A 144,179-nucleotide genomic window follows, 5' to 3' on the forward strand; every position below is an offset into this window, starting at 1 on the left:
AAAACAAACCTGACTGAAGCATTACAGTTGATGCACTTCTATAGCACATTGTCAAAGACTTGATGATCTCGACATGATTATCATTGCACTTAGTTGAAGTGCTATAGCTTTTGAAGTAAATAGATATTTAAACTTGCCATACAGTAAAATAACCTTATTTAGCTAAGCAGACCCCACTTCACTGTTATTGCCTATAAAAGAAGGATGTCTTAAAAAGCATTTAAATGTTTCCTTTCCCTTGTACTCTCCCAGAGGTTGTGGGAGCACCATGGGAAGGCAGGTGTCAGGCAGCATGTGAGGTTTGTACCAGCACTTCTCATTGACAGAAGCAGCGCAGCAAGAGCCATAAGAACTAAAGGCACTGATCATCCCCCTGGTGAAATCCAACAAGAGTAGGGTGAGATGCCAATGAATCCTTCATTGTTCCCAAATATATGCATTCTTTGTAAAGAATCATAAAGTAATTAGAAAATTTTTCACATGTTCCCCTGAACTACAGGAACCACCAGGTACAGGTGTAACGATGCAGGAAGGGGACAAAAACTCTGCCTAGCTTATCCCCATCTGTAACAATATTCTTCAGAATGCCTTGGAATACTGAAGAGATGATTAAAAAAATAAAGCCTTTCTTGCTTCTTCAAGAACAAGAACAACATAAAAGGTTTTGCAACAGTGCAATCAAAATCCATTCTTCCTGTGGTTTGTTCTTTGAAGCCAGCTGAAGTTGCCATGCTGGATGATGCTAACAGAAGTACTGTAAGGTGTCTACATTTTAAGGACAGCACCTTATCAATACAGGTTGGAAAAATATCTGCTACAGTTCCTGTTTGTTATCCAGTACTTTCATTCCTGACAGGGAAAGATAACTGCAGAATCTTTTGGTAGAGTCATTACAGAAATGTCAAGATGGTTTTTTTCATTCCCCCCAAAAGCCCAAGCCTCAAACCCAAAGTTGTTTTGCCACAGTAACATCACATCCCACAAACATCATAATTAGGCTTTTTGAAGAACAAGAGATGTGACATTAAATTTGTGAGAGCAACAGTCTGCTGGCCTGGGCTCTGTTTTTGTGAAAAAATGGAGGAAAAAAACAGATCACTTCTGATGGCTTGAAAGCTTAGCAAGAGGAAATAAAAAACAGCACAATGGGATTTTTTAATCACTGGGTCCGCAGTGATGAAAATATTTTACTTATGGAAGAGGAAATAAAATTTCCCTAATCCTGAATCACAGGCTGTGTTCCAACTGGATGCAGTGGTCAGAGCCAGCAAATGGATCAGGAACAAAAAATAATTAAATTGGAAAAGCCTACTACTGATTACTGAAGTAAGAAGCTGAAAGCCCACCAAGTATCACTCAGTCTGAATAGTACACAGACAAATGTACAAAAATAAAACAAAACTGAACTTTGTATTATTTAAAGACATTCCTAAGCCCTGAAGTCCTTTTATAGGATTCTTGCAGCTGAAAACAGAAATAAGACTCCAGTTAATTTTAGCAGAAGCCCACAGGTAGCCCATGCAGTATAATTAGTCACCTGAAAACTGTGAAAAAATAACAACAGAGAAGTATTCTATTCTAATTGCTTTCATTTTTCAAAGAAAAAAAAAAAAAAGAGCAAATTAAACAAACATCTATCAGACAGCATTAGGTATACTTCTTCACAGACTTCAATAAAATATATAACTGAATGCAGTTGAACATCTAGAATATAGTACTCTGCACCATGCAGTGCAACAATTATGCACAATTAAAGCCTACTGTGCAATTTTGTTACCATAAAAGCTCACTGACTCATACCAATTGAAAAATCTGAAACGACCTGTTACAGAATCACTTTCCACAATTAAACACCAATTCACAATTTTGTCTCTATGGCCCAAATGCATTTCTCAATTTGGTCCAATTTTTCCACAGTTGTGGCGATTAAAGCTCAAGCTCTGAAAAAGTGTATAGAATTAGCATTAAAATAGCCTAGAAAACACTTCCAGGTTTCACATTTCGGAAATGTGCTCCTTATTCCAGTCTTAGTGGCTCTTTAATAACTACTGAATAATTACAACCATCAATGATGCCTGGTAAAAAATCCTAAAAATACCAGGAAAGCTGTGCTCACACTGTATTGGAATGAACGGTGCACACTCACTCATTTGTATGAAATCCACAGTGTTTAAGTGCACACCTGTGCCCGTTATTTGATGCCTAACAATCATTCTGCCCACATGTTTACCTGGAGTAACGACACCACACAGAGGGCAGCTGAATGAGGCTCCATTACAGAACACATTACTCAGATGCCCAAACTTTCTAATAGGTACTATAATGGAGACTGGAAAGGAAGTAATCTCATGAGGATTTAATAGTACCATAGCTTCTTGTAATAGACAAGAAGGTGATGGATAAAGATACATCATATATACACTTGTATTTATGGACGTCCAGCATTTCCCAAAATGGCATTCTTTTATCCCTGCCTTTGAAGATGGTTTTCTCACCATACATTAATTTCTTTCTCTGTACACTCTCACAACTGGGCCTGTGAGGCCTAAGCTTCTCTGCTATTGTATGGACAAGGCTCATAAATTGTCCATTACCGGTCAAGATGGCTGTTATCAAACTCCCAGTACAAGAAGATCATTAAGTCTAAATTTATAATAATAATAATAAAGTTGATATTACTAAGAACTGCACTCTGATTATAAGTAGGAGAATCAACTAGAAAATCAGCAGAACAAAGATGATACGCCAAGATTAAAAATAAATTCTTCCAACACACAGCAGTAGTTACTCATTGCTAATCCTTTTGGAGTAGCTACAGAATATCTTTATTAGGTAGATGAACTCCAGAAAGAGTTTGCTCTTTCTCCTTAAGAACTCCTGAGACAGAATGCCACAATCCAGATCTCTTGGCCCTAATATTTGAGGAAGTCCTCACCAGACGAGAAAAGAAAGATAAAACCATCAGAAACATCATCTCCATCAGCTTGAACAACCCGCAGACCACCAGGAAAACAGATATTGAATTTCTGATCCTGCCCTCACCGCGGTGTGAATCCTTTTCCCTCTGTAAACTGCTCTCCTGCTCTATCTCTTTTCTCTAATGAGGGTTTGGCTTAGGCTGCTAAGCCTGTGTCTTTGGCAGCTGCAGGCCAGGAGGGCAGCTCTGAAAAGCAACAATTTCCAGCAGCCCGGCTCTCATGTGAACTTGCCGACAGTCTCCACACAGCTGATAAGGCCACGTGCTGCCCTATAATTCTCCAGCAGTAAGGCTGCAAGCCAGAATTAACTCTATACAAGAAACTTTTATTTTTCTTTCCCAATCTGTATGCCGTTTTACTTTGTTTTCACAAAAGATAATTCCTGAAGCAACAACACCTCTGGTCTATTTGAATTCACTTCTTTTTTTCATGCAAAACATCTTGCCCTAGTCCATAGCAATGCTAAGAATACCTCAAAGACTATCATGCATATGTGATGGACACTTGCCAAAAAGGCTACAGAAACACAGGTATGTTATTCTGATATTATTTTGTATGTAACACTTCGCATTTCATTATCCTTTAGCTCTCTCCTTTGTAACTTTGAAACCCCATTCCTAAAGTAGCCATTCTTGCTTTTGGACAAGGAGACCAGGCTCTCTTTTTCAGAAAAATAATGACACCAGATTATGAAATACAAACTCATTCATCGCAGGCTTGGCTTGCAAGACAACATTTTGTCCTGTAGAAAGAGAACTTATATTTTAAAACTGAACATACTTCTGTATAATAAACTTCAACTTGGAGGAGCCGAGCCCTAACACCATGCAGCCAGGCCATGCTCTGCAGCAAGTGAGCCAGTAATTTCTGTGACATTTTTCCAATCAGGTCTGCTTATTTCTGCGGTCACATCAATGATTACAGCACGCCTGCTGTATGGAATGGTTCTATGCTAAAGCCAGTGGTAAAACAGATTTAGGAGGCGTTTATGCTGTAACATCCAGATGAGACAAAGGCAACGTCAAAGCAAGTCTGCAGAGACGCCTAAGTAGATCAAAACGAAACAGCACCAATACCAGCTTCTGGTAATGTGATTACAATTTCAAGGTCATGTTTTTTCCAGACCTTGGGAACGGCGTTATGTCATTCAAGCAGCAAGCAAAACGTATTTTGCAGCAGAGCAGGGCGTGCGGCCGTGACTGCAAGGCGGGAGCAGGACAGCCTCGTGCGCCATGGCGGGAAAAGCGCTTCCTCACAGCGAAAGCACAAAGCGCAGAGCAGGCGGCCATGTGAACTGCAGATGGCGCCTCCAGCTTACCTCAGCCTCCTGCGGTGTACAGATGGAGCTCAACCGTCGCCTCTCCTTCTCCACAGACACGGCGGTCCCACCGAAGGGCCGCCCGAGCCCCTCACGTGCAGCCAGGGCAGCAAAGCAGGGCACGAGCGCTGCTGCCTGCCTGAGGCACGGGCACTAAGATAACAGTGCCTAAATCATTCTGCCTAAATCAGTGAGACTGCCCTTCGAACTGCCTGCCTGAAGTGGTCAGGAGGAGGCCGGGGCAGCACAGCTGAGGCTTTTCTTTCCTTAATTGTCCTGGCTGTCTGCATTCCTGCGTGGTATCTCTGTGGCACCAGCAAAACCCCGGGGGCTGTACACAGTACCTACATAAATTCACCCACTTGGCCTTCCTTTGTCATAGTACTTCCTTTTAATTTGTGTTCTGCCACATAGGATTGCAAATTCTAATCCTATTAACATCAACCCACACTACAAGTGATTGCTTCGATTTTGCACTTGACAAACCTGAGCCCTAAGTTTCCTGAGTTTCCTAAGTGGATTGGAATGACACTCCAACATGACAGTCCATGGTGCAACTCGTGCACCTTTCGACCAGCCGTGCCTCAAAGCCAAAGAGGAACATGCAGCTGGATGAAAGGGAATATGCCAGCTATAAGGTAAGACGTGTATTTGTCTGGTAATTGTCTGAACCTTTCAGTAATTGTGCCTACTATGATTCTCACATAGCGTATATTTGATGTGACCTACAGAAAAACTACAAAACAGAAAATAAGTACCATAAAGGTCATGTTACTTACCCACTATATGGCATAACGGCAGATTTTCCGTTAAAATCAGGGTTTTACTTGATGTAAGAAAAATTCACATTCTGCTCTGCTCGAGAAAAAAAAAAAAAAATACAAATGGGGCCATGGCTTTTTGTCCCAGTTGATGACCCAACCTGTAACCTTCTTGGAATACATGGGATTTTGTTCACCGGAACAGAGACTCAAGGGGATGCTGCTGAGCTCAAAGTTGAAGTCAGTGTTCACAGCAAGCAGCTTCACACCATACCTGCAGAGAATTTTCAACTATCCTGAGTTCTCCAGAAGCCCACTTTGTCTGCAAAAGAAAGTGAGAATACCCTCCCAGTGCAGCAGCAAATTAAGAACGGAGGCAGAGACATCCTATTTTTAAAGCCCATAAACTGCAGAAACAGCTCGATGGGAAGTTGAGCGTGTAGGGAAGGGGTAATTTTTGAGATGCATCTTCAGAGAACTACAATTTATATGTTGGTAATTAGCCCTTCTGTAAAAGGCACACATTTCAGACTTCTGGAAGCTAGACCATCTCCAAGGAGTATGTTTGTGCATACAGAGATGAAGAGAAGAAAAATGCAGTAGGTTTGTGGGACTACCACGTGATTAAAAAACAGACAAAAACCACACAAGGGTACCACTATACTCAGTCCATTTAACAGCAGAGGAATTTCTCCTACCTAACCTGAGCTTGGTGATTTGCAGACTGCAGCAGAAGCAGTTTTAGAGGCATGTGAATTGGCTTTGAGGCAGTGAGGTAGCTCAGAGGAAGCAAAAATTTAGTCTCAATAGATTGTAGGTGGAGAGCAATGAAATACTATTGCCACTAGGTTGTTTGCTAATTTTTTTTATTATTATTATTATATGCAAATTTTTCTAGGACAGAAAAATAAATACACAGATAATTCTCAGGTGTTTTGATGCTGCAAGATGGATCTGAGCTAAGGGATATTGAACACGAAAGTAATTTCAGAACTTTAAAAAAAATCTCAAAAATTAAGCATTGAAAAAATTGCATGTAGACTAGGCTGAGTTTTGTCATGTTCTCAGAGTTCTCTCCTCATTAAGCTAAGTAGGTGGACTCATACTAGGGCAAGGCTGTTGCTAGAGGCCCTGCACTGCAGCAGTAAAGGCAGGGCAGTACAGAAGGGGATACTAAGGTGGCTCTCCAGGATTGCAGACATCTCTCTGAATTTAAACCTAAATAAAGAGTGCTGTGTTCAGCATGGTCCAACTGGTCTAACAGTATTTGGCTATGCTGCTCAGTGCGCTGTTGACAGCTTTGACTTCATCTAAGCTTTGTAAAACAGCTTGCAAGGCTCTTGTGAATTTGATTTAAATGTTACGGTCTCTCCATATAGTCATCTCCAGAGATCACTCCATCCAAGATAACATACGAGTGCTGGAACTTTCAGACTTGGGCTCAATCTGACCCATCTCTTCCGGCTTTGGGAGCTGCTGATGACTCTAAGAGGCAGAATTAGAGACAGGAAGGTGGAGAGGACTTGCACGGCATTCACTTCTTATTTCTCATCAACTGCAACTCTGTTTAGTTCTCTACCTACTCCTTGGTTTATTCCTTTCCCTAGTCTTCTGCACCTTTGTATTTTCAGGAGCCAAGGCCAGTTCCTCAAGCACTGGCTCAAGCAGTGCTGACACTGGACTTGGTCTAAAGCTGTAGTTCTTAGTTAAGAACAGCTCACACTAACACTTTGCTATCACATTCTTACCTGACAGGGAAGAAAATTATAACCACTAACCTTTCATAGAGGAGAAACCCAAATTACAGAAATACAAAGGGACTTTATAAAGTATAATCAGTAATGAAGAAAGGGAAGTAGTAGTTCTCTGTTCACCCTCGATGTTCAAAGCACCAACATCAAACATTGAGTCCACAGTACAAGGCAAATTGAGAGGGAACAGTATGGAGTTTACTGAAAGATCACAGTTTTCCTGGAGTCCATTTTGTGTTGCATTTACACATAACATTTACCTAAAAACTATTATCTGCTGGAAAAAAACTAAGTAGAGAACAATGTTTTTAAAACATAGAATAACAGGTTCCCAAATATTATGTGAAAACAAGAAGTTCTGTTATGAGCTTTCTTAAATATATAGTTCAAGGCTATCATATACATTCAGATTTAAACAGTATGCTATGACAGGAGAAATACTCAAAGGTGGTATTCTCAACTCTGTACTTCTGCCTCTGCATTATATTGCTAGCATGCCTCTGTTGCCAATTTTGCAAGCAATTTAGCATTAAGCACTTTAAAAAAAAAAAGCTGTGAGGAGAAAAGGAAGAAATGAGAAATTTAAAGGGAAACATAAATGTGGCAATTTTAAAAATCACCTGCAAAAGGAGGAAGTAGATTGGCAGAGCGGTGCCAGCAAGCCTAGACGCATCATTAAGGACATTAATTTGTTTGGAGGAATGACTTTGCCAGAGAGCTGATGCATTGGCATTATTTCATGACAGGAACTATGTCAAAATCTCTTTATCAGACCCCCAAGGCACTGTCTATTATTATGTATTTACAATATATATGTATTTTTTTCTACCATTTCAGTTTTGGGGCGATTTGGAATTTTTCATCCAAAAGAACTTTAAGCTTATTTATTCACTATTCAATATTCTGAACTATTCATGTAATAGTTCAGATTTTCATAAAATTGTTTTGTCTTGAATCTTTATCACAAGCTTAGCTGACCCTGACTCAGAAAAAGAACGGATAGGGTTAGAAATAATTTTATCTCAGGCTGTCTCCTTTTGCAAGAGCTACCTCATATATGGGAAATCCACACTGTGTTTCCTCTTAGTTCTGAAGGGATGTTTCAACATCCCAGCAGTTAAATCAAAGTACCCTAGCAAATGATACAGTGCTAAGCTTCCCACAAAGAATAATCAACTTAGGTAATAAAGGAACTATTATAGTACGAACACCTTCAGGTTGCAGCAAGTTGTAAGACAGTGGATAAACATTACCAAAAATAAGCCCTCAAGGCTTGCAATCCTACAAACTAAAATTGAATTTTCTTATACATAAGGTCATGGTATGAGAAGGAAGGAGGGTGAAAAAGGGGAGGAAAGTAAGAAGAGTTCACACTGACATAATAAATGACTTCTTTGGAAACCTTAAGCTTTGTTTTTTTTGTTTTTAATCAATACAAATGGGATATAGTTGGTTTGCAGATATAAATAAAAACAATGTCTCCCACGTACATACTACCAAGAGTAGAATAAAATCTTTGAAAATGGTTTGAACATCATCTTTCTCAGAAGCTTTAAACCTTCCCTCGCAGTGACATTAAGCTTTTGGTAAAAAGGCTGTCTCATGTTTGAAATGCATCTCCTAAAACTGAAGAAAATACAGAGTAAGAGAATATTCCAACAAATCACATCCTAGAGAATGAAAAGCAATCCAATTGGCCTGCACTAACTTACTCCCTTGTATACAGAAAAGTACAAAGTGCCAAGATACCATACAAAATAAGTTTAGATCTTACTAGCCTAATGGAATGAAAAGTCAAGTTTTAGATAAGGGAGTGAGAAAACAAACATTTCTCCTCTCAGTCATTTAGCCCATAGCTCCCACACACTCTGGGCTAATGAATGATGGCAAACCATTGTGCACTGCCAACATTTCTTATGGGCCTCCACACATCTTTACCAAACTTCTGGGGAAAAGCCTATTTAATATGGTTTTGTGACCAGTTGCCCTGATCATTTACACTGCCAGTTGTCCACTCCATGATGAGCTACTTAGGTTGTTAGGTTTATGTTTAGGGAGAGAACTTGCCAAGAATGAGAGAACTGTTCCACATTTTTATGCATCTGTATAACTAAAAATGGAGTGATCACAAAACCGCTGTGATGTCAGCCATCAGTTTGGACTCCAGGAGGAACAGGCATGTAATTGCCAAGTTCCCCTTGCAAGTATATAGAAATTGTTAATACTAACTTGTTTCAGATTCTTAATACAAGCTCAAGAATCTGTGTTGCTTGCCAGGCACTAATGAGATGAACTATGTTAATTAGCTTAAAAAAAAAAGTCCATTAAAACTGAACTACTGAAGTGCACTAGTGTTGACTAAGAGATTTTGTTTCATTTACTCTCAAAGTTCTTTGCCAAATGCTGAAAGACACCACAAAGACCTTCCCACACGAGGAGAAAAGAAAGGTAATTACATGATACATGTCCATTTGATGTCAAGAATAAAATGTTGCATAAGTAACAATTTCAATCGATTTTTACAAGTCTTTCTTGGAGTAGAGATGATTCTTACCACAATTCATTAGTCTACTGTATTTAAAGAAAGCCTGCTGCTCATCAATTTTAATAGTTCTTCCTGGTAATGAAATATACACAAGACAGTGCAGCCACTGTAATTGCAGCTTCCATTAAATAATTGTCTTGATTACATCATGGTTGTTTATTACAGGTAATAAGATTTCAGAAATCAGCAAACATCAGTGCTACTCCTTTCCTTCTCTGTTATCTGTATGTGGTATTTGGTATTTGGTGTATATGGTGCTCATGTCTATAATTATCATTTTTTTCTACCACTACAGAAATATCACTATAAAACTTAAGATTAATTTACTTGATATCTGCATTGTCAGCAGTGACATACTGCATCTTTACATATTTACAAGGGCTGCTCTAAAAGTTATGCCTCCTATTTTGTTTGTCCACAATGTCAGAGGTGGATGTTGGCAGTATGGCTGTAGAGGTTGAACCTTCCCACCGTTACATCTTATTGCAATGTGAGATGGCAGAAGAGCAGCAGTCTGACAAAACAGAGTCTGACATGGAAATGTGTATGAAACAAAGGGGTGGAACCAAATTCCTCCACGTAGAAAAAATAGCATCCACTGACATTCACTGACACTTGCTGAATGTTCATGGAGACCAAACAGCAAATGTGAGCACAGTGAAGTGGTGCATGGAGCATTTCAGCAGTGGTGACAGGAGTCAACTCCTCTAGTGCAGATTTGTGTGAGCATGGTATGTAAGCTGTTGTTTATTGCTGGCAAAAATGCAGAGCTAATGATGGTGACTGTGTTAAAAAATAGCGTCTTGTAGCTCACAATTTGCTTTAAAGAGTGTTATTGTGCTCCTTGTATCTGCTGTTGTTTCCATGGAATTAAATAGGAGGCATCACTTTTGGAGCAACCTAGATATGTCATAGCAAGTATCTTCTTGCATCAACACCAAAACCTGCTTCTTGCTATACTTTTGCAGAACTGATTCAATACACTAACTAAACACAATTCAGAAAAAAACTTAGATGAGCCTACGGTAGCAAAATATTTTTTCTGATTAAATATTCAGGTGAGTGCTATGATCCCAAGAGATTTTTAATAATTAATAATAAGACACTGAAAGTCCAACTGCATAAAAATAAGCCTGTATCTAGTCCTCTTTAACTGTAAGAATCAAGGATGATAAACAGATAAGTTAATTGCATTTTACTGCTTTTGTCACTTCTTAGAGTTCAGGAATGGAATAGATGGATATTACAGTAGCTCCCCCTGCTGATGAAACACAGCAGTCTTCCAGAATATAATGTATTTGCAAGTAAAATCATTGTAGCCATGAATTAAAAATTGATACCTCACTACTTAATTACTACACCAGTCTCAGACAGATTATAGCCTTCTGACATCCCAGCTGACTGCAGGTAAAAGAAGACATCCTCTGACTCACCTTTAAGAGGGAAAAAAGGGGAATTAAGTGGACTAATTCAAGACCTTCTGTCACTATGCTGTCCTCTCAAGGTAGCGATCTTTAGGTGACCACTCAATTTTTCTTAATTGATGTTATGAAATACATTAAACATAAACCCCAACCAAATATACTAATTCCTGTTAAGAAAATATGATTTATAATCTTTATTGGCTTACTTACACATAATAAATATAATACAGAACAAAAACATCACACCCATTGATTGTATTACACAGGCTGTTTACCAGAATACATTACATTGTCTTTTCACTAGCCCTTTTATAGGGTTTTGGTATTGGATATTAATAATTTCAATTTATAAATCTATCAACATGAGAATGATTTCCCCATTGTCACTTTTATACACGTGTCAAATAATCACACATATACCCATTTTGTTAAAAAATATATAAGCAGTATTTGGTATTTGCAATATAGGCCTATAATTTTCATTCATTAGATCTCTATTCATATTGAGAATTTCAAAATTATTAATAGCTTAAATTTGATTTTAATTAAAAATATTTATTGTATACTTCTAATTTAACTGAATCCCCTTCAGAAAATGAAGTGATGTGACAAAGACACTACAGGCAAAAGTCAATGTTCACTTCTAAAAAACAAAAGAGTAAAAGTTCTGGTCCTTGCTTCACCTGTATAAATCAGGAATAATGAAGACACTTATTTAGTACAGAAGGAAGGAAAGAACAAGAAGCCAGAGTTTCTGAAGAGACTTGCATCTTCATTTCAGAGTTACTACTGCCATCCTGCTGTTTTCTTGCATAAATCACTGCATCAAGCTACAATTATGATTTTCCTCTCTGTGAACATACTAATTATTAAACGAAAATTGGATTAAAATGCTGTTTCCTATAAAAAATAGACATGGTTTAACACATTCTGAAATCAAGTACTTAGGTGCAAATGCAGTATGCATCAGGCAGTTCAGGTTCTGGTCTTACTAAGGAAAATATTTAAAAGCTTATGTATAACACATTTCATAACAAATGTACACCTGGAACTATCTGTGCTCTCAGAACATCTGAATTATCATACAAACTTCATGCAAACAAATGTTTTTGTCATGTTAAAGTTTTTCAGTTGAAGCAATTTCAGAGTTCTCTTCAAATTACAGAGCTGAAATTAAGTACAAGATGTAATGCCAAAAGGACAAAGATACAAGCTATTGGTTTCATGCATCTTTCAATGTACAAGTTTTAGAAATGTAACAAATCAGACAGTATAAATATCTAAACAGAAGTTTCAGATGCAATTTTGTTTTACTAATACCCATCCCAAAGAGAACCTGAATAAGTTTCACATCTCTACAAGGACCCAGTCAGTTGTACGGTGCTGAAGTTGCTATTGCATGCTCATTATGCTTCTCTAATTCTATTCTATTAACGTCAACTTGAACTACTGCCTAAGCTTTCATGATAGCGTTATGTAAATGGCTCTCAAAATTTTCAATTAATAGGCAGATCATTCATTTGTAACTGGTTTGTACATGGAACGTGTAGGTCTTCATAAAAGAAACCCACCAACCTAAGAATCCCAAAATGCAACCAAGCAAATCCTTAGCATTTACATTGTAGTTCCAAATAAAATTCTTTCAAGATTTTTAGAGTCACAGAACTTAGGCATTCAGCTTCAAAACAAATTAATGATATTTTAAATACCTACATTCTACATTAAATCAAGATCAGAGAGATCAATCCATTGCACAATTATTGCCTAAGCATGTCCTATATTTAACTGTACTATACAGGCAATTACTTCAATGATCTTGCAGCTGGATCTCATATGCTGGTCAATAGGATATTTTATTTTCAATTTTTTTTTTTTCCCCCTCTCACATAGGAAAAGGATACTGTTTGGGTGGAAATCCCCTGCTGTTCCTCTAGCTAAAGGTTAAAAGGAAGAGATTCTGAAATATTTTAAAAATCGATCATTGTGACAGAGGATCTAGTTTAATTTACATGAAAAAGTTTCCATTTATAGAGGAGAGAAGCATCACACTTAACAGACAAGAAAAACTTGAGGGCTGGCAACATCAGCAATACACTGAAGGATATGTAATGAGAGCAAAGTAATTTGCACATTATAAAGTTAGCTCTACACTATATACTGGCTACTTTCTCCTCAGCTCAATAATCAATTTTTTTTTAAATGAACTGTGAAAAAATTTCAGGAACATGTTAAAAGTCATACAAGCTTCTCTGCAGTTATTTCTGAGGCCGTTCCAGTATCAATTCACATACATTCTGTGGAAAATGCAAAGAACTGCACACCTTCCCTGACAAAAGTCAAAAGTTAATTAAAAACAGAAGAAATCCAGATACAACTTCAGAAACTGAGAAACAGTTACTTAACTATTAACTCAGCAGCTAAAGAACTAAACAGCTACTTCCATTAAAATCCTCAGAGAAAAGCCTTTCATGCTTTTAAAAAGTTGGAGGTGACAACTAGATTAAACTCTGGATGCATTCCTCACCATGGTGGGCATTCCAGAAGTTGTCCAATTGCCTATTAATACCAGACATAATGATGCAATACATCAGCTGGAAGGACAGTGAGAAGACATAGCTGAATGGTTACATTTATGTAAGAATTACGTGTTTTATGGCAGGTATATGACAATACAGATGATCAGGGCACCCAGTACAATCACAGCTGTTTAACTAGCTAGGAAATGTCCTGTTGCATTCTTTGCAAAGCAAATGGATATGTCAAATCTGAAATCATCAAAAAGTTAATCCTCAAAGCTGTGATCACATTCTCATTATTGACAAAAAATATTCTTCTAGTATACAACTAAGCAAAGCGGTCAACATTTCCTACACTGTTGATTCTAAAAAAAAAGTCATGTAGCAAGACAAATCCACTTTCTAAATAATTAAGCTGCATGCTGGCTATAGGGAAATATATTTCTGTGGTCAGTAACAGTGGTATGTTTACCATTTTCACCAACACTAAATCCTTCAACTTTTATATTAGTGAAGTCTTTCAGGAAACTACTTGCCATGTATGCTGCAGATAAAAACACTGCAAAGACATAAAAGGTCAACCTGACTGCTGAGTATTTCAATAAAGTTTTATTTTATTAATGCTACCTATAATGCTGGTGAGCTTTGGATCAAATCCCAGTCTAGACAAAGTAACTTTACTGGAAAAGCAGACAAAAATCCCCAAAGTAAGCACACTTTGTAAAAATTTAATGATACGAGTAAATATGTTAGAATATTTATACTGGTACTCTACCCCAGAATCAGACTGCATTATTAGAGCATTGTCTAACTCTGGAAATGAGTGTCGCTGTTGTGTCTCAGGCAACTATTTATGTATATGGCGCATATTACGCTAAAGCAGGAAAAAAGCCACACAACTTGCAGAGTCAATTTGAAATGGACATATATCCAAAAGATAATGAAGTACCGGACAGAGTGCATTGTACAGACACCTTAAAATGCTGTTAACATCTTCACCATGATTCACCTAGGAAATCAGAAGCAATTCAACATTTGAAAGTCATTTGATGTGAAGTGTTTGAGTGCAACCTGAAAGTTTGCAACAATTTTAAAAGCAAGAATTAGTTACCAGCTCTTACAATGCATGCTATTATCCATATTTCCCTGAGAAATCATGTCATGCAATAAACATGTAAAGCTAAATGCACAATTAATGCAGTCCCAGATTAGAAAAAAACAAAACATGCATAACAACTCTTAATGAGCCATCAACACTTAAATACTATTGCAATCACAGGTATTAAATTGCAGACACTATATAACAGCCCTAACAGGAACTGTAACTCAAAGCTTGCATGGAATAAAGAAAGCTGATTAAAAGTACCATTTTACAGTAAGTCACATAACTCAACTTTCTGTTTTTAATATCAGTTTGTTTCTTGATTTTTGAGTTTGCAACTTCCTACAACTTCATTTACAAACACTGCCTTACTGAGGCTTATCTATTTTCATGTGTGTCACAGTTCAGCTCTTCAGTTTAACTACTCTTCCTCCTCCTCCGATAACCTTAGCTTAAGCTCAGTAAATTCATTTTCCTAGGATAGGATGTTCTTTTTAGTAGGGAATAGCAATGGCAATATTCATCGCAAAGAGATAGAACTAAGAACTACAAAAGAAATTCTTAAACCACTTTACTTAAGGCAACTGTACTAGTAAACAGCAGTGCCTAAGCACAGTGAAAGAAACTGACAATTACAATAGCACGCACACAGAAAAAGCAATTCAGTGGCTCTTCTGTTTTTGCTAGGATGTCACAGGGTGGTATGCAAAATGTGTAGCAGCACACTAGGTCGAGTATCACATGCAGCACCACAGTTTCTCATTTGAGGAATACCACTACTGAATACCATATTGTGACAAAATACTTGTGCATTTGCTCCACCCCAACCTGTGCCCCAGCCTGCAGCTTCCTGGTTGATGCATGCAGTACGCTAGCACAGCTCCCTGGCAGGCTGGATCAGCTGCATGCTGCATGCTACATGCCCCACATCAATTTCCAAGCCAACATGCAAGAAATGTGATGCACATGGACAATAGAAATATCAGGCCCTCCATGTCTTTAGTGGGATTCTTGTGCTCCATACTTTCCAAGTAACTGCTAGGTCAGTATTACAGCTACAGCACCTCTCATTTTTGGCATGACTGAAAACTAACAAAGTAGCTAGAAATCTGAATTGATTTTTCCTCCTTTGTTCTGGATTGCAGCACACAGGAGACATAACTAAGCAAGACTCATCAGAACCCTAAAAGCTAAGACAGGTTATATTGGCACTTAGCAAATTGTCCTAATCTCTTCCATATATAAAAACATAACAAAAAAAAAAAACCCAGTCACACACAGAAGAGATTCTTGGTTTGTCTCATAGCATTGCAGGAATTAGTTAAACTGTTTGACAGAACAATATATGTAGTACTCATTTTCCATTTTGTAGGCATGGGAAATCACTGTTGTTTAGGCATCTCATGGCATTCAAAGAAATGCTTGAATTAAGAATTCTTTTTTCCTTGTTAAATTGCATGTGCTTCCTACAGGAAGCAAATCAGAATAAAGACATCCCCAAAGTGAAACAGTAAGAACACCAATTTATGCTAGCACACAGCGGTAAAGATCTGCAAGAGCCCCTTCACATTCCAGTTGTTTCATGAGGAAAAAAAATACCAGTATGTCACCATTACATCAGAGGTACCTGAGAATCAAAGCTAAATCTCTTGTGCATTTACCAAGCACCCATTAGAGAACTATGCAATTTACATTTCAAATAAGACAATATATTTATAAAATATTATTGTACTAAAAATCACAAGATTTTATAGAAAAATCTCACCACATTCTATTAAACAAGGAACAACGTTACATATCATAGCTTCAGTAAATAAAATTGCAGTGTATTTCTTGTAACCACAGGGGCACCACTCCTTAAAAATCCATGGTGTTTCAAGAAGAATAGTTTGCTTTTTATTCTTTATTTTATCTTTTCTTTGCTTTTTATTTTTTAAAGGACTGTAATTTAATGCCAAAAACCTGTTCAAGCTACAAAGTGCCAGAAGATTATAATAGTAAATATCTTGAAAAAAGATTAACACGTCTTTTTTGACAAAAAAAACAAAACAGCAGGAAGGCCTTAACATTGAGTTTGGTGAACAGAAAGATTACTAGGTCAGAAGAACATTCTCATAATACTTAGTTTCAAGTCTAACATAATAATGCCATTTAACATAAGTCATATACATAGAAAGCTATGATAAGCTTCCATTTTAAGTCATGAACATAAGGACAAATATGAATAGCAACTGCCCACCATGCGTTATCAATCCATTCTATCAATCCAAATGACCAGTTTCAAAAGACAGTGTTAAAATATCCTGCTGAAAATACTATTATTGCCAATTTGAGAGCAAACTCAGCCTTCCTAGAGTTAGTTTGACAAAGCTGTCACTGATAAGATGCTATACAGGAACAGGTTAAAATCTATAGTTAATGGCTGAAATTAACATCCTCTAATCTGTCCTAATTTAGAAAAAAAAATCCCACTGTAAACTCCTTTTACCAGTGAAATCCCTGAAAACTCTAATGAAGTCAAATATAAAACTAGTTTTTCTTACTATATTTTCAACTGTTGTACTATTGGGCTTTCCAGTTGAAATGAAAAGTTTTTCAAAATGCCTACATAAATTTAATAAACTTATGTTTTTCTGCTTTTATTTTTTTATTTTAAAAACTATTTCAGGTATACAAATATAGACTTACTATCTCAAAAGACACCTCAGGTAACTGAAACTTTTAATGTAGTTCAATATCAAGAAATGGAAGGAAAAAATTGATAAAGGTGCAATACTCAACAAGAACAGCCCCCAGATTCACTTTTTTCCCCCTAGTATTTTTTTCCTTCTCTACATTCAGAATTTTACATTCTAGCTGCTGGTTGAATCAATCCTTCTAAAACTCACTAAGTACACTGCTTTCTTGAATTCTATGTATTCTATCAGTTGTATCATCATGTCACCTCTTGGAAGGATCATTACTAGAGGTTCAAAACATGAAAAGCCATTTGCTTTGTTATCCTTTCATATCTGTATGGAAAGATAAGAATACGCTGTTATTAATAGCCTTGTTATGTGGAAGAGAATATACTACCAACTGAAAAATCTGTCCTACATTCATTATAAGAAAACAAAATCTATCAAAAGCCTTTTTTTTTCTTTTAATAGAAGTGTCTTATAGGCCAGAAGTTGGAAAATGTCACTGATTTATTTCAAATATCCTTGAACATAATTATTCATAACTTCTCAGAATCAAATAAGACAAAAGCTGCAGTAGAAGGAAGATACAGGTTGTAAAGAAAGCAATCAGTTTTAGAATAAATTTATTAATGCAACTGGAAAAAAAAAAAAATCAATGCAATTATTTTTATCTTTCACACTGTTTAGTAGATTGCTGTAGTGCCAACCCACAACTGAAAATTTTAACAACTGATTGGGATCCCTTTCCTAAGTTGGCAACTACAGAAATGAAATTTTTCAAATTAAGCCTTCTATATGATATCATTTGGAATCTTAATGTGTTACAGAATTGGTCTTCTTAAGGGATTGTTTTTGAGAACGTCCACCCAACATACTGTAATTATAAATATTCTTTCATTCACTAAGATTTTAAACATTCCAGATCATTAGAAACAAAAGATTTTTAAACAGCGGCACCCACTGCCGTTACAAGGCTTCTCAGAATGGGATAAGACAATATATATGTAGTGTTCCAGGACTGTACAAAGATCTTGCCTTAATAATTACAAGAATTCACTTAATAAATTATTTTACTATTTCCTCTATTAATATGCAAATAGTTTATACAACATAAAAAAGTTAATTTGTACCTACTACAGGTAACGTATCTATTTAGCTTTTCATCTGAAAGCCTGTAAGACGTGATGACCTGCAAACTTATTTACATAACTCATTTGAAAGTGTTTTTTAAAATAACCTCGTCCAGCATTTAACAAAACTGAGAGTTAAAAAGAGAAAGAAATCACTTAACAGCATTCATTTTCTTGATTTTGTCAAGTAACTTCACCAGCTCAGTGTAGTAAGGCAGGTTGGTTGCTCAGATGGACTAAGATCCCCTACGTTGATATGCATGGAGTAAATTTGTTCATTTATAAAATCAGATGAAAGCAAGAAAGATGTTTAGAGTTTCCACGAGAACAGAAACTTCTTATTTTTACTAAAAATTCAGAATAGGCACTGAAACATTACTCCTTTGGGACTTTTCCAGAAGATTGTCTCTTCACTAGGCATCAATCCATTTTTAAACTGAGCAAAAAAAAGAAAAGTTATCAGCACCACACAATTAAAAATTACAACAAATTGCTATGCATGCTAATTTCCATCTTATAAATAAACTAAGGAAAGAGCTTGTACAAAGTTTAAGACATTATGATAACTCTTGTTAGTACTATTCTTTTTAGTTTTGCTGTTATATTTAAGCAACATTGGGGGGAAAAAAAGTACAGTTCTGATCATTCAATTTTCTATGTTCTTTGGCTAAAACAGTTCTAAACTAAGTCTGTCTCCACACTCTAAGACAGACTCAACTATCTGTAACTTCAGAGCTTTGTGTAGTGCCCCACCTTACTATTTCCCAAACTCCCAAGGTATTCTTAGGTAATACTGTTGTAATATACTGCATCTTTACCCACTAAAGGCAGAAAAAAGGTAAGAATAATGCTTGGTATAGAATAAGAGTAATTTTGACATTTCTTTAAAATTCTACCTATCAATTCAGAACAAGATTAACTGGATGCTCTGGAAAGAGGTGTTTTTGTAACAAATGCCATCATGAAAAATCAATCCTCACTTTTTACTGTATTGCTTATTACCTTTTGCCTATGAACAGCAGCTATCTCCATCTTGTGAAACACTATGCATAGGAATAAGACTTTCACACTGCTCACTTTCTTCTGGCATTCTTAAAAGAAAAGAAATATTTTTCAATTATATGGTAATAAGTTGGCTACAAAACAGCCCATTTATTAAGTACTAAGTGAGCGACAGATGTTTGAACTGCAGCCATCGCCAAGACATACAAATTCCACTCACAAAGTTAACACATTTTTCACTGTATGTTCCTAGGTATAGCAACTACCAGAACAACATTCAGTAAATAAAACTGTGATAGCTACTAGGAAACTTCTTTGGAATTATGAACAGACTCCAGGTATTCCTGTTTTCTGAATAGCACATAGGTTGATACATGGATTGGCAAATACTGCTCAAAAGAGAATTAACTACTGAGGTCCATCTTATATGAAAATAGATACAGTATGAGTGCTGTGGCTTACAGAAGGCTATGACATACCAGAAAGGCTAAAGGAGAAATGAGATTGGGAATGGGATTTTGTGGTTACCCTACCTCTGAATTCGATGTTTTCTACAAATAAAGGCAAAAACTCTTCTGATTCCCACCATCACAGGATCCCAGTTGTTATAATGACATAACAGAGTTACAATGAAAAAAGAAAAAAATACAGGGACTGCTCCTGCAAAAAACAGCCAAGAAAACTGCACCTGGAATCAAAATACAAACATCAGTCATTCAACAGTGTTTCTAAAAAAGCATATTGTGTATTAGAGTAATTATTATCAAACAGACTTAGAAGCTTAAGGTGCATTTTCAGTTCTTTTGAATTGGTTGAAATCCTACAAATATTTTTGCAAATTATTTGGTACAGTTTCTACAGTCACTGCTACTTCTAATAGGTGAATAACCTTTCTTCTGTTCCGTACATTCAAACACACAGTTTGTGCTGTGGTGTGAATACACTCCCATTTTTAGGCTGTAGCTATCTATTGGATCCAAATGAGGAAGTCTCTTGGGACTTTGATAAAAGCTTTGACAAGCAGGTCAGACAGAAGAGCTCACCTCACAGATATGTGCACCTGACCATTCACTGTGAACATCCTGTCTGAACAGTCACTGCTGAAATCACTGCCCATAAATAAAACTATGCAACTCAAAAGTTACCAAAAGCAGAGCACATTACTTGTCCAATTTGAACTAAATTCTTCTTGTACCTTTACTACTACTAGCAATCACCATTTAAGACAGTTTTAAACTTAGAAGGTTACAGAAGTGAAGGGTGCAAGAGCTCCAAGTGCATAAGAAACATCTGCAGGGCTAACAGAGCAATGAAACATAAGCACAGCTCCCTCTGGTGGAAACACAATTGGAGATTTCAGAGGAAAAAATTACAGTTTCAATACCCGATACCAAGTACTGATGCTCACTCTCAGTATCTAATAAACTGCAGTTGTTAGATGTGTTATGAGGCATCACCTAGCACACAGCTGCCTAAGAAAAGTAAGGCATTGGATTTACCCTGAGGAAGACAAAGCAGTCTTCTCAAACAAGGCAAAGACGATTAAGAAATAGGAAATAGCAAGTACGTGGGGCAGAACCTCCAGAAAGAGGCAGGTGTGGCAAATGGAAAAAAGGAAGGATGAGTGGAAGAGGCAATGAAGATTCAGGTTATGAAAGATGCACATAAACAGAGACAACACAGGGAAGTGAAGATTTAACAGTGAGGAATATGAAAAGAGAAAATAAGATACAAGATGTGAAGGAAGTAGATTGACAGTTAAATACATGTGATTGGTTTTGGTTTTGTTTTTTTTTTTCATAAATACCAATTACACATTAAATGGAGTAACACAGTGATAATAATGATAATTTTAAGCGAGTTAGAAGTGTCAGTTCCTCTTAAGTTACCAACATCAACTGAAAGTCATCCAACCAAATTTTAAAAGATGATTTCAAATGCCCTTAATATTGCATGATTACATGAAGAAGAAATTTGTTTTTAAGGATCTGGGCTCTGTGTTTTCTCAGGTTAAATAGCCTAGAGAAGAAACACTTTCTGGAGAATTAGAAAAGCACATTCCAGTGTTCAGCATACTCCAGAAGAAAGTTTAGATTAATTACTTCAGAAAACAGTCTAAGCTTTCCATATATGTATAAATATAGTTGTAATTGCTATATCTAAAAATGTATTTGCACACACAGTTCCATATCTAAAATTTGCAGAGATTAACACATACTTAAAAAAGCAACTATTTTTGCTACTAAAACCTGCTCACATATAAACCTTTTCCCACCTCACTGAAGTGTTCTGGTTTTCTCTGAAATATGTTTTTTTTTTCCCTGTTTGTTTCCTTAATATATATCATGAAGTATTTACATCCTTGTTGCAGTTTATATCACAAGTGGACACTGCAGGTGTTAACAGCAAAATGAATGCACTTATCCTACCAGCGAGTGCTTTATTATAGGTAGAATAACTGCAAGCTTTTGCTCTATTTCCATGTTGAATACTTAGCTAATGCTAACACAAACAAACTGAATCTTGAATGTTCACCATGTAAGTATTTATTCAGGGTTTGTTTCTCCTTTTAATTTCTAATTTGACTTTCCTTTTACTATTTTTATCCTTCTGTTTTTCTGCTTTACTTCCTCAAAATCCACACTGACATCAGGCAAGAGTGAAATACAACTTTGGTGGGTTCTTTTTGGATCAGCTATTCTAAGTGCAAAGTTCATTGACTAATTTCTTCTGTGTAAGTACTGTGCAAAGCACAACCCTAAAAGAAATAGAAAAAAGCTCATCTATAGTAAATGAAAAGTCACAGATTGTACTACCACAGATAACATACGAGCCACATTTGTTCAGGGAAGATACTACTCAGGAAACACTCTGTTTAAGTTATATTCCAGACATCGCCAGAATTTTTGTCTCCTCATATTTTCATATTGTAAGCTCTATGTGAAAACTCAACACAGCCATATTTGCTTAAGGAGTCAAGAGAAAAATCAAAGCAGTGTAAACAAACAAGTCGACAGACTATAACCATCAGTCTACCTGAAATTTCAGGAGTAGTACTGTATGCTTAGTTCTGAGTTTGGATAGTTTTGTCATTTTAACTTCTACCACCTTCAGTTAAGCTATTATGTGACTAAGTTCCTTCCTGATTCACATGAAGATTTATCATCCCAGTTCTTTAACTTCTTATATTTTGGTCACAGACTGTAGTTAGGCCAAGGTGCTCAAATGCTGACCAATTCACACTTTTCAGCCCAGAGAACACATTACCAGGCACATAATTTTAGCACCAGCTTTCTAAATTAAAAAAAAAAAAAAAGAAAAACCAAAGCCACCCATAGCACCCTCTTGCAGCCTCTCCATCCCACACAGGTATATGCACACCTAACATAAATGAAATACAGGTGTTACTGAAGGTCAAAATGTAAGCAAGCATGCAATGGCAATGCTTAGAGTTTAGCAATGCTACAGACACCTGCATCTACACTGAGAGATGTGAAACTTGTAGCCACGTTGGACAAGGTGGGGATGCCCACCTCAAAGAAGTCACTATCATGATTTCAATAAAGATCACTTGAACAGTAAATGCATTAGAAAGAAAATGAGTTTGAAAGCTATTTCCAAAAAGTTAAACAGATGGTTTAACTTCCAAATTAAAATTTAACTTTGGAAATTAAATTTTTAACAGTATGGATTTAAATCCAAAGTGAAGCCCAGAAACAAGTAACTGATCCTGCCTTCAGGAAATAGAAGCAATTCCTTGACTTCAACTTAAAGACAAAAAGACAGTAATTGTATGCTTGTAGAATATGCAAAATAATAATTAAAATATATATATATTAAATTAAGAACTTAATTTAATTCTTAAATTAAATTCTGCCACTGATTAAATATTAAATTCAAATATTCAGAATTGGAATTCATGCATAAATAAATACTTAAAAACTGAAAATTCTACCCAATCAGCACAAGAAGAAAAATATTGGTAAAGCTTTAAGAGTAATATAAGCTAACTTCATATAGCTCCTATTCTAAACTGGGTATCTGATTCTTTTTCTCCCTTTTTACACAGGGTTTATCCACAATCATTAGCTCAGCAAGAATTGAAAGTTACCAACTTCAATTGAGAACAGTTACATGAACGCCTAACATCTACATCAGCCTAACAATGTGCAATTAAGTCTGGTAGCTTTTACATGCCTCTGCAGTAAACACATAGGATTTTGATTTCATCATTAATTGAGTATTTTCAAGATAGGCAATTCTGCCTAAGATGCCTTAAGATGCACTGTACTTTAATTCTGAAAAATTCCTGTTATAATAAAGCATTTCATCAGGCATTATCAATGACTTAGGGTACTTTTCATCCAAGCACCATCTTAATCATATACACACACACACACACACAAGTATGCAAGTGATAAAGTGCAAAATTACTATGACTGTCAATATAAGGAAAGGATTAATTATAATGCAGTTCAACAGTTCTTAACAAGTGACATTAAAAGCAAAACACTACTCATTGTATACATCATTTAAAATAACACTGCCATTGAATTGAGGGAAAAAAAGGAGAGAAGTCTGAGTCTGTTACCAATGCTCAAAACTTAGCAGTACATTACCTTTTGCATGCACATGTCAGCTATTATGGACAGAGGTATCGTAAGGCTTAGAGCAAGTGTGCCTATCAGTGATGAGGTAAGAAAGCAGCCCCTAGAAAATAATAATTAAAATAGTAAAGAAGTCTTACCTCAAAGTCAAAAGACAACTAAAGTAATACATCAAGCTGCAGAAGGAATTTGATTAAGTTTAACTTTCAGTTATTTATGTAATAATCAGAATTTGTGACATCCATACTGTCAAAGATTTATAAAACTATATACATTTCTTATGTAGACTACTGATGCCTTCAGGAATTAGGTTTATTTCCCATACAAATCTTTTGAGATGACTGAGGATGCACTACCTCAACACACAGTGATTCTAAGTAGAAAAATCTGTATTGTGTTCCCATCTTGAAGTAACTTAGTATCAGCAATTAAATCCAACTTGTCCATCTCACTAGTTAAAAAAAAATTACCTGTGCCAAGAAATCTTATCCAAAAAGATAAATATTTTTGACCAACAGAGGAATTAAGTTAACAGACTGCGTCTGCTACAATGCACCCTTCAAATCATTCTTCTGAGTTTTAGTGAAACTTCTCTGCTTGGTACAAGTGGTCTCATCATATTACATAAGCAAAAAAGTAAGACTTCTAAATCATTTAGTTGCAAAAGAAAACAAACAAAAAAAATCCTATTTCTGTTCTTAAGTGATGGAACAACAACACTGTGTGCGTGTATCAGTAGCAGGCACAGAAAACCAACCTTTCTTCCCAAATTTATTTGGGAGCGGTATTCAGTTTTGCAAAGAATTGGTTTACTGAATAGAGTTGGAAAGAAAAAAAATCTCAAAAGTATATGCAACTACAGACCTAAGATAATATGTAAGCTCCTAAGATCTTCTGCACTTTGATGCAACCCAAATGCTCTATAAATAAGTTTAACTGTCTGAGCCATGTTGATATCAAGTGATATGTATATATATCACTTGATGAATAAATGCATACAATACAACTCAAATATGACTGCCCTAGTCAGAAATTGCCAAGTATAAAGTAAGTCTCGTTAGCAAATGCTCCTCTATGAAACTGTGTTCTACCACATAAAGAAAATGAATACAAGGTGCTATCTACCCATTTCAAATCAATGATGTTCACTAGTGGGCTGGGGTCTTCTATTTCAAAGGCATCTGGATTCTTTTATTTCTTTGTTTAAAACAAAGCCAATTCTTCTCATCTTTGAGAAGCACTGAAAATCAGTGCTAGCATGTTCTTACCCCCATACCAGTACTTGATTTGGAGAGCCAGTGTTTTCACTGTCTTTTAGTTTTTTTAATTTTGCCTATATTGAAATTGCATTTAATCTTTTTACCAACCCGCTGTATTCTACTCTAGCCTTATATGAAGGCATTAGCATCACAAAAGTATTTAATCAATAAACTAAGCAAAGTTAAAAAAGAATATATTCTGCAATGCTTTTTAATTAGGACTGGTTAAAAAATTGCCAATAAACATCATTATGAAATTTCCTAAATAACACTGTCCTTCCAGGAGATGCACAAATGTTTTCAAATCTGCTATAGTTTTTGAGCTTTTCACCTAGAAATCTCCTTCTTGTTCCACCCTCTGCTGCAGACCAATCCAGACTTATCGTATCATTAAATGAACAAAAGTTAGGCTGATGTATGAATTACCATAGTTGGGTGATTAAAGCATTTTAGTGTGATTTGGTGCAGTATTTCTCTGAAGAATTAAACAAGCACATCAGCTACAGAATACTTATTTACTGGATTCTGACTCATATTTCCACACAGCTTCAGAAACTGAAAAACTGTTAAAATAGAAATTCATGCTATCCTATCACTACTGTGACTCTATTCTACTAAGTCTTTTCATCTCAAAATGTGAGTTCTGTAGCAAACTATGCACACAATATCTTAATAAATTCTCTATATAACACACATCACTTGCTCTTTAAAGAAAGCCGCTGCTCTTAAACAGGACATCACGATTGAATGGATGACACCCTGCAACTCAAGCTAGACAGCAAAAATCCTACCAATTTAACATCCCAATATTTGCTGACACAGTTAAGACAATTTATACTGTGAAATTTAAATGAATAGTACATACCATAACCAGAGGAACTCTGACAGAACTGTTCCAATAAGGCCATTAATGACAATGCACATCCATATCAGTTTACTGGGAAACTCAAATGCTTCAAAGCCAGTATAGTGAAGCAGAAAAAACCCTGGCCATAGCAGCAGTAGATTGAACAGTCCTACAAAACCTGAGTATAAAAACAATATTAAATTAATAAAAATAAATGTCATTCAGCATCAATGAAATCTTAAACTCCACTATTCTGACAATACACATACATAGAAGATGCAGCAAATCAAGATTTTAAGTCTTTCAGAGAGAGGAATGTAAGGAACTTTACCACTAACAGACACCATTAAGAACAGATATTTGCAGTTTTGAAACTGACAATAAAGAAATCCACTGAATCAAAAGGGTCCGTCCACATTCCTACAGGTAGTGCTATCTGTGATTGTTGGCAGTACAAACAAGAAACCTCTCACACAACTAGTTTCCTGAGTACTCATTAACCATGGCAAAACAAGCCTTCCACTGCTCTTCTAAGCCCTTTAACTCTTCGTATATGTTAACTGCCTGAAAGCAAAGAATTTAATCACACTGAATTAAATGTTTCAATAACATTGTTTTTATTCTTACCAAAGAACATGGGTATATCGAGTTTATCTTCTCTATCTACTTTTCTTTTTATCATCACTATGTACACAGCATACAGCATTGCTCCTACGAGAGACCAAAGGGAACCTGTAAAGATGAAAAACACCAGCTTAAGACACGTCACTTATCACATGCATTAGGATCAGTTATTCAAAACATACCTATTACAAAGTTGTCAGAGGTACAAATTCTTTATATGGAATCCATCACAATGTAAAGAATATGGAAAATGCAGAAAGCTCAAAAATGTAAACACTGAGTCAGTTAAGCTATAAACTACCTTTAGAAGTTGAAACTACAGAGACGGTTTGTGAAGTGTCAAGTATGAAACACAACTTCAGTACAACATCCTGAGTATTATCGAGAGATGGTACTCATCACCGCACAATCTACAGTTATAAAGTAAGTAAATACCTATTGTATCTCTTCCAGGAGATTTCTCAGATCCAGAAAGGTTAACAAGTACCACACCACCAATGCTAGCAAAAAAGAAGAAATGCAAAATGCTACTTAAAACACAAAAGCTTTTTTAAAAAGATGAAAAAAAAGGAAGGAGAAGAAAAATTTCATAAAAGAGTTCAACCTTTTCATGGTCTTAATTAACCATAACAACTGACTTCTGGCATAGCCAAAAGAAACGCTATATTGTTAAGACCTGATCCAAAGATATAAAACAAACAAAAAAACCACTCCCCCATACAGTGCACCAGGCATCTAATAAAGCAGGCTGACAAGACATCATATGTCAAGTCACCTCCATTTTTCCAATATACATTGAGAAATCAGTTTAAAAAGTAACCACACATTTCCAACAGAAACTTGATTAATCTTATTTTCTATGCAAGCATGAACTTGATAACTGTTCACAATATGCAGTATTTAAAAAGACATTTTCCTCAATTTCTCTGAGGAGCAGGGATTTAAAAGCACATCAGTATATTGTCACAGACACCACAGGTATGTTTGCCTTCTCAGCATATCATGGAGTTTTTGATTAAATGCTCTATTGCATTATCTTACCTTAAAAAAACTGCCAATAATTTGGACAGAGTAAATCTATCTCCACTGTTACTTGGAAAGACTGCAGCTAAGATTAAAGTAAAAAGCCCTGCAAGACAAAATGAGAAGAGTTTGTACAATTCAGTTTTGCTACTAGTTTGCTCAGAAAACAGCACTGACACTTTATGCTTTATATTTCACACACTGATTTCAATTACAGGATCTTAGCACCCATGATTTTAAATGGAGCTGTTATGAAACCAACACATCATGGTCTGAATCCTCAAATGAACGAATAAATACACACAACTAGAACAGCTGACATACTAACAAACAGCCTGAGAAGTCAGTGTGTTTTTAAAATTATTTTTTATAAAACAACTCAAAACAGAAATATAATTTTAAAGCTCATATTTGAAACCTTTGAAAAAACTATAAAGATATATACAATATTTAGATGGTATAAGGTCTATACACCCAAAAAGTCTTCCATTAAATTACCAAGATAGCTTTACTCTGAATTGTATCTATTTGACAAACATTATACCACCTTCCTTCAAACTTACTTTAAATATAGATACACACACATATGCTCCTTCAAAAGCAAAAAGCAGTGAAATCATAAAGAAAACCTAAGACTTTGCAATTGCATAGTGACATTTAAAATAGATTTTTTCAAATAGTTTTAAGCCTCATCATTTCCACAAAAACACAGCTAAAACATTGCAAGTAATGTGTACACAACCAAAAATAATTGTATGTTATAAAGCTTTATAATGCACATCTGATTGTGTAATTGAAACCTACCAGAGGTTGAAGACAAGATATTAACTATGGCAACTTGGGTATCTGATAGAGCTTCTTGGTAAGAGAAATTTGCCAAGAACCACTGGAGGATGAGAAAAATAATTTCGTGATTACATTACATGACAGAGACAAAATTAGAACAAAATTAAACCAACCGCGTTCAGATACATGTATAATAATGGAATAACATACTTCAGAACTTCAACGTAATTAAATCACATAATGGTAACACATTATCTAAAGGTACTTTTATCTTGAAGAACTTGCAAAACAAGATAATTACTGCAGATGGGCCACAAAGAAATTTCCAGAGATACACGGGATATTAGTCAGCCTAATCTTCGTTCTAAAAAGCAAACAACACTTACACTTAATGCCTCAAAAAACTTTGGAAAGATTCATGTCGGTCAATTCCCTCAAATATAAAAAGCAGCAAGTGCTTAAACATTTCTTCATTTACATCTCATTAGGAAAATCTCTAGATTCACAAGAAAGTTACTCTCTGAAGACTGAGACAAGGCTATTTGTACTGTCCAGGAAGAAATATACAGACACGCTATTAGCAGCATCCATGAGTGGGATGAAAAGGATTTGTTTTGAACGTAATAATTTTAGTCTAGAAAATCTGCATGTGTATATACATGGAAATACATTCAGACCATTTTCATTGAAGTCTGTGTAGATGTAACTCCAGATTTTGCTGCATTAAACATATCCAATATTGGACAGTAGGACCTGAAAGCATGGAAATCGCTGTGTATCTTTTACAACTGACCTTATAGCTAACTAGAACCCCAAGATTTCTTTTTATTATCCTCCTTTCAAGGAGTTGCATGCTTATGTTCAGCATGAGGCAGGTTTTACTATTGACAATATTTTTTAGAAAAAGAGGCATAAAGAATACAGTTCCTCTCAATGCTCTATAGATAATTTTCACTATTACTGTACAAGTTTTAATTGCATCTACAGTTTTCTGAAAAGAAAAAGAAAAAAATCAGAGCACATACCACAAAGCAAAAGAAAAAGCTAATCTTTGCTACTTGAGTTGCAGTGAGTTTTCCTACAGTTTTTAATATTGATTCCTGCTCCTTAACTGCTGGGTATGACATGCGAGACAACTTTGCTTCCAGCGCGTGGCTCGATGGGAGCTGCCGAATCTCCATGATATTACTGAACCTCACACGAGGCTTTTTGGGAGCTTAAGAGGAAAAAAAAAAGAAAAAAGTTGCACAGGATCATTAAACTTCTCAAGCCAACACAACATGCTAATAAAACTATGATGTTTTAATATAGCATTGATTACAATACTCCCCAATTTATGACAAGTTTTTATCCAAATAGAAGACTTCCCACTATTTTTATTTCTTACAGTACTGTTTTGCTATTTGGTAGGTTGCTACTGGAGCAGAATGTAGTTACTGCTTTAAATCAGTACAATTGTCTATCTAAAAAAAAAAAAAAAAACAACCAAAAAACCCCACAGCATTGAAAACAGCATCTTTCCTGTCAAAAATACCCACAAGACAACAACGAAGTTTTAGTTAGGGATTATTCTGTATTGATAAATATTACAAGCAAGATTGACTGTTAATCTACTAAAGAAAGTTAACCAAAAACTACACACAACTATACCTAACTGCAAGGCCAGTTATTCAGAGTATGAGAGTGTCCAGCAGTTGTCAAAGCTTAGCAGACATCACAAGGTCACTTCCTCATTTGAAATCCCTAACTAATCAGAATATCAGCACTAGACAGTTCCAGATTTCATTTATAAGATTATTGTAGTATTCTTTTCTTATGGAAAGAAAACATTACATACTACATACAAATATTAACTTGATTTGATATGAAGCAATACCTCATTTTCCAAAATACAAAAAAAAAAAAAAAAGAAAAAAACCTTCTAGCTAAAGCAATCATCAAGTGATTGGTACCTGCTACCACAGGACAGCAGAGCCTAACAAAGCAATTCTAAAGATGTCATTTAGAAACTAAGAGACTTTCTCCTTTATAACCAGGGACCCTTTTGCTGAGGATCAGACAACTGGACTCTTCGACAGCCAACACTTCTTTAATTATCTGGGACAGCTAGGCCTGTTTCAGCTACTATCACATGATAGTAAAGCTCAAATAAAATCAGAATGCACATAGACTGGTAAAATTCTTACTTTGACTGCTTTGCTCCTGCTCTAAAAAGGACAATAGCTTGTTTTTCCAGAGGCTCACTGCTGCTGGTCATACAAGCCCAGAAGGAAAGAATCACAAGTACTGAACCCAGCTGGTCCCTTGAGATAAACATAGGCTGGATCTGTAGTGACCAAGAAAGGTAAACTGAACAATAGGCCTATGTTTTCTCTACCTGAAAGTAAATATGAGACTGCAATTCATGCATCATGAGATTTAAGGGGAAGAGGGAGAGAGAAAGAAAAGAAAAAAAAAAAAAGGTAAGTCCTGCAACATGACAGCAGTTATATCAACAAAGAAGAAATTAAAACAAAGAACTAGCATTTCAGTATTCCAGAAAATCTTTACTCACTTTTCTCTGTATCATTATTATTACCGCCACTCTTTTCAGTTGGCAAATCATGGAACTTTACAGGAACATATAAAGGTTCGCTCTGAAAAGATGCAGTGCAAGTAAAATACAATTAAGCAGGATATTTAAATTATAAGCAGAATTAAATTCTTCAAAACTAAACACAACAAAAAGATTGATGAATAATAAGAAAACCATTTTTAATTGAATGTCAAGAATGCTCATATATTTTACATTCAACACACTGGTATTTGACCGCTGCATTTTACAACTGTGTGCTTTTGAGCATATCCCTCATGAACACAAAGGTCATCCCTGAAAAATTAAAACCTACTGATTTAAAATTAGAAAATAACTCAAAAATCACAGAAGTTTCCATAGATCTATAGCCTCTGCCCAAACGCAAAACTAGAAACAGAAAATATGGCATATCCATACAAAAGTGAATCTATTTGAAACCGGTGAACTACAACTAACTGTCAAAATACGTGTCTGGGAACAGAACTCCGGTATTCAGGATACTTTGCTGGAGTTTCAACAAACTTCCAACAAGACAAGAGTTAAGCAGCTTATTAAAATTAAATTAATAAGCTGTAGGAGTGAAATAATAAAAATGTTCCAGTAGCTGCATTTTTATTTGGCACCTTGTTTAGGACCTGAATTTTTGTGAGCGTTTAACGCCAAACTGTTTTATAATGAATCCTACTTCTAGGGTCAGGTGATCTTAATGCATTGAGCAAACTAATAAGATTATTTTTTAAATCTAGATGAATAAATTAAGCTGAAATAACAAAGAATGAAATGATGAATACTTCTGAAAAATCTCTCTTCAACTTCCCATTGAGTATAACGTATATATTACATATTGTAACTTGTCAACACTCAGTTGCCATCCCTTAAGCTATTACAGAAACAGTGTGAGCTTCAGATCAAGTTCTGTGTTTTCAATTAACTTCTGGAGTGGCCTTCAATTTCTGGATGCAGATGAAGCAGCAGTCTGCGAGCAACAAAAGCATAGCAAATTGCCATCTATGGACAATGAAAATCACTACAAAAATGCCATCTGGCTTATCAGCAGAATACCAGTACTGGCATTTGATTCAGTAAACTGCAACACTTCATCCACTGGAAGGAAGAAGGCAGTCCATTCCTCTCCAACTGCAATGCAGTAACACAGCATACAAGATACTCAACTAACTGAACACTGTTTATTTGTCTTGAAAGTTGTTTGGCTTTACTACTAGTTCTCAACATTTTGCTTTGGCAGCTGCTGACCTGAACATCTAAACATTTGCTTTTTGCAATATAAATATTTATTTCATAAAGTACTACCAAAAAGAAACATTTAAATACGTGTTTCATTGAGCTGAGAATCTGTATTTCCCATAAGGTGTAGAAACACTATTTACAGTACTTATTAGTAATATTCAGGTATTACATAAAAGTAGATCACACTTTAAAGGCAGAAAGTCAAATCATGGTGTCATGTTAAAATATAAAGCACCAACCTTCATAAATTCAGGAACTTACCAGAGAACTGTTTACAGCATTATCTGTTGTACAAGCAGCAAAATAACCTTCAGCATCTGCAAACTAATTAAAAGAACCTTAAATATAACTATTTATGGTGACACTATTTTGTGATCAAGTTCTTCAAAGTTTTTTTCCATAGTTCTGTTACGATTCTTTCCCCAACATCCCCACTCCAATAATCAACAAGGCTTAGAAGTTAAAAAAAAAAAAACTCGATTTCAGTAATTCCCTTTATCTTGAGTGACCCCACTGAATGCAGTACCCAGGTCCCCAGCAGGACCAGGCTGGTAGAATGCCAAAACTTAAGAAGTTCAGTTAGTGAGATGCTCCCCTAAATTATTGCACATGCATTACAATATTCTTTTTGTTTCTTTTACTGAGACAAAACTCCTTTGCATAAAACTAAGTCAAGAGTTCTACGCTTTTAACAAGATTTCAATTAGGATGAGGTCAGCTATTATTTTTCCTCTTCCTTTCCACAAGCTAACAAAGCTGTTACCCCTGTTCCCAGATTGGCAGTTGGTTGTTCTACAGTTCTGGTAATAAATGGTATCTGTTAAATAAAGTCTTTGATGTGGAAAAGGGCTTACAGTAAAGTGTCTTTACCTAAACAATCATGGTTGAAATAGCAATCTATAAGTTTGCCATTTTTGTTCAGGCTGATAAACACAAGGTATTTTAAAGGCACTTGTAGTAATTATATTGTTGAATATTTAACTAAACTGCTTGAAAAACAAAAAGGCTCTGCAAAAAAAAAAAAAAAATCAGTTCACAAGACAATTGTATCATTACCTTTGACACAGCACTGCACTCAATGCTCAATATAACCACTACATGTACAACTATCACTATCAGTGAAGTCTAGCATATTCAGAGGGATTGAAATCAGTTCTCTTCATACAGCTCATTTCTATGAAGAAATGTTACTAACTACATGTTCTCGGATCACCTTTTCTGTTACTTGAGTGCAAGAATAGCATCAGGCCAAATGCCTTACTGTTTCCTGAGTCCTGCTGCTCAGCACTCTGAAACGCTGGCACAGAACAAGCACTCTTCAACATCTTTCACTTCCTTAGAAAGTGCCTCTGTTTCTGTAATAATTTTAGACTCTAGCACAAACTGTGCCCAGTTCTAGGATGAGCAACAGAAGGCCATTCACATGCATAAAAGTTACCAAATACAGGGTTAAGAACAGCAAAGAAAAAAAAAAAAAATATCATGGCTCTACAACATTTCCTACATACGACTTTAAAAACCTCAAAATCTCTTCAAAAAAAAAAAAAAAAAAAGACAGTTCACAGTTCTGCCAGACATAAAAAGGGTCATTAATAAAATTTATGTTCAAATACTAATTCAATTGGTTACAGATGTAGGGGAAGTAAAAGGGCCCCCATCAGTGAGGCTCATCAGCTCTTCTTGAAAAGAATCCTCCCCTGCAACCGTTTAATATTAACTACAAGGCTAAATAGCCAATGCTCTGGCTCAGTAGAGCATTTCTCATGATTCCTCACATACTTCATACTTTTCTACTTTTAGATTCTTACTCTTGAGGCTATTATGATCGTCTACTGTGCCTGTGCCATGATTCAGCTTGTAAATGCTCGTCTTAAAACATTTATTTAAGCAAGCATACAATTTTTGATTGCCTATTTTAGATTACTCTATACAAACTTTTAAAACACTAAACAGTTATAAAGTTAAAATACTTACAAAAGCTGCATGCCTTCCACGAAAACCACGAGTACATTGTTGCCTCCATGGTTTCCAAACAATAAATCCCAAGAGGTATAGAACAAACATAGATGTTTTTGCAAATGTACTGAAAAAAGGTTTGTTGTACTTCGTAAAAACATACTGTGGAAAAAAAATAATTGCAGTATCCAAAATTACTGGTTATGTTGGAATTCATGACAGTGAATGAACAGTTTCAAACATATAAATAAATGAAGTTGAAATAACAAAGAATGAAATGATAAATACTTCTGAAAAATCTCTCTTCAACTTCTTATTGAGTATAAGATACATACTACATGTTGTAGCTTGTCAATGCTCAATTGCCAACCCTTAAGCTATTATAGAAACAGTGTGAGCTTCGGATCAAGTTCTGTGTTTTGAATTAATTTCTGGATGTGGCCTCCAATTTCTGGATGTAGATGAAGCAGCAGTCTGCGAGCAACAGAAGCATAGCAAAAGCAGGACAGTCTGGTTTCCAAAAATCAATGCTCCAAGTCTTGGCAACCACAATCAAAAGACAAGGGGTCTCAACTATTCTGGGGACACCGTCCCCCCGAACCATCTTAAATAGCATCTCGTAAAGTACTACACCACCAAAGGAAAGCTACTTTTTACTTAGTAACCAATGATTTGCTATTGAACTCAATTAGGACTAAAAATGCACTTATATGCAAATATTCCTAAATAAAAGACCAATTTTATAAGCAGTAACACAGCAATCATAGACCAGAAAATATTACTTTCAGTAACATTTCAGTATCAGCAGTGTTTCCACCAGGTCATTGGAAAAAATGTCATATTAATAACAGCATGCTAATGCACAAACACTTTTATATGTCTCATTTTAAAACTGATAACGACTATAATTCCAATTGTTTAGGAACCTGAATTATTTATTAATTTAGAATTTATTAAAAAGTCAATTTCTATTGCTAAAGATCTGCTTAAGGTCCTAAAACTTAACATTAAGTAAATACCAGGCCAGTTTTCGGACTGAATATATGACCTAATTACCACAAACTTTTCCACAATTACAGGTTGTAACTCCATAACACACAAGGCCTTTGATCCTACACTGGTGGATGTTCTGTACTGAAATCTACCATACCACCTAACCTGTAGTGCTACAATTCATTTACTGCTCACAAAAAGTTTAGGTATTATTTAATCAAAATGGCAGTAAACAAAGTGAATTCCCTAATTACAGTACATTTCCATGTGCTTACTTTGTTTCGTTTTAAAACTGTCATTAACATCTTCTACACTGAAGCCAGTAGTCACCAAGTTGAGCTTGTTCATAACTTGTAGCATATACAGGTGACTTCAGTAACCTAAAGGCTGCTGTCTTCCCCTTATTGAAAAGAACGTAAACAGGTTCAAACCAACTGAGTGTTAGGGACTCTGAGCTTTTCCTCTTAAATAGGATTCTTTTAAGATGCATGAAGCAATACTTACAGAAGTAAGTTCTGAAGAGGCAACCCAAATCACATCAACAAGGAGAAGAATGACAATTCCTAGAGCCATTCTTCTACGTTGAGAAGATGAACTGCTCTGGGAGCTCATTCGATTCATGATAAAAACCCACACCATTTGTAACCTATTCAGTATTAATAAAGGAATAAAACCCAGGAGATTACAAACAGCAAGTTAAAATAAACAAAAACAAAATAATAAAACCAACAAAACGCAAAGCATTTCAAATCTATGAGATGGACACACTATGCCAGGAGACACATGCTAATGTTTATTAAAAAGTCTATCTTAGACAGATCTGGTATGAGACTTTCAGAGAGATGTGAGGGATGATTACAAAGTAAATCTAGACTTTTCAACAATTTATCTACTGGTCCAGCACTGGAGCAAGCAGATGAAGCATGCAGCATGCAAATTCCAAAAACACGTTGTAAGTTCTGCATAAGGTAAAACTGCATTTCCGTAAATTCGGATACTCCAAGGAATTAGGTTGACAAAAAAATAAAAATAAAAAACAACAGATGACTTATGCACCTCAAACTTTAAATATCTATTTGATAATTCATGAGGTATAGGCATTCTACTGAAAATCTTTCAAACAACAAGTAAGCATGCGTGCAAGAGAAAGCTTTGCCTGTTAAAAGGAAAAGCTCCAAGGGCTACGATTTTGACTGTGACTTTGCTATGTTACGTATAGGAATAGCCACCTAAGAACACTTCATATACTGAGAAATCAGAACTACACCTACAAATTAGGTTTAAGCTTGTCAGCTAGCAAAAAAAAGTGCCTTATGAAAGCCACACAGAAATTACAACTTGACATTCAGATTTTTAAATACAAATGCCTATTATCTTTTTCATACACACATCTCACAGACCTTACAAATATTTGTTCACGGAAGCAACAGTTCTCAACTGGAGCAACTCTGGTGAACTATCAGGAAAGCACAGCTGGGTTAAATGCTTATGGATCAACTGTTTCTGTTGAAAATGAAAGAGTACTGAAAGAGCAGAAGTATTTGGCAAAAATTTGCATTTGGAAAATGATTATTTAGAATGAAAACAGTAAAATTATGTGCAGGAGATGAGCACAGCAGCAGTGCATACACCAACCTTCTTTCCTTCTCTTTCACAAGGCAGAGTACTTCTGTTTTATTCTAAGCATAGAGTAACCACAAGAAAACAGAACTGATATTGCTTGGGTTGGCCAAAATAGTGGCACATACTGACTTTAGAGGGCTTGACTTTGCAGCAGTTTGCATTAAGATTAAATATTAATTTAGTGTTTTCATTAAGTGTTAAGAGTTCAATAAATTCTTTCAAAAAACCCTTGTTTTTAATCCTGCTTGTGTTTTAACTCAAGCATTAATCATGAGCACAACCGATCTACATGCACTGTTATTTTCAGTAATGCTATCAGAAAGCGATTCAGTCTTGTCATATTGCCTTACAAGTGCCAATTTTAAAACTTGGACTTAGGAAAACCTCAAATTTTATCCTTAAAAGTCTCAAATACAAGTTTAGATACAGGACAGAGTTGGATGTCTCATATTTCTGTCTTCTCATAGCAAACTGATAAACTGACTGATTTTCTAATAAAAATCATATGCATATGGCAGATCCATGATTAACATAAATTTATTTGCCTATTTTAATAAAATGTATTAGAAGTTTATTTGCTACAGAATATATAGTGTTTCTTGCTGTTTATCAGCATAAAAAACTCAAACATTCACCACTGTCAAGTAGCCAAAGAGTGATTCACCTTTTTGGAGCAAATCCTGACTCTTATGGTAAAGACAGGTGAACCTCTCTGTTAATACAGTTATAGCAGTTTAAATTACACTTTGATTTTTCCACAAGTTAACAATCACTCACTGTCTTTTCATTATTAATGCATTATTTTTTTTTTTTATGACTGCGTCAGTGCCACTGTCTTCAGTGAGGAAGATGCATGATTTTTTTTTAATTTTTCTTTTTCAGACAAGCCTTTTCCTCAGATTAATCACTTACACCTTATTTATCACACAACCATAGGGGTTGGAAGGGTCCTCTGGAGATCACCTAGTCTAACTGTCTTGCCAAAGCAGGTTCCCCAGAATGCACAAGTGCTTTTGAGATCACGACCCTATTTCCCACTTTTATTTCATGTCTTTCCTTCAGTATGTAGTCTTTGCCACATTCAAACATTGCCACTTTTACTAACTCCATTTCTCAAAAGAGCTTATTTCCAAAGAAAAAGATTAAGCAGAGTTCCTGAAGTATAATTATACCACTAGATCTATACTGATACATTCCATGTGTGGGCATTAGTTCTGGGTAATTATTCTGCCTTCCATAAAATGGTGGGATTGACAAAAGCAAGTAAAAGTCGGTAAGACAGGAGCAAAGTTATGAAAGACTCAGCAAGGAATTGCAATCTCTATTCAATACAGAATAAAGGAGAAAACATTTGTTTTCAAAAAGAAAAATAGGGATATTATTTTAAATCTGAGCAGTCTTAACAAGAAGGTTGTAGTGCTTAGAATCTTGTGAGGGTTTTTGAGTGTTTATGAATTGGTTTAATATACTATGTACAATAGTCTACCAACCGTGTTGCCATTTTATTATGAATAATCACCCACAAGCCATTATATTAAGTTTTGTTAAATATAGCTTACGGATCACTCACATAGTTGCATAATGTAGCCAAAATTGAAGCTGGGCATTAAAAAGTTACAAAGCATCTATAAGAAAAGTCTAATTTCTTGTCAGGCTACAGGGTGGCAAAAAACAGTGCTAAGATACAGCAGAAATAGAAAACTACTCCATCTTTTCACCACATACATGCTGTGGATAGTTAGAGGAAAGGTAGGTGGAAACAGGCAGGAATTACAGTTGCTTAATGGATTTGAGATCCCTACATGACATGCTCATACCCATCACTCTTCTGTTCACACCACAGGCTGCTCCAAAGCACACAACCTGGATAATCTGTGCCTAGAGACAGTCTACATTCTGTAGTTGCTTAGTACTATCTTAGGCTTCTAAAAATCACTTGCATTAGGATTTTTCAGTGGGAGTGAGACGAGGAGGACAACAGAATTCCTAATACTCTGTGGCTTAGAGGCTACATGAAGCCATTCAGAGCATAAATAGGTTACATCATTTCTTTTCTACCTACACACAGGATTAAAAATTCAAATTAAAAAGAACATACTGAGTCCTAAATGCTACAGTATGCCTTATGTTACAGTATAACTGTACAACAGTACAACAATGTGTTACGTTACAACTACTACTTGCTCTTTTGACTACAGTGCCTCCTTAACATTTTTGAGTGCCTAATTAATCGTTCTTCCATAACAAGGAATAAAGCTCAAGAACAGGCAACTCAAGTCTTGATTGTGCAGCAAGATGCATATTCCATCTAGTAGCTGACTAAAAGAAAGTAACACTTCACACAGAATGAAAGCAATACCAACCAGTATTACGGGAGGTTTTAGACATGTATCCTACTTACTGACAAAGAACAAGTATTCCCTAACTTGCAATGGAACACAGTTATACGCATTTCTCCATATTTGGCTTCTGCACAATGATAGCAATTAATTCTAATAGAAATGAATATAGGAAGATCTACTTTACTCATACATACCTTGCACAGTAAGCGTAAAACACAAACAGAAAACGCTAATACGTTTGACAGATCATGTCACAGTGAAGATAATCTCCTAGAGGAAAAAAAAAAGCTCTGAAAAACTGTCTGTATATTATACACTTAGATTTGCAAAAGTTTTTCTAAAATTAGAAGTCCAACTAGCATCAACTGCAACTCAAGTGCTATATGTTAGAGGCATATAGATAGAGAACCTTAACAGTTGGTCCAATCAAAACACTAGCAAGACAACACTGAATTGCATGAAAACAGGATCATTTACTGTAAGGTATGTTCCAAAGATCACTGTCCCTTCCTTCCTTATTAACAGAATGCAGGCGGCTCCTATGAGAAGGAAGCCAATAATACTGCTTCTATCAGACACCTCTCCTAAAGAGCAAAGCTTTCTCCTTTCAGAATATTCAATTAATGAAGTGCATAGAGTTATGATAAGCTTTAGCTACCGGAAAACACACAGTTTAAACAGCAGTGGGGAGTTAGAAGTAAATGCAATATTTCAGCCTGTTACATCTAGGAGATACTTGAGCTTTTGTTTGCTTTCTGTTTCCGTTATTAGGAAATACACTTTCCATGTTGTATGACTTCTAATATACTGGGTGAATGTAAATATTTAAGGGAATGTTCATTTAAATGCAATTCTTAATATCATTGTAATTTTTAATATCATTGCAATTATTATGGCTACCTTTTTAAGTCTTTTCAATTTTATTTACCATTTTAATAATGTTAGAGTTGGGATTGCCATATTGTGGAACCATTTTTCAGCCAGTTGCATGAAGATCTTCTGGAACAAAAAAGAAAAGCAGGTGATAAAAGCACATTTATCAATTCGTGTGATGTTGTTGCATTTTGCTTTTCAAATAATAACAGTATCCTATATAACTTCATTCACCACTTCAATTTATGGTACTCAAAAACAGAAAAGATTTAAAAAACAGTATCTACATAATTCACAGTATGTGCTCAGCTCGCTGCTTATACTGAAGCCAGAGGGTGGCCCAACTCTTATTACAGTGAATGGGCAAGAAGTGGCTACAAAGGACACAAACGTATAACTACAGTGATACTTAATGTGCAAACTTGTTTCTATAGCACTACACATTTCAGTGGACACATCATCACTTTTTCTGCTGCCTAACCTCCATCAAAGGTTCAGTCCTAAAAGAGAAAACCACATGAAGCTCACAAGATACGTAAGCACTTTTACTGTACTCGTGATTAGGAAAGAGATCCTTACGAGTAAAAGAAGTGAAAAATCATTCTAACACAGGAACATTGCCCCTAGGTGGTTTTATGAAGAAAACTAAACTCCCAAAGAAGTATTTTGGAAGAATAATGACACCCAGAAGAGAAGTTCAGCCACCAACTATGAAGAGAGGAACTCAACTTGAAATTCTTCCTTGTGTGTGAAATAATCTTGTGTAAATATAATATGAAAGACAACATACCAAGGTTTACCCACAGAGGAACAGCTTTAGTTTTTCCAGTTATACTGGCTGCTCCGATCCCACAGGCTCTGGGGGAACCCCCACTCCTTGAACATGTACTGTCACCATCAGGTGATTCTCATTTCATGTTTGATTACTTTCAAGATAAGATAAACAGAAACAATGCATTGCCTCTTAGTAGAGGGAAAAAAAAAAAAAAAAAAAGCTGAAAGTAAATTGGCTGAAATGTTAAACTTATCCTTCTAGATCTGGAAATGTACATCACAGCAATGGTAGTCTAACACTTTGACCTACGCTCTCAAGAGGTACCACTGGGTGATGGGAAAAGCCAGAGCCTTCACAAGTGATGGAGAGGTGAGACTTATGCAGCTTGACAGCCGTGCTCACTGAAGCCCTGTAATCCTCACTCGGGACAAGCTTCCTGCAGAATACAATGAGGCAAAGGACCTCATTTAAAGATTAAAGCTTTTCATGCCAATATCGAGTGCTGCAAGTAAAGATCACCTTTCCCAGCTACGAGCCCCAAATATGCAGAGATAACACTCTATTACCACCAACAAAAAGAGTTAAAACTTAGTTTACTTAAAGAGATGCTTTAGAAATCTGCTTGCATACAATACTGGAAAACATACATACAGCATCCCAGCATGACTACGTGCTGCTGGGCATGGACATCTATCGCTTCATCAGTCATACACGGCAGCTTCAGGCTGAAAGCCGGCAGGTAGGACCGATGTTGCCTGGTTCTTCCTTTCCTCCAATAACAGAAGAGAAAAAAAAATTAACGTCAGGCCGCCTAAGCTCTTTCAATGTAATCACGTGCAGAGCAACAGACGTCTGTTAGACACCCGTAATTACACACTTAGAGCTCGCTAGGAACAAGTGACATCTACTTCACCATCTAATCGAAAGCGAGACCTAAACATATCGCAGTGTGTCACAGCACAAACAGCCACGGACCTCTGAGAGCAGCCAGCACAGCGGCCTCAGAGCTGCACGTCACCCCTCGGCCCTCCGAAGGCCGAACCCTGCGGGCACGCCGCGAAACCACCGCTCTCACAAACACGAGTCTGAACGGGCTCTTCCCTTCCTGCCCAGTTATCTCCGGCTGAAAGCCGCACGAAGAGAGGAAGGGGAAGCGAGCGAATTCCATGAACGCGCTCGGAACGCAGCGGAAGGCTGAGAGCAACGCAGGGACCGAAGGGGGAAGCGCGGGGTCCGTCCCTGCAGCCGCGCACGGAGCGAGGGGTGAGAGCCAGACGGGACAACCGGACAGAAGGACGGCAGGAAGGGACCTCCGGCCCGGCGCCCACACACGCGGCCCCTCCGCCCGCGCACGACGGGAAGAGCAAAGCCGCCCCCGGGGCAGGCGGCGGAGCGAGGCGGCCCGGGCCTCGCCCCCTCAGCGCCGCGGAGCCGGGCAGGGAGGCCTCTCGCCCACGACGGCCGGTGGGGTCTGACAGGCGGCGGGACCGCCGGCCGCCTCGCCTCCCTTCCCCCGCGCACGACCGCCGGGACGCGCCGCCGGCCGCCCCCTGCCCGCGGAGGTACCTGAGCGCCGCGCAGGGCCCGCAGCTCCGCCGGCACCGCCCGCGGTCCGCCCCTTCCTCCCCCCCCTCCCAAGATGGTGCCGTGCCGATACCGGCGGCCGAGAATCCATCCCCGAGGCAGCGAGCGAGCGAGCGGCCGCCCCGCCCCGGGGCCGGGCCCATCGAGGCGCTCGGCGCTCCGCTTGCCGGCCTGCCGCGCTCCGTGGGGTCGCTCGCGGTGCGTTCGGCTGCGGCGTTGGAAGTCCGCGAGTGAGGGGCTGGGCGGCCCTGCCGTTCCCTGTGACGGGAGCGGGAGCAGCCGCGACGGAAGAGATTTCCTCCACACAGTCGTTACCGAGCGTTTCGGCAGCGAGATGCTGGGGGGAGATGAGGTCGAATAAACAAGCGCCGTGGAGGAGCAGAACGCAGTCACGGCACAAACTGGGGTTGCAGGAGTAGTCCGGAGCTCGAAAGCGGCACGTCGTACAGACCCGTGGTCTGAGCGCTCCGGGAAGCGCGGTGAATCAGCCCTTGGTTCGGGCTGCCTGGTTGTTTTAATGCATTCCGAGTGTATGTTACAAATAATGCCGCACTGATTCATTGTCCTTCGGTCCTTACACTTCTGCCTTCGAGCCAAAACATGCAGTAAGGTGCTTTTATACTGAATTTTGACTTCACGACTTTGGAAGGAAATAGTAGACAAAATTCGTTGATTACAACTGGTAAAACAACAGCCCTCCAGAACTCAGCTTTCTGTAGAACTTGGAGGACCTGAAAACAATGCGAAATGTAGTTATGAAATCGTGTGCGCATCTCACAGCATCTGATTTCATTTTCATCTTGCACTTCCTTCCCGTCAGTGTTTATGCTGGGACTCAGTAAACTTCCATGGCTCATCCAAGGTCGCTGAGTTAATGTGTGGCAAAGAGATCCAAAGATCTATGACTGCAGCACGGGCAGAGAGACTGCAGATAATGCCTTTCTATAGCTAATGGCACTTAGTTACTGAGTAGATGTTTTGAAATTTTTAATGCATAATTTATATTAAAATGGAGTGATAGTTAAATCCTTTGCTAATATCAAGCTGCATGTGAAGAAAGAGAGCAGCTAAGGTGAGAGGGAAGGGGCACGTTCTCAGCTTTTTCTGTCCTGTCTGATCACGCAGTGTTGGAAAAGCTCTGGAAAGGTTTAATGAAGCTCAGCTCTGTTGCACCTGGCAAAATATCTGGAGATGCACGGATGTTATGTGTTTTCTTCTCAGCCATTCATAGTAGAAAGCACACGAACTAAAACACACAAGGAGGAACTTAGGCTGTGGTTCTTAAGGCATCTGAAGAAAAGCAGGTCAATATTGTAAGAAGCCCACAAGCCTGTATTTTTTCATACCTACAAATGTCACACAACTCTTGTATTCTTAGCTCTTGACTAAGAAGTTTGCTTCCTATTGTAAAAGTTCACATGATGATCTTGTGCCTCCTCTGAAAGAAACTGCTGTAAGAATGATTTTCCCCCCACCTCTTTCTTTTTTTTTTTTTTTTCCTTTTGGGCTGTTCTTTTTTAGAATTAGCTTGCATAATCCCATGCAATAGAACTACCTCTTTTAGTGTATTGCAAATACACTGTGTATTTATTTTTGTCATGGTGAGAATTTTAAGTACATAAATCTCAAGGCAAAATTAGATTTACTTCTCAGCAGCGCTGTAATATTTTCATAAGAGAAAATATCCTCAATTTTATTTTACAGATGGATAAATTACAATCAGAATTTCATTTTTGCTCTTGTGTGCTCTGCATAGGAGAATGTAATGGATGGTTTGAATGAAGTAGATCAGATCTCAAGAAGGAAATTTAATACTTCTGTAAGCCTCATGATAGATCTTTGCAAAGGAATCTCATGTGCTTACTTTAGAGAAATGCTTTGGAAGGATTTTGATCAGATCTTTGGTGAACAAGATAGAAACAACAAGGCAGCAGTAGAAACTGTATTAAAATGTAAACTGAGAAACTCGGTTTCAACCTATTCTTTTCCTCCTAATGAAAAGGATGCAGACTAAGCTTGCAAGACCAGAATGCATTGCAGCAGTTTTCTCTGTTCTGTTGTGTGAGACCAAAAATCCATCCCACTCAGGGTCACATCTCCACAGTGACTGGTAACAGGGAGCTGGGAAATGGGTTTTGTAAGCAAGGCAGTTGCAGGAGTTGGTACGTGGTACATCCTTGTTGCTTTAAGAAATAAATGGTTTACAGCATCCTTATCTGGACATCTGTAATTCAGCCAGTGTGTTCGATAGCTCTTGGCAGACCTGTTAACTTGTCTAATTCCTTCTTTGAACCAGTTGTAGTGCAGAATATTAGTTGATAAGGATTTATTTAGGTAGTTTCTGAGTGCAAAATAAAATACTTAGTTTTTCTTTGTTAGCCCACTGCATAACTTCTGCTAGCTATTCCACTTCACCACCTTTGCACCATCCCTGTTTCAATGAGTCTTATCACAGTTCCCCCCAGCTGTCCTTGGTATGTCCTCACATCCTACGCTTTGCATGAATCCACTGGTGGCCAAAGGAATTGCTCTGTTACTCCATATCCTCACTGCCTTCCCAGACTTCTGATCCAATTTTTGAGACACTGAAATTAAAACATCAAAATCTGGGCATATTTTGAGTTAAGATTATGATAGTTCTGGTATCCGTTTTGTTACATTTACTAACATATTGTATTTTTTGCTCTTGCTGAGCTATTACATGGTTACTATTTTTACCTGCTTTACCATATGCCAAAGCTTTAAAACTTCAGTCCTTAGAAGTCTGTTGTTTTCAGCAAGACCTGTGCTTGTTAAAAAGAATACTACCAGTACTTACAGGAAAAATGTTACATTGCAGATGGCTTAGAAGCAAAAACCACAAATATTTTTGCAATGTAGCTTCTTATCAAGCCTTACTTTTAATAGCTTTAGAAAATTAAATAAAATCCAGAGCCTTTTCTGCTTCCTCCTGAACAGTTCTTGTAAATATTATTTAGTAATGAGATTACAGACAAGGTAAAAACTCATCTGACCAAGTTGTCACCTACATGAGTCTCTTTACTCTTACAGGATTTTTTTTTGGGGGGGGGGAGAAGGGGGAGAACATTTTTTAAAAATTGGTTCACAGGCTGAAAATATGACTAAATTGCTATCACTCAATTATTTTCAGTCAATAAACTCTGATCATAATTAATATGTTAAAATGGCAATTAAAAAAAAAAAAAGCCTTCAAAAATGTTCTGAATCACAGATTTACCACAGTACTGAGAAAAATAATCTGCTTAGGAGGGGACTCACGCATAACCTTCAAACAGGTTGGCAAGGGGGGAGTTATGTGAATACCAAAGATAGCAGAAGCACATGTGTGGGTACCTGCTCTCCCTGGAGAGTCAATCAGAAGAAGAAATGAACCTTAATTTAAAGTCAAATGTGATTTTTACTTGCACTGAGTATTCCCATAGAAACTAATTTCTAGAGGTCAAGCCGGGCAGCGTGGCCAGTATAGAACTTCACAGTCTGCATAACCCTGTATGTTCAGAAGAACATAGAACAGATTTTGATATTTGTGCTTTTGTACATTCCTGTATGAATAACCACAGTGATTCAGTGAGGCTAATTGCGACATAAGGTACTATTCAAAGTGAGTTGAAGCATTGCCCAATATGGTAATAGTTAACTGATCCCTTGCTGGGCAAGCATGATATTCAAGATAAATCAGGACTCTCATAAAAAGGGCTTAAAGCAAAGGAACAAATGTTCCATATTTATTCATAAATTGCAGGCATACAGTTCAAATAGGTCATATCTATAGAATACATACAGGGATTAAACTGGAAGTTGTTCTGTGGGGAAGTACAGGAAGAAAAGTTTCTATTTTTCACATCCTGTAATGTGACAAGTACCTCTAGTCTTTCCAATGCAGACTCCTAAGTCTTAAGTTTATCAGATGAGAAATTGCACTGATGGAATTATTGATCTGGGGCTTTGTCAGTGCCTTGTCTTCAGATAGAAAGATCTCAGAATTTTTGTCATTAAAGGTTAAGTTAGTTGGCTCTCAAGTTGATACACCAGTTTGAAAAAGAATGTAGTGTTCCAATTACGTATGTTAATGTAGTCATCCTTGCAATAAGGGGTAACATAATTGCTCTGGGCAACCTGATCTAGTACTTAATCTAGCCTGTGGCAGGGTGGTTGAAACGATGATCCCTGAAGGCCCTTCCAACCCAAGCCATTCTATGATAATTCATGTTACCTGTTCATAAGATTTTGGCCAACTTACACAATCCTCAGTATCTTTGCTTCAGTATTTGTCTAACACAGTTTTTCAGAAACAGCAAAAGGAGTGAAATGTTTGGATAAAGTATTTCTATTGATTTTGATAGATCTATGATACTACACAAATTCTTTCTCACACATCTCTGGTCTTCATCAGAGACACCCGTATGATCCTGCCAATGGCTGACACATCATTGTAGGGTTACAAATTCTCTCTTATTCTTTTTATGATCAATTAAAGTGTTATTCCAGCAGAATTTCCTACAGTCTTTCAGCAGGACAAGCAAGAAACGTCAACTCCATAGAAAGGAGTTAAGAGTTTATTTCCCTGTGTATTACAAAGAGACTGAATAAACCCAGTTAGAAATAGCCAGCACTCAGAAATAGAGGTTTGAAGTTGTTTCCATTTTTACACATGCAGTGTCACCAAAAATAGATTTTTAGATTTTTTTTTTTTTTTTTTTTTTTTTTACAGAACACAGTATTTTTGAAGTGTTCGTAGTCAAACTTGGACTCCAGATAGTTGTGATAACTGGGAAAGAACAGCATGAGCTGTTCATTGCAATCTCCCAGCTCTGCTGGAGAGAGCGTTCCTTATTCTGCTGGAGAGAAAGCAGCCACATCATTTAACCCATCAGAGAGTGATATTTTTAGTTACTTCTCTTTTTGTCTGAAACAAATCAGGGAGTGCTCAATCTTGGCTCAGCCATTAGAACTGTGGATGCTATAATATTACCCAGCTGATTGGAAAGCCTGTGCCATTTTTAACAAGCACCCTGCTTGATTCAGAGAAGGACATCTGTCTATGTCAGTTCCAAATGTTCCTCCTCTAGTTATCTTCAACTAAGTACAAAACAAATAACACAGCACTACATCAGTATTTGTGATGTAGTGGTCTTTCACTCCTGTTGTCCTCTAAAAAGCTAATCAGAGGGGTCAACTGTTTGGATCAGCTGAAGGGCATTTTTTTTTTTTTTTTCCAAAAGTCACAAAATAAGAAAAACTACCTAAAAGGTATAATCCTCTTATGAAAAGCAATTTAGAATGAGAGATCCAGTGTTGGCTGCAAAACCATGTTAAAGTTTTCAAATGTTTCAGAAGAGAAACTAACTTATTTAACTTTAAGATACAATTGTTTGCTGCTTCAAGAGTTTGAACAGCTCCACAGCTTTAGCACAACATGGTTTTGGGTCAAAAATCCACAGCATCATTGCATGCTCTATGAATCATCATGCTCCTGCTTTCATGAACCAGCCCACTTGGAAGCTTGTTTCCTCTGTTCTGAGTATCTATGATCTGGCACTTCTCTTGCATTTGCCACATTTTTAAGGCTTGGTTTTACTCCAATGCTTTGCTGCAAACATCACTGGATACAGATACCTGCAGTGACTGCTAAATTGCACGATTACCAAGTGACATAATGGTGTGATTTAGGACAATTAATATTTTTGAATAATATTTTTAAAAAAACAACACTAAATTAAAGAAATTGTTTTACATCTGTTTGCAAGTTATTTTTAATTTTACTTCCATCAATGCTTTGTGACTAGGTGAACATGGAAGCGGATGCCTAACATCCATCCAGCCACTAAGGCAAGTAAATATTCAAAGCTATGACTGACATTCTCTCTTCTGTTAAGCATATAGTATCTGGAAATTCTATGAAAAAGGTAGTAATACACATTTGTTCCAGAATATATATATATATATATATATTTGGAAAACATAAGGAGAGTTATATTAGATGAGAAAGTACAGGTTTTCTGATCAGGGCCAAGTTAGACTTTACTACTTCCTGGCTCCCAGGTGTGACTGTGGGGAATCCGTGCAGTATGGATAAGATACAAAGGCAGAGAATATATGGCATTTTACTATTCTGGAAATATTGCAGCATCCCACTGCTAATTTCCTCACAAACATCAAAGAAAAGTTGTATTTGTTATGCTTGACCACAGAATAATTTTGAATGAGAATGCAAGCTTTAAATGAGAATTCAATGTTCCTCCTCCAGATTTTGCCTCTGTTCCGAATATCAGTATTCCTATTTAAGTCACCACATTGTGATATAAAATTCTTCCTTTATATTTTCTGGTTTATCTTTTGATGTACTCCTTGTTGCTATTCCTAGCAAATAAATACAATGGGCACTAGAGGTGTCATCACCATAATATTAAATTGGAACCTGCTTATATCCTTATCAGTTTCTTTCTCACATACTTGTTTCACTGAACAAAGGATCTTAGCACTTCCCTCCCCCCCATTCGTTATTTTGAAAATAAAATAGTTCATTTAAGTCAGAAATCTTGGAGAGCAGCCATGTCAAATGAGATCCTGGTAATTGCAATGGCTTTGCCACGTGCAGCTCCATGAAATTACATGCCTTCCATATGGCTGTTGCTAGAGCTATGCCAAAATCAACCAGTAACATTATAATTTTGCTTGTGGCCCTTCCTGGAAGAAATCTACATACGTCAAATATCACAGTAGATAGTGTTTTCTTATTTAGCTCTCTGTATTTTTCCATCACCAATTACTAAAATTTATTTATGATAAAATGACCAGAACATGATGGATAAATTATTAAGCAAGGTGCTTTTTAAGAAATACATGCAGTAAACATTGTCTAATGGAAAATCTAGACCTGATTTTCCTTGATTGTTTCTCAAGCTTTTATTGTCAGTTTTATCTGGGCTTAAAGGATGTTTGGTGTGATGCAGTGGAAATTAACCCACCTGTTAAATTCAATTTATGCCAGTCTGAATGGCAATGTGCTGACCCAGGCAAGATCAGGTTCTCATCCTATTTTAATCACACTCTCCTCAGCATTTCCAACATCCCTGCACCCCTGCAACTTTTTCTTCCTTTTGTTTCTTCTTACCACTTGCACTGCACTGGCCTTGACCTTTATGTGAATTCATAGCATTGTTCTTTCTGCATGCTCAAAGGCAGGCCATTACCTGCGTGAAAATGATCCAGATTGAGAAGACTGCTGAAAAGCTTCCCATTTAGCTCAACATGTGATCTGTCATGCTTTTAACTAGGTGTGCTCTTTTTCGAGCCGAAGGACTCATGAAATTTCAGTACATAATACTCCCAAAGCCGTGCAGTATCATGAAAAAAGGGCACATGACATTTTTAAATATAAAATTGAATGAAGGTGTCATCTGAAAATTACCTCCCTCCAAGTCAAGCTGTTAGATTGCTCTTGTGTTTGCTTGTTGACTAATGGTATCACTTTTCTTCTCAACTTTTTCTCATTCCTTATGCATTTGTATTCATCTGCCTTCTCTTGTTCTCTATTTACATTGTGAACTGCCTCAAAGCAGTAACAGCAATACAAGGAGTATGCTCTCCAGTGGTAATTATCTTATTGTGGATATCCAGGAAAAGGTCACCTGTAATTCAACTGGGTTTATAGTAGGTAGACTCTGATCCATCACCAAATGATGATATTGGTAGATCATGGCTGCTGTACAGGATAGTTCCAGATAAAGGAAATTTCAAGGCTTACTCTGGTTCTGCTGGAGAGAATGAAAACATACTAAAGCATTGACCAAGGTATTCACCAAGATAACTGAGAATCCAATGTATGAAACTACAAAGGAATCAGGACTCAGTACAGGAATCAGTATTGAAATTTAGATTGACCTATTTGAATTTTGCTGCAGAGCAAACATGTTTATGGTAAAGCGGAATAATGCTTAGAGAGAAAACTTGCACCTTTAGTTTGTTGGACTGGGGCCTTGGTCTACAGCCACTTGAAGAGTAATAAAATGGAACTCAAGAGCTCACAGCCAGAGAGTTTAGCCTTCCAACTCCTTTTCTTGCAAAGCTTTGGTTGATTTAGTACTTCAGTATGTGAGAAGTCTTGATCTCTTGCTTTCTCAAATGTAAATTCAACTATAATTTAGTAAGACAAAGCCCAACAGTGCTGCTTTTTCCAATAATATTCTTAAAACAGCCTCAGCAAGAACAGAAACTGATAGCAAGAGCTCACAATGCAGATTTGTTTCACTTTCTGTGCGGTATTTTTTTTTCTTTGTACTCCTCATCCTGCAATCTCACAGAAAATGCTTCTACTGATAGTGAGTAAAGTAAATTCAGCTGGAGGATGTTTCCTATAGAGTACCTTAAGGGGATCTCTTGTGGGCTTGATTTAAGCTTCTATAGTGAAATTATTCTTCTGTTAGCAAAAAGTCATCAGTATACTTTTATATTGGTTCTATTATCCGTCCTTTGACTTCACAGACTTACCTGAACTCCTGCAGCTCAGCTGCTCTCACTCCAGGGCTCCATCTGCCAGACAGAGCAGTAGTACCTGGTGCACATATAACCCTGAACAGCAGGTAATGAAAACAAGAAGAAGGTGAGAAGTCCACATGGTACTTCATATTTATTTTAAATAAAACAGCTAGTATGTGTACCTATGCACATACACACAGGCAAGGAAGTATAAAAAGGACTGTTTACACTCACTCTGAAAATTTGTCAGTTAGTAATTTTTTCGTATTCTAGCACAGCATAGCTCACAGCCTACAGATACCCTTCAGAAATCCCTTTCATTGTCTGTAAATTGACTCATGCTGTCCTATTCATAATTTGCTTTGATATTAAAATAAAAACGTTAATATTCTGAATATTTCCATTCCTTGTGTTCTTCAGGAAGCCATGGCAGCACTCAGAAGCCAGATGGTAGCTAGATTTTGTGAGAGAAGTGTTCTAGCACCTACAAAAACGGATGTTTTGTTCCCTCCAATCTCAATCCAAAGGACAACATGTTTGACCATTCCTTTTGCATTGGTTCTGCCTAACCCTTGCCTAACCCTACAGTTGAGGGAACTCAAGGAATGAGACAATTCCTTATTTAAAGACAGTTTAATTTAAGTGAGGAGTACCAATGCTTGAGCAAGGAAGCATAGATGGTTGGCAGTTTCTCTAAGGCAAATAGAACAAGTGCAATAACAAGTCACAAGGCAAGGGACCCACTACCCAGAGTATATCCCACAGGACCTAGTGAGGTGAATAAACCCAAAGATAGCTACCAGGTTCAAGTGGAGAGTCTGCATCACCAAACAGCCTCCTGAGGCAGGTCCAAAATCACACCAGAAAGTCAGCCTGCAGATAAGGAATAGTGCTAGCAAGGCAACCAGAGCCAGAACCAGTCCCATGATCACTAGGGCAGTCTAATGATGTGTAGGAACAAAGCAGGTTTAAGATACAAACCAGGAAGTCATAATCAAACCACAAACTCAATGCATCCAAGCTCCACGAGCTAACAGCCCAGGGCTTTTATGTGGCTCCTGCACCCAAGGGCAGGGAGTGTGGGTGGAGGCCCCCGGTGAGGCTGATGAAAGCCATTAAGGGCCATTACTTAAAGCCATTAAGTCCATTAAGGAAACTGTGAGCCCTAATAGCTCCTTCTTTGGGTAGGCAACCAAATTTGTCTTTGGCAGGACATCGGATTACACCATCAAACACATCCTCCTATTGCTAAGGCTGTAGCAACAAGTAAATGACAGAGAAAAACCCACAATATCACATGAGCTGAAATATTAAAATACATTGATAGCAAACAAAAATAGTGTGCGTATACAGAATATTACGAGGCCAGATCTGCTGAACACAGCAGTCTGTCTTTCAAACACCGAAGCACTGTGAAAGGTGAAAAGCAGAAAGGTGACTTTTCAAACGCCTTTTTATTTTTTTTTTCCACCTGAAGGCCAGAATCCCAGCAGGCTGGCCCCTTTGGGGATGAAAATATTTTCAAATGGATCACGAGGACAGGGTGAGCTGCACAGTCAGCCCTTCTAGCTGCCCACCCCTCATCGTTTCCAGCCAACTGCTAATGCCATTGGTCCTGCAGTTTGAGAATATATTGATTTAATTTACCTGTTCATCCTATTTCTGCCATCTCTATTGTGGACAAGCGTATGATCAACTCTTACTTGAAGGTTTGTGTGCTTTTGCTTACAAGAAAGAGTGGGTAACAGAAAGGGAAAGAGTGTACATGTTGCATGTGTGAAAGGCTGATAGAGGTGAGGCTAATTAGTCATGCACTGTAGCTACACTCAGCAGAAAATAACAGCGTGGTACCTCTTGTACAGGAAACTGTTAGCAATTCATGATCCTGAATGAGAAACAGCCTCCCAGCCTGCCTCAAAGCACTGCCCCAGGCCTATGTCCAAACCCAAGAAGGGATGCATGCCATCGATCCCTTTGGTGGTTTTGTTGGGATGGCTGACCCGGGCAATGCCCATGCTTTGTGACTTGAGATAGCAGCATAGAGGTCTTATTTAGTGGACAGAAGGGTAAGAGAAGGGGACCTCAGACCGCTCCTTTGGATGCCTATGGGAAAGGAGATGTCTGAGGAACTCAAATGTCAGAAGGGAAGCAGGATGGTGGGTGGTCAGCTGCATCTGGTTCTCTCCCACGGCAGTGTTTTGCTTGTGAACAGTGCTGAAGGAAGCCAGCGAGCATCTGGAAACACCAAAAAGCAGAAGAAAGAGGAGACTTCTGCATTTGCCCTTTGATGACAGCGTCTATGGGGAAGGCTCCCCATGCCCTGGCAGGGGCAGTCGTCTACAGCCGTCACTGGCAGAGGCTGCAGGAAGCCATCATCTTGTCATTTTTAGCACTCTTTTCCCACCACAGAAGCCTGCCCCGCCTTCTCTCGGCTTTCCGGCATTAAAATACAGTCTTCCCTGCCCTCCTTCTGGGAGCCCCTCAGGCAGCCAAGAATTGCGATTAAAAAAAAAGCCTCCCGCCCGCTCCACTTCGCACCGCCGCTCAGGGGCGCGACCACGAGATCGGACGTCAGCGAGAGTTTGTCGCGCCCGCCCTCTCCGCCGCCGCGCGCAGGGAGGGGCGGGTCAGCCATCTTGGGCTCGCCGGGCCGTGCGTGCGGGCGGGGAGGAGGAGCGCCCGCCTTGCGGAAGTGCCCTCGCCCCCCGAGCCGGAGCCGAGCGAAGCCGGAGCGCGCCCAGGGCTGCCCGCCGTTCCCCAGCACCGTCGCTACCGAGGAGCATGGCAGGGCGGCTTCCGGCCTGTGTGGTGGACTGCGGCACGGGGTGAGCGCCGCTGACAGCTGGGTTCCGGCGGGGAGGGGCCGCTGCCGCCGGAGATGGCGGCGAGGGGCGTGCGGCGGCGGCACGGGAGGGCCGGGCCGGGCGGGATAGCGGCGCGCTGCCCGCTCCCCTCGCCCCATCCGCTGGCGGAGGGGCGGCTCGGGCGCGCGGCCCGGGAGGCCGCGGGGGCCGTGCCCGCTGCTTGCGGCGCTGAGGGCGCGGTGCCGGGCGCTGAGGGCGGGCGGTGCTGCTGCTGCTGCGGAGCGCGCTGCTCGGAGCTGCCGGCCGGCCGCGCGCTCGTGGCGCTGATTTTCTGTGCGTGCGGCTCGTGTCATTTATTCCGTGTTACTTCTCTCAGTGGAAGGGGAGAGGGGGAAAAAAAAAAAAAAAAGGAAAAAAAAAGAACCCCTCCCCCGCCAGTGAGCAAGCGCAGAGGAACTTCCTTAGTTTTGTCAAAGCCTCTTCCTGCTTTCAGGCTTTTATACCTTATAAGGCAGTTTTCGGTGTCAAACCTGAAGCAAATCCGTTTTAGAAACTCTTCTTTTTGTTTAGCAGCGCGCAGAAAGGTGAAGAGGACGTCATGCCGGCGATGTGCCGCGTGAAGCACGGCCCTTTAGGGAGGCAGCCCCGGGGGGTTCGGCTCCTCCAGCCCTGCGCTGGGTGCTGGGTGCCCTGCGGAGCTGCAGCACGGCCTGGGTGCTGCTGGGGTCGCTGGGTCGCTCACAGCAGCGCTCAGGAAGTGAAAACCACGCCACAGCAGCTCCCTGCAGTGCGGTCTTACAGACAGAATGTTTCATTTGAGCCCTTCTGCTTTGCGTTCTTACTGGGAGGAGAAGTTATAGTGTGTGGGCTCCTCTTTGGTTAGCACTGGTGGTTCTGCAGCTTGTCTTTCTGTTTTGTTTCCCGTCTGTCTTCCTGCAAGTAATGGGGGACGTTTCTGGGTGAATGCAGCCTAGGAGTAGATATTAACAGTGCACTTCAGAAAGGATGGGCTTGTCTGAAACTGAAAGCACATCCTCATCTTCTCTTCCAGGAAATGTAATTGGTTTAAGATATTAGTAAGTCTCTTGAAAGAAGAGCAGTTTTATATGTCTGTAGTGTCTATATGTTTAATGTTTGTGTACAGAAGTCATAGTTAGAGCAAGAGCGAAGCCCTTAAATTTTGTGGGATAAACAGAGCAGGAATGAGAGCATGTGGTTGCACGCATTGGAAGCAGTTCAGGTGTAATATGATGGATTGGCCTCTTCTCCCAGGTAATGAGCGATAGAACGAGATGTAACAGCCTCAGGTTCCACTAGTGGAGGTTCACGTTGGATATTAGGAAGTTTTGTCTCAGGAGGGGTAATAATGCATTTGAACAGGCTGCCATGGGAGGTGATGGAGCCAAGAGCTGTGGAGATTTGCTGCTGAGTGAGATGGTTACTGGGTATGGTGAGGAGGGTTGAAAGTAGAGATAGTAATTGCTAGAGTCAGGCAATTTGATCAGCGCTTCTAGTGATGCTAGCCAGAAGCAGCACAGTAGAATTCAGCTGTGCAAGAAACCACACTGTCTTCTTGATGTGAGAGGCATACCCAGGGACCTGAGAGTTAAGAACAAATCTTCCTGGAGAAAGTCAGTACGTAAGTGCACCATTAGTCAACCTCATTATTCAGGGCATGCTCTAATGTTCTGTTGTATGCTGCTGACCGAATCTCCCGACTGTTCTATCTTATTTATTTTGTTCTTCAGAGATCTCTCTGATGTGCTGTTTTACTGTCAGTCTGTGTTTCTTTGAAAATGGCGCAAACAGTTCTGCTGTCCTGACTTCTGTTTCTGATACATTTCATAGTGCGAGGTTCCTCTTTCTTGAAGTTCTGTTCCACAAAATTGTGGAAAGAAACTTTAAATTTTGGAAACTGACAGAGAATTTGGCATGTTAGAATTTGCTGATTTGGGTAGATAAAGGTGCGAAGTGGTGAATTGACAAAATGAACGGAGGAAAAATCTAATGCCTGAGACAAAGGAGAAATGTGAAAAAGGATGTAGTGGAATAGTAGCAGTAGTGAAATAGGATATGGTAGCATTATTGCACTGACTGCATCTCCCAGTGCAACCCTCCCTCCCTTATTTTTTTTTTTTTTGTCTTCTGGTTCACCCCTTCCTGCCCCATCTCACTTTGTGTGTATAAGCAAGGTTGCTACACACAAACTGTGTAAGCTTGCTCTGTGTTGATCAGCTGGGGTCTCAGCTGTGGCATTGTGTCTCTCTTTTGATTTTGAAAGGCAAGACAACTTAGAGAGAGATCCTGAAAACAAGAGGAGAAACTTAGAAAGTATAACCAATACAAAAAGGTTGAAAGGAACTGTCTTGTTAAGAGCAGGCAAGATTTTGTGCCCAAGTTTTCCAATAAGTACAGGATGTTTTGGAGAGCAAATCTTCCTGCATGCATGTCATGCATGTAGACACAAGTTCATCTGGGTGCAGTTTGATGTGAGTGGTTGGTGTGTTTTCTTTTTTGCCAGCTAATGTTGATGGGAAGGAGAAGGGTGAGACAGGGGGCAGGTGGCTCACTTGTGCTTCTCAGCATCAGCCTGCACAGATTAGCCATATGTTAAGAACCCCTTACAAAGCATGGAGGGAACAAAGCACAGAAAGGGTTATGGACAGAGGGCCCTACCTGTTGTCTGATGTTTTAAGAGTTAGTCAGATGTTTTAGGGATGGTCCAGGTGCAGCTGGAGCTGGCAAATGGGTGAAGTCACTGACATGCCAGTCAGATTATGGGTGCAGCAATAATTCTTCTAATGTTACACTTGTTTAGAGAAGTGAATTCTTCACCGGTTCCTGTGCATTCTTTGATTGACCAAACTTGCTATATAGAAAACAAGGTAATGAGTGGCTAATAAGAGCAGGTAAATACCTGATTGCTGCCTGAGAAAACCTACATATTTGAAGCTGCTTCTCCTTAATTACATAATGAGGTTACAGATGTGGAAATGACGTATCAGAAGAGCTCAATTAGTTCAAAGCAGTTGTTAAAAATTGTTATTTCTTTCTATAATTAATAGAGTTGCCTGACTTAGCTTTAAGTATATTGCAGCTGTAACACAGGATTGTAGATGTTACTGTCAGGAAGTCGTTGTCCACATTAATACTGAGTGTGATTTAACTTGGCTCTTGTGAATGCCTTTCCCTTCTCTCCCCACAATGCAGGCACCCTGTCTCCTCAACAGTGAGCTGAGAAGTAGCATCTGTGTTTTTAGATGTCCAGAATTTCAGTTCTCAGTTTCAAACACTGGTAGATTATGATGATGATGCTATGAATTATACTTCACAATTAGTGTGTGTGAGGACAAGGATTATGTACATTAAAAAAAAAAAGATTTATATCCGTAAAGTATATGAACAACACATCAAAGAAGGGAAAAGCCTCTTAGTCTGTAGTCTTCTACTCTGTATTTTTGTGTGTTTCAATCATTCTTGAAGTCTCTATGGGTGAGTACAGAACAGCCTGAAAATCGTGATTAAAAGCTCTTCCTACGCCACTTCAGAACTGAGATTGATTAGGCTGACATGTAGGTTTTAGCTGTCTTTCTTTAAGTGTTGTGAACTTATTTTTTTCTTAGTATGAACTCGTGTAACACTGAATTAGCTCATCTGGGTGGCAGCTAATTGCAGGCGTTCAAATTAATGGCTCTACAGTTGCACTGAAGTAAGTGGCTGTATAATCTATGGTGGGTCCAACATGAGAACTTAATTTTAGAAGTGAAAGCAATTTGTAGGAAAGCATTTGTATTTTCTGTATTAAACCTTCCATTTTCTACAGGCTTTATGCAGTTGTAGCTCTCAGGTGGATCCATTAGCAACCCATATTTGCGTTTTGTCAGTGAGTAACTTTCTTCTGATGTACCCCAGAATTTGTTTTGTAGGCATGATTGTATGTTAGTCCTCTGAGTAAATGCACTTATGTGGTTGCGTGGGAAATATCTTTTGTAGTTGCGTTTTGGTGTTCCTCTGACATGTCAAGCTGGTCCCTGCTTTAATTCCGTTATACAGGCTACAGAAATGAGTGTTGTTTTTTCTTCCTTTTCTTTCCTGCACGCTAGGGGAGAATTGAAGGTTTCAGAGCTGATTTGAGGAAGCCATGCTATGCTGTTCACACAGGGAGTACTTGAGGCCCTTGAAGCCAGTTGAGAACTTGGGAGATGGAGGCTGCTCAGCATTTCCAAGTTGTCTTGAAGCTAACAACTTTTCTGGGGATATAATTGTCTCCCTGAGAGTTTCCTGGGGAGTTCCTGTAACCAGCTTTCCTGCAAATGGAGGAAGGCTGATCTGCAGTGTGTGGTACTTCAGAGATGCTGGAGCTGTGTCTTTGTTGTGAGTTCTTTGGGGGGGTGTGCAGCAGAGCAGTTACTTCTCTGGTTAATCTTCATGCAGCATCTGTGTATCTTCATACTCTTAAATAGAGCAGAGTTTTTATTGGTTGAGCTCTTTCTAAAGAGAAAAATTATGACAAGACAGTGCTGCTCTATTTCTCTTTTTGGTTTGACCTGGTAGTGTCAGTGCGTGAGATCCATGAAGTTTATTAGATTTTCAATAGGCTGCAATTATGAGGTGAGAAATCCAGTGCTATAAAACCAATGTAAAGGGGAGGAATAGCCTACATTTTAACATCTTAGATACTTGAAATAAATTTCCTTAAATTTTATCTTATGTCAGGCCTTGGAAAAGACTTCCCAAACATTAAAACATGGGCTATTTCTACAGACTTTCAAATCCTAACTCGTATTTCATGTATTATTTCAGCACTACAATATCCTAACAGTTAACATTTCCATTAGATGCCTTGTCCTGACCTTTCAGAGGTTCCAGTGTTCATGAAAGCATTCTCTTTTGGGATGATTTTCTCTACTTTGTGTCATCCCAAAAGTCATTTTTCAGAACGGAAAGCATGAACAAAGTCATTCCTTAATGGAATATGGAAAAATAGTCTTCCAGGATTTTAAGAACATCTTTTGCTTGCCAGTGAATGAGTGGTCAGAGAGGGAGGAGGAAATGCTTCATCCTTAGTATGAAAAAAAAGGTGTTACGCTGGATTGAATTTTGTGGTTTTAAAAAAAGAAAACAACAGCAACAAAAACTCGTTTTAAATAATTGCAAATGAATTCTGTGGACCAATGGTGACCTCTGTTGTCTCTTAGTCTAGTATATCACCATCCATGCATGTTATGCTATAAACACACAATGTGCATTGTAATCAGGAATTACTGGAGTTGGGTTTGAAATGTGTATTCTTTACTTACATGGTCTCCTTTATATTCTTTTTTTCTCTATATCGGAATTCCATGACAGTGAATCAGTTCACGTGTTAGATGGCTTCTGACGTGTGTTCAGACGAAATTCATGATACTCTTCTGTCTTTCTGATCCTGCTTTTCTTCCCACTTAAGCTTGGTATTCAAAAAATTAAATTAAAAAAAAAAAAAGAAATAGACAAGGGGTGGGATGGAGGGAAACAATTCTGAGTGGAGAGCAAAACTGCTTTGCATCCATGGGCTGAATTTAATGATAAAAGAGCTTCCTTGATGTGCACCACAGCTCCTAGCTGTGTGTGTGGGAAGCTTGCACAATAAGCAGGACTGCAGCGTGACCCTGGTGGTGATGAAAGGCCTGAGGGAGGGATGGGTGACACAGGACAGGCTCTCTCCTTGTCGCCTGGTTGTTGGTTATTGCCTTGGCTGGATGCTTTGCCAAGAAAGCATGTTGGCTGCACCAATGCAATGCATGTTTGAGCAACTGAATTTCTGAAAACACAGTATCACTGAATTCAGAAATACTGTACTAGTTCCTAAGTAGTAATCCATCTCCTGTGTTATTGTATAGGCACATGCAAGACACTCTGCAGTTGCACTTTTAGTTTATGCAACTGAAAATTTCAGCATGATGAAACAAAATGTTGAAACATCACTGCAGGCTTTCTTTAAGAAATGTAAAAAGGCTTGGATTTCTGACTTTTTTTTTTTAATACTTTAATCTTAGACATTCCTCATTTAAAGACTTGAATGAAAAAAGTTAAATCCAAAAGCAATCTAAATAAAATCGTAATCATAAATAAATTTTCTGATCTTTTGCTTTGCTTAGATAAAGGGAATCGTTGTTGTAGTCGTTGAACTAAAGCAGATATATGTTGGTCTGTTGATCTAATGAGTATCACTGAGTAGACCCTTAAAAATACAGCTTTGAATGCAAACCTGTGGTTAAAATAACTCTGATACGGGCACTTATAAGAGTGAAGTTTGTCGTTTCCAGGTGTTCTGCTGATATATTTCTTTAACTTCTTTTAAATGATTCGGTTGCCAGGGATGATTATACCTAATATGAAAACTCATCCACTGATATTCTGTAGGGTAGGATTCATTTTTCATCATTTCATTCTGAGAATGAGCTCGCATTTTTAAGCCTACACATAGGAAAAACTCTGGGTAAACATGGATTTTTTTTTTTTCTCCCTTCTTGGGGCTTCTTTTCTCTTTATTATTCTCATGTGATTGCTGCCTGTGGCTGCAGCTGTGTGCCGGCTGTGTTTGGCACTGCTGCCTGCAGCCAGGAGGCTGTCTGCTAATGCTCTATTCCAGTTGTATCCTGCTACCAATGAATGAATCCAAGTGGTAATAATTTAGTTGATGCAACGTCTCATCAATCTTTTCAATATTCACTTTTTTGTCATGACTTGCTGTAGGTTTCCTCATGCTGTTTATCATCTGCGAGAACTTTCACAGTCTGACTGCTTGCATATTTACAGACTTGAGAATGTGTGTGATCTCACTAAATGAGACCTGCTTCTTTTATTAAACCAAAATTCAGTGATGTATTTTTGTCTGCAGCTCAGTAGGGCACATCTTTCTCCAAGACAACTGTTTCTAATTCAAAGCCATTTGAAGTAAGCATGGTGTAACATGATATATATGCACACTGGTATTTTAATGCAAGTGTATTCTTGATATCAAACACCTGGCTACCTGCTGGGGTGGCAGGCAGTGTTCTGGGCCCAGAGTCTCATGGGGCTTGCTGTGGGCTCCTCAGCTCCTTGTTGTGACTTGTTGGCCTGCTGAGTTTCAGTGTAATGCTGCTGAGGTTTTGCTGTTGTGATTGGGATGACAGCAGAATGCCTATTGATTCAGAGCTGGATAAATGATCATCTCTCACTCTTTCAGTCCGAAGTAACTCCACGGTTTTAGCTGCTGTGCTGTTTTTGTTGGGAAGGGCATCACAATTGCTCAGGTATCTATAAGCTGTGGCTCTCTGCATTGTGGCTTCAATGTGGCTTCTGCCCCTTTCGTAGGCAGGGAGGTGCTGGTGATACGTGATTTGTGTCCATAGAAATTGTTTGATTGAGCTGATCCTTCTTGTTTCAGCTGTTGCAAATTTGTACATAGCTGATCTATTCTCTTTTTTAAATGTCTGCAGTGTTTGGCTTATTTTAAGCAAATGATGCAGAAAACTGCCAAGTCAGTCTCCTCTTCGTAATAAATTTATAGCGTGAGGGATTAGTTTTGATGACTTCTGAACTTGGGGTATTGTTTCTGCACTGTTTGGACACTTCACACAGAGTAATGAGGCTGTCAAAAACACTCAGAGAAATTACATACAAATTAAAAACAAATTTACTAAAAAAAATGCCAGCAATATCAGTTTGTGTTGTGTGGGTGTGGTGTAACACAGAGGCACTGTTAAGATGCTTGTTAAAATAATTTAGTGGAAAGGTCTCAAAGGAAGCAGTAAGAAAAGAGAGAGCATTCTGCTTTTGCCAACACAAACTACTTTCATTATACAGAGATAATATCCAAGGCCTTTTGCTTCTCTCACTTTGAAGAAAATGTATTGAAAGCAAAGCTAACTCTTTTCTGTGCTAAAGGATGTGTTAGCGTTAGATATCTGAGTTGGATAGCACAGATATATATATAAAATTGACTGGGGCTGCATACTGAGCTGTTACCATCAGTGTCTGACCCACACTTTGTTGGTCTTAGATGTTTAAATACGGGCTGCTTTTCAGGTATGCTTTTTGTGACTCACTTGTACCGTGGAGTTTCTCATGATGAATGCATCGTGCTGTTTACATGCGGAGAGGGAAACTTCTGCCAGTCAAGTTCTCAGTGTGGTTGGTGGGTTTTTATTTGAATTACTGATGCAAGTAAACATGGAACAAATTTGGAAATAGGTTCTCTTCTGTTCTGCCCAAATGTTAGTAAAGGTAGGAGCAGTGCAGAGTGGCAGTGCTATCACCTATCCAGACTGTGGCTAATAGGATTTTCCAGGTGACAGTTTTAAAATGCAGCTGAACGTGCTCTGAATATCCTGTAGAATGTGGTGCTGCAGCTGCTGCCACCTTCTGCTTCTCGTGTGCACCTTGAGGGTTCTCTTCATCTGTGTGGCCATGACTTTGTGCTCAGTATCACCTCTTCAAGCTACATTTCATACGTATGGCAGTGCTATCTTTACGTTGAGTTGTAGATGTAGCTACTAATATAAAACAGAAGCTATTTTTTTTTGTCATTACCCATGTGTGCTAAGTGATGTTAACCTTTTTTTTTTCATTTTTGGGACACCACCCCATGGTGTCACATCTACACCTTAACAGGATGTAAGATTGTAAGAGCATTTCTAACCTCGTGTTTTCTCAGTTGTAGAGCTAATTCTTCAGCTTTCGCTATTGATTCCTTGAAACATCTGACCAGCGGATGTTTTAAGACTTGATCTAAGCAGTTGCTATTAAAAAAGTGAAGCAGTGATGTGTGAAAGATGATCTATATTCACTAAAGATATAAAGTGGTGTGAAGGGCAAGACTCATTCCAAAGACTTTTGCTGTCTTGTGTTTTACCAAGGACACTTGAAAAGAGCTAGTAAACTAATTTATTAATGCAAGTCCCATTTTCCTAATATAATCAGTTCCTTCGGGGACTGCTGGTGATCTGCTGCTGCTTAAGCAATTTGCACCTGGTGCTGGAGCTTTTTTAAAGGGGCAGGATGGCTTTCCTCTGCTTCACCATCTTTGTCCTGTCATTTCTCTCAGTGTGGGCTCAGGAAATAATTGCTGCCCAGGTTTTTCACCTCATCCGGATTTTGAGAAGGATAAAAGAAGAAAAGCAGCAAATAAAACTGCAAAGGCTTGTTCAGGCCTTTTAGTCAAGTGAGGCTAAGGGTTCATCCTTCCTGGAAAAGTTTTTTGCTTTTTGCAGTCAGCTTTTTATCAAAAGACACAAGACAGCTAAAAACTTATAAACTGTGACAGTGTTAAAACAGGATATTTAGTTGTTTCTGCTGAAATTGTTACCCTTGTTGTTTGTTTGTTTTGATGTGCAGCATTCCTGCTTCAGCAGTGTGGGACTCCACATGTTTCTTGCGGTTACCAGGAGGCAACAGCTTGCTGGGTTGCACGGGCAGACTGTGAGGAGCTGCAGACTGACAGGCAGAATCCCTTTCCTTTTGGTAAAAACTCAGCGCTTTGGCCATTTGATTTATTTCATTCCCTTTTGAAAATATAGCGTGTGTGTGTCCCTTTAGAACTGCCTCTCTTCTGAGGCTATTAGGCTGGATTTTAAGTAGAAGATCAGCAGGCTGCACTAGTGAAGGCAGTTCATGTGTAAAGGCAACGGACTTGATATTGTTGTTCACTGTTTGGTGTTTTATGTAACTGAGTCCCTGTTGGCTGGGAGCTTCTCTTTGTTCTTGGTTATTCTAAGAAATGGTCCCATGCAGCTGATTTCTCAGTTATGTTCCTGGGGTTGGATCCCTGAAGTAGCCTTGGTGCTGGGAGCGAGAGTGAGGTCAGCCCAGGGATCAGAGAAGCTGCTGGGGTCAGTGGCATTTGGCCAGGAAGGACAGTGAGAGCACTGGAGTCTTGAGCATCTGGCTTCAAACTGGAGGAAAGTAGTTCAGTTTAATGCCAGTCCTGGAACTTATGAGCTTCATTATCTATATTGAGTTTCAAATATTATAGGGGAATGGCTTCTTTTAAACCATTCAGTATGTTTCTTTTATGTGGCTAGGATGTGGTCCTGTGCACTGGGTAACATGCAGTGATTGTTGCTACTCCCACTGGCACATTAGCATTTGCAAAATTCACATGGGCTGCATCTTGCAAAAATTAACGTGTCTCTGAGGTATGCGTGTCTGTGCTATGCTGGAATAAAAGAATTAAGCATCCATTGAGGAGAGATCAGAGCTCTGACTGTACCTCCTCTCTGCCTGCACTTGGTTATCTGTGTTTTGGCACAGGGCTGTCTGCAAAATCAGTAGGATATGGCTTGTGTTGGGCTGCTGTGCCTCATGTACTTCTCAGAGTACTGAACAGATGTGTTATCCAACAAACAGTCTTCCCCAAGTTCCTCAGCCTTTTGTTACAACTGCAGTTGTGCTAGAATTAGGGTGTTTAATTTGGGTGGATATACGCAGAATGATGTTTATTGCGGACTGGAAAGAAATGGAGAAAAGGCACATGGTCATGGTTTGTGCCTTGCAGACGAGGCTTTTTAATGACATTCTTACTTGAAGTTTTTGCTCTAAGTGCTATTTCCTTTCAACTTTAAAGTTATTTGCATAACTGATAGGTAGGTAACATTCAAGTGAACTTTCCACTTTCATGTCATAGCCATAGAGATGTCCATTCTAGGTGAGAGAGCAGGAATGAGAGAGATCACATTGGTGCAGCAGAGAGCTTTGTGAAGAGCCTTGTGTCTGCCCCTTCAGCAATCTCCTGCAGATCAGCACAGAACCACTTCCTAATTCCAGGGTGTGGGTCTGAGGTGGGTGGCACTGTACAGATGCTCCTGTGTTGATGATGAGCTGCAGATCAGCAAAGTGTGGAGGAACCTTCATTAACCTCCCCTTTTTGTGGGGTGAATATCCCCCCCAGAAAAATGTGTTCAGCATTTCAGATAGAGAAATGGTCAGAAAGGAAACCATCTTTACAGTGAAGGTGGGATGCACGTTTTCACCTTGGGGATTTTGTCAGTCAGTTCTGCTGCAGACTTTAATATAAACCTGCATGGCTAACTTGTGTTCTGTATGAGGCTGCACAGTGCTTTCCTCTTCTACTGCTTCAGTGCCTCCAGTTCAGCATTGGAAAACTGAGTTATGTCTTGTGACCACCTGTCTGCCTTCCTCCATGGAAGGTGCTCCTGTTGCCTTGTGGTGCATGCAGCAACAAGCAAAGCTGTGACTTGCTGGGAAATATGATCCCCAGTTGGTACTGCCTTATCAATCCTAATATCAGCGTTTCTTCAGTATAAGACGGGGTGTGCCTTGTTCCCTTGTGAATCATCCATTACTCAGACACACGTTGCTGTGCCTGAGCTGCTTTGTGGAAGTCATATATTGTAAAATCCAGCTTGCCCAAGGTACTGCTGCTTTTTCTGTGTGATGTAAAAACATTTTACTTCAAATGGGAACAGTAGAATAGATCAGATCAATCTGAGCAGTATTCTTTTTTGCCAAAGCAAGTTAAAGAAGGCTTTTATTAGACTATACATTCAGAAAGCTGAGGATTTGTATTCACTTCTGTATATTTTTAAACTTATAACCTCATTGAAACTTGAGTGTGTGTGGACGTGGTGATGTGATGCTGAAGCTCGTTGTTCACTTGGTGCATTACCCTGCCCATGGCAGCCCTGGCACTGCGCAGAGCCCAGTGACACCAATCACTGCAGGCAGGGAAAGGCCTCAGGGGACAGAGGAAGAGGTCAGGCTGGGTAACTGCCCTAACTTGTGCTGGGTGATGCTGACATCCTGTTGCAGGGAATAGCCTGGCAAGGAAGCTGTGATGTACTGGAAATGTGAACCGTTGCACCGGGAGCTACATTGGAGAGCTGCTGCACTAATGCTTTGTTATTCAGACACCAGAATCCATGTGGTTTTCTTCTTTGTGTTTTTTCTCCTTATTTGGAAGTCTAAAAATGGGAAACTTTTTTCCATGTGTCAGAAGACTTTTTTTTTTTTTCTGCTGAGTAGGCCATAGTATTTTTAGATGTGCTGATTTTATTCTGAATAGAGTCTTTTTATTTAAAAATGCAGCTTGACTGTTTTCGGCTTACTGGATGTGTGTATGCTGGGTGGTTTCCAACACCACAAGGAACCAAACAGTATGTTACCTGCAACAGATCAGCTTTTCTTTGCTTTGAAAGATGGAATTTAACAGCCCAACAGTGAATTTCTTTTTGCTTGTGAAGGCACTTCTGATTTAGTGGGAGGCGTATGTAGCCTTCAGGGTCCAAAGTTCCTCTGCAAGATTAGCTTTAAAATCCTGTGTGCTGCAATTCCTGGTTTGCATGGCAAGGTGGGGGGAGTGAGTCAGTATTTGCTGGCCTTCTTCATTTTCTTTCAGAACTGAAAGCTTTGTTCTGCATTGACTGGTTATAGAAGCGTTAAACTATGGAATCCTTTAGGAACTGGATGGCTAGCACAAATTGCAAAAATGGTTTTCATATTACTTGAGTCTGCAAAGGGTGAGTTGCCTATCCCGAGTTCAGGCCTGTGCAGTACATAGAGCTGATCTCTGCATGAAGTATATGTTTCTTCTTGGTGTTTAACTCACTTCCATTAAGTATTGTATTTTGACTTTCCTTGTTCAGTGCAAGTTACTGTTGGTCAATTTGACACCAAACTGTTCTTGCAGGAGTGAATTCAGAGGTCCTTATTGGGTTCCTTCCAACTTGGGATATTCTGTGATTCTATAACCTGTTAACAAGTCATAGAGAAGATGGTTTTTGTAGTTTTAAAAATGTTTCTCTTGAAAGTGCTTTTCATTTCAGATGTATAAGCACCTGGTCCTGTCTTTAAGTTGGCAATTCTGGCCCCGCACTGATGCTCATCGTTACTGTCAGCAATAGAAACTGTGTAGGTTTGGGAATGTGAGCAACCTGTGAAGCTCCTCTAGCCTGGAAAAGCCCAACCTGTTACCATAGCTGTTGCCTAGTGTTTTGCTGTATTGTTGACACAGATTTATGGGTTTTTAAAGTTTTGCTGCCCTGTGCTGCCTAAGGTCTGCCAGGTTTGTATTCCATTGCTGAGAATTATAGAGGTACTGCTGTAGCATTCCTTGCTTTTGCTGACCATGTTGATGCAGTTGGTGTAACTACCCATCAGTATAAAGAAACTGCAGTCTCTGTTAGGTCTCTTGAACTTCTATGCAGGCTGTTGCTGAAATTCAGTGTGTTCCTTGCTTTGCACGTTTTGGAATCTGTTTGTGTTGCTCCAGTCTTTTGTAATGCTTCCAGCAGCTGGGTAGGTTTGGTACAGTGAATTTTGTAGTCCTTGGTTTTTTTTATTGGTAATCTTGTCAGTTTTTGTATTTGGTTATGGATATATATATCATTTATCATAGTACATTCTGGCAATGCAGTGGGTAGAGGTCTGTAGCTGTTCTCCTCTTGCTCTCTGTGTGTGAGCAGTGCCAGTCCTGCACCACACCTGGCTGGTGGTCCATGGGTAAGGGGGATTTTCCCCCTCTAATTGGCAGCTGCAACAATGCTTCTACAGCTCATGTTAATTGTATGGAAATATGCTATGGAGCTGCTGATGGCTGAGCGGGCAGGAACCATCACTTCAGTATTTAATTTTGCTCCTAAGCATTGATAAACTGAATGATATACTTGGTGTTTAGTAGTGTAATTCCACTTCAGTAGAACTCAGCAATGTTCTGTAATAGTAAGCATTGCTTTACTTCTTACAAATGTTTTCAGTGAACACACCTCTCTTTCCACATTAAAATGATCACATTTCCCTTCTTTTCTTGCCTTAACAGGTATACGAAGCTCGGATATGCCGGTAACACTGAGCCACAGTTCATTATTCCTTCATGTAAGTATTTGTTACTTGTGTTTAAATACTGATGTTGGACTTGCAGTTTACAGTGATTTTTTTACAATGGTATCTGCCATACAAAGGAGCAGTTAAAAATGAGCAAATTGTCATTGCTCAGAGGTCTTTTCAGACCTGTTGCTTTTTGTAACTGATTCTCAATTTAGGAAGATGCATTCATTAAAATAGCATACTAATATGATCTCAGTCTCTTAAGAAGTTGACTTCAAATGTGAAGCAGTAACACAGCTGTATTTGTTGTTAGCAGGTTCTTCCTCTGCTGATAGATCAGAAAACACTTCAGGGAAAAAATAATTATTTAAAAATTGTGTTTTAATTTCTAGGGTTTTAGCTGTTACACTTTCCAGGTATATCTCAGTACCACAGCTGTGCTACTTCATTCATTATGTTTTGCAGATGTAGAAGTAATTTTACTTATTTTATGTAAAACTGCTAATTTACTCTCTATCTTCTGAAATGCTTCTGTCATTTGAAGGGATGTGGCTCCAGTCTGGAGAGTGGAGCTCAATCAGTTTTCTTTAGAAATGCTTCACCTATTGACCTTCTACACTACTTGGCATTTTGTTGTTGTTCATCTCAGCCAAAGTACTAAGTATTACATCCTGGTAAAAAAAAAAAATAATAATAATAATAATCAGTGCACCCAATTTTCGTTGTAAATACAAAAGGAAAGGAGCTGGAAGTAACAATGCTTACGGCAATCAGTTCAGAAAAGAACTTCTGGTAGTTCAGGTTCTCTGGGTGGGTACAGAACATGCTTCCAAAAGTGGTTTTTACAGAAAGATTTTCTTCACATTAGGGAAATTTAAAATAGAGTATAACAGCAGTTAACTTCAAATGTTACAAAATGCTGGATCTTGTCAAGGTGCTTTGATGTTGTAATGTTTTCTTAATATTATTCACAGTTAAGATGTGTTTTGGTTTCTTCTTTGATTTCCAGGAATGGCCATGTGGTCATTTTGTTTTTCTTTTTAAAAACTGCTTGCTGTGGAACCAGTCGGAGCAGCATTCCTTCTCCCTTGCTCATTTGCTGCTTATCTTACTTGCTCCTGGTCTTAACAAAGTTTTATCTCACTCTTTGATATCATGGTCTTGGCTTAATTCTGAGTATGCTTCTGTAGAGATGACAAATGCTTGCACAGAAAGTGAAGTAAGTGGGAATGCAGTGGGTCAGTTCTTTGAAGAAACTTGTTCACTGTTTTCATTGCTGTCTGCTTTTAAGATCTAGCAGATCATTTGTCTTGCTTGATTTTTCTTCATCCTGTTATCCTGACCTGTGTTAAAATAATCAGCTTTCAATAAACCAGGAGTTCTCTGAATTTATTATACATTTGAAATTATAATTATCAATTATAGATAATTGATGTATTAGATGACTTTTTCTTTATATTAAAAAGGGGAGGAATAATTGAATAGTAGTTAAACACAAAAACTATTTTTTTTTCCTGAATGTTCATATTCTTGTGCCAAGCCAATCAGTGCCAAAGGCCCTGTAATAATGTTGGAGTGCTGCCTACCTTCAGCACCATTAAAGCAAGATTTTTGTTCCTGTTTGTGTTCTCACGCTGTAGTTCTCGATTCTGGTTATTTACTTCTTCTCACTTCTGACTTTCACAACCAGCACTGACCAGCTGTGTATTGAGATCTTTCAGACTGTAGCAGGGTGAAGCCCATGGGATGTGAAAGCTTTTAGAATGCTATGGCAAGTGCTGATGACTTACTTGAAACCACATGAAGTTAAGGTGCATCTGGACAGCAAAGCTGTCCCTGGGTCTGCAAGCCATGAAAAATATTTGGCAAGATGCTGTTTTTGCTTGCAGCAAACACTGGCCTTACAACATCTCCTTCAGCTTCTTCTTCTTACCTACCCCTCTGCTTCTTGGCTCCCACCCTCTTGCTTCCTCTCTCCTCTCATGTAAGCTGCTACAGAAGTTGTGGTATGATGCAGTTTTCCTTCTGAAGAGCTCAAAATAATGCATTTTGTTCAGTTTTCTGCAACACTTCAGTTTCACTGGCTGCGCAGCTCTTCTGTTGCTGCACAGAAGGGAGGAAAGGGGAGAAGAATGTGGCCTCCCAGTGCACTGGGGGTGCATTTGCCCCACATGCTACACGTTTCCAAATCCTGTAGCTGTGTGTGACCTCAGGCTCTGTGAGCTTGTCATGGTTCTCATCAAACAACATTTAGGTGAAGGTGAGGATTGAAATAATTTTGCATCTGAGAGAGTTTTCAGATGTCCCCTTTTAAGTAATAGGGGCTGATATTAATGCTTGGTTCTTATTTCTGCAAATTTCCCACTTGTATTTTAAGACTTGGAAAAAATATAGTAGGTTTTGCTGGCACTGTGACCCCGGTAGTCTGGGAGTTGATGTAAGAGAGGAGAGAAAAAGACATCTGTGTTCTTGTGGTATCTCATCACCGATCCATATCTCCTAGGTTCCATGTTTAGCCTTAGCAGTATTTCTGGTGTTTTTTCTTTATTTGCAGTGCGTAAGTATTGTGGAAGGATAAATTACCAAGATGCTGTCTCTTAATTTTCCCAGTTATTCCTTGAAGCCAAAGAGATTTATAGCATTAATTATTAGTGTATCAGCTTTTCTGTGCTTATGTCAGAACCAAAGGATGAATATAATTGCAGTATTTTCCTATTTCACAATACTAAGGTTCCTGTTTTTCTCAGTGCTGGATATATAATCTAAAATATCATTTTGTTTTCTTTATTAAAGGTATTGCTATCAAAGAATCAGCAAAAGTGGTTGATCAAGCACAACGAAGGGTTTTGAAAGGTGTTGATGATTTAGACTTCTTTATTGGAGATGAAGCAATAGAAAAACCAACTTATGCAACCAAGGTACTGAGAGACATCTGGATTTTCCAATATTCTTAGAAATCATCAAGCATACAGTAAAAAGCTTGTAAATGCTTCTTGAATTGTAATCTTATTTTCTTATACGTTATTGTAAACGTTTGATATTAAATCAGTTTTGCTGACCTTCAGGAGTCTGTGGGAACTGGGGGAGGAGAGGCCCACAATATTTCATAACAGTATATTTCTTTTGAACTGAAGAGTGGCTGAGAGAGTGTTAGGAGAAGATAGAAGATTCTTTCTTGTTCCTTGATGTTCTGTCAGCCACTCAGAATCAGGATACTGGCCTAAGGGGCTCGTAAGATTTATCCTCATACCACTATTCCTGGTACCACCATTCTGTGGTACTGAGAAACACTTAACATGTTGTTTTTGCAAGATCAGAATTTCAAATAGATGTCAGGTTAGATAGGGACAACCTAATGCAAGGTTTTTAGATGTTGATAATATACCTTTAATGCAATTGAAAACATTGTTTTTTAAGTTTGTTTCCAGTTACATTTTGTTATCGTTCTGTAACAGTGGCCCATTCGCCATGGTATAGTTGAAGACTGGGACCTGATGGAAAGGTTTATGGAGCAAGTAATCTTTAAGTATTTAAGGGCAGAACCTGAGGACCATTATTTTCTTTTGGTAGGTAAAATTATGTTGTGCCTGTGAAATAGTATGTGACAAGGGTTTTGTGCTGATTTATGGAACTATTCTCAAATATGAATGTACTTATCTTGAAAAATAAAGGAAATATAAATTGCACAGAATTTCCTGGCTTGGCTTATCACATTCACATTTCTTTAACTTTCTGAAAATGCTAAAAGCCAGTTTTTTAAAAGCAAGCTTTCTTTCCCTCCTTAATTTTCACACCAACTCTGTCTTCTCCCTGTTCTATTATTTATTCACTGAATTCAGTAGTGGTGCTTGCATTTGAGCACCTCTATGTTTTGACTCCATGTAATTATGAGAATTTTGTTTTTATAGTACTGCCACCTGGATAGTGTATCTAGGATGAAATTTTGTCTCATTTCTTTATGAAATTCAGAAGGATTGGTTGTGGTACACAGACATATCAGGTTTGAATTGAGGTCAGATATTCTGAAGCCTCTCCTGTTCCTTAGCATTTCATTTAAAGCCATTGAAATAACAGTACTTTTAAGTTTGAATTTTATAGCACAAGTTTGGAATTGAGTGCATTGGTTGTTCTTGTTATATATATATATATATATATAACAACACAACTGCCCTCTTGAAGTAGATGTAATTAGATCTAGTTGCTCAGGGTCCTTCATTCAAGCTTTGATTATCTGCAGGGGTTGAGGTGCCATAACGTGGGCTCTTCTCCCACTACTTCACCAACCCTCACGCTGCCTTTTTTTTCCCTCCTGATAAATAATTATTATTTCCCATGTTGCTGTTGGTCTCCGTGACCTCATGTTGTGTCACCTTTATGAAGAGTCTGACTCCCTCCTGTCTTTATCCTTATGTGGTTGATGCAACAAAAGATAGATGCTTTTTCTCAGAGTGCTGTTCAAAATGCTCTTTTAGAGGAGAAGGTTGCTAATATGCATGGTACTTTTACAGAATCTATAGTATGTTACAGTATTGTGTGTTGGTATTAGTTGCTCTGTTAAGCACATTTCTGCTATAAACTTTTGTTTTATAATCATTGCCTATTGAAGAAAAAAAGCTTTTTTTCTTCAGTGAATTTCTGATTTTTCTTTAATATCTGTACTTTGCATACTGAAGCCTTGCATTTGACATGTTCAGGTTTATAGTCTTTGATTCTTTGTGAAAGCATGTGTTATAATAAGCTGACCAAGCCACAAATGGGACCACCGATGTAAATTCTTGAACAGTAATTATTTTAATGTTTCTCATTTCTGCTTTTTCTGTTTATATTCAAATCATTGTGCTTTTACAGTGTGACTTGTAATAATTCTGTTCATGTCATGGGTGTTCCTTGATTTTCTTCATCACACTATTTACATTTAATAACACCCTTTGCACTTGACTATTTTTACATGCTGTTCTTGAATGACTCATCTTTCAAAATTTAGCTCTAGGTGATTTTTGAGAGAAGTTTAAATGTTTAATTTGAATGCAAGTAAAATGTCTTTCTTTATTTCATAGACTGAACCGCCATTAAATACTCCAGAAAATAGAGAATATACTGCTGAAATCATGTTTGAGTCTTTCAATGTTCCAGGACTATATATTGCTGTTCAGGTAAGAGCAGAGCTATTTAAGAATGCTTCAAGAATCACTCAAGATTTTATGTGCTTTGGTCACCATTTCTACTGCTAGATGTTTATCTAGGTATGTTACTCAGCTCTAGGTATAGAGTAAGAGCTCTAGGCACAATGTAAAATCTTACTGCACCTTAAACAAAGCCCACTGCAATTGTGGTAGTAGGCTAAATGCTGTGTTCCTTTTGAGATGAAGTAGCAAAAAGGGTCTTTATTTTGGACATGCTTAAAAAGCATCAGAAGGCAAAAGCTATGCTTCTGCAGGCGTTTATTTGTTTGTTTGAAAGCTATTGTATACACACATTACAAAATCAGTTTTCCTTACCACAAGAGAATTTCAAACACTTTTCATTAGCAACTGTTAAGAGGGAGTTTCCGTCAACAGGGGGAAAAAATTGAAAGCAGACTAATGGAACTTGTCTGAAATCTTGTTTACCAAACAAAGGTTTTTCCTGTTGAAACACATGCTAAAATACTTCAAGCTGTCCTAAGCAGGCACTTATTTTGTTCCAGTGGATTTTAGATTTGAAAGGGTAACATAATTCTGGGAGATGTTTGTTCATAACCTGCAGAACAGCCAAGAATCACACTTGAACTGGAAATTTGCAACTTGGAGATAAGAGGAAGAAAGTACTATTTAATGTAAAATAAAACATTTTCAAATACCTGGAATGTTCATTAGCTGGAGCTTATCAGAATGCAATGTTGGAAGCTATGACATCTGCAGTGCAGTATTTTTACTAAGAATCATATTCTGTGTTCTCTTTTTACAAGGCTGTCCTTGCCTTAGCTGCATCTTGGACGTCAAGACAAGTAGGAGAACGGACACTGACTGGCACAGTTATAGACAGTGGTGATGGTGTCACTCATGTCATTCCTGTGGTAAGTATACATAAAAGCTATAGAAACAACAGGGGAGCAGTTTGTCCTTCAACTTCTCTGAAGTTTTAATTTATACAGTCTTAATATAGCTAGGAATGGTGAGAAGTGTCAGATAGTTCCTAGGGTTGTAGGCGTGGGTTTTTGTTGCTTATTTTGTACCACAGGAACACTTGGAAGAATTTCACTCCAAACTTGTCAGAACGTATTTTTTTCAGTTGATTGATCCTGAAAGATAATTTGCAAGACTGTGCTAAATGATCAGTGAAACCACATTGCCTTATCATATTTGCAGTCTCTTCTGCTCATAAGAGTCAGCGTGCTCTTTGCAATAGTCAGTCCAAAAAGTTTGGAAGCTGCTGTTTAATTCTTCCAGCTTATAATAAAATGTTACATCTGCCCTCAAATATTTCATATTGTTTACAGTTTTTCTCCCTCTGTGTCATTTCCCACCTGAATAAAAAAAAAAAAGGTTAATTAATGTTGAATATCAGTTCCAGTATACTGTTTTCAACAGCAGAAATTGGTATGATCATTTACTTTAACATTTATATTTGCAGTTTCTTAACTGACAAATTACTGTTCTTATGGTAGGTATGTATTTCCTTTTACAAATCTAAATTTTATAATTGCAGCATTCATTAGTGTTCTTTTATTTCCAATGCCCATCTTTCATTGAGGAGGTGAATATTAGTCTAGGCATGAGGAACATTTTTGTTAGAAAAACAAAGTTAGATTGTATAGATTTTAGTCTGTAAAAATTACAAAGCATTATCATGCTACAGTAACCTGAGGTGGTTTTTTATTTGTCATACCAAAATATAGCTTCGATTGTGATCAAAATTATGCTGTAACATAGAAATTTCTTATTGATTCTTATTCTTACGCTAAGTGTGAGATGGCATGTTTTTAATAAGCCTTACAGAACAATTTGGTCTATTATTGAATGTGGCAGGGTAGTTGGAGATTCATGATCCTTGAGGTCCCTTCCAACCCTGGCCATTCTGTGATTCTGTAATTTGGGATTCCAAAGCTTGTTTAGCTGTTTTTTAAAATTGTACTGACAATAGTACAAATTTAAGTTGAACTTTTCATGTGCTTGAGTGCTTTTGGTTTCTGCATTTAGACTGGATATTTTCAATGTCCCAGTACTGTCCTCTAGGATGAGTATGACTTGTAAGGGTAGACTGATGGATGAGTTTGTGCCAGCCTGATGCTATAAGCCATCTCAGTTAATGGGCTCAAATGATGCGTTTTCTCTTTGCTCACAGAAAATTAATCTTGGTTCATGTGAATTGTATCATGACTGTGACTGTGGAGCCACATCATTTATTTTGAAGTAATATTGTAAGATATAAGGCTCCTTGGCCTTTTTGATAAGAGTACCCTCATTTTAAAGAGAAAATAAATGCCAAAGAATAGTGAGTATAGCAATCTGTCTGTCCTATGTGTTAGTGACCTTTCTGTTCCTTCTAACCTTTTAATAATTACTAACAAAATGTAAAGCAAAACATTTTACCGAGTAATATAAGGCCTCTAGAGAAGGGGGCTTCAGGTATTTAAGAGCCAGCCTTTAAAGGTTTCAATCTCATCATCACAGGTAGTGAATAGGAGTTGACACTCTGTGGCTCCCCCTCGTTTCTAAGCTTTGTTGGAAGGAATGCTTATCAATGTCTTTCTCTCAATTTTATCTACAGGCTGAAGGATACGTGATTGGCAGCTGTATCAAACACATTCCAATTGCAGGGCGCGATATAACATACTTCATTCAGCAGCTGCTGAGAGAGCGAGAAGTAGGAATTCCTCCTGAGCAATCCTTGGAAACAGCTAAAGCAGTGAAGGTAGCGTGAACTTTGCAAGTATTAAAGCTGCTGTAGAGTTGAGTTTGATAGCAGTTATTAAAAGTACAATCTCTTAAAATCATTTTCTTCCACCTAACATTGCTGTTTCTAATGAACATAAAAATATCTACGTAACAGTAAGCATGGACATCTTAAGATGCGTTACGAGTTATATTCTCTTTTGCCCACGATTTCAATCTCCACTTGACCCTCCCCCTTATTATTATTATTGTAATATTAGTAGAATGTATTCTTAGTGGGATGTGTAATGTAAAGAGCTGTAATTACTCTCTCATTCTTGCGTAGTACTGATGTTTTCCTTTTTATACTACAGTGCTATCTTGAAAGATACTCAGCTTCAAGTAGGCTTAAGCATTGTTTCTATGGCAATTCTGCAGTATACTTTAGAACTCATTTCTCAACATAATAGAGATTGAGAGGGGAAAAAAAAAAGTAATTTAACCCAGCAGGATGTGCTGCTTTCAGTGCTACGCAGAAATGATCTCAACTAGCAGAGCCATCATCAGACTGTATGCAGTAGATGTCAGTTCAGTTTTTGAGGCAGATTCTGTATTTGCCAATTTCAAAGCTTTTTAAAAAGTTACTACACTATTAAAGGTATGCTTTTTTTTAAAGAATAGCAGAAAACACAGTATGACCTTGGAACTGTACATATTTCCTTTCCAGGAACGTTTTAGTTACGTTTGCCCTGACTTAGTAAAAGAATTTAACAAGTATGACACAGATGGTACAAAGTGGATTAAACAGTATACTGGAATTAATGCTATCTCAAAGAAAGAATTTACCATTGATGTTGGCTATGAGAGATTCCTGGGACCAGAGATATTTTTCCATCCTGAGGTAAGTTGATATGAATTGTCCTTACTCCATTCTAGGTGTGTTTTAGATGAACCCTACAAATAGTATTTGTAAATTATTGAAATGTTTATGCAAGTTTAAAATTTCTCCTTGTTTCTAAAAAGATACCAGATACTGGATATTGTTAAATCTCTGTTCCGGCGTAGGGAAAACTTAAGAATAAAGTTATCCCCTGCACTGAGTCCTTCCTATCAAAAAGTTATTTTTTTCTGTTAGGGTGTTTTTCTTCAGTGCTTGTGATCTGGAAGGGCATGTATTCTTTGACTTGTGGTGATTAACAAAAACTATATAGGAGAATAGCTGACAAAACAGATATTTCAATTTTAATATTCTTTCTTAAATTCTTTAATATTCTTAAAAATGCCAGCAAATATAGCTGATGTATCTAGTCCATTAGTTTTTTCACTACAGTCCCAATATAAAAGGATGATTTGTTCTTTTCTCCTTATTTTTGGCCTTCCTTTCTTTGCTGTATGTGGTTCTGCATGCTGACCTGACTGTTTTTATTCTTGATTGTAGTTTGCTAATCCTGACTTTACGCAACCAATCTCAGAAGTAGTAGATGAAGTTATTCAGAATTGTCCCATTGATGTTAGACGTCCTCTGTATAAGGTCAGTAGCTGAAGTAATGTTTTTCTGTAGTACTGGTTCTGGGAGGATGGTGGTTTGTATTGAAACCTTTTGGAAACTGGGATTAAGAAAGAAAGCATTTTAAAAGTAGATAGTAAACCATTTTTCTGGAAAGCAGAAGGCTTTACGTTCACATAAATTTTTTCAGAAGGGGATGTTTCATTGCTTAAGTGAAATTTTAATGAAATAAAGGAAATAAAGGAAATTAAAATCTGAGCCAAAGAAGTGAGGTGTGCTAAGCTATAAATGGATTTTAAATCACAAGCAATTTAAATGAGTTAACCTCTTTGAGAATTCATATTCTATCATGCTTCAGGTGTTAAATAATTTAGAACAGGGTAAAAACACACCTGTATGTTTGTAAATTTGTTTAAAAGAAAAAGGCAACAAAAAAGAAATTAGGAAATTTGTGGAATTTAAGAACTGGATAAAGCTGGAGATGTATCTTTTTAGAAGCATTTAATACAATTTAAAAATTAATGTATTTATTTTTACTCTAAACAGAATATTGTCCTCTCTGGAGGCTCAACCATGTTCAGGGACTTTGGGCGCCGTTTACAGCGAGACTTGAAAAGAACTGTTGATGCCAGACTGAAACTTAGTGAAGAACTTAGTGGTGGCAGACTGAAGGTTAGTTCTTGTAGCTAATGCATTTAACAGGAATCTCTTTTAATTTGGATTCCTTCTACTTTTGACCTCTGGTCTGTTGTTTGCATTTTTTTTCTGGTGACTCAGAATACATAAATGACACTAACAGGTTAAATTTCTTTATTTTAAGGCAAGAATGAAGGGATTTTCTCATTTATTTTTAATTATTGAAATAACTGGACAATTTCAAACAATGCTATTTTTAAGTGCATCTTTGTAATATGCCATGTAGACAAATCTGAAGTTTGTTATACAGTTTCCTAGCTCCAGTAATGTTCTCATTTCTATTTTTAAGACAGGCTTTAGGTTGTGGTTCTGAGCACAGCTGTTAATTTCTTGATCATGGCTACATTTTTTTTAATCAATCTGCAAATAATGTTAAAATAATGACAAATTTAAAAACATGTTTCTATAAAGGTTATTTTTTTCAAAAGGAGTAAGTAGTATGGGTCTTTTTTTGCAATTGAAAAACAGTACTTTGAGGAAATTAAGCAGAAAATTGAAGGTCAATAATCAGAGAGGAGGAACCAGAGCAGAGCTCTTAGGAGAAAACCAGCATGAATGCAAGTATCTTTTAATATCTGATAACATAAATAGCTCTTGCTACGAAATCACCACTTTGTTTTTAGTCAGGGTTGTACAACTGAAAAACTGATAGTATAATCATATATTTACATACCCAGCACTTAGGAAAATGGTAGTTTGTGAGAGGCAAACTTGGAATATACGGTCCTTTGAAAAGATTGTTTTTTCAACTACCAAGAATTAAATATTTTTAAATACATTCCTTTTTTTCTTTTGCAGCCTAAGCCCATTGATGTACAAGTCATTACACACCATATGCAAAGATATGCAGTTTGGTTTGGAGGATCAATGCTGGCTTCCACAGTAAGTTAGCTATAAAGCTGAATGTGTCTAAGCCCTGCGTGTGTTTTTGGAGTTCTCATCTCTCCTTAGTTCATAATAAATGCAGTTGGGGATTTTCTGATGAGTAACAAATATTACCCATTCCACCTAAGCTTTTGCATTAGGCTTCGAAGATCTGAAAGAGCAAATGAAAGCTGAATTACACTTTTCTGTGTAAAGTTTTTTTAATGGTGATTTTGGTTTTGTGATGGAATATGTTATTTGCACTGTTGTTTGGCCACGTGACAAATGAGATTTATTTCAGGGCTTAGAAGTTTGTTTCTTTTCCCATTTGCTATATAAATGTTAGTATTGTTAAGCTGAGATGTGAACACCACTGATCTTCTTTCTCTTCCTCTTTACAGCCTGAATTCTACCAAGTATGCCATACCAAAAAAGATTATGAAGAAATTGGTCCTAGCATCTGTCGTCACAACCCAGTGTTTGGAGTTATGTCTTAAAGCTGACCATGCAGGGGTCAGGGATAGGGAGGTGGGGAGGAGTCTTTCTGATTACTTGTTTGTCTGATGGCCGGTATTAAGATAACAAACATGACTTGACAATAAGGAAAAGACCAAACGCAATTAAACAAGGTTATTTTAATAAGTGTCTCAACATGCGGATGTAGTGGAAAGCCAAAATGATCACGTTTTTTCTTTAGATTGATTATTTGAATCTGTGCGTAACAAAGTGGATTTTAGTTCTTTCTGTGCCCTGATATTTTGTATATTAATGAATTATCCAAGATTTGATGGGATTTGACAGTGTATAGATAGTCAGCTCTCTAATGCTTCAGTTGTACCCTTTCATGGGTACAAAGCTGGAGTTTGTTTATATTTCTTACTTTTTTATACTTTGAGGGAAAAAAAAATACGGATTAAAGAAACTGTAATATTTGAGGAAAAAAAGAATTTACCAGTGACCATCTTTAAAAATAAATTAAAAAAAAAAAAAAGTAATCATGATTCCTGCAACTAGTTGTTGCAAATCACAGCCAATCTAAATCCCGGGTTCCATGCAATGCGAGTGCTTTTGGAACTAAGAAGCTCCTATCTTGGATTAACTGATGCCTGCCTAGTGCTTTCTGATTACTCGGTGCATTTTCATTCTATCTCTTGCTTAAAAAAAAAAAGAAAAGACAAGACTTGGACCAGTATTGCAGTTCTGTAGTGTCATTTCTAATTAAAACCAAATAATCAGGTTATCAAAATTGGTGTATTTAAAGCCTAACACCATTCCAATAAAGGCACAAAATTTCTTTTTATGTTTGTGTCAGACTTGTTAATGTCATTACATGGGAAGTTGTGAGCATGGGTTCCTACGTATCTGCTATGGTTTTTGAAGAGTAAGATTGGCTTGTAAGGTAGAAATCATTATGTGCATTGTATAAACTGAAGTGTGAAGTTGCTAGAATGGCAGTTTATATGTTCATCTGGACAGCGCTTACCTATATAAATCTAACATCTCCATTGTTAGGTTTGTTCATATACTTCGTTCTGTAACATTATTTTTTTTCCATTTCCTTTCAAGTGGTGGCATACAGGAGACAGTTCTGCCTTTGAAATCTCTGGTTTTTCTGCAAGAAAATACCATGTAGATAAAAAGTGAAGTGAAAACAGTATCTCTCTCATTCTTTCTAGGAAGAAAGCTTCATATATTGAGTGAAATTACTTGCAATTTCTGTTGATATTTGATAGAAAAATCTACTTTAGACACTCACAACTACAGTTAAGGTTGTTTACACAGAAGACCACAAGAGGGAGATGTATTGGTTTCTTCTCTTGTACTGAAAAGATTTCTCAAGATTTATTTTTAACAGAGCTTTCAGTTATGTCAAAACATGATAAATGAGGCTCCAAAACAAAAGTGAACATGGAAAGCTCTTTTTACAATAAATATTATAAAAATTCACGTACTAGATCTAAATAGAACCTTGGTGCAAGCAACAAAGCTAAATAATTGTATTTACAAAACGATTATTAACCTTTCCTGATCAGTGATGCAGTTCTTGTATACATAGCATTGAGAATTTTCAGATAATGGCTTTTTGAGTCACAACTGCTGACTAATTCATGTGGTAAGCCCTATAAGCAAATATATGTAAAATAAAGAGATTAATATAAGTACTTTTCCAATGATCCTCTGGTTCTGCAACTGTATCATGCTTTAATGACTGCAATCATTAGGCTTTCAATTCCCGAAGTTAACACAACTATTTTTCCACTGAAATTAGGTCTTGAAAATTCACTGTGAGGAATCATTCATGCTACATAGATGTACACAGAGTCCTCTTAAATATGGTTAAGACTGCCTGGTAATGTTGCCTGGCAGGAAGGGGGACTAGCTGCCCTGGGTCTGGTGCTTTTGGGGGCCCTGTATTTTTTATGGTCGAACTTCTGGAAAATGATATGACTAACAAATGTACCACCTGGTTTGTTGTGTGGCCATCTCCCTCCAGAGCTGAAGAGGTGATATCCTCTGTGATTTGAAGTAAATGGCTAAAGAGTGGTATGTGTATTTTCATTTTCAATGCATAAACTTTATTTCCCTGCTCTTTAAGAAGTAAAGATATTCTATAGCTAGGATACGTTTTCACTGCACTTAAAGCTCCTTCCATGTTTTGTAGGAGTGCTGTATAGTCCTGGCTTAGATGTGGATTCAGTTTTTCACTGTTTCTACGTGTCTAATGTAGAGGCACAGTAATGTTGGGCAGTGGATAGCTTTGGTTGTGTTTTTGTACTTAAACCTCAGTTTACACATACAAGATCCAGAAAGCAGTGTGCTGTCAAATATATGTCTAAAAGCACACCTTAACTGAATCACTTTTTAGTGAGGATGTGTCAAAAGACTGAATGCCAGCTTCTTTCACAGGAAGATGTGTATCTTGAGCTTACACTTCTAGAATTCTGTGCATATGCCCTCTTAGTGGAGGAACAGACTTAGCTATATGTTAGCTGCAAGTTGTGCTGCAGCTTGTCCTTCGTGCATTCGTAGCCCTGAGGAGTGCAGCTCCAATAACTCCTATAGAACATGTTTATCCCCTGCTTTGTTCTGTTACGTTTAAGGTCTCTGCAGCTGTAGTTTGGAGGAACCAGGACAGTCATTGAGGAGGCACCATCAGTAAGAAGGTGGTGCATGAGGAGCCTGAGAGGTGGAAACTGGGGCAGTGGTTAAAGAAATGGGTAACGGGTTAATTGGGGTGATCCTGGAAGGCAGCATAATTAGACTCCAGCAATTTTGGCTTTGTACAGGTCCTTTACAGGCTGATGAGTAGAGTGGATTGGAAGCAATGCATGGCCTCCGTAGCTGTTCACTTTCACAGTTTTAATGAAATACTTAAATGGGAGAAACCAGTAAAAGGGAGGAGGTTGACTTCACTTTAGGGCGTGCAGTGCACCAGGAAGGCGTGCCCATCCTTCAGGGCTGCCTTCTGGCAGACTGACTGGCATTGCACGCAGCAGAGGGGTGGATGGTGGTGGGGCTGTCTGCAAGTAGCAGTCTGGGTTAGAGCAGAGGCATCCAAGCATGCGGAACCTGGCTATGCTGGGTAGCATGGGGATGAATGCAGTTCTCATGTAACGTGCTTTGCCAGCTGGGATCTAGCTAGAGAGGGGATGGGGAATAGGAGAGAGCAGGCTGTGCCAGTGAGGGATGGTGGCCCACAGCCTGGCAGTGTCAGGCATATCTGGGTGAAGTTTCAGAAATGCCTGTTTCCCAGCAGCAGGGAGCCCTTGAGGGCTGGATTCTGTGTCTGGTTCAATAATAACTGAATTGGAAAGCAGCTGTCATGTCAAAGAATCGAGCCAGTTCATACATGAGCTCTTTGACAGAAGGTGGAGTTGACATTTGAGCCTGGAAGCTGTTAGGCTGAGAACACGAGTTGATGCAAAGAGTAAAATGGGTGGATTTTACCTTCTAGCTGTACTTTCAATGGGGGAAGTACAGGTATGCTGAGTCTTTTAATCATAGATTTGGTACCTGGAGATGTAAGACCAGGATATTTCCTGCCAACCACTGGAGCAGCATGGGGCTGTGTGGCTTTCACCTCCTGCACCAAACTCTGGATTCTGATCACAGGGGTAGAGGTCTCGTGCTGCAAAGAGGAGCTGCGTGGCCTTGGTGTCAGTTCACTGTGGCTTACACAGCACAATTTCTTGTAGCTGTACTGTAAATCATGTTTAACTTGCCATAAAATGAAACGCGTGAGTCTTTTGGAATGTATTTTGTATTTGTTATCGATTGTCTGAGGTGGCTTTAGCAGCAAGGAGCTCTGAGGAGAAGCAGTGAGAGTTTTGCATTTAGCCACGGGATGGCACTTTCCTACAAGAAATCCAGTGCAGCCAGGAAGAGCCTTCACACAGCCGGCTGGGAGCGAGTCTGGAGGAGGGAGCTGACAGTTCAGGGAGGGGTTGTTGCCTGCAGAGCTGGAGCTGTGCTTTGGTGTTTCCACGCTGAAATGGAGCTGAGCATCTGGACTGCATGGGAGGGGATTTAATGTATGGGGAGATGGCATTTGTGGTGTGTGTGGAAACAACTGCAGGAATGGTCTGTGAAGAAAATGATAGTGGGGCTGCAGCTGCCGGTGAGGGATGTGGCTGCTGTGGGAACCAGAGGCTGGAAAATAAGAGGAGATGGAAATTTAAACTGCACGATAATTGGTCAAGGAGCTGCACAACAGAGATCTTAATTTTACCTCTGTATCAGTAAGATGTCTATTGATGCAGCCTCTTTCTGCTACTATCTTGTACCAATTCCTTCTCCTTTATTTGTGAAGTCATCCCCATCATTTTGGCTCACTTGAGCTTCCAATACAATTTCCTCTTAAACCAAACCCACAGACAGCTGGATGTAATTCAGCTCACAGCTTGTGCTGCCCTAATCCACGAAAGATCAATGGGAGGGTAAAAGCCTGTAATGAACCTATTTCAGGTGGTGGCTTCCTGACCAAGGGCTGACAAATACAACTGATCTGAAGCACATCCTAGGATAGCTCTGGGATAACTCTATTAGATACCTTCTGTTCTCAGGTATCCAATAAACAACTGATGTAGCTGCCTAATTAAGCAGGAATTATTACCTGCTGGATACCCAGCAGGAAAAGGGAGTGACGTGGGGGTGAAGCTCTATGTGCACCCACTGAGGAGGGGAGCTCCTGTCTTCATATCCAGCTGCTTGCAGCTGCCAAACATTTGGCTAAAAGGATGCATGGAAATGGCTATTGAGAGAGAGCAGAAAAAGAAAAAAATAATAAAAAATAAAGCCTGCAGGGTCTTTGGTTTTAGAGCAGCGTGAAAGCTCCCTTAAAGTGCCCACCTGAGGGACTGGTGAAAATTAACATCATGGTAGGAATGCTCTGTGAAGGCCATGCAGGATTACATCTGCAGGTTTGCAGAGCAGTTCTATTTGCAGAGATGCATTGGAGAGTGTTTCTTTCCATGGGAGATGGGAGAGCACTGCACCAAGGGCAGCATCCCTGTTCACTACCTCTGGGATTGGTGTGCTTCGGCAGAGGGGATGCTGCCTGTGGAACACCTTGAAAATAGACCAGGAGCAGTCCTGGAAAGTACTGCCTTGAAAAAGCAAGCAAGTGAAAAGCTTTGGTGCAGTAAGGCCAGAAATGGGGGGAAATCAGCTTCTTTTAAAACTCCATTTTCATTACTGCTAACAGTATTGCTGCTAGAGGTAGCTCTAAAGAAAGGCTAACTCCAATGGTTTTTGCAGGTAGGGAATGTAAGAAAAATCTCAACAGCCATTTAACGGTGAGGAAAGTCACTATTTCTTGCAAAGAAAAGTATGTCATCTTGCTATGGGCAAAAACCAGGAGTTGTTCTAAAGATGGCATTTCTGTCAGTGTTGAAGCCACCCCAAAAGTACACAACAATATACATGGGAATGTTTTGGATTTACCATCAGGGAAGCATGAGGCTGCCAGAGATGAGGGTCTCTGCTCAATGACCTCACTTAATTTACTGCCCATTCTTCTTGCATCTCTTTCATTATTGCTCTCTAAGCTTTGCTTTCTTTCCGAATAGAAATCCCATCCTTTGACTTGTATTTCCTGTGTACACAAATTGGTCTTTTCACAGTCTCATTTAGCTGATACCCATCTAACTTCATAATCCTCTCTGGATTTAGCCTCTGGGTTTGCCTCTCCTACAAATGTCACTAATCTGCCACTAATTCCCCCAGCCACATGTGCTGTGTGAGTTAAGTAATGCTGGTCCAAAATGCTCCCTTTGGCACCCACTAATGCTTCAGCCAGTATTACTGCATTCAATTAGAGGCAATGAAACCAGGACTGCCTCACCCTTCTGCTTTCTCTTTGAGGCTGGGGAGAGGAGGCAGAGTGTTGGCATAGCTCAGCCTGCAAACTTTTTCCTTAAACAGTAATGTGGCCTGCACCTATTAATTGTCTGTATTTCACATGCAGTTGAGTTAGAAAGGGGATCTCGGACTTAATAAGAGAAATAATGAAATAATGATTCAACAGGGAATGCAACCCATGGGAGTAGAACGTAAAGCCTTCTTGCCAGGTGGGCTGTATCCTGGAGAATTTCATAAATCTAATGAGGCTTTCCTACCTTGAGGGACAGGGCTGGTGCTGCCGGGCTTCCTTTCCATCTTGGGATCAATAGTGCAATAAAGTAAAACAAACAAACAAACAAACAAACAAAAAAACCCTCCAAACAAAAAAACCCTGCAGATAAAAAGGACAGAGCTGGAAGTGCAGCTCAGCTCTCACATGGGAAACAGAATGATAATCATGATGCCCAAGCCAGCAGTTTTTGAGGGATGGTGCTTCTTTCCCAGCAACAAGGCAGCGAAGTGATGGTGGAGGTGCAGAGACGTTCACGTGCAGTAGGACCCACTGCTGGAGTGGGAACAGCACATGAGGGGGTGTGCATTTCCCTGTAGCTGTGGAATTGCTTTTCTCTATAGCCCCAGCAGTGGGTGAGCACTGATGAAGGAGTGGGAATAGGTTTATGTTAGAAGAACAAATTAAATTTTTGCTTTTGCCTCTGCAGGGAAAGGAAAACTATTCATTTACTTCTCTAAGAGGTTATCGCCTGGTAATGTTGTGCCTTCCAGTGGAAAAATTGATGTATTCCAAAGGCTACAAGGCAAGGGACCTGGCTGTGGTGGTTCAACATACCGTGTATTTTGGATTATCCAGTTGGCATGAACCTGTGTGACACCTAGAAATGAAATCAAAATATCCTGAGAAAGTTGGGGTTGGCAGGAAAAGGATAGGAGAGGGGAATGCATGTCCTGGTGGGACATGACCCAGCAGGACACAGAAGTACCAGCCAAAGTGCATAGAAAATGACCTGAAATCAATTGGAATGCGTAGGGTTAAACTGAAGGGTGAGCTTGTCTAAAATGATGCTGCTCTGAATGTGGTCCTTCAGGAGCACCGCAGCTATTTGACTCACCCAGCCAGCTGTGAGGGCTGGAGCTGGCTCTGGTAAGAGCTGCCCAGAAGGGCAGAATCCCTTTCTGCTTCCAACAGGACAAATACTGTCCTGCGGGTCAAGTAATGCAGCAGCACTGTGTCTCCCTGCAAGGCAACCTAAAGAGGTTGCAGGAGGGAACAGAGGTTCCTTTGCGCTTGCCAGAACAGATAGAAGAACAACCAAAAGGAATAACTGTAGAGTTACCTTTGCCATCTTTCTTTACAAAGGAAGTGGGAATAGCTGCTATTATTTTTTTTACTAAATTGCTTGTGTACCATAAATGCTGGACAGTATATCTTAGGGGAAATTTGGCAGATGGTTTCCTCACTTCTTGCAGCAGCTGATGCATGGGCACAAGTCTCCCGAGCATCACAGCTTTGTTTGTGTTTGCTAACTGCTAACCCTGTCCTTTATGGGCTACGTCTCCCTGCGACGTCACTGCTCTGCAGTGAAGGATGGGAAATGAAGTAAATCATGGATACATGGACCATCAGAGTCCCTCAGTATGCAGGGCTGTGTGTCTGTGCTGTCAGTGCAGCTGCTTGCTGCAGGGAGTGGGGCTCAGCCATTGCTCCTTCTGCCACGCTGCCTCCAGGCAGGATCTTATCTTAAGATGCATAGCTTTAAAGATAACATATTCCCTTTCTTTTTTTTTTTTTTTTCTCCTCATTTTGCTTTGGTTTCCAGTCTGACACCAGAGCTAGAACTTCTACAGCTCATAGATGTATTATATCCACAGGGACTGCTTGTACAAGACTGATGACCAAAAAGCAGAAGATCCACTGGTAACTGCTTCATAACGCAGTGCTCTGAAGTGTTTCTCTGGTGCTACCATTTTTTATTTACAGAATGTGAAACACATGCAAATCCAGTGTCTTTAGGATGGCATGCTGAGCCCTAGAGTGTTCAAAGATCCCAGCTATAACTCAGGAATAAGGCAACATGTATTTGCAACACATACGTGATATTGCTACTGTTGTATTAAACTCAAAATGTTTGCTCTTTTCACCCTTTCCTTCATTCAAGGTACTGCAGATTACTATTGCCCAGGCTGGTGCTGCCACCTCCAAACTAGCACATCATTACTGAGCTGCTGCTTTCCTATTAAAACCAATGGAAATTGGGGTTGAAGTTCTCAAATGCATGTGGTCACCCAACTCCAATAGTGGTTAGCAGCAACAAGAATTATTTGGTTATATCAGCACCAAAACCTTGTCATAAAAATAAATTACAGTGCTGAAAAACTTAAGATCTGGGAAAAGCACAAGGTGAAATGGAATCAGTAGGGTAATCATATAGTCGAGTCAGGAGGATGATGTAGAACAAAGAAACTAACAAAAATAACAAGTGCCTGGAAGTATAAAATAAATTATATGAAATAAAACTATAGGACAGTATGAGAAGAGTTGCATGGGAATATGAGTTCTGTTGAAATCCTGTCTAGCAAACTTTAAAAGACAATAACGTGTAGGCAGGCGTAGACACCACAGAGAAGAGTGGCAGGCGAAGATTTAAAGCAAGGGTTTCTTGGGCTGCAGTGATAATGAACAGAGATGCTGCAGCGATAATGAATAGAGATGCTGCAGCTAACAGATCATAGAATCAGAGAATCACTTAGGCTGGAAGGGATTTTAAAGATTTTCTAGTTCCACCAGCCCAGGCTGCCCAGGGCCCCAACAGTGGCCTTGAGCACCTCTAGTGATGGGGCACCCACAGCTCTCTGGGCAGTGCCATGGCATCACCACCTTCTGCGTAAAGAATTTCCTCCTAACATCTGATCTAAATCTCCCCTCTTTTAGTTTAAAGCCATTCCCCCTTCACTGTCTTCCCGTGTAAAAAGTTGGTCCCTCTCCTGCTTATAAGCACCCCTCAGGTGCAGGAAATCTGCATAGGGTCTCCCTGGAGATAAAGAAATGATACTATGCGGACTTATAAGGAAAACAGACCTAAATTTCCCATCTTATCATCTCCACAACATGGAAAAGTTGTCTTAGTGATCCCCTATCTACAGACAGCTGAAGCAGTGTCCTGAGCATCCCAGGAAGGGATGTCCAACACCGCTGCCTGTGGGGCAGGCTGCCCTGGGGTGGAGTGGTCTGCAGTGGGGCAGCAAGGCCGTTTACTGAAATACTGTAGGCAGTAATGAGATGGGGCCTTAACTGCCCCATCTGCAAGGTCTTGCCTGGGAATGCTGGCAGGCAAAGCCATCTCTTGGATCTGTAATTTGGCTCCCAGCATGGCTCTTGAAGGATGCTGAAGTACAAAATGTGCTTTTTTGGTAAAGCGAGTGGTATGCCTGTGCTACCCTGGGGACTTTGCTTTGCTGTGCTCTGGTTCTTGTGAACAGATTTGGACAGGGCAGCCAGAAGAAAAGTGTGCTGGTAGAGAGAAAGATAACATGGTCTTGTAGGCACCGCAAGAAAGGAAGTAGCCATGCCCTGGCTCTGGGTGAGCTGAGAAATAGCAGAGAGATGGGCTTTGCTCATCCTTCCCTCCTGCAGACAGAACCAGAATAATTATCCTCTTGTTTGACTCAAGCATGGATGGAACTCCTGCAGCACGGCTGCTCCTCGTGGATCTTCCATGAAGATAACTTTCTTTTGTGTCTGAACTCCCACTTATAGTCCAGTGCTCACTTGCATTTCTTTGCATCTCAACCTGCCATGTAAGAGAAATTGCTCAGGCGATCTATGCTTGAGATCTATTCAGTGATTAAAGGGGCTGTGTGCTGTCTGATGTTCCTGCTAAAGAAAAAGGAGAAAAATGTAAAGAAGATACAGAATGATCACACTAAGCACTTTAAGCAATAAACATTTGATGCTTTTAAAAATGGGAAAAAATGTCATTTAATAAGAGAAGAAAATGAGAATACCACCCCCATAAAACAAATGATGTGAATCAGCACAGGCTCAGCTCTGCCTGAGGTGACTCGGGCATTTCTGGTGACTTGAAAATTCCTATGTGAGGAAATCTGAGTGGGATTATTTGCATCTAAAGCAATTTCCAGAACGTGAACGGTGACCAGAACACACAGAGGCAGAAAAGCAAATGGGAAATAGATGGGAGAAATTCCTGGATAGGCAGAGCTCTGGCCACATCACTGTCCCCATGGGGGACTTCAACTTCCTCAACATATGCTGGGAATACAACACAGTGCAGAAGAAGCAGTCTAGGAGGTTTCTGCAGTGTATGGAGGATAATTTTCTGACGCAGCTGGTGAGAGAACCTACGAGAGGAGCTGCCTTGCTAGACCTGCTGTTCACAAACAAAAGGTCTGGTGGGAGATATGGGGGTCGGGGGCTGTCTTGGACGAAGTGACCATGAAATGGTAGAGTTCTTGGTTCTTGGTGAAGCCAGGAGGGGGAGCAGCAAAACTGCTACCTTGGACTGCTGGAGGGTGGACTTTGAATTGTTCAGAAGAGTAGTAGGGGGAGTCCCCTGGGATTCAGTCCTAGAGAGTAAAGGGGTCCGAGATGGCTGGTCACTCTTCAAGAAGGAAGTCTTAAAGGTGCAGGAGCTGGCTGTTCCCCTGAGCTGCAAAATGAACTGGTGGGGAAGAAGACCGGTGTGGATGAATGGGGAGCTATTCTTGAGGCTCTGGGAGAAAAAGAGAATCTTAATGGAAGAAGGGACAGGCAACTCAGACAGAATGCAGAGAATTTGTTAAGATGTGTAGAGAGAAAATCAGAAAGGCAAAAGCCCAGCCTGAACTCAACCTTGCCGCTGGGGTAAAAAGGAACAAGAAACTCTTTTACAAATACATCAGCAGTAAGAGGAAGACTAAGGAGAATCTCCATTCTTTACTGGATGAGGCTGGGAATGAGATCACTGAGGATAAGGAAAAGGCAGAGGTTCTGAATGCCTTCTTTATGTCTGTCTTTAAAGGTTAGAACAGTTATCCTCAGGGTACTCCACTCTCTGACCTGGTAGTCTTGGCTGGGGAGCAGACTAACCCCCCCATGATTGACGGACACAGTCAGAGACCTACTAGTCCACCTGGACTGTTATAAGTCCATGGGGCCAGATGAGATTCACCTAAGAGAGCTGAGGGAACTGGCGGAGGTGATAGCTGTGCTGCTTCCCATTAACTATCAGCGCTCCTTGTTGACTGGTGAGGTCCCAGAAGACTTGTCATTGTGACTCCCATCTACAAGAAGGGTTGTAAGAGGACCCAGGGAGCTACAGGCCTGTTAGCCTGACCTCAGTGCCAGGGAAGGTTATGGAGCAGATTGTCTTAAGGAGATATACTACTTTTCTGAAAGAGTGGTCAGGCACTGCAATGAGCTGCCCAGGGAGGTGGTGGAGTCACCGATCCTGGAGGTGTTCATTTGGACGTTGTGTTGAGGGACGTGGTTTAGTGAGAACTGTTGGTGATAGGTGGATGGTTGGACTGGATGATTTTGTAGGTCTTTTCCAACCTTTGTGTTTCTGTGATTCTGTGATTCACAGAATTAAAAAGGCAGGAACTCTGAGTTCAGCCATTCAGCATGAAAAGTTGATGGACAATCTGAACTTGAGTGGATCAAAAAGAAATAAAAATATAACCAAAATGGAACTACCTGCCCAAACACATCAGGCGTGTATCACAGCTAAAGATGTCTGTAGTCCGCCTAAGTCCCATTTGAAGCATCAGAGGCTTTGCATTTGGCTCCTTGGTAATGCTGTGCTCAGGCTGAGTGGGGTCACATAGGTCCTTAGACTGCTGTAACGTGGAACACTGCAATGCTTTTAATTTCATTTTTCTGGTAAGATACTAGTAAATTAAAATTCTTCAACAACATACACGTCCCGTCCCTTTGCAATTTGTGTGTAAATGATTCATGGCCAATAGGAAGAAACATGATCTGGTGTATACATAAAAAGGCTAATTGCCCCATTTCTAATCTGCTGGGTGTTGGTGGTGGAACACACAAAGCCCTGAGAGGCCCTGTGATCCCATGTGAGGGGGTGAACCCAGCATGGCTCAGAAGCAGCAAGTGAAGGGTTTGGGGGTATAGAAGTATATTTTGAGTTGCTGCAACTAAAGCTATAAGGTCTCTGGAACCAGATTCCACATTTTCTGGTTGGCACAACACTGCAAAGTCCAGTAGCCTCTTTCCCCATCCCAGGGAGCTCCCTGTACTCCTGCATGCTGCCCCGAAGCCCAGGGGGCTGATGGGGCTGTGACCAGGCTTCCTGCCAGGTGGTCACTTAGTGCTGCTTTCTACTGTTCTGTGGCTCATGATGTGCACTTCTTGTAAACGTTGCTCTTCTGGGAGCAAAGAGAGATGATTTCTATAGCTGCAAAATGAAAAATACATTCCAAGCTTGAGAAGGCAGTGCTCCTCTCAAGCTGACAGGACAACCTGGAGGTGGAGTCATTTGAATTAAAAATCAGTTCCAGTAAGTAACAGACAGGAGAAAAAGCCTCATCTGGGAAAAAACAAAACAAAACAAAACCTGAAAGAGCTTTAGAAGGTTACAAACTGTTCAAAAACCATATCGTTTGGTGATAGTTTCTCTGCTATCAAGCTTACTCCCCAAAAAGCTCTCTTAAAGCATTTAGTCTCCCCTCCTGCAACTCTTCTATCATCTTTAATTATAAACTCCAAAATATTAACTTGTGCTTTGCTCAGTACTGACCCTGCACCACGGAGGGCATGGGGCCAGCAACCGCTGCTGTTTCTGTCTTCACGTCCCTTGCTTGGCAAGTCACAAGCTACAGAAAGTCCCTGAGAAATGGCTGCCCCAACTTCAGAGAAGGTGAGAAAGAAGGAGGTGCAGAGAGCTTCCGAGAGAGGTTGTTCCCCAAATGGTTCAGTGATGGAAAGATGCCGTCCTATTTCCTGCAGGAAGCCCATTAGGCTCTCCCTGACACTTCCATTTGCAGAAGCTGCCCTCTGCTCAGATGAGAAACAATGTCTTTTTGGCACTTGTTTTCATTTTTGTTATTTATTTTGGCTCTGTTTTCTAATTCTGCAGCTGCAGATCCCATAAAAAGTAGAAGCTGAAATGTACTACTTGTTCCTGACTCGAGGCGAGACTAAAGGCGAATGTTGGTGGGATCTCACGAGGCGCACTGAAAATACAAATTACAAAATACAGATCTTTAATTATAACCCCATTTTCTTTAATTTCATCAGAGATGATCAAAATGCCATTGAATTACAAATATGAAACCCATCAGGATGGCATCCACAGCCCTGGCAATGTGTGGATGTGGAATCCACACTTCCTCTTCTAAACATCTGAGTCCAGAAGGTCAGGTTTGCACCCAGGGCCATCCCCTCATCCTTCTTCCTGTGTCCTTCTTGTGTTGCAAAGTGCAACACAGCTAAACTATTAAGATGAACCAAGGAGTTATCTTTGACCTATTTATCTTAAATGAATCATAGAATCATTAAGATTGGAAAAGACCACTCATATCATCCTATTCAACACTGACCCACTCCCACCATGCCCACTCAGTGCCACATCCACAAGTTGCTTGAACACCTCCAGGGCTGGTGACCCCACCACCTTCCTGTGTCACTGCATCGTCACTCTTTTGGAAAATAAATTTTTCCTATTATCCAGCCTGAATCTCCCCTAGTGCAACTTGAAGCCATTACTAAAGTGGACATGCTAATAGTACTGGAAAGAAAAAAATCGGTAGAGCACTTGTAGAAGTATTGTAACGAAAAAGTACGGCACCTGTGGTGGTTAAAAAAAAGATCAATAAAATGTTAAATGGATGAGGTTGGTCTCAGCTGCACTGACGCTGATCTCCTCATTAGCAAAGTGGAATTGTTGTGTGGCAATGAGGCAATGAGAGCTTGGATTGCACCAAAGACACATCAGCAAAATATCTGTGTTGTGTGCCTTGTTTATTCTGTATATCACTCTGCCTGCAGAGGAGGTACCTCAACAGATGCAGAGGAGTGTAGATGCCATGCATGCACTAAGTGGCTCAGGTGAGATGGGCTCTGTCTGCAAATGGAGGCCTTAATGAGTTTAAATTGTTTAGATTATCCAAAAGGAGATGTAGAGGTAACTTGACCATTGTGTAAGCTCACTGGGAAAAAGTAATGGCTACTATGGAGTTAGATGGCTCAGGGAGAAATGGTATAAAACAAATGAATGCTGAAGCCAAATAAATTCAAATGAGAAAGCCAGCACAGTTTTTAGCAGTGAGGATGATTAATTGCTGGAACAGATTACCAGGGGAAGCAGCTGATTCACAGCCTCTCAATTCTTTTGAATTACAGTTGTCTTGAGCCCAGAGTGGATGTCTTTAGTTGGCCAAAAAATATTGGGCTTAATAGAAAGGTAAAAGAGTGATGCTTAATTATTCTGGTGGGTCAGGCTGCACCTGCAGGTTTTCATAGAATTATGATATGATTTCATAGGTCCATCTCACCCCTCTCCTTCCTCCCAGCATTACACAGAAATGCAGATATTTGCACCAGAGCTGTCTCTGTGTAGGAAACCCATCTGTATGCACTGAAAAAGAGAGATTCCCACATGCAGGGCAGTAACAGACAACTTCTATTTTTCTGCAGCTCCAGTGCTACATTTATAATATTATACATTATGTGAAGCTATGTGTGGAAATGAGCACTGGAGCCGTCCTCCCCCAGCCTGGCACGGAGTCCATTAAGGAATCCAGTTGGCTCTCCAGAGAACGCTCACAGCACAGGCACTAAGATGCTGCTTTTAGAAAGATAATGGATAAAGATGAAATCAGTTTTTCAGACGAGTTGTCTCCCTCCATAGGGGCCATCTTTATGGTTTCAATGATGTAGAATAAAAAGAAAGAATATTCACTTCCTAATGAAATGAAAAATTTCATTAATTTGGGGATATTCACTCCTTTCAGAGCTTCACTCCTTGAGTACATTAACTGCATGGATGTGGCTTGCTCTGGTGCTGCCCCACAGACTGTGGCAGAATCTGCTTTTTACTCACTGTTCAGAACTAGCATGAGATTTGAAGAGCAATTCTGTTTACAGCAGATGGGTTGGGCCATAGGGAAAGCATAAATACTTCACTTACAAAAATGATCTGTGATCTGGTTTTCTGTGGAGTTAAAATCAATAATAATAATAATAATAATAATAAACCAAACAGTGAATAGGAAGGTGCTAACGAGGCTTAAAAGGGATCGTCTGATTTTCTTCCTCTATGTTTTCTGTCCTATTTCTCAGCATTCTTGAGTCTGCATGGTCCTTTCTTAGCAGTAGTTTAACAACTTTTTTCTTATTCACCTCAAGGGGTAACAGGTTTTCTGCAATAGAAATGTGAATCCTTGAAAGTTGATGAATGTGCATGCATAGCTTTGCACTGTGGAAATCAGCTTCACTGCAATATTTTGCAGAAAACAAACTCTAGAAGTGAAAAGAAATGCAATTCAGGACCAAAACCTGCTATTATTCCTTAAGCAAAAATGTAACTTTGTTGAGTAGGAGTTCTACTGTGAAACAAACAAACATCTCAGGCTGCGTGACCATTGCTGCCTTCTGATGAATGGCTCTGATTAAATTTGACCAGTTTATGGCCTGTTTCTTGCCTCTAATATCAGCAGTGCATTATTTAACAGTGTTGAATTCCCTAGGAAGCTGACAGATGGCAAGGCTCGGCCTGCTTGACACACAGGCATGTACACAAGGCATGCCAAGCCATTGCACAGCTATAAGGGCCAATAATCCTGAACAATGCTACACCTGCACCTGCAAGCTCAGGGCTCTTCTCCCAGTGTTATTCCAGGAGAATTGCCGTTCTCAAACACCTGCTAGGTGATGGGTTCCCCAGCTGGGCCATTTAGCCTCTAGCAACAGCAGGGTTGGCTGAGGCAGGTGAGGGGAATGGTAGAGAGGGTTGTGTTTATCAGCCCGTCTTGGGCTTGAGGTGGGCTTACAATTGACCCTAAGGAAGGTGGCAGTGGAAGAGGGTTGGGCCTGGGGAGGGGTTCCCTGAGCGAGGAGAAGGAGAAAAATAGAGATAAAGGTATGCAAGCATGTGTTTTGGGAGCTCAAAGGGGTGAGGATAGAACCACTGAATGCAAGTAGCTGGTGTGATGTCACAGTTGGTTTAATTAAACTCATCATTTCTTCTAATGTTGGATGTGGCCAAACATCCACACTGAGCAGCATAAGAATTTATCATCAGTGTGGGTGTTTCCAGTGAAATAGCAAATCTAATAATCCGTAATTACTTCTTGGCATTGGGATTGTTCTGTTGAAACTCATTATAGTAGGCATTGATTTTTGTCTTTAAGAAATGTTAAGCATTTGTTTAAAAAACAAAAACATTGGCAAAGCAATTTACCAGGAAAAAATTAGTCGATTCTTTTGTTTGTTTGTTTGTGGTCTGAATTCCTGTGGTGTGGTCACAGTTTTGCATAGTTTTGCTGGCAGTTCATTGCATAAAGCTGAAAAAAGCAAACAGGCTGCAATTCAAATAGATGATATTATCATTGCTAGCAATCTTCTACCTTATACTTTTGTTTTCTTTTACTGGATAACTTTATTCTTTCCTAAGTGTTTTAATTCTGTAAGTGTTCTTGTTATTACCAGTGAAAGAAATGGAGTTTTTCCCGAGCTCTGCTTTGGCTGAAGTTGTGATCTTTTGCAGTGGGGCAGTAAATGAGCAATTATTAAAAAAAACAAATGTGAGCATGGATGATCATACAATCACGTTTCAGAGTGCGTGAACTTAGCTATGCCAGCTCTCAATTACAACTTCATTGGCTGATGGCAAACGTGGGCTTTTAAGTGTAAGGTGTCAGAACTTGTTTTGTTATCCTCAAATGATTAGATGTGTTTAAGGTCTGCTATCGTTTGAATGCTGTTATACAGTTCAGCAAGCACTTAATCTCTACCTGCCTGTGAGTATCGTAGGGTTTAAGCATGTGCTCGTATCTGGCAGATCTCTGGCAACTTCTCTGAGCCTTAAGAGCCTGGAATTGCCCTTCTATTAGAAACATGCTGAATGAGTCACCCGTATCAGAACTCCCTCCTGACTGTACGTCAGCAGATAAATGTGTGCTAGCTGGGTGTGATAGCAAAAGTGCTTTTTTCCAACTTTTAGATGAAAATGATGTATTCATCCAAAAGCAGTTTAGGAGAGAAAAGCTTCTGACATTTTTTTTCTTTGTGCTTTCAGAGACTGATAAACATAGCTGTAAATGCTTTTACTTTGTGATTTTAATGAAAGTGTTGGCCTATGTCCTGTACTCTGCAGCTCCTTCTGGCTGGAGAAGCCATTAGCATTCCCCTGGTGGTGCAGTAGTCTCAGTGTTGGTTCCTTCTCAGATCGTTGCTGCTGCTGCTGCTCTGTTTTTAGACCATCTACTACCTCCCTACCCTTCTCTTCAGTGTGAGGGTATCTTGCAGATGTGGATAGAACCCCATGGTTGTATTCTTAGCTTCTGTTCATGCTGACTGGTAAATTAGGGGACCAAAGGGTTCTGAAATCAGGGCACCATTAACACACTCTTCTTTCTGCAAGCTCCATGATTTTCAGTAGAAAGTGTTAAAACTGAGACTTAAAGTTTCACCTTTCTTTGCAGCTGAGCTCTTTAGCCTTTTTTTTTTTTTTTTTTTTTTTTAAATATTCTGAAAGAGTAATATTTATTTGGGAGCCTTTTTCTAATTTCAGTATTTTCTAGGCATCTAATTGTTTGATTACTTTTTTTTTTCTTTACATATTGTTGCACCTGGAACAGAGGGTTTTATTCAGCTGCCCAGGAAGATGCTTTGTAAATTTAAAGTTGTGCACAGTTTGCTCTTGCAGGATGCCTCAGCTTCACTGTATCAGTCAACACTGATACTTAACTGTCCTCTGTGGGTAAATTAGGAAAAATTAACAGGAATATATTAGGAAGAACTTCTTAGAAAGAATGGTGAGGTATCAGTGCAGGCTGCCCAGGGAGGTGATGGAGTGACTGTCCCTGGCAGTGCTGAAAGCCTGTGGAGATGAGGCTCTGAGGGATGTGGTCAGTAGGCACAGGGGGGGTGGGCTGGTGGTTGGACTTGAGGATCTTAGAGGTCTTTTCTGACCTTAATGATTCTGTGTTTCTATTCTGTGATTGTAGAGAGGATAGAGGAAGACTTGAAACCTTACTTATTAACAGCCAGAGTTCTTGCATGTGTGTTTTTCTGGGTTTCTTAGAGATGAGGAAAGCAGAGCCTCATAAAAGCCACTTACTCTGCAGACACCACTTTTTGATTACTCTACTGCTTATTGTGCTATGAGAACCTTATAATTATGACTGTCTTATAATTATGACTGATCCAGTCATGACAGAAATATGTGGCTGGCTTTGTGACATTTTGAACACAGTAATTTTTCCTGAAAGGAGATTTTAAATCTCAATATGCATAGAGCAGGAATGTGCTCTTCAGGCCTTCTAAACCTTTTTCCTAGCTATAAACTGCTTTCTTGTGAGGAGGTGTGCATGATTATTTGCTCTCATTTATTTCATGGTTGGAAATGAAAGAAGACTCTCTGCCATGCAACAGCACCCTTCCTGCACTCCCTTCTGTGTTAAGCTTGTAGTGGTTTATTCATATCTAACATCTGAGGATGAGATTGTGGTGGGTGTCAGTCAATAGTAACTTGCCTCTTGCTAAGTGAGCTGCTGTGGAGCAATAAATAACAACTTAGACCAAATGCTGAACTTAGCCTCAGCTGAACTGCAGCTGGAGAAAGAAAGGGAATGGCTGGAGGGAAAATATTAATCAAAAGTTAAGTAGACCTTTCATGAGATATTTTTTGAATGCTCTACAAACCTCTAGATGAGGTTGGTGATCCTTCAGATGTGAAGGGATAACGTGAAATACTGAGGAGCATCTTGTGTTCTGTGACATGGGGAATATTGGAAAAATGAATCTTTCACTGCTTTGGGTTTTGTAGATGGAAAATGGATCTCAGCTTGACTCAGAGCTGCCATTAAAAGTGTTGTCTGGGGTAGATAAGCAAGCGTATGCCCGAGTTTAGGGTTGTGGTTTCAGGAGGTGAAGAGTCAGAGACATCACAGCACCAAAATGGTGGAGTTCAGCTACTGGATGTGAGTTTTTCCCACCTGCCTTGTACCTGCTCTGGCGTTTGCAGCATCACCTTCACCACAAAGGCAAAAGCAGCACAGACAAGCAGGTAGCAGTCTCTTACTAGGCAAGAGGGAATTTTCTGCTAGGTTTTTGTGTGTTTTCTACTTTCTGAAGTATACATCCATCTCGGTTATCTTTCCCATTAGACATGAAATCTCCTTAGAAAACACCTTTTGGAGCTGTTTGCATTACCTCTTTATGTCTGTGGTGATGTTCTCTTCAGCCATCTGTATCTGATAAAGAAGTAAAAAGCAATTCTCATCTAAATATGTTTTTGTGAAGTTTACTGAAATCCTTCTTTTCTCATCTTTCTTCGTTAAGGCCTGTTTGATAGTTTCACTGCACTTACATTGTTGTACGCCTGTTTGTCATGGTACGCAGGCTGGTTTGAATCTAAATTTGTGATATGCTGAAGAACTTTGGAGTCCTTCCTCCTGAAGTGCCTTACCCCATGAAATGTGCCTTTTAAAGTGTCATCGCTGCTAACATACGGAGTAGAAATGTTTTAACAGAAAGAGCATTTCTGTGGCAGATATTGTGTCAGTGACTCCTATCATAGTCATCATATAATAGTTGGATAAAGATGTGAAATAGAATGTGTGGACCTAAAACTTTGTTTTTTAAAGTATCTTCCGTGCTAGTTTTGATGATACTTAGTATACCTCGTAAAACACTGCTTCACATTGATGTTTTACTGTTCTACTTCTGTACTGGCACAGTGAAATGTGTTCAGTCAAGTTGCTCTCAGATTATATCGGTCAGTATAGAAATGAACCATGTCGCCAAATCTCATGCTTCAACCCAAGGACTCAATGAAATGCAACATCCAGCTTTTCACTTTCAGTAGTTCTATTTTTGTCCTTTCCCTCTTCCATGACTTGAGGTTTTCTTTAGGACGTTACTGGGAATAGGTAACAGCATTAATAATTATTGTTCATTTCTCAGCTTTGTTAATTCAGCTTTTTATTCTGAAAAGATAGGGCCAGAGAATCAATGAAAAAAGAAAAATCTTGCACAGTTGTAATTACAATATTTTAAAAGCTGTTTGCTATTTCCTTGAAGAAGCTCAGGTATGAACCATCCAGTTATTAATTTTCCAGTGGGCCTAAATTAGAGTATTTTTGCCATATAAATCAGGGCAAACATAATCGCTTCATTGTTGAGTGCGTTTTTCTTCTGTTTAAATCAAAGAAAGAAAAAATCAGTAGTTTCTTTGTTACTGAGACCTTTGAGAATCGGTATCCGAGTTCTCCGCCAACTTGCTTCTTGTTTCAGTGGGGAATTGCTAGGTACTGATCTCTCTGTAATTACTTCTCACCAGGTCATCTCAAGTGTATCCATAATCTGTAAGGCTTAAACTTTTCAATTGCGTCCCCAGTCATCCATTTCTTCTGAAGATGAAATTCTAAATTCTGCGAATAAGCAAATATGCTTTGCAAATATCAAAGTTTTATTAAAGTATTTCAGATGGTGCTAAAGCACTGGTCTCCTTTACAACAACTGTTAGTTACATGACTTTTGTATGGTAGAGACCGAAAGAACTGGACAACACCACTGGTGTATCTATAGGAAGGGTGAACAAGTTGCTGCTAGAAAAATCTGCCTGTAAACATCTATATTGCTAACAGGAAAAAAAAAAAAGATGCAATTGAGGCAATCTGAGAAGATACCAGAACTTTGGAATAACAAGCACAATTTTCCCTGTACCAGTCTTTTTTTTCTCTACTGTAAGCAATTTTCCAGCCACAGCAGTGAATTTCTTTTTATTTGTCCTGTCACTTGCAAGCAAATATGGCTCTTATGCTTCTGAAAGATTCATCTTAAGTCACTTCCTTCTATGAAGTTCATTTAACATTGGCTCTGAGTACTAAATGCTCATTTATTCTCTCCAGGTGTAGTATCAATGGAAAGGCAGGAACTGAGCAGGTTAGAGTTCCTCTTTAGACTCTAGTTTTTGCACTGATATACTCAAAGGATATTTATATTCATTGAATGCAAATTGTATTAATGAGATTTTTTTCACTTCTGGTTTGACAATGTGCTGCAGTCACATCTGGATGTCTTTTTGTATACAGCCATATACAAATACATTTTTATGCTACACATAGCAATTGGGAATCAAACTAAGTGCTCCAGTGAATATGTTTTCAGTGCTCTGTTATTGAGCTTGGGCCAATTCAAATGACATTTCATAGGTAGCACAGGGACAAATCATCAGCAGGGCAGTCTTGTTTAGCAGCTCATTAATAGAGTCAGTGTTATGAAGCATAGATTGGCAGAATGAACAAAGCTAAAGCAATTACTGAATTCTCTGTATTAACGTGTAGGAAATTGAAGGTCTCATTTAAATTGTTAGCTTCTTACCAGTATTAGATTTGGACTCAGAAACAATTAATTTGATCTTCTGCTATACGTATAAATTATGAGCAATTGAGAAGAGGCTTACCTTCTCATGGGAGGCAGAGGGAAGAGCAGGGGAGAAGGAGGTAAGAAAATAATGTAATGGTTGGTAGGGCTGTTCTTAATCTGGAAATAGTGTATTGTATCACTCTTGAACAACTTCACAGCATTTTATTCTGACTTACAACATAAGGTGTGTTTATACAAGCTGTTTATTCTGCTCCTTACCTTTACTGAAGTCTTACTTTTATAGTAGCAGACACTGAGGTCTTGCTAGTGAAATTTTTACCAGAAGAATTTACCAGATTGAAGTTTCCTTCAGGAGTGTGATTGCTAATGGATTTATCACTTCTTCATGTACTTATGGAAAAAAAAAAAAAGACAAATCTTCCACTTTTGGAAGTATGTTAGCCTGGACATGTTTAACTCCTGAGGGCCAGCCTTACTTCAGTAACTCTTTGATACAGAGTGAATACGTACCAACAGGTACTGCTGCTTTGTGCCATAACCTCAGTGCTCCTGTTAGCATAGCTGCCGAGTCATTAATTTTCTGATTAACAGCAGTTCTTGCAAAAAGAGACCAAGCTGTGGATTGCTCCAAACATTAATCTCTCACAGAGGCAGTAAATTGGATTAGGAGCAAGTGAAACAGCCCAAATGAAGCTCATACCTTGCTAGTGGGCCAGTTAGATACACAGGCTGTAACTTTTGAACAGCCTGGAACAAATCAGTGGTGTATATGGTTTCTGAAATGCCCACGTTATCTATTGCTTAATCAGTAGTTGTGTAAGAAATCACTGTGGTTATTGGAGCAGAGGAAACAGCTTTACAGCTTCCATTAAGTAGTACCATTACGCAATAGCAACACATTATCTTCATAAATCACTTGTACTGGGGGTATATTTGTCAGGTTTCAAACAGATTGTGTAATTATAACATAACTTTATTTCTAGGGTTCATAACAGGGAATTAGATATGACATTTGGTAGTATAAACAGTGCAATTGACTTGCATAGTAGTTAACCATAAATGTTTAAAGAACTTAGCTCTAAAGGGTTCTTATAATGCTGTTTGACAGCAGGTTCTCAGAATTCGTATTGTACCTATGGCATGTGTAAGAAGCAGCTTGTGAGTCATTGGATCAACAATGGTATATCGTTGATCGCTAAGTTTTGAGAAGTGAGTGTAAGCACTCTTCTGTGTCAGGGATGTGAATGGTGTCTATTGGTGGAAAAAAGCAAGCTTAGGAAAGGTTCCTACATTTATTACAGAGAACCTCTTAAATTGTAAGATTGTGAAATTAAAGTGTAAGATTGAGAAATTTGACAGAAAATAGACCAGTAGTAGTAGGAGTATTAATGATGTCTATCAATAGGTTAATATTGCTTTGTACGGGTTAGCCTTCTTTATGCAATGTTTTGTAGGAATGTGGAGGTGGACATGACAAAATCATCAGTGATTTGTCATGTCTGTCTCTGTCACTGGTTGCTGAGTAATGTCCAGAGATCTTTTTTCCTTGTGAGCAACGGGACTGTTCTTTTATTGACCCTCAGTTACTTAAGGAACTGTAGTATGGCATATGAGAGTGCCAGCCCCACTCTTATTAATTTCACTTGCTTGCTAAAGTGTGATGAAGTATTCTGTAGCAAGTTGCTTAATTTTATTATTATTCAATTTGTTCTGTAGAAAGAATGTGAAATCTTTCACCTCTTGTGGGTGTCCAGAGATGCTAAAGCAAGTATGTTCTCAGGTACACGTGGTGTAAGTGCAGAGTCTTATTTTTACACCAAACAAGGCTGAATGGCAAGTCTCCAGACAGAAAAGAGTGCTTGGAAGCACAAGTACATTCCCTAGCTCCCAGGACAACCATAAGGCTGGGTATCTATGCTCATTACCAGGCACATCCTGCTTCTTGGTTATGGTATTGCATTGTGATGTCTGAACGTATGGCCTTTTCAAAGGAACAGATTCCCATTGTGTTCTCCTGGTAGCCCTTTAAATCTATGATCCACAGCCATGGAGCTGATAGCTCTGAAATTGGTGTAGTTTCCTGAGATGTTTTGATGAGCTGATTATAGTTTTAATAATCCAAAAGTAGAGCTTGATGTCAGAGTGGACAGCTGCTATTGGACTGTACCCACAGGAGTGGCAGCAGGGTGCAAATAAAAACAATCATTTAAAATCTTTTTTTTCTAGATAAATTTTGCTCATCAATGCTGGCTTTAGCTGCTTTGGAGCTTTTTGTTTCTGCCTTATGTGGCTAAGAAGTATGAAATGTTTAAATAGCACTCATTTCAATCATTGCTGTGGGTCTGAGTAATACAGCTTTCATAGAAATAATTTTTCCCTCCCCTTATACTCATGTAGATGTCTTAAAAACTGAAGTTATGTTATAATAGCAGTGCATTATGTAGCTGAGTATTCAGTACAGCCTTTGAGGAGTCTGGCAGCAGTGTTCTGTTAGACCAGGTTTCACCTTGGTCCTGCAATGCCCTGTGCTGCTGCACTTTGCCTCTTCTGTGGGATCACTCACTAACAGGAGTGCTGTGTTGTGCCAGAGCGTTGCATTTTGTGACATCGTAGCATGGCAGTACTACTGGTGTTTGAGTAAAGTATCTTGGTTTAAAGCAGCTACACAGGTTTCCAGATTCAGCACTCACATTGTAAGCAGGTGAGGGCTGCTCTTGACTGTCATGGGTTGTTTCTCCAATCCATGATCTGTATCTAGATACATAGCAAAGCTGTACCCAAGCACCATGAACTGTGTGTAACTTGTTTTAGGCCTCAAGCACACAAACCTGGAGGCAATGTAGCCCTAGGTGGGTGAGCACAATTGGCCCTGTCCCATCCAGGCTGTGCCCACCCCATCATTTCCCCCAGTAGCACCAAGAGGAGCAGACCCCCTTCCTCCAGGAGGTGCAGTCCCTGGTGTTCAGGCTGGTGTGGTTTGTGCCAATTTGGTGTTATCCAGGCCCTGCAGAGTGGCTGCAGTGCAGGCACAGGGAGGCGTTTGTGTTACTCTGTGCAAAACCCTGTTTATGTAGTTGAGTGAATTCCTGGGTATGGAGACCTGATGTAGAGTCTGGAATGGAATCCAGTGGCTTGAGAAACACTGGGAAGCACACACACATCTCTCACTGGCTCTTAGTTTAGTATTACTTGTGCAGCTTTTGTTATTTCAGAAATGCAGATTGTAGCTAGCTGCTGCTAAGGCTTTTGCTAGTTCACTGTTTACCCAAGGCAATTTATTTTTTACTTTTGTCACTGTCAATTACAGCAAAATCCATTATTCTCATGATTAACAAGTGGGTTTTTATTTCCATCCCAGGAAGACTAAAGGCTGCAGCAAGGAACTTGAGAGCTTAGCAAATTGGGTTGATTATAGGATTGACGCACGGGTGATGTCCTTGACACCAATGTACAGATGGTGATATTGCCAAACTCTCTGTCTGATTAATTGAGCACGAGTCTATTGAGAAACAGAATATCCTGAAGATGCTACAGCTTGCATCTTTAATTGTTCCAGTAGGCTCTCTAGAAGAATGACTTTTACAAAAGCAGGTAGAGGCAGAAGTCTTAAGTGAAATAGCTACATGCTAATGAGAAAAGCTATGACTGCATATGTGGGCTCTTTATTGTTTTGAATTTGTATTGCATTTAATTTTACGTAAAGCAACACAGTAGTTGGTTACATTCTCTCTTTAATCTGTAAGATCCATCCAAAAGCAACTAAGAAAACCAGCAATGCAAAAGGAGTGAATTCAGTAGAAGTTTGAGAATTCCAATTGAGGAATACAACAAATAAAACTACAGTGATGTGCGCTAACATACAAACAAGATCACAAGCAGTGTCAGACCAAAGAATCTAAAAGGTGAAGAAACACTGATTGTTGGCCTGATGATAGGGTAAGTCCTGTCCAGCCCAACTAATAAAATGGAGAATAAATGGAAATCTTATTGCATCCCAGGTTAGCAGCTATTTGAGGTCAGGGAAAAGGATCAGACGACCCCATCAAATCTTGTCCCTGATTCCAGGTGTTGCTTTGGACTGACCTGCTGCTCCCAGGTATCTGACCTGTGCCCACCCCTTCCTCAGTTGCAGCCAGTTGGGTTAGGTGTGTGAGATGCTTACTGTGCCTGCAGTGGCATGGCTCTCAACAGGGATTTCCTTCACATAGTCCTGTTTTTTTTTTTCCATCTAAATGCTGTAATCTGTATTGGTGTGTTTTTTTTCTGAATGGCATGCTTGATGCACTACTTCATTTTAACTGGCTTTTGCATATGCATTGTGTTTGCTGTATGGGATGGCAGTATAGTTTTGGTCTATTTGATTAGCATCCAGCACAAGGGGCCCGAGCTCAAGACCAGGCACTGTGGAAATGTTCACAGGACCTCCATGTGCTGCTAGCATAAGCAGTGGTTTCCCTAGTGAGTGTAAATGAATCAGTTTTCATGTCAGCCTTTGGCTATGTTAGGTGAGTAATAGGGATCGTGTCTCTTCTGCATGAGGTATGCATGCAGTTATAACACCTCCCCATTCTGCAGTGCTAATCTTACATTACTCAAGCAAACAGTGGATGTGTAGGAGGTGAAGGCAGAAGGTGCAGCCCAGGGACAGAGGGATTAAAATGGCTTTGACTATTTTGCCACCCCCAGATTATGTACTGCTCTGGGGCTGCATGATCTGGGTCACCACCACATCTTGATAGCAGAGCTGCTTGCTCCTGGTGTGGCCTATCCATCAACTGCATTCCTGGCACATTCCAGGACTGCAGTTAGCAAGAGAGTGGTCTGCGAAGAGCAGGGCTTGTGCTAGAGTTTCTATGTGCAAGCCAGCACTTTCGTACTGTGCTCAGAGACTTGAGTGTGGCAAAGATCCTGCCTTTATGAGTATGCACAGTGTATAAATAATGCATGTCCCTGTGTAACAGCAGCTGCTGAAAATGCTTGCAGGATACGGCAGGGGCTAAAGGATATTGGGGTGAAACACACAGAAGCAAACATTCAACTGTAGTGTTTTGTGTATTTTGATGTGTACTGAGTGTGGAAAATCTTCTGTGTTATTTTAGTTTTGTCAGAAAATACCAATAATTTATTCATTTGGGTTATTAGTTTTAAATTGCCTATGTCTTGAAATATCTTGAATCCAATATATAGAGGATCTTCATCAATTTTTCTCTATTCCTTATCAAGTAACCCTCTATGGATATCCATGGTGAATTTGTTCCCCTGCACACTGTTCAGTTTCCCAGCAGTGCAGGGCAGGAACGTAAGGCTAGATCTGTGTGTGCCTTGAAGGTATATTGGCCTTTGGTTCATACAGGAATGGGCAACATAAATTTCAAAGGCCAAGTACTCTGAAGAGGAATATTTGTTTTTTTTTCATACTGATAAAGCTCGGCTCTTGATCTTGACTACAACCTCAGCAGTTCTGATGATAGGAAATGAAGAGGTGTGAGGGTAACTTGGGGCTTTGTCTGATAAAAGCAGTATCTTTGAGTCATGGGGAACCTGCAAGAAGCATGCTTGTACTGCTTGACATGCAAGCCACCAAGTCTTTCAGGATCACTCATGATGCATTTAATATAGTCACTTTTTAGGGTGCTGAAGGCATTGGTGTTCATAGAATCATAGAGTCACAAGGTTGGAAACGACCTGCAAGATCATCCAGTCCAACCGCCTTCCCATTCCTATTAGTACCACAAGCTACTAAACCAGATCTCGCAGCTCCTCATTCAGGCACCTCTTGAACACTGCCAGGGACTGCGATTCCATCACCTCCCTGGGCAGCCATTCCAGTGCCCGACCACCCTCTGAGAGAAAAAGTTTCTCCAATGTCCAACCTAAACCTCCTCTGGTACAACTTCTGGCCATTTCCTCAGGTCCTACTATTTGCCTGGGAAATGTTGTGTTATTAGTTGGTACCTCTTCTTGCGAAGACAGACTGAGTCTGTAGGTGAGCTCAGCTGGGAGCAGGTCGATTTGGCTGCAGTAGTGCTTTGTCTTTGGGCAGCAACTGTGAGCAGGTAAGAAGCACAGGAGGATATCTTTAAGACCTTTAGCAATAGGCAGCATCTTGCTTTCCATTATTACTAGGATAAGGTCGTCTAGCAGCCTGTGCATACCACATCAAAGCTATTAACTGGATGACCTAGGGTGAGGGAAATGTTGGATCTCACTTCAACTTCTACAATACTTTTAATCAAAAGTAGAGTGTGTTCAGCCTAGTGTTAACTCATATTTACTTTTGTGCTTTCATTTGGAGGGATAACAAAAGAAATGCACAGGAATTTAGTTTGCAGGAATGAATGATGGATATTACAACAGTGGTAGGAATAGCAAGTGTGAAAGAACGTGTTAGAGCAGAAGAGGATGCTGTAGAGAAACCAGGGTTTCTCCTTCTATCTCTAACAGGGCTGAGTGCTCAGACTGTTTTCACTAAGTGCTGGAAAAAAGGGAATTTAGTATAGCCCTTAAGCATTTGTATCCTGTCCAAGGCTGCCTAGGTGTGCCTGTTTAGCCCAAATCAGCTGCAGTGCTCCGTGTGTCTTGCTGAGTGTAATGTGGGGTTAATGCTGAACTGACAAGTTGGCCTGGACCATTTTCCTCTGCCAATGTGCAGCAAGCCACTGTGCTGTTACCTGTGCTTACAGCCATGGAGAGGGGTGAAAAGCTAGCTTTGGCTTTTTCTTTCTCAAGAGAAGTAAAATCATGTTTTCTCTCAGCCTTATTCTTAAAGGCAGTGAAATTATTGGAGGTAAGTCCCAGCAAAGACCCTGTCAACAAACATACGAGGTGCTAAAATAAAATTCTCTTCCTTGGGGAAAACTCAGTACAAAAATGAATAATAGAAATTATTCCTGCCAGAGAGGATTTATCCCTGGTAACTCATAAAGGTAATTTGGAAAGAATGAGTTCTTTTCAGATTGTACAGCATTAGACTCTCACTGTTCTTTGACGAGATATTTTGTTTTTGTATAAATACAAAACAAATCTACTCTGCTGTATTTTAAGACACAAACTGGACTCAAGGCTTACTCATATCCTTAGGACATGGACTTTCTTTTAAAGTAAACAATTCTGGCATTTTTTTCTCTAATTCATCATACAGAGTGTGATTGAAGAGGTTTTTTGGAGGAAGAAATTGGGATAATATGTCCCCCCATTTCTTTCTGCCTCTTCACTGGAGCATGTGAAACTATCAGACTAAGGTGAATGACACAGAGGCACCTTGTAGCTTCAGTACAAATTATAGCAATACTTTGGTCTGGATAATTCCTATCTGAAGGCATCAAATGTAAGCTTTGAAAAACAAATGTGTGCAGACAGTGAGTCTCAGTGATTCTGCAAAACAGAGGGAAGAGAGGTTGGGTGACTGTGACCTGAGGATCTTAATGCACTTAATTGAGCCTCTGCCAGTGAAAGGCAGTCTTCTCAGGTGCGAAGTGATAGAGGCAGTAATTGATATCAAAGGCATTTTGTTCAGAAGGCAATACTGCTTTGTCTCTAGCTCAGGAAAGCCCAAATGAATTAACTTTAATTGCTAATTCTGAGTGCTGATGGATTTATTTATTTTTTTTTCAACAACTTAGAGAGGAAAGCACTTCAGAAAATTCCAGATTGTTCTACAGATGGATTTTTGTATGTGGATTTAATCACAGGCAATGAATGGGGTATGGCTTCGATCGTTCTAGTTAGTTTTGTCCTAAGGGATCTTTTGAGAGATTTTTCAGCTTAAACTTGACTGCAAGGTAAAGGTATTACCTTGGATTTCCATGGGCAACAAATGGAAAGAGAGGCAAATGCTTTATTATATACTAAGCATGTTTCAATTTCTGTATTATACTTCAAAGCAGGAAGAAAAGTGTCCTACTTTGCTATTGAAGAAGTAACTTAGGCATGTTAGGAACCCATTCTCAATTTCCTTTAGTTTGGATATCATGTTTTAAAATACTAGCAGGCTATGAATGCAACAGCAGCTTCCAGGTCTCAATAAAAAGCAAAAGCTCTGTGCAGTGTCTCTGTGCCATTTCCCTGAGTTTGACAAACAGAGCTTTTGTAGGGCCTGACACTGGGGAGGGATGGATGCAGGCTGCAATTGTTTCAGCAGAATATTGCTCAAATCTGATAATGGAAGTAAACCATATAGGTAAAAGCACATTGAATGTTGCTTATAATTGCATTTATTAAAAACAAAAAAAAAAAACAAAAAAAACCCCGCCCACATTTAAATGTATTTGTTTTAAAGCTGGTAACATTAAAAAGGCTGAAAGCCTATATTTAGCTCAGTCTATCCAGTAAGTTGTTAACCCCAAGAAACTGACTGAACAGGTTATTCAGAGATATATAACACAATATAATAAAGTGTAAAATAAGGCTTGGAGAGAAATGGGAGAGAAAAAAAAAACCACAAAACTGTTATATCTGAAGAAGAAACTTAATACAGCAGCCCTCTACAAGAAGTGGCCTGTAATGAATTGCCCTTCTTCTAGAGGAGTCCTGGTGAATGGCAACAAACACTGTCAGGGCATATTTATGTAATAAAATCACTCTGAGTGAAGCTATTAGAAGTTTTTGGAAGGTATGTTTGTCAATACATGAAACATTCCATGGAAATACATTGAATTGGATTCATCTTTCAAGGCTTTCAAGGCAGGGTGTGCTGGAAACCCACTAGGTGTCCTACCTGTAGATGCTTGCAGGAGCATATTGTGGTGGGAAAGATGCTTCTGGGGAGCATGTTTTCTTCTATTGAATAATTTTCTTTCTGGAAAAGTATTTGAGAATGGAAGATTTTTAATCTCCTGTTTTTTAGACAGCTGTAACACAGCTTTTCAGAAGAGAGCTTTGGTATAGGTATTCTCACACTGGATTGTCTGTTTTGTACTGGGAAGCATTATTCCCTTGTACTGGAAATTAAGCTGGGAGAGGAAGAAACATAATTATCACCTTCAGATGAACTATGGCTAAGAATTTATAGAAGCACTTTTTTTTTATTTGGATATGAATCAGGCATGCTAATGGTTGCATATCTTCAAAGGTTTTTTTCCAGAATCATCAATAATGTTCATTGGCAAGATGGGGCTGGGCAGCAGTCCTAGGATTCCAAGTTGCATGTTTGACTCTGGCAGAAGCAGCACCAACAGTCTGTGCTTGCAAGTGAAGAGGAATTCATGAGTCCATTTATCCAGTCAAATGTTTTATCTGATCAGTGCTAATCAAGCCAGCAAGGGTGGATTAGCAATACGTGATTAAAAGGTTACAGCGTTTCATTTAGGAACTAGCAAATATACTAAATGAAATACTGAGATTGAATTGGCAAATAGCTTGCAGGAAAGAATTAATTTCTTATGGCTGCATTTATTTTTCTTTCTGTTATGGCATCTCTCTCAGAACATCACTGCACAGCCCTTGTCTCTGTCAGCTCACCAAATTAAGCTGTGTTTTTGCAAATCAGCACCGTGCTATTACTGCTTCCATCTTGGTAGATGCTCACAGCTGGGGCAGCTTTGCTCTTTCCAGCATGTAGCTGTCATCAGCTTGTCAACGTGTGCCACAGTGACACTGCATATCCAATGCCACATCAGGCCAGCTCAGTAACACGGGAGTATCACTGAAAGTGACAATTTGGCCCAACTGCAAGTAGTGCTTATTTGTTGAGCTGTATTTTCCTTTCTCCTGTGCAGAAAGGGAGAGAGCTGCTGGTGCTGCTGGAGGTGGTTGCCACCTGCCCAGATCCCTTGGCACAGCTCAGCCTCAGGTTCTGTAGAACAGCAGGACTTGGCCTTGGCTCCCCTTCTCTTAGACACTGCAGTGCTTTAGGTAGGATAGGGAAATGAGTCTGCAAATAGATTTATCCTTGTCTGTGGCTGACAGCTGTGTCCCCCAGGAGACATTGGTCACAATCCTATGTCTCAAGGTAATTGGTCAGAAGTTCCCTAGGAGTGTTCTGCTGAGCCTAATGTGTAAGAGCAAAGGCTAAAAGCTGTGCTATTGGCATTCTCTTCTGTTGAAGTTTATTTGTCTTTTAGATTGCTTTCCATGATTATCACAGCAAAAGTTGGAGGTGCTTGGCTGATGGGCTCCCTGAGTGTCTCAATCTCTGAAAATGGTGAATTTTTTTGCTAAATGTGTCTTAAATTACCTTGCAAAACAAAATGTCTACTAATAAGCAAGACATGTATTCTTTACTCCTGCAGTGGAACCAGCTGGTTAAAGATTTAAGGAAATGTGTTGTTGAGTGTTCTATGTCTTAATCCTTGTTATTACTGTGTAAATAACTCCATCCAATTAAACTCTAATGTGCTGACTTTATTATGTGATGGCAGATTGTGCTTGTGCTTTAGCAGCCACTGTAGCTCACTGGAAAATAGGTGTGCTCAAGGCATGGTAATGCTCTGTTCAAACAAATAGTGTGAGTGAGATTGCTTTCTTACTGTGCATATTATGGGGTAGATCTTAAAGTCCCTTTCCTGCTGCTGTGTCTGGACTTGTGAAGTCAGTGGGAGTTTTCCCCTTGATTTTAATGGGAGCAGGCAGAGGTTAACAGTGAATGCTTCTCAGAGTGGCACTGTGTATGATGGCAAGGGTTCTAGTTCTGGCTTTGAGAGGATGACCCTTATCTCATGGAGATAGTTCATGAGTCCAAGTGGATTCCCACTCATCCAAATCTCTGCATGTTTTGTAGTACCAGATCAGAGACTTTAGTCTTTTAAGATTATGTCCAGCTACTTGAATTTGCAAATATTTCGCAAATTCATTATACGTGTGTGTGTGTGTCTGTATGAATTTATATGAAGAAGGAAGTTAGCATCTTCAAAAGGACAATTACAGAGCTAGATTTTTTCCTATTTTGTTGATCAATACACAGAAATACACTGAAATCAGAAATAAAACCCCAGCAGAAGTTAAAAAAATATATATATATATATTATTGGTGCTTTATAAGAAGGGTTCATCTCTGCAAAAGGCTTTGGGGGACTGTGGGAGCACTGGTGTAAAATGCTGCCGTTTCTCATGTTTTAAACTGCTTCTTCTTGAAGCAGGCTGATCTCATGTCAGGGTGCTGTATCAGCAAGTAGCACAACGAAACCCCAGTGTGAGGCAAAACTGGGCTGCAGAAACCCAGAAACTAATTTTTAATGTAAATTCCTGCCGTGATTTTGTGTGAAGTCTTATATTCTTTCTTTAATTTTTTTTAACCAAGTGCTAAATTTGAAAATGATCTGTAAGAATGAAATGAGTGTAACTCCAATCCAGAAAATCTGAAGTTCGTTTATTGTATTTTCTCTTCCTTAGTGGTTTAGGTGAGTAAATGTCCATCATTTTACCTTCTGTAATATTTGAGTTAGAGTTGTAAGGCATTGCTTACGCATGACTTTGTTTTAAATATCAGCAGCTTATTAATATGAGTTCTTATGTACCTAATCACTTGCATTGCATTATGAATCACCCTGTTCTTTCCTGTAAGTTTCCATGGTAGACATGGATGCTCAGGGACTACTAATGGTGCTGAGAAATGGAGAAAATCAGACCGTGCAGCAATTCTTCACATTTTGCACAGATTCAAATGAAATATTCCTTCCAGGTCATTAGTTTGAAAGGTCTTTAAGCTAGGATAACTGTGTTAGTCAGAAGAAGGCTGTATTAAGCAACTTGAAAACTGAATTTATTATCGGTGTTATGAAGATTTCTTCAAGGATGTAGAATTTTTAATAACTTTCTTTTATGTTGAACTGCCTGCTGCAGCCTTCTTGGGAAATAGAAGGAGCTGAAGATGAAATGAATGCTAAAGTGCCTGCTTCCCAGCTTTACCTTAGCAATTTCATAACTGGCAAGAAGCACAATCCTTTTCTGCTGTAAATCTGTGTCACTGAAAAGAGTGCAGGGATGGTACAGTGGGTAACAGTTATTCCGTGCTGATGGAAAACTTTGAACACTGAGTTAATTGAGAGCACAATCACGCTATTGCTTAACATCAAGATAAAATCATTTTCCATAATAAAAGAGGAAATATGGAATGCTTCTGGCATTCAACACAGTCAAGCTTTTATCCAGATTTTTGCTGACATCAATCTTTGTGTGCGGGTGAGAAAGGTGAAATCTCTCTCACAACCTACCCATAGCCCCATGCTTTTCATAAAGGGAGTTTCCCAAGCTTGGAGGGGGCTTTATTGAGGGGGCAATCTGTAGCAGCAAAGGAAGGCAGCAGCTTTGCTCATTCCCCACTAGCTGTGGGAATTATGGGGCACTGCTGGGTCTCTGCTGGCTACAGAGAAGCATTTGGTGTCCCAGATGAATGAGTTGCATGCATGGAGGCTGAGAAATACCCAGTAAAGATGCTATGCATCCTGCATTGTTTTTCACACTGCTCAAAACCTTTGTTTCTTCAGAAATATGTTGTTGGGTTTCAGTTACTGTGGGTTTTCTGCTTATTTCTTCCCTATGCTTTTATTATATGTGCATCTTGTTTTTCTTTCGTGGGACTTTAGCATATGCAGTCTCAGTGTTCAAGGAGCTACTCTTCCCATCCATGCTGTCTTCATAAATTACATCTGGGAGTTGGCAATATGGAACTTGTCCGGGTAATAAAGCACAGCATTTAACAGTTGCACAGCTATTGCTGGTGCATTTTGAAGTATTCCCGATTTCAGCATGAGATATTAAGGGCTTTGAATAATGTTATGGGGCAGGATTCATCTACAGTTTGTAAAGTAGTGATGCTGAATGTTTTCTGGACTCAGAACAAAGCTAACTCTTTTCCTTTCATGTTTGGCTCTCAGTAATTCTTCTCTCTTGACATGACGTCAGATTCACTCTGTGAACTCTAAATACAACTCGTACAAATACTGCTTTTTGGTTCTGACAGCTTTCTATATGAAGCAGTTCTGTGCTATACACAGACTTGCAATGCCTGGCATATCTGAAGTGTGTTCAGAGTTTGCTTAATTACATCTGGTTGTACGAATAGCGAGAGAGGATCCAGGCAGAAATAAACAGATAAATAAAAAGCAGGTGTAATATGAGAATAAGCAAAGTATTGAAAGTATTTGCTTAGTAGCTGAAATGATCAAAGTTTTCAAGGCCACTTTTGTCATTTGAACACTTTACCATTCTGCAAGTAGTTAGAACGGCAGATCTGACACCTTGGTTTGGCTTTGAAAACCTTATCCCTTTGCTTGTTACTGAGGTATGCTTGACAGAGTGAAGAGAGTTGAATACAAGTGTATTTTCTCTCTTTCTGATATTTACAAAGTTAATTTTCTTCATGGCTACTGATGTGTGCTAGGTATCTTGTATTGGTTAGGTTTTGTACTTGAAGACATTGCTGGGAGAAATCTCCATGCATTTATGTGACAATGGCTGCCAACGCTATCTGATAGCATACTTGAACACCTGATGACAGAAAAATAATCTCACTGTATGGCTATTGTATTTCTGACAAGAGAATCGTTCTCTCGCTCTAGTACAGAATGCAGGCTTATATTGGCCCATTTGTACTGCTGTGTGTGATATAATATATACATGTGTATGTTGACATCACTAACTCTGTGTGATCTTTAGTGATTTAAGACAATTGCCAGCTGTTCAATTTGTAATCAACAATACTTACATTTTCTTAACTTTATGATTCAGGCTGAAGAAAATACCCAAGTGCAGAAATCTGAGGAGAGACTTCTGGTCTACAATGTCTGCTGTGCAAAAGGACAGCATTTGATCACAGAATTCTTCCTTTTGGTGGTTACAGGCTCACACTGAGCAAATACTCTGCATGTGCAGTTTGCATCTCAATTATAGATCACCATGCAGGGCAGTGGAAATTCAACTAGGAAAGATAATCTGATCTTGCATGCTGCAGTACAGGCCCCACACATAGAGTTAAACTCAGTCTGAGTAGCTTTGATTTTTAGATTTGAAAATCATGACTCCTTTTCACAAAGATTGATTAGTTTTGCCTCCTCTCCATGTCGGTGTAACCAGACTTTTCTACTTTGACCTTGACAAGCAGAAAAGAGAGAAGGAAAAATGAGCTGTTAAGTCTCTACCAGCAGAGAGAGAAGTTAGAACTGAAGTTCTTGAGTGAAAGCTGATCTTGGAAGGTCTTTGCTTACCATTGAGGTCTCAGTTTGGATAGCAATAAGAGAAATCTTAATAAAGCCAGTTCAAAACCTCTAGTGTCTTTTTCATAGTGTTGAATGGAGAACTCAAATGACCCTTGAGTATTTCTTGCTTGATACACATGCCTATGATGCTAGTAGGGAAGAAAAGAGGAGGAAGTATTTGAATTGGCTGAAAAAAGATGCAGTACTAACAACTCATTGAAAGGTATTATAAAGTTTCTATGTCCTTTCCTTGAGGAGGTCCTGCTACTTTTCTAGTTTAAAAATTACTGTAGATGTGTATTTATAGTTCTTTGCTATTATATCAAACTAACTGATATTCTTTGGACATTTGACATGAAATAGAAGATTTTTGGGACTAATGAAAAAAACTTTGTTGCATACTTTGTAGTTTAGGCTTCGATACCTTTTGGGAAGGTTGCTGGAGTTTTCTTTTATTTCTTGGAATTCTCAGCCAAAAGAATGGAGAGCACTGAGATTGTGAAACAGCCTTGGAAATGTTTTCTCTTTCATCAAGAAACACAACATGTCCTTTCAAAGCTTAATTGAGCAGCACAGAGCTAATTAGCTGTCCGAAGACATGCCATTTAATTCACAATCTAGCATTAATTTGTTCTACAGACTGAGCTTATCTCATATACAAATGTCTTTGCCCTATGGCTTTCCAAACAGCTGCAGTGTACAAAAGACTGATAACTCTGTCATTTAAATACTACTTGCTTCTTTCATTTGTGCATAAAATACTGAACTACATGTGAATTGTAACTGGAAAGTTTTCACTGTCACAATAAAAAAATAATTTGTATTTTTATTCCCTTCTAGCTGTAAAAAATGTTATCACTCAGGATGCAAAAGCTATCATTTGAGACTTGTGTTAGGTTTTCATGTACAGCCGGCTAACCTGATGTGTGATTTTGATGGCATGTTGAATAGTTTCAGAGCTTTTTCTGGATAGTAACTAATTGCCTTATCACTTTCTCTTCGTTATAAAAATCCTAAGTATATTTGTTAAGATCCTTAAGTGCAGAGGAATTATTATGGTTAATGTGGAATAGGTTTTATGCTGCTAATCTCTGAAGCATGTAGTATTGTTTTCAGAGTCTATTTAACAAATTCTTTCCCTTCTCCATCTTCAGTAAGAAAGTCATTACTTTCTTAGAATATGCTATAAGTGAGCTCGTAGAGTATGACATCTCATGCCAAAATACTCAAGCCTACAGTATTGCATTGGCTGCCTGGAGGCCATCTTAGTGGATGCCTTTGTATGTGATGCTCTCTTCAAGACCTATTAATAGAGAAGTTTGGAGCCTCTTTCTCTTTATCCATTCAGTTAACTACTTTTGTTTTGGTGGAACCCTTTCTCTCAAATGGCTTGTGTGGTCCACTTGGCAGGAATGTTGAGCATAACTGTCAGTAGCCAAATGTGTCCCCTCAGAGTCTGTGAGTGCTTTGGGGGTTTGAATTTCAAACTGATATCTCTCAAAATAAAGGCTTAGACATATGGATGAATGAAACACAAAGCTGATGTCTAAGGGGGTCAGGCAAGTCATCCTGATCTGTCCTGGTCTGTGAATGAGGAGGAGTGGATATTAAGCTCCTGCCTTTGGTCATGCCAAACTTCATTTCGTGTCCATTGTATCTTCATCAGGATCTTCTCTGTCCCTTGTGTCTTCATCTTCTCCTCGTGGGAATTCCACATCTGTGTCTCCCTTGGTCACTGAGTTGTTCAGCTTGGAGAGGAAATTAAAAGTGATGAAATAGCATTATTATTTCCTTTCATAAATTGGTTTCCCAGTGTAGGCTAATGGAGTGCCAATGATTTATAAAGCTTATATTTCACAAAATGAAATAATGGGAAGATACTTTCCATTTTTAAATCTTAAATGAAAAAGAGGCATCATCACAAATTTTACGGCTGGGTCATAATACATCTTTCTAGTAGTTAATGTAGTTCTGTGTTTAGAGAAGCCAGCGTTTAATTTCAGGGTATATAGGGAGCTGTGGACACTGTCCTCCCAACCTCAGCCTACAGTTGTGCTCCTGTATGAGATCTCTGGGGCAGTGAGTGTCCTTGGCATTGCTTGGTCCTGTGTGCTGCCTTTTCCATCACCATGCTGAGATGCAGGAGCCTTCTGGGATCACACTCCCCTCCTGCAAGACAAGTGATTTCACCTCTCCAGTCAGACAGAGCTGATGGTCCTGTTGCCAGCTGGCCAGTGTGCTGGTGGGAAGGAGCATTTCTACCCAGCTTGAAGGTAAGAGATAATTTATCACCTTTCCTGAGTAACAGCCTTCAGTCCATCTGCTGGTCAGTTTTCTTGAAAATGTGATCAGGTTGGCACTGTCAATTGACTGAGCTGCTGGTCTCCCTTTGCTTCTGCTGGCACTGCAGTAGCTCTGATGATGGGGCTGAGCAGCTGGGAAAGGGCTTCTCTGCTGCTGCTGTGATAACTCCTCCAGGGCAGCCATATGCACTGTGTGCTCTGTCTCATTTTGCAAAAATGTGATCAGAAAATGTCACAGATTTATAGAACCTTGATGTATTACAAAAGCATGGTGCTTGTGTCTTTGAGGTCTTAATGTTTAAGAGCGGTTGAATAATGCACAGAGGTCTCTTAGCTGGGGAGAAAATAAGGGGTGGTCAGAGACAAGGCAGAGATCTGAAAGAGGTAACCTGACTGCAGAGAGAGCCATGGCTTTGGTTATGATATTTTCAATTGTCCTGGTTATTCTTGGAAACTGTGGTTATCTGTCAGTTCTTCGTCACACAGCCTACATTCAGTATACCTCTTGCAGAGGCTTGTATCCAGTAGTGCTTGCTGACAGAGTGTGAAAGCTTGTCTTTTCTGACTTCTCTTGTTGAGCTTTTTTTTCAACTATTCGAGACAGTTCTGGGGTGTGTCTTTATAAATGGTGCATGTCTGCCAGTGGTCACGAGCTGTAGACTTTGTGAAATAGCAGTCTCCACGCTGGTTATTTCAAGTTGACATTTAGCTCAGCAATAGGAAAAAAAAAAATCCTTAAAAGGAGAAGAAAACAATTGCCCAGTGGCCTGAGCTCGGCAGAACAGGACAGAGGATTTCTTCCTTGGAAATTGTCCACTAAGAGCATTCAGCCTTCATTTTGTTGATTTCTTGAGTTTAGTTACGTTTCTGATCAATTTTCTGCTTCTTTACAATATCTTAGGAGAATGAGTTAAGGTTATTACAACTATTTACGTATCAGAGAAGTTTGGATTATCTATTTTATTACAGCTTAAATTAGTTTCTTTACTGCATAACTGCATTATCTGCATAAATAACTTCCATGCAAATCCTTAGTTGCAGCAATCCTTCATTTTGGCACCAACTTTAATATCATTGTTTATTTCTATCTATTCGGTTCCATGTGAGATTAAGGAAAGGTTTATTTTTTTTTATTAGATGACAACAGTTATTGCTGATGGATGATAATTTACAACTGTATTAACAGTAAAAAAGAAATAAACTTTTTGTTTTTATTATTCTCTTGGAACTGATCACTGGGATAAAAGAAATAAAACAACTCATACATCCAGGACAGCTTATTGCATTATCAAGCAATACTCCTGCCTAACTGATGAATAGGACTCAGTCACACAGTTAGTAAATGGCTGGAGTTATTTCAGGCGGAAACATAGCAGAATAAAACAGCACAAATATTGTTGATGGCAATTTTACTATCATAACAGAGTCAGATATATTAGCTCTGAGCTGAAGGAAGTGTGTTCTGCTCTGACCTTCTGGCTTTTCAGATTGATGTGTTTTTTTTTCTTTTCCTAAATATAATGGTCACTTTATCTTTAAGATATGTTTAATTTGCAGCTGAAACAAACTCTGTACTAATGTAAGTATTTTAAATATATAAAACATTTTTTTTTCTTGAAAAATAAGCCCTTTTCTGGGTAATGCTCTGGTCGTCCTAACAATAGCTAATGAACACTCACAGAGTTGTGCTCAGCAGTGTTTTATAGTCCCCCCCATCAGAGTACCATCTGGTGACAATAAGTCTCCCAGCAGAAGCAGATTGAAGCGTTCATCTTGCAGGCTTCCCCTGCTCCAGCCCTGTGTAATACACTGCACAAATTCTGCAGATGAAAGAACAAGGGAGCAGGATGAAGAGTTCATAAAGAAAAACAACTCAAACTCCTCTCCCACCTCTTTGTCTAGGGCAGGTACTCTGACTCCTTGTGATAACTATTGATTTTACTGAGCTTTTGGTAGGAGATCTTCATCCTGAGCTGATGAGAGCTCAAGCTTTAGCTGTGCACTTCTTTGCCTTGGTGTTTGGTAACTGAAGGTAGAACTGGGCTCCAAGATGAAGCTGGAAATGACTTGTGTGGCCTCATTTAAACTTCGAGGGAAGACCAGATATGTGGATTGCATGCCATACTATTAATGAGGAACAAAAAGCCTTTTGTTACGCTCGTCTGCATGTATTTCACAAATGCCAGTTCTCTGCTAGAGGCTTTCATAATTGTTTGAATTGTATTTGAAGGAAAGGGTGACATTAAAATTTTTAGATAAGAGAAACTTATGAAAGCTTTTTTTCTTCTTTATGTGCCCAGGGCAAACTTTCTTGGATGTTCTTGCAAAGGAGAGTTGGATTTGGCAGCTTACAAATTCAATGAACTTTTCTCTCACCTTTTTGCCTCAAATACATGAAACTTCAAAATAAATTTTAAGTAAGCTTGTGGGCTTTCCATGTAAATTACTCTTGTCTCCTGCACTCAGACAACCTTCAAAGTATAAATTAACTGTTTCTCCTGACAGCTTTATCTGTATCTTTTTTCACTAGGTCTTATGCTAACTTTTCTTGGTCCCTGTTGGACATTGCTTTCTAATTCTTGTCCCCTTTGAATGAGGGAAACTGTTTAACTTGTAAATAGGTATTGTTTTGTTTAATAGAATACAGGTCATTAAAACCAGTGCAAGTCAGCTCAGTGAAAGAACTGCTGAGTGACTTCTGATCCTTTTAAAATGCCAGCTACGGCTATTATTGAAAAGTAGCCACCAAGTTCAAGGGCTTCAGATGGCATGTGTGTAGCTTTCTCAGAAGCTAAAACAGTTAGTTATTAGAAAATGCAAACTAGTTCTCTTATTTCCTTTACATCATCCTGAAAGACTAACACACATAGTTGTGAGAAACAACTACACTGACTATTCAATAAATTAAAAAAAAAACTAGCCTTCTGGGAAGGCAAGAGCATAAAAGTTAGAAAACTTTAGATGATTTATTTACATGACACAGTCCCATTTCTTTACACACGAGCTTCTGGTTTCTTTTGGTTTCCCTTAACTAAGAGGAAGTCCAAGAATGGCAGATGCAGATGTACAGAGCATTCTTGGTATGTTTGTGGACCATGTTGCCCTCCTAAGTCAAACACGAATTAAATGAAGTAGTACTGTGGGTTGGTCTTGATGGCCAGTCACCCATCACACTGTTTCAAGGGGGGGAACTGCAGAGACCTTTTATAGTCAGTGGAGTAGAACTTTAAGAGCTGGATGTGTTCACAACTGAAAAGCAAGCAAGTTTTAGTTCTTCTGATGGTGGTGTTTATTGAAGGTAGCACAGACTGCTGTTAGACTTTGTAGAAAGCTGTCTATTGGGAAAAAAACAAACAAACAAAAATATTTTGCATCCCTGTCATCTGAATGGCATCTAAATCACCATGATGTTGAACTGCCATTGCCATCAATAAGGCACACTGAAAGAGAGAAAAAAGTGAAGACAAGTTTGTTTTTATACATTTGATGCTATAGAGTTCTGACAAAAGGCTGTATATCACTTCAACATGTGGTTCTTATCAATTTACGTTAGAGTTCACTGGAGAGTTGTCTGTCTCTTCTCATTCTTAAAGTGGATGCTGAGTTTTCTGAAAGAAACCTGACCTGATAACTTTGATGGTGCTTTTGGGCTATTGAAAGAATATAAATGAATCTATCTCCTCTGATCTTAAAAATGAAAGCAAGCACCACTCATTAACAGCAGGCCATGACCCAGAATTTCTGTAATCCAAGACTGGTGTGCATCGGTCGGGTTTTTCATAATGATGGTCTTCAGCCAAGTTATCAAATGTATTTCAGCTGCTGAATCAGCTGAATGTTCTTGGAGTACAGAAGATGACACGTGGTAGTATTTCAAGGAGGTGGTCTTATTTGCACGATTCTTCTGTGGAATTGCTTTTACCATTTCTTGGGATCTTGGTGCAACAAACTGCATCTATACTGCGTGCATCTCAGAAGCCTTCTGAAACTGGATGAATTTCATCCCCTGTGGATGAAATTATGCAATTTGTTACAGATGCCTTTTTCTTCAGACTTACTGCTCTTCATGCAGTGTTTTACAGTTCCTTAAAATTTTGAAACTGCTAAATGAGAAAAAGCACTTCTGTCAAGTAATTTCTCTTATCCTTGCATAATAAGTTAAGGTTCACCTTTTGTCTAGACTTCGCTAGTTTGTCTTCACCCATTGAGATTTATCTGTGAACCAAAGTAAGAGTAATTTGTCTCTTTCCAAAGATGAAAAAGAATTTTTTTTTTTTAAATGACCTTTGTTTTTGTTTCTAATCCTGAGCACTGCTGAGCTGGGTAATGAGAAAGTAAGGGGTGGTTTTAGGAAGGAATTGGAAGAATGTGTTGATAAGGCTGAGGGACACGGTTTGGTGAGCATGGTGGTGATGAGTTGATGCTTGGTCTAGATGGAGGACTTAGAGGTCATTTCCAACTTCAGTGATTCTATAATTCTAAGATTTAAGAATCTTCTTTTTCCATGTGGTGTAGTATTATTTCATTTACCTGTATAGTTTTGGTAGTTTGAAATTTTATTTCCTTTGAATCAGCTGTAATAATATATAAGCCTTCCTGAATTTTGGGGCTTATCTGGGATTTGACTCTGCAAGATGAAGAGGTCAATGGGCAAAGTTTCCAGGAGCACTCATCCACCTCCTACAGATGGCACAAACTGTGGAAACAAATACCTGCTTGTTTTGTTAGGATGTTCGTGTGAATAATTTGGTTCATTGGATCCCTATTGCCTGCTTTTTCTATTTTGATACATTTTTGTGATATAGTTCAGTAACGTGCTGTTTGCCACAGGGGCACTGCTGGAGCCTCAGAGAAACCTATACACATGCTTAAATGTTTTGTCAAACAAAGTGAGGAGTGAACTTCCATGATATGAATGCCTTTCTAAAACCTGTTGTAGGTATTGATGCTTACTCATATTCAGAACTTACTGAACCCCACTGAGCACTGCCTGGAGGCACTCAACCCACCAGCTGGGAAGGGGTTACATTGTGCTGCACGGCAAACCTTACTCTTTGCTTAACACCCAAATTAAAAGTCAAAAAGCCAAAAAACAAAACTCAGTATACGCTAGAAACATGTTTGGTTTAACATCTTTGCTGATTAGTTGGATTCTTCCTGCCTGTTTTACAGCGGCAAAATTATTAACTCCTCAATTTTTATGTACATTTTAAAATTTATTTAAAACTGATTATGCAAAGGACCCTATGGTTGGGCTGTTCTGCATAGGGATGAGCAAAACTCAGATTGCAGTTACAGGAGTTGTGGCATCACTGCATTATGCAGTTCCCTGAAGCAGGGATGCCTCTCTGAATTCCAGTCATATTTTTGACCGGACTGAAGACAAGCTTGGAGCATTGAAGCCACTTTCAGAAATGAAATTTAGCTGAGATGCAAAAACTGGATTCCCTTGGTCCATTGACAGCTTCTAAAGCATCAGCCAAGTGGGATGGACAGCAGGTTTATAAATGCAGTATGTTATTTACTGGTGGAACATTAGGGATGCCTGTAGTGAAGTGTTTTGAATAAGCTTGCTTCTGAAATTGTTAGCGAACTGAATTCAGAAAAAAAGCAATGGTGTCTTTAGTTGCTATGATACAAAGTAAAGCAAAAATGTTCACATTGTTATTACTGTAAAATAAAACACTCACTCTTATGGATGCTACATGTTTAAACCATATTTGCAAACCTTCCCGGAATATATAAACAGTTGTTCTTTTTTTCCATATTGGGTGCTTGAAAAGCTTATTGCTATCTATTTCTAGGGCTTAGCACTTTTCTTTCTAGTACAATGACTGGTGTTTGATACATGAATAATCAGGCAAAGCGCACCACATAATATGAAAGAATCAAAAAGAATGTTCCTTGTTCCCACCCCAATATATGCTCTCAGAGATGCAATGAATACCTGACTAGTAATGGAAATATATGCAAAATTTCATGAATCAGTTTCCATCTGTACTCCAGTGACTTACCAACCAATATTTAAGACAAAGCCATTCTTTTGCACAAGCACGGAGCTCCATGACAGTGCTCATCTCTGAATCTCAACTGAGAAGTTGCCATGCAATTGAAAAGGGTGTAATGTCCTAAAAGATGAGGCAACTTCATATGGAAAACGTTGTTCTTACAGCAGAGCAAATTACCAGAGTTCCCCCCATGAGATCAGGGCATCACTGTGTTGAGCTGTATGTAAACAAAATTGTATGCATTTCTTTCTCCTACATGTTTGTGTTTCCTTCTAAAGAGGTTCCCTACTTCAGCCGGAAGTTATGAATAAGTTGCTAGAACCATTTAGTGACATTATACTTTGGGTGAGCCAGGTGAGGGGTGGTCTGGAGGAGGAAAACAGTAGTAGTAGTTTTTGGTGGAGAAATTCTAGAAAATACAGAGGGGAAAAAAGGGCTTACTGCCTTCAAATTGTTGTTTTCTGTATTGTATTTGAGAAGTGCTCTGGAAATGGGAAACTGGGTAAAAGTGATGCAAATCCTTTGTATTGAAGGAGGGAAAATGTCCACTTAGCTGAGTGGGTGTTGCTGATGAGCTGCACATTATTTCATGAGATGTCTCTTTGTGACTTGAAAAGTGGATTCATCTTTCCCTTATGAGTTCAGAAATTACTCTTCAAAAAGTGTCAAGCATTGTAATAGATTTGTGTGGCTATGACAAATTACAGGGAAGAACAAAAACATTTTTTCTTCTCACTAAAAAATAGGGCAATTTGAGTCACTTTTCAGCATGAGTAGTCTTAATTTAATGGCATCTCAGTAGTCAGATCTTCTTAAAGCATATTCCATGACAAAACACAACCATTTGCAGTAGTCTTTGTGTCATTAAAGGAATTGGACATATTTAATGTTCCTGAGAAATGCTCTTAAAATCATTCTTTGCTGTTCCTCACACTGCAACAATTCTCTAAGCAGTTACCTGGTGTGTTTTTTTTTCACTGAGATAAACTGTTGTTTCATTGGGCCTGAAGATTTCAGCAGTTTATGGTGTTCTTCCTAAACCATGTTCACTGAAAGACGCCCACAGAAGTGAAAAGATTATAGTCCAGGTGCAAAGAGGTGCTCAAACAATTCAGATAGTGTTGTCCAGCAGAAAGTTATCCTTTATCAATGGACTGATATAGGAGCAGGAGCAATCGTGTCAGGTTTTGTGCCACTCATTGCAGTACCAGAAGGGCAGCTATGACTTTTTCCAGACTTCTCAATGTCTGTGGGCTGGGGGTACTTCTGACAGCAAGAAATGCAGTGGCCATTCCTCTTGCTTCTGGGGCAATTTTCTTGTTTGTTCAGCTGAAACTGAGAAAATGGGGTTTGGAGGTAGTTTTAGCAGGAGTTTTCATCTATCATATGGACCAGCACCTGAATTATGTAGGGATGAAGCAATCTCATTTTTTGATCAGGATGGCCAACCTCTCCTGAGGTTGCTGGTATCTACGGTTGACACCTGTCCTCGATAGCAGAGAACTCAGTAGGGAACATGGGGATGGGCCAGCACATAATTGATGCTCTGAGAGGAGTATTAATCATATGAGAAACAAATTCTTTCTGAGGATGAATAAATTTCTTTGTGTATCCTTCTGCTATAATTGGTACTTGTAGGAGAATGCTGGCACTGATGTGGACTGATCAACCACCTGTCCAGCCTGAGGTCTGAAAGAAGAGAGGCTATGACTCAACTCAGTTGGGTCCATCTGACTTTTCTGAGGAGAAGAAAATGTGTGGCAAAATCTCTCTCTTGGCTCAAACACCAAAAAAAGATTTGTATGTACCAGTTAAAAAGTCCATGAGGCCACTTTACTGCCGTGTAAAGAATCTTTTGTAAAGACTGCAATTATAACATCCTGAATTTAAGCAAAAAAAAAAAAAAAAAAAAAAAAAAAAAAAAAAAAAAAAAAGGAAAAACTGGTAAACCAGCTGGTTATTGGCCCAGCCACTTACCCAGCCTGATTTATGATGGCTGTCAATGCCTTTGTCTCCAGGGGACTTAAACGGGACTCACAGGTGCTCAGCAGTTTTAAATATGAAGCAAATATCTATTTAACACTTTGATTTTTTTTCTAATCTTTTGTGTAATAGTGTTTTGGCTGGTGATCTTCACTGCCTGCTTGGATCCCCTTTCTTCCCATGGGAAAGAGGAAGCTTTATAGCTAACTTCAGTTACCTCATCTAAAAGATGTATCTTAGTGGTGAGAATAAATTAACTTTATCATCATAATAACTAAGGCATCTTAACAACTGTGCTTGATTTGTTGTTTCATTTCTGTTCCTCTCTTTTTAATCTCACTCCCTTTGGCTGTTCTTGCCTTTTGAGTTGATTTTGCTACTTATTCACGAGTATGGTTGGAGATGCCCAGGAAAACAAAGCATATTTAATACCATATTTAATACTATGTAAATTTTGACATGCTTAAAGAGGTACATGAGTCTAGTGATTTTGAAGGTTAACTATGTGCACACCTGTGCCATTATATAGTTGCTCGATACTGATTCCTGCATTGTAGTCACTGACTGGAGCTCTGTTTGAGTTGCACCAGGACAGGAGCTGCCTTTAAGCATGCAGGCACGGTTAGCTAACAGCTCTTGTGAGGTCTTGTTTCTTGGTAGAAACTCTTCTGTTTGTGCAGTAGCAGGCTGCTGCTGAGATGTCTCCTGAACAAGCATGGAGCATCCCAAGATTTCTTCTGCTGTAGTGGCTTATGCTACTTTGTCCATCCCAAAGGATGATGCAGCTGTGCTCATAATTTGAAGAGGAAAAGCAGCAGTAGTTTTCATTTGCTTCTTGAAATACCCCAGCAGTGAAACCAGCTTTGGTTTTTCTTAACTCTCTCTATACCTATCTGCAGACCATTGTATTTATTACAGGTGTTTCTTTGTCATTTCAGCCTGTATCAGGTCGCTATCAGCCAGATGAGCTTGGATCTGCCTGTGACTATTATTACTAGCTCAGTGACAGCCACTGTTCTCTGGATTTTACTTCACTTTCTATTTTTCCTTTTATGTAGATTCTTAAGTTCTCTCTTTTTACCTCAAAGTTATTCAGCCTCACAAGTGTGTTCTTGTTTTTTTTTTTTTTCTTTTCCAAAATGCTTGGGGGTACAGCTCTAATGAAAGTTATATTAAAAAACTTGGTGGGATTGTAAAAGTAATGATCTCCCTGAAGTAATATTAATTCACTTTGTGTCTACTTTGCTAATGATGGTCTGAAATGCCGATAATTAGATTTGTGTCTGAGTTTTTGAGACAAAAAGGAAACCAGGAGAAGCTGAACTGGGGAAAAAAAAACAACCCTATGTGATGTCCCCATTATGAGGCATTTAAGGTGTTTTGTCCTTGGCCCCATCTTGCTGGTACGTAATATGCAAACAGAAGTAACAAGAAATCTTTAGAAAAACATTCTGTGGGATGTAAAAAAGCCATAGCTAGCACCATCAGAGCTCAGCAACTGCAAGCTATTAAAGACCAATTTTTCCTTTCATATATATTCATGTCAATAATAGCAACTTTTCTGCAGGAAGCATATGAGGGAACGAGAGGAGAAACCAGGTAAGATGGGATAAGATGTGGGTGTGAAGAGGCAGAAATGGGATTAGGAAACTTGAAGCACAGGGAAAATAGACATGAGAAATAACGTTGGAGGAAGTAGAAAATAAATGAGAAAGAAGAAAAGTAGGAGAAAATAGGACATATCTGTGTTGCTGCCCAAAAGTTGTGTCATGGCACAGGACAAAGATGAAATAAAACCAATCCTCTGAAGCTTGTTTGGCAGTCTCAGCTGTGCTATGGAACCTTGGTAGGAGTGCATAAAGCAGGTGACAAAACAGTGCCTGGAATGGGAGGATAGCAGAAACCAGACATGTGAGGCTGCAGGTGAGGTTTTAGTATTCCAACTCTTTAGCTTGAGAATACTTCAGCAGTTTTTTATATTGGACATGTATATAGGAACTGCATTTTGGGATGCATCAGAAAGCTGTGTAGTTTATATGGCAGTCATTCACTGAGAATTAAGACAACTCTGTTCTTATCTCTGGTGGCTGTGTAGATATGGGGATCTTTGTTTTTCAGATGTAGGCTTAAATCTAATCCATCTTCCTGAGATTCAGATAGCACCCCATGCTCAGACACAAGATGTCAAGGGTTTTCTGATTTTTACCAAACTGTATTTTAGTTGGGTGCATTTTGAAACGGAATCATATTTATTTTTGACTTCTAATACATGCTAGAATTGAAAACAACTATTTCATTTGGCTTAAATTAGATACGGAAACCTACCTGTGCTGGCTGGCATGTAAACAATGCCTGGAAAGGCATGTAGGAAGAGAGTGTAGAAAGAGTTAACACACTTAACAGTCCACGAGCTTGTCAGAATAATTAATGCATCCAATAAACATGCTAATTAGTTGACATGGAGAAGAATCTTCCTGTGTACATGTTGGACTTTCCCATATTATCCAGAATGCAAACATCACCTTATCATATCCTTACCTCTGAACACTACCCTACATCATTTCCTGGGTTTAGACACTTGTTATTGACTCTACAAAGAGTGGCAAAAAAGAAAAAAATAAATAAATCTGACAGCAGGCAGCTTTTTCTGCCTGGAAAGATTAACTGCTCAGCACTTTGCATTTCAATTACTTAAAACTAATGGAAAAAATGTTGTACATTTTAGCTCCTGATTTGGCAAACTACTTCAACAAAATATTTTAAAACTAGAAATGTGTTGATCTTGTAAAAGTGGTTGAAAAGTATATTAATATATTGGCTGTAATATAGAATGCTGTATTTTTAATTAAGCAGATATTATGCAAATTTTAATCAATACTATTGTGTTTACTCCTTGCTAATGTGGCCACGCTGCCAGAATTTTAGCTCTTTCCTGATATAAAATTTATTTTAGAAGGTGATTATATATATTTTTCCTATAGGGCAAGGCTATTCTAATCTTCATAAATTAGCTAAAATAGTTTCTTATCCTTACCAGTGCCCATAAATAATTGTAATCAGTGGGGATTTTTCTATTTGAATGGTCATTGTGTGGAATAAAACACCAACATGAATTCCAGTTCTCCATTTGTTCTGTTTGAACTCTAAGTTTTTCATGCAGAAGGATGGTTGTTGAAAGCAGCACATGCAGATGACTTGAATCAAACCATTCACTGAATACTGTCCCTGTAAATTATAATTATATTCTTTTTTTGGTATTGCATATTTCAATTCTAACAAGTGCAATGAATTATTGGCTTATGGCTAAAGGACTTGCCGGCTTCAATATTTGAAGCGTTCTCTTGCAGAGCAGTTGTGTATTTCTCTGCAGGTATATCATAGTTTAAATATTCTTAGTAAGAGTAAGAATATCATTTTGATCTTGAAATGAATGATGCAGAATGTAGTGTGAAAGTATTATAAGAGATAAAAAGGCAGAGTACTCAATGCTTCTGAGCAGCCTACTGTTAAAAATAATTCTGTCCCAGCTGAAGCTAAGACTCTCACATGTTTTTTCATTCTGTAGAGAAGAATTAATAATGTGAATTGAGTTTTCCTTTGACACAGTCATGTTTGTTAACATGGACCGCATGAAATTCTGAGTCTCTGAGTGCAGTGAAAATGATCTGTTTCCAAAGCTGCCTCTGCAGCAAAGTTCTACATCAGAATGGAAGAGAGTCATATCACGCGCTCTTTGGGTATGTCCTTGTTGCAGAGCTCATGTTATCTCACACGAACTGAGCACAGACTGATTCTATTAAAAAACAGAAAACTATTAAGAAATAGAAGTTTGAGAGAATTTGCTGCTTTGTGTCTGACAAATATGTGATAGGTCATCCAATCACCACCTCCATCAACTGAGAGATTATCTGCTACTACATCTGTTTATTTAAAAAAAATTTTTAGTAAGGGAGTGACTAGTCTGATCATGATCTGAAAAAAAAAAAAAAGCGTAGCATGGAAAGAGAAAGATACCTTTTCTTGTGCCATAGTTGAATATAGGTTTTGAACAGTTAATGGCTAAGTGGACTTTTGTTGGAGTGAGCAGTGGTTGAAATATGGTTCTAGCTGAAGAGAAACTATATAGATGAATTTAATGAATGGGAATCCTTCTTTTTGTCTTTTGTTTGAACTAGAGATGTGAATACAGATATATGTCCTTAGACTGTACTTCATGCAAAAAGTTCCCTGCCTTTGCTACCTCACTGCACAGACTAATACAAAATATTCATATTTGCTTCTGAGATTTTAATCATAAAGGCAGAGAAATGTAATTAATTCTTTATTAGATACGTTAATCTTCAATGGAAATGGCTGCACACCGATTTGTTAGGCAGTATTTGTTATATTAGCAAATATACTGATGTATTTACTCCTGCATAATAATGTATAGTTAGCAATCTGAAACATGGAAGAGACAACAGAACGATTAGGGACTGCTTCTTTTGACAGGATTCCATACTGTTATCATTGTTCAATATCTCTGCTGAGATAGAGTTAGTAACGAGGAGAAAAAATGGTGTTCCTCAGGCAGAATAGCAAGTGATAGAAGCTGACCAACCATCTCCAGTATCTCATAAATACTGACAAACTTACTGACAAACCAAATGGGCAGCAGAGGATGGTGGGAGTGGGTTACGGCTGCTGTCCCCTACTTGTGCAACACGCAAGCATCACCTCTGAGACCACAACCTGAAAGCAAACAGATAGTTTCAATTATCTAATTTCTGCAGTGAATGAGACTTGTTTATTGGAAATCTATAAGTGGTTGGCAATAGCAAATGGCAACTATGAATATATCCTGTTTCACGAGGGCTGATTTACAGTCTCTTCTGAACTGCATAGTAGTAATGTTATTTCTGGAGGAGAACAGATGTGATGTAAGTACCTGGGGCAGAATAAGCAAACTTTGCCTGTCTCCTTAATAGCTCTAAGGTGTTTGAGTTTACATTTATTTATAAGTGAGCAGTGGCTGGATATCCTCATCTGGGGATCTTTGTGCCAGAATGAATAACTGCAGATAATCACTGCTTTTTGGGATGTTCAGTCGAAGTCTGTAACAAGATGCCACATGTGGAAAACAAACTAATAAGAGTGACATTTGCTAGGCTAACAGCTTAATACAATCAAACAAACTGGCAGCAGCTTGTGACAATTTTACTATGAATTGCTCTCAAATATGTAGTGACATTTCACTTTTAAACGGCTTATTGTTTTGTTAGGTTTTGCATATGTTTTTTTTTGCAATAATCCCTAAGTATTTCCCAGTGCGTCATACACTAAAATACACTAAAAGGATGACCAAAGGCTTGCTCTTTCCTTTTAGCTTTTGTGCAGAGGACATTTTCAGATGTCCTGCACAAGTCAGCAAGGATGTGCTATCCTCTGCACGGACAGACTGGTGGCACAAGATGCCGTCTCACCAGAGGAACAGCTTGGGGCCATAGCCTTAAACCTGAAGCCACTGAAAACTGGAGGATTGTGATGGGGACATCACTGTGACCAGGACATTACATGAGCAGGTGCAGGAGAATGTTGGACATCCAGGGTGGCTCCTACTGGTCCATGTGGCTGTGTCCTCTATAGTACTCTTGGATATTGATGGCTTCACGTCCAGGTAGATTGTTGTACAGGCTTTAACACAACTAACATAGGCATGCAGATTGGTGCTAAGGTGCTCTTTGATAGACTGAAAGTTTCTATTCTGCAAAGGGCTATAGAAACTATGTTGTTGCTGTTGTCTGATGGGAATGGGGGTGTGTTCCTTTGCTGTTCCGGTCTGTTGGACCATGGTGGGCAGGCACAATCAGCCCCTGGAGGGACTGAGCTATATCTGCAAACGTTTCTCTCTCCAGCCCATCAGTGTGAGTTCCCTCCTGGTGTGCGTTCAGCTGTAATCATCTGCTATTTGTGGATGGACTGTTCTTTTGTGTCCAGCCCCTTGTGTAGCTGAATTGTGCATCAGTCACATCTCACTGACAGGGGAGCTCAGGTATTGCCAAGCTTGCTTTCTGTAGTGATATTGAACAGGACTCCATAACCCAAGCAAGTGTGGCACAAGTATGGTTTTCCTTCAGTGCTCATAGGAAGGTAACTTCAAAATTAGAAATGGGTTAAAGAAATCAGCCTGTTCCCTGGAAACTGAGCTGTTCAGCTCAGCTGCAAAGGCAGAGGATAAGCCATGATGTTCAGCGGTCTGTCCCATACTGTGGTTCTGGCTTGATGCCTGTGGACACTGAAACTGGTAACTTGGCAAGAGGGCAAAGTGTTTGAGACTGTGGCTGGTTGTGAGACTTGAAATATCTTTGTGTGTTTGCATGGCCTTGGGGACTTCTGAAATCTTTGGGAAATCAGAATTTCTTATTTTCAAAGTAGTAGTTCTTCTTTCATGTGAGATCTCACCAGTGTAAATGCTGAATCTTGAAGGATGATGAGTCTGGGATATTTCACCAGCATGGCTGACAGTGCATCTGTGAATGCCTTTTGTGGATTCATTTGCTTTTTGGTGTGTGATGAACATCAAATGAGCACGGAGGTCTTACAGGAGATTCCTGGCTTCACATCCCTTCAGTAGCTATTATTGAAGCCTGTCATGGAACCTATTTGAGCTTGGGTAAAATATAAAAAGGCAGTCAAATCCTTGGAGGAAAAATGATAGAAAGGCAAATGAATAGAGTTTTGCCTGAGCTAGAAAATAAAGTTTGGGAAATGAGTATGCCTGTGAGGAAGGAAAAACTTCCCAGAGCCCACGTTGGTGTACCTACATCACTGGGAGCAGAAGCCACTGATGCACAGATTGCCTCCTGCATGTGGCAAATGGGCACCAGCTTTTGGTTTCCTTTGCTGAGTGGCTGGAAGACTCTATCTCTTAACATTTGTGGGGCCTTTTCTTTGTGCCATCTGCACGGCTGAGATATGATGAATACACACCTGAAGTGAATATGCCAGTTTTCCTTTTTTTTTTTTAGGTTATTTTTCACCTTAACGTGTACAACTCTCATGATGTTAAAGGGAACTTCATGGATAAATCGAGACCAAAGGGAGACATGGACACTCCTGGTACATTCATAGAAGAGGCATGCTGGAAGAATTAGGGTTGTGTGTTTTGTTGAGCAATTAAAATAAGACCCTAGAAGCTGCATTTAATCTCCAGAGTCTGTTATGACACTCATTGTGTTTGATTTCAGAGCTATTAAGCTAAAACTAATTATCTTTTTTTTTAATTGCAGATGATCACTGAGTAACAGTGAGAAAAGTCAAGTTTCTGCTAACAGCCAACATATTTTCCTTAAAATAGGAGCTGCCTGTAGTGGTGCTGAGTGTGGAAAGTTTCTTATTGATGCCTTGTGCCACTTTAGATGCAAAGATAATCAGTCTTTCTTTCAATAATTCAGCAGCCCAACGTCCCGATCAATGACTGCATCTCTCCACAGTGTGAAAGACAGGACATATTCAACCTTTTACTGATACTTTGTTTACAGGTACTGAAAATGCTGTCCAAAACGATTTCACTTGCCTGACATCTACTCTACTAAGCCCTAATCAAGGAGGATCCTAGTGTTTGCTCAGAAACAGATCTCCTGCTTTACTGGGGCACTGCTGACACAGGCTCGCCTTACTGCTTTGCCCTGGTCTCACCATCTGCCCAGGAATGGGTTATGATGGCACATGGATTTTTTTGCATGAAAAACAGAGAACATAGTGCATAGTACTCAACTTCTCCCGCAGGCATGCAGAGTGCAGAAAGCTGATTTTTCCCCTTGTGCATGCAGTGCAGAGAAGGGAAGCAATGCTTTTTGCAAATGTGACATATAGAGGAATCCTCTGTTCAGCAGCAGCTTGTCCATGATAAGGACCTCAGGAGAATATAGTGATTGATGTAATTTCACTAAGGGTTAGTCCAAGCTCTGATGTAGCATTCAAGCTGCAAACTTCACGGTGCTTAGAGCTGTTATTTCTAGCTTTTTTTCCTTCTTTATTCAGAATGGGTTTTATTTAAATTTGATATAATTACATCCTTGCACTGCGAAAATTTATATTTTATATTTTTTTATAGTCAAAGATGATGCAGACCCTGTATAAAATCTTTTAAGCTGCCTGTGAATTGTATCTTCAGTCATAAAGTTTCATGGAAGTGACATATTATAGAGGTCTGTAGCACAGGGCTGAGCTTTTCTACTCATGCTCAAATTTTGTGGCTAATTCTGCATCCAGAGTCCGCTCACTGAAATCAGACGTGACAAAATATGTCTTGTCCAAAAAGCATCCCAGAAAGGAGCATAAATAAGTATGAACCCACTGGAAAATGGGTGCAGATAATGCTAAAGGGTTTATGTTTTGCCCTGCTGAAATACTAAATACTTGAAGATAACATGAGAGAAGAGTGATCTGTGCTATTCTGCATTTAATTTCACTTTTATGGCCCAGTTCTTCATATTGTACACGATGAGTGAATGCAGCAGCTGGATTAAAAATATTAACGTCTTGTTTCCTCTGGAGGAAAATCAATCCTTTCCTTGAGGTATTTCCTATGGTAGAAAATCAATGTAATGTATTTTCTCTTACGTGAGTTAGTTAGTGATTGTAGAAGGAGAAAATGCTTTGCTTTATGTGAAGCTAACGAAAGCAAATTCTAATGGCTGGCAATTAAAATAATTAAATCTAGAATGAAAACAAACACCTTTTTAAAGAGGGATCGTGGATTGCAGTTTGTATGAAATCTGAACTGAACTTTGTAGTCAGCTGGATGGCCATGTGTTAGCCACCAGCATTAATTTGAGGAGGCTGCAAGGAAATGAGTTTTAGTGAAACACAAAATTGACAGGTGCCAAAATGCTGCTGTAGCCTCTTAAAGGTTTTCCTTTGATTGTAAGGGGTGAGAATAAAACCTGGCTGCTGCTGCTGAAGTGTGATTCCCGTGTTCTCTTTTTCCCAAAGAACAGATGATTGAAAACAGGGAGGTATGTCCTTGTGGTCCACTTCAAAGCAAGAAGGGATCAGGCAGCAATGGAAAAGCATAGTACAACATAGAAATAACCCAGTCAAGGCTGTCTTGATCTCCAGTAGAAAACTGCAGTGATGAAGGAAAATAAGTATGGAAATTCCAGCGACCCTACTGCAACCACCATCTCCTCACTCGGTGCTGCCACTGCCCAGCTTGCATTGTTGGAGACGGGTTGGGCCATTTCTTTCCCAACCTTGCTAGTGGTTTTTCTATTGATAATTATTCCATTTTAAACAGTAAAACACTATTTATGTAGCGCAATGATAGCCTTTAAAGTCGTTCTCATAAAATGGCATTAAAATTTTCTGGGCCATAATATCTTTTAATTTCTTTTCAGCAAATGTGCTGAGCTTGTGAGTAAACATTTTAGATGGTTTCCATTGCAAATGCACAAATCAAGTTGCATTCTGCTTGACAGCACATCATTTGTAAAGAGATTGTCAACCAGATCTCATCTTCAGCCACATCACTCCTAAGAAGCTGTCACTGAGGGAGGATTTCAGTCACGGGAGAAGGAATTGGATCTTGGCATCTGCCCACTCTGTGGGCTTTGGCTCAAATCTTGCTGGGGAAATAGCAGCCAGGGTGCTCTATATGCCTGAGGGCAGTGTTTAGTCAGGAAACCTCTGTCTTGTGTGTCCGTGCATTCTCTCAGCTCTCTCGATAAGGTTATTGTTTGTCTACTGGGATGATAAAAGTTAAATAACTTGCAGAATACTTATTTTTAGAAAAACTCATTCACACCTAAGTTGTTATTAACGGCATAGTTCAGATCATTGATTTCACATCCCATATGGTTGGCTAATGATGACAGAAAGGCCATCAAAGAATGTATATTAATGACATCAATTATCACGAGTGATAGGCTTTATGGATTGTCATGAATATCAAGTGACACTTAGGGCAGGAAAAACAATAAAAGATGACACAAAGTTATGCAAAGCAATTAAGGTCAGGAAAATTTAGCTTGGTTTCTCTTTTTAAAGAAGGTTACTCAATTATAATAACGGTCAATTCTCTGCAGATTAAAAAAAATCCTTCCTCTGGTTTCCTCCTGGGCGTTTAATAATGGAGCTCCCACCTGCTGTTTAACATTTTATCATGTCGTTTCCAGTGAAAACAATTTGTACTGGCAGCACTAATTGAGTAGAAGCTTTCAAATGTTACTTTTATAGGAATAGATGTCCTGAATTTTACATGCTGACCACGTTCTTTGCTACCAAATCTCTGACTTGAAGTAGGATTTTTTTTTAATCTAATTTTGTTCTTTTCTTTTTAATAAGGAAAAAAATGAAAAGCAGGAAAAAAAAGGAGAAAACCGGATTTCTTTTCTAGCTGAGAAAATGAGCCGTAAGAGTCTTGCTCTTAGGAGCTATATAAACATTTACAAGCCCCATGGATCTGTTTGATGCCCTGTTCTGTTGTGGTTTCCCTTTGAAGTTGGAGACTTTTGATAAAAGTGACATGCTTTATGCTTAAAGCAGGGTTTTTGTTATGGTAAGATGTGAAATGCTGTGGTCGGGGTTGTAGGAGCTTGTAGCACAAGTTCTCTAATAGGAACTATAAGTAAAAAGGGGACAAACTCATCTGGGTCTGTTGTGATAGGACAATGGGAAATGGTTTCAGACTAAAAGAGAGAGATTTAGATTGGATGTAAGGAAAATGTTTTTTATGATAAGGGTGGTGAGGCACTGGAGCAGGTTTCCCCAAGATGTGATGGATTCCCCATCCCTGGAGACACCTCAAGGTGGATGGGGCTCTGAGCACTTGATGGAGCTGTTGGTGTCCCTGTTCATTGCAGAGGAGTTGGACCAAATGGTCTTTAAAGGTCCCAACTCAAACAATTCTATGATTCTTATGCATAGTTGCTCAAGTACTGTCCTGAGGAAAAATCCCAATACAAGCAGGAGGCAAAGGATACTGTAGGGTAGAGGTGATCAAGGTGAGATTTATTGTGACTCAGGAGAGCTGACTGGGACCAGAACTGTTTGGGGAGCACAGTCTTCACAGGGCTGTATTTTCTAACGTTTTTTTTTCCAACCATTTTCTTTTCAGGATGGCTTGGTCACAGGTATGTTTGTTCAGTTCTACTGACTTCCTGATTTAGAGTACTTGCTGACTTAGTGCCAGCACAACTCAACTAGGGGTACATTTTATGCTGCTGCTCAGTTTATAAAAGCATGGGAAGATGTTAAATCACATTTGGGGCTTTGCACTTGTTTCTCTCTGGCTCCAGAAAATTGCTCTGTTGCTATTTGTCTTTTTGTTTGAGAAATGGAGGGCAGTGCTCACCAGCATCATGGAGAGTTTGTGCTAATTTGGAGATGAAAGCTGCTTGATTTTGTAATGGGATTTTGGCTTCTGTCTGTTGGTAGGTAATAAGAAGAGCAAGAGATGAAATCCAAATCGCTTCAGGCTCCACTGAGGCTTTAACACCACCACTGTATTGCATTCATTTTTTTCTTAAGGATATGTAACAACTTAGAACAAGAATTATAATTTAGGTTTTACTCAGCACTGTGCAAACTTCTTTCCTGTGCTTGGATGATGTGTCTTCTCACTGTGGTCTGCCGACCTCTGGTTCGGCTTCTCATCGTCTCTCCCTATGAAGCTCTGGGTGATTTCAGAGTTAAAGTGGAACTCCGTTTCACTTTAAAACAAAGCAGAAGTTAGAGCTCAGATGGACCTCTTGAATTTCCTGTTTGAGCTGTGGTTGTCTCACACAGCATTTCAATATTAATTTCAACTGCAAACACTTTAAGAAGGATGGAAAAGATCTCTAAGATCATCCACTCCAATCTCACCCCATCCCCTCCATACCCACTGGCAGCATCCCACAGTGCCACATCTCCACAGCCTTGAACACTTCTGGGGAGGGTGACTCCACCACCTCCTTGGGCAGCCCGTTCCAGTGCTTGAAAGAGTTTCAGAGAAGTTTTTCCTAACATCCAACCTGAACTTTCCCTGGCACAACATAAAAACCATTTCCTCTCATCCTATTACTGTTACCTGGGAGGAGAGGCCAATCCCCACCTTGTCACAGCCTCATTTCAGGGAGTTGTAGAGAGCCATAAGGTCTCCCCTGTACCTTCTCTTCTCCTGACTGAACAGGCCCAGTTCCCTGGTTGTTCATCATAAGACTTGTTGCTCCAGAATTTCCCAAGCCACCTTCAGCTGCCTGGCTTTGACTTTTCGGCACTCTCTCATTCCTCTTCAGGACTCAATCCATAGTTAAAAATTGTAGTGTTCATCTGCAGCGCTGAGAAATAACTTGGTCATGCAGAGTTCAGCTCCTTCATGGATCCAAAGCATGAAAGATGGAAACACAGCAGATTAGAGAGTTTGAGTGTTGATTTGATAAATACCAGAGTCAAATCACCTTCTTCTTTCTTACAGTAAAAATGAGAGCTTCCCACTGTGCTGCTGCTGATGGCTGTTTAGCACTTGTAAACTGCTTTCTTCTGTGTGTGTGCAGCTGATTTGGGCTCTCCTGCAAGCTAAGCTGAGCATTTGGTGCACACATGACCCAGCACTGCTGCACTTGTGCAGAAGGACACAAAGCAATTGTATGCTATTAATTACTGGCTGGCTGATCAGATTTACAAGAAATTGTCATAATTTATAAACCCAAATAATCATTTCTCACAAAAAATAAGAATATATTATGTTATTAACTATGTTCCTAGTAGGTTTTCCAAAGTGAAATCACTAACTGCTCTAAAAATTTTGTTGTGTGCTTTTATTTATTTCTCCCTCCACTAAGGAAATGTCTCAAAGATGTATTTTGGTGTTCTCTACTGATATCATTTTTCATACATACAGAGTAATATTTGTATTTGCTTATTCAGTCCACTGTGGTTTTGAAACCTGTGTCATTCATGTACTGTAAAAGATAAATGCTCTCTTCTCCTTTCTGCTCCCAAAGGTAAGAGACAAGAGAAGCCCAACAAGATTTCAATTCTTAGAGGTTGTATGGGAAGAACAAGTGCCTTCTCCATGTCTGTGGCAGTGTGAAGGACGAGAACGAACACAAAGGCAAGTTAGTAGCTGTCAGGGCATTTTAGTACTTAGGGTACATTGAAGGGGACTGGATTTACCTTGTATGAGGCATCCAGTCTGGGACAGCCGTTGCTCTGGGATCCCTGCACGGTCAGCGGAGAGACAGCTGCTTCTGGGGGAAATGAGACGTTTCTATGGATTTGAGGGATGTGGTTAGTGGGCATAGAGGGGATGGGTGATGGTTGGACTAGATGATATTAGTGGTCTTTTCCAATGTTAATGATTCTGTGATACTCTGATTATGTGGGGTCATCAACATTTCTACCGAAGTATACAAAGCTAGGTGAAAACATTTCTATATCTCATGAGAAATAAGTGATATGAAAATAAAATACCAGGCTTCCCTTTTTAGTTTGTTATGCAGGTGACTATGGGAAGGACCTGGGAAGGGGATTAAGTACTTTGAAGTGAAAGCAACTTATTTCTTACCTCTTCAGGAGGACTGTAAAATCTCAGTGTCAGAAAACAAGGCTTTGGTGCTTGCAAGAGCAACTTAAAGACTTTTGTCAGAACAGTACGTAAACAGAGACCTGCATATTTGTTGTTGTTCATACAACGAATATTCCCCAGGTGCTTGGTGAAGGGTTCATATCTCCTACAGCATATGGGGCGCCTCTAGGAAATAAGTGCAGGGATGTATGGCCAGTCGTGTAATTGTCAGAGCTGTTCTGTTCTTTTGTGTCCTTCTGATAAAAGTGGGATGTAGTGAGCTATGGTAAGTACTTCTGGAGCTGGGGGTGTTGAAAAGGGGCAAACATCTCTGACAGCAGGTACTGTCAGACTCTAGCCTAAGAAAGTTTATGGGATTGCCTTTGAAACTGATTGCATTTGCCAAATTCAGCCTGCTTTCTTTTTCACTCCTGTCAGATCCTGAGGGACTGTGCTTTCCCTGGAGCTGGCTGTCAGTGTGAGGTGCCAAAACAGGAAGAGTAATGAAAGTGTACTCATCCTATCTCACATGTCAGGCAGAGGAATGCGCAGCAGAAGGAGATGATGGCAAGTATTAAATCCTTCATGGAAGATGCTTAGGGAAGCAGTAAGGTCCTTTTGGAAGCAGCTGAGTGCTGTACCTTAGTAGAGCTCCACAAACATGCCTGTGCTCGCTGTGTGGGGGCCGCGAGCAAAGCTCTTGCGTTGCTTTTGTAAGCAGATGAACTCTGAATGAGTTTCATTTGTTTTTTTTTTTTTTTAAAAAAAAAAAAGAAAGAAAAAATTGCATTGAACTTCATGCTACTGGCAGCATCCAGAAATTATTTGAAAATTAATGGCAGATTATTTCCAGCAGCCCACACAAACATTGTAATCTGGCTACTGTCAGCTGCTGGGTTGTTTTATATGAAAGCGTGGCAGAATGTTTTTAGATGAAGAAAAATCTGTCTATGTTTTTTTTTAATCTCAGTTTCAGCCCTGAATCCACAGTTCGTGAATTCAAATGTCTGATGTGCAAACATACAAATACTGTGAATTCATTGAAAGCTGCTATGAGCAGAGCGTGTGGTCTTTAGTGAGAATGAATGCATTCGATGTTCTCTCATAATGAGAGTTGTTTTTAATGTTGTTAACACTTTTTGAAAGATGAAATGGTGACAATACTGCTATACTGTAGTAAAAAGAAATGAATGTTAATTAATGCAAGTAATTCAAACTGAACTGTCATGCCGTGCCACTTAGATTTCTTCTGAAAGATTCCAAAAGCAAGAAAGACTTCTGTGTTACAAATGTGTGGCGATTTATATTTATTACAAATTCTTTTTTCTAGCTGTCTTGTTCAAGGCTTTCTTCATCTGTATGCATGAGCCTTTCACCCTTGGTAAAACTCTCACACAGTGGCTTTTATCCAGCAAAACTTGTCCTTAGAGTAACCCAGCAGAGCTCACCATTTCATTCCTCTACTTCTACATATGTCCAAATTTTCACTGTAGCATAAACCTTGACCAGATGCTGTAGGGCTTTCTGAAGGTAAGATGGTGGATATTTAATTAGATTGTATAACTTTTATGCTTTGATGTGTCCAAAGAGTTTAAAAACTCGCATCTGCAAAACCTGCACTGAAGTTGGGCTACTTTCAGCTGCTTTTCTTTGTATGTTTGTATAAACTAAGAAGTCACTTATGTTACTTCTTCGCATTTTCCTTTCTGTTTATGTGCATATAAAAGAAAATAGCATGATCCAGCATTTTAAACTTTTTTGAAAACATAAAGACTGTGGCCTCAATGTGTGATGTGTTTGAGCGGTTTTGAGTAGGTCCTTTGTGGAGCTATTTACAGAATCATAGAATGGCCATGGTTGGAAGGGACCTCAAGGATCATGAATCTCCAACCCCCCTGCCACATGCAGGGCCACCAACCTCCCGATTTAATACTAGACCAGGCAGCCCAGAGCCCCATCCAACCTGGCCTTGAACACCTCCAGGGACAGGGCATCCACAACCTCCCTGTGCAACCTGTTCTAGCACCTCACCATTCTCATAGTGAAGAACTTTCCCCTGACATCCAACCTAAATCTTCCCTCCCTCAACTTAAAACCATTTCCCCTTGTCCTGCTATTATTTACCCTTTCAAAGGGTTGACTCTCCTTCTGTTTGTAGGCTCCCTTTAGGTACTAAAAGGCCCAGAAGGTGAGAGCGAACATAAGATAGTATTTGCTGGGATTTTTATGGAACTGTTGCAGTGTTACCATGGGATAAAGTCCAAATTTCTCTAGAGTTTGATAGTAGAAATAATAGAGGGGATGCTGTAGGAAGTGTTGTACATTTTTTTCTCTGTTTCACAGTGAAAAAGTGGCAAAAATGAGTGTATCAGTTGAACAAGAGATCGTTGCGTTTACTTCCTACTATCTGTGATAGTAATACGCCGTAAATTTGCTGTGACAATGACTTTCTACTTCTCAGGCTACATTTTCCAGATCCCAATTTGGCTGGACTGCAGTCACATCCCAAATCTGTCTTTCCTCACTGTGCTCTCAAGGATGATTATCTTCCAGAGACTCCAGCAGGACTGAGTGGATACTCAAGGACGAGCATACACTTAAGTGCTATTTCAAAGAGTGATGCTTTCTTGAATTAGGGCAAGAGTGTTCTGGGGAAGGATACGGATATCTGCTTCTGCTCTGCCACATCCATTTGATCTGCAGTTGTCTTTGTCCCTTTATTGTGGAAGACCTTCTTTCCAGGTATGTATGCAGTGTCCCTGCAGAGCAGCAGCGTGGTTCAGCCCATGGCTCCAGGTGCTCTGTGCCCTCTCTCTTGGTGCACTAAGCTCCCTACAGCTGTTTCCTTTCCAAGAGCTGTAATACAAATAACTAATAATAACAGTGTTGTTGCTGGGGGAAAGAATCCTCCTTGTGCGAGTAAGTTCACATCAGATGGAGTGGGATGTCTGCAAACTTGAAAATTAGATCAGGGAGAACAAAGCAGAAGCAGTAAGCTTATTAGATTCACAGAGGCAGTTTTGTGCAAGCTTTCCATGCTTCCTGAGAGAAGAAATATTTTCAAAATGGGTTTGATTGCTAATCTGATTATGGCAGCTCGAAAGTTAAAGTGAAACATGAAATAAATGAAGGCTTTTGGAGTTATGAATTAATTAGAAAACTAATTAGGATGGATAAAAGAAATTCAAGGCAGTGAATTGTTTTTCTTATCTCAGAATAAGAACATTGAAATTGGAAGGATGATATTAAACAAAGCCTACAAACAACTGGAGATCATGTTAGAGGAAAGATAAGTACTAATAGGGATTTATTTTTTTTTTTTACATCATGATATGGCTTTTCAAAAATATTTCTAAAGAAAGAACGACAACTCAGAGGAGTGACTGCAGGCCTTGGGCAGCTAGGAGAGAAATGCTGAACAGAGGCTGCATTGGTGGGGACAGCACTGGGACTGGTGGGTCCTGGTTGCTGCTGTCCTCCTGTCTACTGGGCTGGGGCATCTGGGTGGGCACTTTGCTGCCTAACCCCATGCTGTCAGCTTGTCTTTTGGGTGCCTGCTTAATTGAAATGGCCTTGAGTGCCTTGCAGAATCTGGGCATCCTAAACTACTCTGCTCTAGAGAGGTTACTATATGCTTTACTTAAAATATAAGGCATGTTCCTGCATTACATTTCAAAACCAGAATGAACACTAAGCCCAAATGGTCTAACCAGTAAAGGGGTTTGCCCTGAAAAGCTGGAAGCAGGTTAAGAATTGAAGAGGTATAAAGTGATCATTAACATTAATGTATTTTACTCTCCTGCCTACATGAAAATGAGAACTGCAGAGGTGATATATAATATTCATATTGCTTAATGTGTTACAGGAAAGTGTTCAGGCTCTGGTGAAAAAAACAGATAAAGAACCAGAATAAAAGAGAAAATGAGTATGCTGCTGAGATACGCTGCAGGACTGGGTGATCACTCAGCCTGGAGCACAGACAGCTACCTGGCTCCTACTTATTGAATGACCTGGGAGCTTGCGATTCCTTGTTCAATTGTGTGCTAGTGAGCAACTTAAATGTAAAAAAAAAAAAAAAAAAAAAAAAGGAAGACAAATAATTTCCTAAAGTACTTTCTCTCTAAGAACTCTGTGACCAGCATCTAAACAAGTATTCAAGGAATTATGAATAGCCTATATTTTACAGAAGCTAACAGGTGAAAAAATTGCAGTGGTGCCTGCAAACAGATAATCTGATTTAAGCCCAGGCTGGGAGCTGTGGTTAGTGAGGGAGTTAGGTGTTGGATTAGCACTGAGGACTGTTGCTTTGACCAAGACCACGTGTGCATCTAACAGAGATGACATGAGCCTCATGGGTTTTGCTTGTGTGCTCTCGAGCATAATGAAGCTAAGAAAACACAGATCCAATTCTGCTGCAGAATAGAAAGGCAAACGCCGTTTTCGTAATATGAATGTTTGTTATTTTGTGAATATTTTTCTCACTATTTGTCTGTTCCTGTTGACCCTTTCCCCTCGTATATAGAGGCAGATGCTGGTTTTGTTTATTACCTCCTCTCAACAGCAAATGTTATCCAGTGGTGACTGCTCCATGGCACACCTGATGTGACAACTACAGGTCTTGGCAAGGATCTGTGTAGGGCAAGGACCTTCTTGTCATCAAAAAGAAAACTTTTCACAGAGCACATAATTGCTTGGTGGAACTTACTGCCTCAAGGTGCTATAGGATGCTGACACTTGATTAAATGTAAGTAAGGAATGTATGTCCACTGTGACTATTAGGGACGTGGTTATTGGGCATGGTGCTGATGGGTCAGTGGTTGGACTAACTGATTTTAGCAGTCTTTTCCACTCTGACAAATCTGCATTTAAAACTCTTCTATGTTTAAGAAACAAAAAATACCGTAAGCTTTAGAAATTTCTCTTTAGGATGTGCAGGAGTGTGGGTCAGTAGCCAGGGGTATGAATCCTGACATCTGGGTAAACTGTAACGTGTTAGCTCTTTCATTTTCCTTTATACATGGCTGAGAAGAGCTGCTCAGACAGACCAGGCAGGCTGCTCACAACTGAGTGCTGAACACTGTGCTTTGTGTTTGCTGGGTAAGCAGCTGTACACTCAGGAGCAGCATCTGCTTCAATTTCATCACGCACTGAAGTGCCTCTCTTTGGTATTTCAAGTGCTATAAATGAATTACAGTCAATAATCAGAGGAGCCTGCTAATTCTCTCTAAGTTATTGGCAGACTTATTCTTGATCATATTCAAAATGTTATCATAGGGATGTCATTTCTAAAGTAAAGGGAGTCAGCAGGGCTGTCAAAAGGTGCTCTGTAATAGTAGAAGAAATAGAAGATCACGCTGCACTGCAGTGTAAGAAAAACCTGACAGAATAATTCAATTTTGGACAGGTTAAAGAGAATGATATAAGATCGTGGCACCATGAGAATATTCATCCTGTTTCCATAGACCCTGGTACTGCTCCCAGGCATGGAAAAATGAATGAATACATGAGTGAATTTATTTTGGGAAAGGAAAGAGAAGGTCAATCTGAGGAAAATCCTGCACATGATGAAGATGATGAATAAAACCCCTCGCAGTTTTAAAAAAATGGTTTTATTTCATTACAGAGCATCATAAAGCAGCTTATTTCTGTGATAAAGAATTGAAAGAAAACAGTTAAACTTGAAGGAGAGGTGCAAAAAGGAGAATCACTATGGTAAAATACACCATAAGAAGCCAGAAAAACTGAAGCTCGACTTAGTTGACAGAAAGTGTCAGTAATAAGGAATGTGGTTCAATAATTGATTTTCTTACATTTTAATATTTTAGGCCTAGTCATATATTCTAAGAACTGGAGATAGTGAAAGACTTTTTTAATTCTCCGTTTCTTTGAAGTTTATGATAAGTTGATAGTTGCTGTTCAAAACGTATTTTTTCATCATTATA

General features: G+C 39.2%; 2 protein-coding genes and 2 long non-coding RNA genes across 16 annotated transcripts; 2 read left to right on the forward strand and 2 right to left on the reverse strand.

The window, feature by feature from the left end:
* Positions 1-14,837: 14,837 nt before the first annotated feature.
* Positions 14,838-42,435, reverse strand: SLC35F5 (solute carrier family 35 member F5). 13 transcript variants are annotated; one of them, XM_090143596.1, is made up of 19 exons: positions 42,306-42,435; positions 41,391-41,509; positions 40,020-40,090; positions 39,286-39,361; positions 36,527-36,582; positions 35,631-35,772; positions 34,152-34,295; positions 32,439-32,501; positions 30,909-30,990; positions 29,380-29,570; positions 28,373-28,454; positions 27,587-27,674; positions 26,981-27,045; positions 26,549-26,653; positions 25,940-26,099; positions 23,828-23,918; positions 19,742-19,896; positions 19,209-19,297; positions 14,838-18,642 (listed from the first exon to the last, which is right to left on the reverse strand). In XM_090143596.1, the coding sequence occupies exons 6-18, from the start codon at positions 35,763-35,765 to the stop codon at positions 19,216-19,218; spliced, it is 1,443 nt and encodes a 480-aa protein (XP_089999722.1). In that variant the 5' UTR covers positions 35,766-35,772; positions 36,527-36,582; positions 39,286-39,361; positions 40,020-40,090; positions 41,391-41,509; positions 42,306-42,435; the 3' UTR covers positions 14,838-18,642; positions 19,209-19,215. The 13 variants fall into 13 exon arrangements, with proteins under 13 accessions (XP_089999722.1, XP_089999721.1, XP_089999729.1 ...); XM_090143595.1 differs by having other exon boundaries at positions 36,527-36,629; XM_090143603.1 differs by lacking the exons at positions 36,527-36,582; positions 42,306-42,435 and adding exons at positions 31,992-32,066; positions 41,715-42,257.
* Positions 42,436-50,477: 8,042 nt separating this feature from the next.
* On the reverse strand, positions 50,478-52,161 carry LOC149917201 (uncharacterized). Its single transcript, XR_016467989.1, has 3 exons — positions 51,804-52,161; positions 51,623-51,695; positions 50,478-50,915 (listed from the first exon to the last, which is right to left on the reverse strand). It is a non-coding gene; the product is annotated as an uncharacterized LOC149917201 (long non-coding RNA).
* Positions 52,162-53,438: 1,277 nt separating this feature from the next.
* Positions 53,439-79,652, forward strand: ACTR3 (actin related protein 3). The gene is made up of 12 exons (XM_031590711.2): positions 53,439-53,647; positions 67,425-67,480; positions 70,226-70,350; positions 70,888-70,998; positions 72,490-72,585; positions 73,380-73,487; positions 75,182-75,325; positions 76,013-76,186; positions 76,724-76,816; positions 77,339-77,464; positions 78,287-78,370; positions 78,754-79,652. The coding sequence occupies exons 1-12, from the start codon at positions 53,604-53,606 to the stop codon at positions 78,847-78,849; spliced, it is 1,257 nt and encodes a 418-aa protein (XP_031446571.1). The 5' UTR covers positions 53,439-53,603; the 3' UTR covers positions 78,850-79,652.
* Positions 79,653-94,738: 15,086 nt separating this feature from the next.
* Positions 94,739-138,914, forward strand: LOC149917202 (uncharacterized). The gene is made up of 3 exons (XR_016467990.1): positions 94,739-94,806; positions 137,675-137,784; positions 138,676-138,914. It is a non-coding gene; the product is annotated as an uncharacterized LOC149917202 (long non-coding RNA).
* The last annotated feature ends 5,265 nt before the right edge of the window (positions 138,915-144,179 follow it).

The sequence above is a fragment of the Phasianus colchicus genome, chromosome 7, assembly GCF_987193195.1.
Source record: "Phasianus colchicus chromosome 7, bPhaCol1.hap1.1, whole genome shotgun sequence".
Classification (NCBI taxonomy): Eukaryota; Metazoa; Chordata; class Aves; order Galliformes; family Phasianidae; genus Phasianus; species Phasianus colchicus.

Excerpts from the sequence above, each read along its gene's own strand:
- SLC35F5 (XM_090143603.1), bottom strand. The coding sequence starts at position 35,765 with ATGGTGTGGGTTTTTATCATGAATCGAATGAGCTCCCAGAGCAGTTCA. Across the intron at positions 34,296-35,630 it reads CCTCTTCAGAACTTACTTCT|TATGTTTTTACGAAGTACAA; the intron begins GTAAGTATTGCT and ends TTTTTTCCACAG. Across the intron at positions 27,046-27,586 it reads TTATTGGCAGTTTTTTTAAG|CATTGGTGGTGTGGTACTTG; the intron begins GTAAGATAATGC and ends CTTTTTTGCTAG.
- ACTR3 (XM_031590711.2), top strand. The coding sequence starts at position 53,604 with ATGGCAGGGCGGCTTCCGGCCTGTGTGGTGGACTGCGGCACGGG. Across the intron at positions 75,326-76,012 it reads AAACAGCTAAAGCAGTGAAG|GAACGTTTTAGTTACGTTTG; the intron begins GTAGCGTGAACT and ends TTTCCTTTCCAG. Across the intron at positions 78,371-78,753 it reads GATCAATGCTGGCTTCCACA|CCTGAATTCTACCAAGTATG; the intron begins GTAAGTTAGCTA and ends TCCTCTTTACAG.